The 139,854-nt window shown below is 40.4% G+C and overlaps 12 protein-coding genes and 1 non-coding gene across 35 annotated transcripts; 8 read left to right on the top strand and 5 right to left on the bottom strand.

Moving 5' to 3' along the window:
• The first annotated feature begins 8,951 nt into the window (after window positions 1-8,951).
• LOC124320727 (angiotensin-converting enzyme-like) lies at window positions 8,952-11,766 on the top strand. The gene is made up of 11 exons (XM_046783595.1): window positions 8,952-9,101; window positions 9,169-9,445; window positions 9,512-9,744; window positions 9,810-10,001; window positions 10,089-10,362; window positions 10,434-10,542; window positions 10,626-10,746; window positions 10,817-10,975; window positions 11,055-11,139; window positions 11,243-11,377; window positions 11,451-11,766. The coding sequence occupies exons 1-11, from the start codon at window positions 9,014-9,016 to the stop codon at window positions 11,620-11,622; spliced, it is 1,845 nt and encodes a 614-aa protein (XP_046639551.1). The 5' UTR covers window positions 8,952-9,013; the 3' UTR covers window positions 11,623-11,766.
• A 670-nt stretch (window positions 11,767-12,436) lies between these two features.
• LOC124321945 lies at window positions 12,437-12,600 on the bottom strand. The gene has a single exon (XR_006914307.1). It is a non-coding gene; the product is annotated as a U1 spliceosomal RNA (small nuclear RNA).
• A 2,277-nt stretch (window positions 12,601-14,877) lies between these two features.
• On the top strand, window positions 14,878-18,972 carry LOC124321071 (high mobility group protein 20A-like). 4 transcript variants are annotated; one of them, XR_006914123.1, is made up of 7 exons: window positions 14,880-15,050; window positions 15,293-15,473; window positions 15,612-15,919; window positions 15,985-16,219; window positions 17,173-17,388; window positions 17,746-17,952; window positions 18,021-18,972. XR_006914123.1 is itself a non-coding variant. In XM_046783978.1 (6 exons), the coding sequence occupies exons 2-5, from the start codon at window positions 15,302-15,304 to the stop codon at window positions 17,445-17,447; spliced, it is 990 nt and encodes a 329-aa protein (XP_046639934.1). In that variant the 5' UTR covers window positions 14,880-15,050; window positions 15,293-15,301; the 3' UTR covers window positions 17,448-17,486; window positions 17,746-17,952. The 4 variants fall into 4 exon arrangements, 3 of the variants coding, with proteins under 3 accessions (XP_046639935.1, XP_046639934.1, XP_046639933.1); XM_046783978.1 differs by lacking the exon at window positions 18,021-18,972 and having other exon boundaries at window positions 17,173-17,486; XM_046783977.1 differs by having other exon boundaries at window positions 14,881-15,050; window positions 17,746-18,972.
• A 1,761-nt stretch (window positions 18,973-20,733) lies between these two features.
• On the top strand, window positions 20,734-37,577 carry LOC124313861 (transcription factor 12-like). 18 transcript variants are annotated; one of them, XM_046778765.1, is made up of 16 exons: window positions 20,734-21,197; window positions 21,380-21,426; window positions 21,503-21,640; window positions 21,706-21,759; window positions 30,427-30,520; window positions 31,012-31,233; window positions 31,319-31,638; window positions 31,733-31,915; window positions 32,230-32,295; window positions 32,451-32,663; window positions 32,740-32,893; window positions 32,960-33,101; window positions 33,268-33,375; window positions 33,953-34,098; window positions 34,831-34,997; window positions 35,076-37,577. In XM_046778765.1, the coding sequence occupies exons 1-16, from the start codon at window positions 21,095-21,097 to the stop codon at window positions 35,079-35,081; spliced, it is 2,163 nt and encodes a 720-aa protein (XP_046634721.1). In that variant the 5' UTR covers window positions 20,734-21,094; the 3' UTR covers window positions 35,082-37,577. The 18 variants fall into 18 exon arrangements, with proteins under 18 accessions (XP_046634721.1, XP_046634763.1, XP_046634642.1 ...); XM_046778807.1 differs by lacking the exons at window positions 20,734-21,197; window positions 21,380-21,426; window positions 21,503-21,640; window positions 21,706-21,759 and adding an exon at window positions 23,460-23,804; XM_046778686.1 differs by lacking the exons at window positions 20,734-21,197; window positions 21,380-21,426; window positions 21,503-21,640; window positions 21,706-21,759; window positions 33,953-34,098 and adding exons at window positions 29,695-30,294; window positions 33,569-33,714.
• A 1,757-nt stretch (window positions 37,578-39,334) lies between these two features.
• Window positions 39,335-49,597, top strand: LOC124312777 (trichohyalin-like). Of its 3 annotated transcripts, none has more exons than XM_046777218.1 (38): window positions 39,338-39,575; window positions 39,648-39,722; window positions 40,415-40,568; window positions 40,632-40,754; window positions 40,859-40,946; window positions 41,022-41,110; window positions 41,219-41,450; window positions 41,506-41,613; window positions 41,694-41,966; window positions 42,054-42,187; window positions 42,280-42,643; window positions 42,708-42,827; window positions 42,885-43,082; window positions 43,153-43,461; window positions 43,526-44,038; window positions 44,103-44,319; window positions 44,391-44,530; window positions 44,604-44,729; window positions 44,909-45,079; window positions 45,191-45,328; window positions 45,402-45,515; window positions 45,587-45,755; window positions 45,816-45,942; window positions 46,017-46,131; window positions 46,203-46,370; window positions 46,428-46,540; window positions 46,617-46,760; window positions 46,821-46,917; window positions 46,983-47,150; window positions 47,213-47,368; window positions 47,436-47,802; window positions 47,865-48,006; window positions 48,091-48,244; window positions 48,311-48,411; window positions 48,477-48,633; window positions 48,731-48,873; window positions 48,962-49,115; window positions 49,173-49,597. In XM_046777218.1, exons 3-38 carry the CDS (start codon window positions 40,486-40,488, stop codon window positions 49,236-49,238), a joined length of 6,081 nt encoding a protein of 2,026 aa, XP_046633174.1. In that variant the 5' UTR covers window positions 39,338-39,575; window positions 39,648-39,722; window positions 40,415-40,485; the 3' UTR covers window positions 49,239-49,597. The 3 variants fall into 3 exon arrangements, with proteins under 3 accessions (XP_046633192.1, XP_046633174.1, XP_046633183.1); XM_046777227.1 differs by having other exon boundaries at window positions 39,674-39,722; XM_046777236.1 differs by lacking the exon at window positions 44,909-45,079 and having other exon boundaries at window positions 39,335-39,722.
• LOC124312788 (exostosin-3-like) lies at window positions 49,418-53,253 on the bottom strand. Its single transcript, XM_046777251.1, has 10 exons — window positions 51,273-53,253; window positions 51,056-51,178; window positions 50,898-50,991; window positions 50,688-50,818; window positions 50,484-50,609; window positions 50,294-50,421; window positions 50,102-50,226; window positions 49,880-50,028; window positions 49,712-49,816; window positions 49,418-49,641 (listed from the first exon to the last, which is right to left on the bottom strand). The coding sequence occupies exons 1-10, from the start codon at window positions 52,890-52,892 to the stop codon at window positions 49,537-49,539; spliced, it is 2,706 nt and encodes a 901-aa protein (XP_046633207.1). The 5' UTR covers window positions 52,893-53,253; the 3' UTR covers window positions 49,418-49,536.
• Window positions 53,254-53,556: 303 nt separating this feature from the next.
• LOC124312795 lies at window positions 53,557-55,301 on the top strand. The gene is made up of 2 exons (XM_046777263.1): window positions 53,557-53,819; window positions 53,887-55,301. Exon 2 carries the CDS (start codon window positions 53,897-53,899, stop codon window positions 55,217-55,219), a length of 1,323 nt encoding a protein of 440 aa, XP_046633219.1. The 5' UTR covers window positions 53,557-53,819; window positions 53,887-53,896; the 3' UTR covers window positions 55,220-55,301.
• A 1,713-nt stretch (window positions 55,302-57,014) lies between these two features.
• On the top strand, window positions 57,015-60,053 carry LOC124320846 (F-box/WD repeat-containing protein 1A-like). Its single transcript, XM_046783748.1, has 11 exons — window positions 57,015-57,302; window positions 57,523-57,633; window positions 57,696-57,804; window positions 57,868-58,007; window positions 58,071-58,382; window positions 58,443-58,556; window positions 58,611-58,688; window positions 58,753-59,015; window positions 59,082-59,153; window positions 59,229-59,346; window positions 59,414-60,053. Exons 1-11 carry the CDS (start codon window positions 57,258-57,260, stop codon window positions 59,582-59,584), a joined length of 1,533 nt encoding a protein of 510 aa, XP_046639704.1. The 5' UTR covers window positions 57,015-57,257; the 3' UTR covers window positions 59,585-60,053.
• A 992-nt stretch (window positions 60,054-61,045) lies between these two features.
• On the top strand, window positions 61,046-62,976 carry LOC124320847 (alpha-centractin-like). Its single transcript, XM_046783749.1, has 7 exons — window positions 61,046-61,254; window positions 61,325-61,591; window positions 61,701-61,825; window positions 61,887-62,030; window positions 62,097-62,439; window positions 62,502-62,564; window positions 62,626-62,976. Exons 1-7 carry the CDS (start codon window positions 61,207-61,209, stop codon window positions 62,767-62,769), a joined length of 1,134 nt encoding a protein of 377 aa, XP_046639705.1. The 5' UTR covers window positions 61,046-61,206; the 3' UTR covers window positions 62,770-62,976.
• Window positions 62,977-86,465: 23,489 nt separating this feature from the next.
• On the bottom strand, window positions 86,466-88,595 carry LOC124322125. The gene is made up of 7 exons (XM_046784263.1): window positions 88,554-88,595; window positions 88,311-88,479; window positions 87,873-88,243; window positions 87,651-87,804; window positions 87,393-87,586; window positions 87,201-87,334; window positions 86,466-87,144 (listed from the first exon to the last, which is right to left on the bottom strand). Exons 3-7 carry the CDS (start codon window positions 88,210-88,212, stop codon window positions 86,902-86,904), a joined length of 1,065 nt encoding a protein of 354 aa, XP_046640219.1. The 5' UTR covers window positions 88,213-88,243; window positions 88,311-88,479; window positions 88,554-88,595; the 3' UTR covers window positions 86,466-86,901.
• A 1,213-nt stretch (window positions 88,596-89,808) lies between these two features.
• LOC124321070 lies at window positions 89,809-91,806 on the bottom strand. The gene is made up of 8 exons (XM_046783976.1): window positions 91,584-91,806; window positions 91,437-91,522; window positions 91,185-91,358; window positions 90,927-91,116; window positions 90,683-90,826; window positions 90,456-90,621; window positions 90,143-90,385; window positions 89,809-90,079 (listed from the first exon to the last, which is right to left on the bottom strand). Exons 1-6 carry the CDS (start codon window positions 91,667-91,669, stop codon window positions 90,570-90,572), a joined length of 732 nt encoding a protein of 243 aa, XP_046639932.1. The 5' UTR covers window positions 91,670-91,806; the 3' UTR covers window positions 89,809-90,079; window positions 90,143-90,385; window positions 90,456-90,569.
• A 13,715-nt stretch (window positions 91,807-105,521) lies between these two features.
• Window positions 105,522-106,206, bottom strand: LOC124322141. The gene is made up of 3 exons (XM_046784264.1): window positions 106,069-106,206; window positions 105,834-105,977; window positions 105,522-105,767 (listed from the first exon to the last, which is right to left on the bottom strand). The coding sequence occupies exons 1-3, from the start codon at window positions 106,204-106,206 to the stop codon at window positions 105,522-105,524; spliced, it is 528 nt and encodes a 175-aa protein (XP_046640220.1).
• Window positions 106,207-129,990: 23,784 nt separating this feature from the next.
• Window positions 129,991-130,728, top strand: LOC124325686 (tyrosine kinase receptor Cad96Ca-like). The gene is made up of 3 exons (XM_046784440.1): window positions 129,991-130,116; window positions 130,206-130,270; window positions 130,344-130,728. Exons 1-3 carry the CDS (start codon window positions 130,002-130,004, stop codon window positions 130,578-130,580), a joined length of 417 nt encoding a protein of 138 aa, XP_046640396.1. The 5' UTR covers window positions 129,991-130,001; the 3' UTR covers window positions 130,581-130,728.
• Window positions 130,729-139,854: the final 9,126 nt, after the last annotated feature.

Genomic DNA, 139,854 nt, shown 5'->3' on the forward strand with positions numbered 1-139,854 from the left:
GGGTTGACGCACACACGCACATAAACACCTCGAGCAATGTGGGAGAAGGGTGGGGTAGAATTTTTCCATTGGCAATTTCAATGTCCTCTATTAAATTTCTTGGCGAGTGCTGGGTTTGAACCATGGCTTCGAATACACGACAGGGATGAAAGCGCGGCAAACGTTCCCCGATCGAGTACGCTAACCCCTACACTATGAACGGATATAAAATGGTGAGTTGGATTTTAAACCAACCATTGCTGTTGTTCCATTTTCATTTATTTTGATTTATCATCTTTCTCTCATTTATAAGATAGAAACTTATCAGCTCGCCGCGAAGGGATAGTCGTAAGCCAGTTGAAAACTGTCTTAAATGACAAATTCAGGCCCTATTGTTAAGTCGGACTTATTTACAATTTACAATTTTCTTCAAACTTTTTGGTCTTAAAACGGGATTTTTCTGTCACAGTTCAATATCCTCGCAAGTTATTTACGTTCAATTTGCTCAACTCATATGTTCCTGTTTTTACAAATAAAGTTCAATAATTGAATTTAAAAATAATCATCTTTTAGTCAAATAACTGCAAAACATAAATGAAATCTGGTTATTGCGTCATGGTTGGGACATCAATTATTGCGTCATCACGACGATGCTATGGACATCTGGTTGTGATTTATTTCGACCTAAAGTGAAAAAGTTGTAGTTCAACCGCCAGATGTCACTAGTCGCTATGCAATTATTTTAGCAATTTTTCATAAATTACGGGATAACTAATTAAGCAAATGGATTCTTTTTTGTTCTGGTCGCATCGCATATTTTTTGTCTAATTTTTAAGACCAAAAAGTCCGAAATCTGTCGTGAAACACCCGAGCTATGGAGAATTACATACACACAGACAGACAGGCAGACAGACAGACAGACAAAGTGACATGGTTTTTATTTTTCTGCGTATGCGATTATTAGCTTCGCCCTTCGGGCTCGCATTAGTCAAATAACTGCAAAACATAAATGAAATCTGGTTATTGCGTCATGGTTGGGACATCAATTATTGCGTCATCACGACGATGCTATGGACATCTGGTTGTGATTTATTTCGACCTAAAGTGAAAAAGTTGTAGTTCAACCGCCAGATGTCACTAGTCGCTATGCAATTATTTTAGCAATTTTTCATAAATTACGGGATAACTAATTAAGCAAATGGATTCTTTTTTGTTCTGGTCGCATCGTATATTTTTTGTCTAATTTTTAAGACCAAAAAGTCCGAAATCTGTCGTGAAACACCCGAGCTATGGAGAATTACATACACACAGACAGACAGACAGACAGACAAAGTGACATGGTTTTTATTTTTCTGCGTATGCGATTATTAGCTTCGCCCTTCGGGCTCGCAATTATTTATACTCCATGTCACGCACCTTTTATTTAATACTCAACTTATGAAAAATAACGGACAAGGGAATAAGCTTCAACAAAGAATTTCAATTCCGGGCAAGAGGTCCACGGGCAAGGGAAAATAACGGGAAAGGGAATTTGCATAAATGGCCTAATTTACACAAGGCCAACCAAGGACCGGCCCTAGACGGGCATAAAGTTACTAGTCCCTCGTCTATAAAACGAAAAGGGGGAAAAGGGGGAGGAGTTTGTGAGTGTATCTGTCTGTTTGGTTTTATGTGTCGTTGCGCGCACGCTGCCATTGATCAACCGTTTTCTACCTGAAAAAAGGGTAAAAAACACCCAAGGCTACGTCTAACATAGCTCGACTCGAAAAAAATCGACCAAAAATGTCGACATCACCAGGGGCCGCCGGGGCTCCAATCGTACAGGGGGACTGAGGGTTGACGCACACACACACTTCGGGAATGTAGGAGAAGGGTGGAGTAGAGTTTTTCATTAGTAATTTCAATGTCCTCTATTAAATTTCTTGACGAGTGCTGGATTTGAACCATGGCTTCGAATACACGACGGGGATGAGTTCGCGGCTAACATTCCCCGATCGAGTACGCTAACCACTACACTAATAACGGATTTGAAATGGCGAGTTGGATTTTAAACCAATTCATGCTATTGTTCCAAATCCATTTATTTTTTATTTACACTCTTTCTCTTATTTAGATTATTTATACTGTACGTGACGCCGCTATTATAATCAATTTATGAAAAATAACGGGCAAGGGAATAAGCTTAAAAAAAAGGATTTCAATTGCGGGCAAGAGGTTCACGGGCAAGGGAAAAATAACGGCAAGGGAATTTGCCTAATGGCCTAATTTACACTAGGCCAACCAAGGACCGGCCCTGGACGGGCATCCGGTTTACTAGTCCATATATAATAAAAGAAAAAGGTTTTTGGGGAGGGTCTTATTCATGTCACGGACATTTTGGGGGGGGGGGGGGAGGAGCCTGTGTCTATGTCAACACAGGCTCCTCCCCCAAAAGCTTTTATGGAACATTCCCAAACATGCCCAAACGAATCACCACCAGATGTAGTCGCCGTGATGACGCAATCTTCAAGTAAGGTAGTGACTGGGCAGATTTCCCACGATAAAATCTATTACGGGCAGATGATTAAGCTACAAAAAAGCGAATAGCAAAAGAGGCCGACTTTACGGTAGACCAAAGTTCCCCGGATTTGACGGGGCTCAGTCTCTAGTCCATATATAATAAAAGAACAAGCTTTTGGGGGAGGGGCTTATTCATGTCACGCATAATGTGTCAACACAGGCTCCTCCCCCAAAATGGAACATGCCCAAACATGCCCAAACAAATCACCACCAGATGTCGTCGCCGTGACGACGCAATCTTTGATGACGCAACAACCAGCATCACCACCAGATGTATGTAGCCGTGATGACGAAATCTTCAAGTAAGGTAGTCACTGGACAGATTTCCCACGATAAAATCTATTACGGGCAGATGATTAAGCTACTCTACTTAGACCAGAAAGAGGTTACTAGATTTTTAAAGGGCTATAACACTTACCACGCGATCCATGAAGGTATAAAAACACCAAAAGGCATCAACCTCGTCTTCTAGAACGAAAAGAAGAGGAGCGATCAAGTCATTCATACCCTAAAAACAAATATTTATTTAAAAAATAACTAATGTGTTTCCGATATAAGCTTTACCTTGCCATATCCAAGGTTTAAGTTGTACATCATTCATTAAGACGAGTCATTAAGACACTACGAAGAGTATAAGGCACGTTTTTTTTCTTGTCCGGGAAATAACAACGTAGGTCAGTTCGGATAACATCCAAGCCTAAATGGGATACGACTTAATATTTTTCGATTAGGAGCGTTCATAACTGGCGCCACACTTTCGTGACAGATTGTATCGAGGAGGGGATAAAAAAAACTTTAAAAAAGTGTAATTTCATTTATGTACATAGATTGCAGAAGAATTTTACTTCTCGGGAAATAGACCTTCCCTCACCAGATCAGGCAGTTCCTTTTTTTGGGATAACCATGTTGCTTCTGGACACTACAGTCTCGGTAAAAATTGGGGAAACACATTTTGCATTTTAATATTCTAAATTTATTTAATTAATTTGGAGTCTGCCATGTCCGCTGAAATAGAGCCTACCCCGTTCATTCGAAATGACGATATTTGGCCTACTTGTGAAGGTGCGACTCCAATGCAAGAAGTAGCCATCCGACATCACTTGGTCCATATTGATTTGGTGCTGTTGCATCATCAACTGGCCCAAACACTACACTTGTCGCCAGCTTGGAGATAAAGGGGGTTCCTGTTTTCTCCTTTTTTATCGACGAGTGGTAATATTATGTATGTAGTATGTAGCTACATAAATTAGCAAAAGCCTCATCGCTCATTCTATTTTAGGGCAGTTTCGCATTTTTCAAAGACGTTCATACGTTTTACATAGCTATGCCCCACTTCCGTGACAAGAAGAAGACCCAATTGTCGTTAAAAACCGTTTACAATAGGGTACACGCACGGAAAATAAAGATTTTTTGTTTTTAACTAGGGTCATTCCATCCCAACTCGAATTTTTTCGTCGCGGAAAAAAATAGAAACTGATGATTTTTTACAGTGTGTTTCTTATGCATCGATCATGCACTCTGTGAAATCTCAGATTTTTAATTCAAACAGGAAGCAGTGAAATCGGAATCAAATTTTCCGGTTTTGCATTAAATTTTCATGCGGGAATAGCGGTTTTACTCGTTTTTCGACCGTTTCTACTTACGGCATCGAAAAAAAAATGCATGGAAATATCGGAAATAATTCAGGCTTTCCGAATCTGTTTTCAAAAATTAAATTTAGTTTTATTAAGCTACCCTAATACTTATTTTAAATGTTTTATTTAAAATGCATTCAGATAAAAACTCGTTGGGTGCAGAGACTTGAAATTTGCACCGTATAATGTTTATCGTCATAAAAACTTTCAGCGTCCGCCAGACAGGCGTGAATTAGTTATGATTTATTTAATTTTATTGCGAGCCCGAAGGGCGAAGCTAATAATCGCATACGCAGAAAAATAAAAACCATGTCACTTTGTCTGTCTGTCTGTCTGTATGTATGTCCCGCACCATAGCTCGGGCGTTTTTCGACAGATTTCGGACTTTTTGGTCTTAAAAATTAGACGAAAAATATGCGGTGCGACCAGAACAAAAATAATTTCATTTAGATTAGTTCTCCTGTAATTAATGAAAAACTGCTAAAATAATTGCTTAACGACTAGTGACATCTGGTGGTTAAACTACAACTTTTTCACTTTAGGTCAAAATAAATCACCACCAGATGTCCATAGCATCATCGTCGATGACGCAATAATTAATGACCCAACCTTGACGCAAGAACCAGATTTGCATTTATGTTTTTGCAGTTATTTGACTAAAAGATGGTTATTTTTAAATTAAATTATTGAACTTTATGTGTAAAAATATGAAAATATGAATTGAACAAACTAAACGTAAATAACTTGCAAGGATATTGAACTTTGACAGATAAATCCCGTTTTAAGACCAAAAAGTCTGTGAAAGAAAGTGTGAATCGTGAATAAGTCCGACTTAACAATAGGGCCTGAATTTTTCATTTAAGACAGTTTTCAACTGGCTTACGACTATCCCTTCGCGGTGAGCTGATAAGCTTGCTTTTCTATCTTAAGATAGCCCTATCCTTTAACATAGGACAAAAGTTCTAGAAGGGGGGAGTCCCCAAGGGATATGGGTTTAGGGAGTTGCCAAAGGCTCGATTAAGGGGAGGTCCTGTGTTAAGAGATAGCGCTAACTTTTCATTTTAAATAAATGATAACTAATTCACGCCGGTCTGGCGGACGCTGAAATTTTTTATGACGATAGACATTATTGATATCTATAAACCCTAAAAATTTCAAGTCTCTACACCCAACGAGATTTTATCTAAATGCATTAAAAATTAAAAATTAAAAATTAGTATTAGGGTAATTTAATAAAACATAATTTGATTTTTGAATACATATTTGGAAAGCCTGAATTATTTCCGATTTTTCTATGTATTTTGTTTTTCGATGCCGTATGTAGAAACGGTCGAAAAACAAGCAAAACCGCTATTTACGCATGCAAATTAAATTCGAAACCGGAAATTTTGATTCCGATTTTACAGCTTCCTATTTGAATTAAAAATCTGAAATTTCACAAAGTGCATGATCGATGCATAAGGAACACACTGTAAAAAAATCATAAATTTCTATTTTTTTCCGCAACGAAAAAATTCGAGTTGGGATGGAATGACCCACTAGACTATGGTAATTTTACACAGGGATCATTTTTCGAGAGGTTTGTTAATTCGAAAAAAATTATTTCGCGAGATATTTAAGTTTAAAGTTGTATTAGACTCCTCCTTCCCAAATTTTGCTGTTCAGCCATCTTTGGTAGGAGGAGCCTAATTAGGGCCCCGAACAATGCAGGCGACACTGCTGTTGAGTCAGTTTTAGCTGTTCCTTTAATAATCGATCGAGATGTTGATCGATCTTCTATCAATCGATTAAAAATATCAATCGAAGGAAAGTATGGGTCCCACCTTTTTTTAAACTTTCCTTTTCTCCCTTTTCTTCCCTCGGGCCGATTCTCTGTGGATTCGGTCGCAAAAAAAGTAAAAAACAGGGGAAAACATTTTTAAAAAAATACAAGGAATATGATCTGGAGACACAAATTGCTACACATACTAAACAAGATACGTAGCAATTAACTGACACACACAAAAAAAACACACTGATTCTCAAAATTCACTTTGTATTGGGAAAAAACACTTTCAGCCAATACAGACAACCAAAATAACCAACAAACATGGCGGACATACAGCACCTACCTAAAGTTTGGAAACGCGCGCGCGAGAGAGAGAGAATCTTATGGCGTTTAGCTTTTTTTCTCGGCGATCCGAAAAATCCAATTTTCGTCGGATCGCGATGAAATTTTTTGGGGCCGTAGTCATTAGGAGTAGCAATAAGCTGAGTTTTTTTTCATATTTTTCCTACCAAGGGGAGGGTAGGTTTAAAATGGATCCCTAAGTTTGGAAACACGCTATAGTACTCCATACAAATTAGGGTACTTTGAAGGGGAATAACTAATGGACGGGTAGAGCTAGGAAGACGAGGAGAACTCTGAAATGAAGAGCTTTGCAAGCTGAACAACATTCTTCATTTTCAGATTTTTTGCGTAATATTTGATCTTCTTAATTGGAAACGGATTTTATTTTATTGCCCGTTCTAGTCCCTTTCTTCCCCACCCATTCCACCCACGCCGGGTTGTCGCCCCCTCATAAGCGCGCGATTTCTCTGTTTAACAGAGAAAAAGGCACGCGGGGTGGAAATGGGGAGGAAAAAAGGGACAAACAGGGGCAAACAAATAAATTATGTTTTCAATTCAGAATTGACTAGATTAAATATTACGCAAAAAATCTGAAAATGAAGACTTCTGTTGAACTTGCAAAGCTCTTCATTTCAGAGTTTTCTTCGTCTTCCTAGCTCTACCCGTCCATTAGTTATTCCCCTTCAAAGTACCCTAATTTGTATGGAGCACTATAGCGTGTTTCCAAACTTAGGGATCCATTTTAAACCTACCCTCCCCTTAGTAGGAAAAATCTGAAAAAAATTCAGCTTATTGCTACTCCTAATGGCTACGGCCAAAAAAAAATTCATTGCGATCCGACGAAAATTGGATTTTTCGGATCGCCGAGAAAAAAAGCTAAACGCCATATGGTTCTCTCGCGCGCGCGCGCGTTTCCAAACTTTAGGTAGGTACTGTAGAAACAATTGACTCGCGAAACCGCGAGGTGAATAGCCTCTATATGCTATTAATATGTGGTATGCCATAGTGTTTAATAGAGACTGGGACCTAAATTCTTCTATTTGTTTTTATCTTGATTTACTTCATATTTCCCAATAAGGAAAACTATTAAAAATTGCCGAAGGAAACTGCTTCTTGCTTTCCCGCTAGATGGTATTGTAAGGGAGGGAATTCCCCTTTTTCTTAGCTCCCCTTGAACAGTTGAACCCAGCCACCCCACCCCCACCCCCCAAAAAAGACTAGTGAATTCATTCCTCTTTTTCTTAGCTCCCATTGTCCCCCTTCAAAAAAAGCAGGGAAGGGAATTCTCCTTTTCGTACACTGCGCTTAAGCGTTGTGTCAGAGTTTTTCAGTTGGAGGGCGTTAATGCAATATAGAACCTGAAGGATAGGAATTCTTCAGGGATAAAAATATTGTGAAAGATACTGTACAACTAGATCTTAGCATAGAGTTGAATTAACGTAATCTTTTAAACTTCGATATCCTTCCCTGATCCTTCCATAGCCTTTATGATCCGCTTTATGTTAATGGGTAGGACATATTCATTGCAGAGTTGCAATGACTCACTGAAATGGGGGGATTTCACGATTTCTTGAGCAAAAATTTATTATGTAAACAAATTAATCTCATTTAACAGAAAAAGAAAATGTAATTTTTTTTATTATTCATATTTGGTAATAAAACTAATTTTTACAAATACATGTCCAGGATTTTGCCTATAGTCGTGTCTTCCCAGCGCTACAAATGATTACTTCCGAGTTTTGATGCCACGGCCAACCATTGCTATTTCAGCGACTAATTGTCTGCTGGCAGCGTAACCGTACGGATGCAGCAGGTCCGTGATGGTAACCAGATACTATAGACGCAAGGCAGATCTGACAGTCCTGTGATGCACACTGTACCAAAATAAGTATTTTTTTAATTATCTACGCCAAGAACCTTTCATGGATTCGTCTGAGGCGGTCCGAGGATTCGAGGATAGTCGTGGTTATACTAACACAAATAGTTTTAAAAATACCGCTGTGCGCTGTACTGTTTGGTAGTGCTTACCTATCGAATTAAATCCCTAGAACCCATCACACCGCAGTCTCCTCTCTAAAATAAATTCAAATTGAGTCGTCGATGGTTATATATCTATAGATCTACTGTATAGATATCTACTATCATCTATAGATTGTACAAATCTCAATCCCTAAAAACTGCCAAAAAATTAAGTCACAGGTTTATCGTACCGGTAGTATTTTTCCGTTTTCCTTTTTTTCAGGATTCATTATTGCATGTTATTATTAATCTTTTTTTTTTTTTTGGTTTTCCATTTGTTGCGTTATTCATTTCATTTTTTTAAAAGATTTACATTATTTTTCTTTTCATTGCGACCTTTATCGTTTTTGTTGCTAAAAATCTTTTTTACAACCTTTAGCTTTTCAAAATTTGCGTTTCAAGCAGACGCTTTACCAGCATTTTAAAGAACAAAATAACGAACACCACTGATTTTTTTTTTAAATACATGATAAAATTAAGAAATGTGTTCATTCTTTATCGTGTTAAATGAAAAAATAGTTTTTTTTCTTCAAAAATTCGACAATGAGTCTCGTTAATGCGTACAAATTTTCAGCGTTTTTTTGTTATTCAGTTATTTAGTATGTTGTTAGAAATGCTCAATCTCCGCCGCAGATAAGGTGTTGTTTTGGGTGTCACCGAAGCGGTGGCCGACAGTCGGCCTGGTTCCTCTCTCCGGAGCGGTTGCAAGGGCATGGATCATCGATTAGCTCTGTTCCACTTAGTGCTCCTTTTCTTAGTCACTTGTCAGGTGTCACCATCCCCAAAAAATCAACAACTCGGTAACTATTAATAAAATTAAAAAGGCGAAACAATGTATTTTTTAAATTCGATATTTTAAAATTGTAGAAGATTATCGTAATTCAGCTGACAAATGGTTATCAAAAGTTAACCAAAAGCTCGAGAAAGCGGCAAATAGGCATGCGACTTTATCGTGGCAAATTCACACCAACAGAACGACATTAGCCGTTAAAGAATTGAGTAGAGAAGAGCGATCCCGATCGAAATTCAATGCCAAATTATGTGAGGAACGGAAGAGATGGGCTGTAGGACTATTAAGTCGAAGACAACAGAGAATGATGGCTCGATTATGCCATGGAACACGATTAAATGAAGAACAAACTAAGTCAGTAAACTTTTCTATTGATAATAATTCTTAATACGAGTAATTTTAAAACGATAATTTGAAAAGAATGTTGGTAGAAACTTCGTCACGATTGCAAGCAATCTATTCCGAAGCAGTCGTCAACGTGGCCGGTTACAATTACACTGGCGAAAGTGAGATTAAAGACGTCATGGCCAAAACCCGAGATTATTCCACTTTACTTGAAGCTTGGTCCGGTTGGCGAAATGCTGTTGGGCCGCCATCTAAGCAATTATTTAGTCGCATGATTGAAATCAACAACTTGGGGGTCCAATCAGCAGGTACAGTTGTTGGTGTAAACGCGACTATTATTTGATTTCTCCAATAACTATTGAGGAAATTTTAGGTTTTCACGATACAAGTGAAACATGGAAGAATGAACTGGGAATCAGTAACTTGGAAAAAATTGTGGATGATCTATATGCAACAATTCAACCTTTATACGTTCAGCTGCATGCATTTGTTAGAGGTCGCTTGGCTGCCATCGACAAAACAGGAGTGGTTCATTCAGATCGTCCTTTGCCCGCTCATGTTTTAGGTATGTTTTTTTATTTATTTACTAGAAATTCACTGTAAAAATAGAAAATTCTGAATTTTTTCTGAATTTTTATCATATTGACTGAAGGAAATATGTGGGCGCAAAACTGGGAACCGATTTTACCACAGTTGCTACCAACCGCAGCGCTTTCGGGAGGGGAAGATGCCACACAAGTTTTGCGCAGGCGCTATTCATCATTCAACCAACTGGTGGAAGTGGCGCAAGATTTTTTCCTATCGTTAGGCTTTCAACCACTTCCGCCCACTTTTTGGACTCGCTCGCAGTTTGTTCGACCTAATGATGGTCGGAAACCAGTTTGTCACGGTTCCGCCACGGATTTCTACTCTCAGGAAGACGTTAGGTGTTAATACGTTTAAAACAACGCATTTTTAAAACATGAAAATCATAATTATTTTATTCCTTTTTTGAAAGACTTTTGATGTGCGGGAAAATTAACGAAGATGATTTCTACACCCTTCATCATGAAATGGGCCATTTATATTACTTTTTAACTTATAGCCATCAGCCATTTCTCTTTCGTGTGAGTTAATTTATTAGGCCCATGGCGTAAAGCATAAGCAGCATATTCTGCAACAAGAATGATATTATCTTCTTTACGTTTAGTCTGGGGCTAGCTCTGCTTTCCACGAAGCAATTGGGGACACTATTATTTACGCAGCAATGGCGACAAAGCATCGTCATAGGCTTGGATTTGTGAGTACAGGCAACAAAACTAACCCCAAAGGTATTTAATTATGTTTGAAAATGTTTTGATATTTTTGTTTACAATGTTGAACGTTAAATTTCTTTTCTAGATCTAGATATTATCAATCTTCTGCGGCAAGCTTTAGTGAAAATACCAATATTACCATTTAGTTTAGCCTTGGAAAAATGGCGTTGGGGTGTCATGGCAGGTCAAATAAAACCAAATCAATATAATCAAGCTTGGTGGAATCTTAAACTTAAATATCAAGGTAGACGCGTTAAAAATATCTCATCTATAACACGCATGTTAAATTCTGTTAAATATATTTATGTTTCTGCAAATAATAGGAATAGTTCCTCCGATCGAGCGCTCCGAAAAAGATTTTGATCCCGCAAGCAAATTTCACATAATTAGTAACACCCCTTACATAAGGTAGGCTCACACATCTAGGCACATAAAGTATTTAGCAATGCGTTAAAATACTATTTACATGTTGCACTTCTTCACGTGGGAAAAATAACACTCGATGGACCAGGTATTTTCTGAGTAGCGTCCTTCAAGTGCAAATTTTCCAAGCTCTGTGTGAAGCCAGTGGTCAAGGACCTCGTTTTGGAAAGCCACTCAACCAATGCGACATTTATGGATCGATCGAAGCCGGCAACCGCCTCAGGTATTAATTATAACAATTACAACTTGCAATCACTAAAAAAGTGGCGGTGTTCTGTTGTTTCGATCACGTACAGAGAGATGATGTCGTTGGGTAGTAGTCATCCCTGGAATGTGGCACTCAAAGTCCTTACCCTCGAAGAAAATCCAAAAATTGATGCGCAACCGTTGATGGACTACTACCAACCACTGCACGAGTGGTTGGTGATTGAAAATCGTAGATTAAATTACACAATCGGATTTGATTAAGCATTTTCATTTCCAAATAATGATCTAAATATTTGTGTTTTGATGTCAAAATCACTTCGATTAGTCCGTATAGGTTGCAACAATGAATGCGTTACACATTACCGGTGATCGTCTTCTAAAATACACACAAGTTCATCAATGTCACAATGTCAGTAATTTTCAATTTTAATTCTCCTTTTCTTTTTGTGAATAGGATTGCTTCAATTATTTGTACGCTGATGATAGCATAATGTTAACAATATATTTCAACATATGCAGCCGCCAGTATTCGAAAAAAAATTGTATATTTATGTCAATCATGTTCCGATTCACAATGCGTATAATTTAAGCTACCAATAAATACGAATTATAGTATTCGTCACGAGCACGGGGTAACGGGCGACGCCGACGCTGTGGTTGAACGCAGCCTTAAGGAGCTGGCACTGCAATGTTCAACGAGCTCAGACTCCCAATAACTTTCACTGCCGACCACACCCAAGACCACGCCCTTCACGAGTTCGACAGTGCCATCACCATGAAGAGAAAATACACAGAGAGAACAGTTTCTTAGATCCAAGAGAGCACCTTTACATTTAGACTAGTTAGCCTCTCTCTACAACTAAACCAGGGTTCATCAGTTTGGTAAATGGGGAAAATTTGAAGGTGTCGTTACATCGTAACAAAAACGGCACAAATGCTAACTATTTATGTACTGAACATACACGACGCATGCTGTTTAACTTAATATAACATATCTGCATTCATTATGAGTGAGAAGTGGTGTGCCTACTGGAGTTATAGTTTCATCATCCATCTTTACTTTTATTATATTTATCAGGGAACGGCGCGAACGCAGTCCCCCACTACCAAAAATTGTACTCCCGAGTTAATCACATTTGGATTAATCGCAAGGGTCAGCCCATCCGTAGTGCAATGGAAAGGCCTCGCCCTGGAGGAACCACCTTAGTGATCATGGTTGCCTCTGAGCCAGGTAAGTATGCTTTAAGCTGGTTTCGAAGCTCTTCTTGTATCTTTACTTTCTCCAAACTAAGGTGGTGAAACGCACCTTACTATTTCCTACTTTGTTTGTGTTTGTGCCATGAAATTTCGTTGCAGTTTTCTCATTCATTACAAAACAATGTAATAAATACAACTCAAAAATTCAAATGTTAATTTCAAACACCCACTTTGAAATTTCGAAGAAAATCGATGAAAAATTGTCCGTTACATACTATGTGTATGAAGGATATGCGAGTTTTGCCCTAAGGCATAAGAACAGCTGCTTACTCCTGCTTGTTCGTGGAGTCAAAGTTTTTTCACAGCGTTGCATTTCACAGTTTGGTGGGAAGTTTGGATTTGTTCTACGCGCTCTATGTTTTTAGAAAGAAACGTCCATCTTGTTAAATTATTGTATTTTTAAAAGAAGTAAGCCAATAGATGAAGGAAAACCAAGAAAATGTAAATCAGTGACAACAATTTCAAGGATTGTTTTTGGCTTCAATACTAAAATACTTAAGTTATGTGTAATTCTTTTTTCTCGGTATCTTATTGGTTAACTTGAATAAATATTCGTAAAATGAAAAAGAATGGGAGTGATAAGATAACGAGTAAGAGCTTTTATCGATTTGGCATTGCAAACTGATTAGATTAAGTAATGTAACGGACTAATGGTCCTTCTTTATTACTGGAATTGGAATAACGAGCTTTTGTCAATTTTTGTCATGGTATCGTTGTGTGTTATGGTTCTTAACCAATAGATGGCAAAAATTATGTAAAAATTTTTTTTTAAATACCCAGCTACAATTTGATATGTACGGAACGGATGTAGAATCCTGATACAGTCCTTTATAAGTTAAAACTAAACTAAAACTAATGAAAATGTAAACCTATTATTCTTCTAGGTTATAGGCAAAATGCGGCCCGTATGGGATAGTGCTGAAAATAAAACTGGCTCCATCAGTGCGTTGTTTTGTTTATTTTCATTTTTTTTTCAAACAAACAAATTCAAAGATTTTGAGTAGAACACCCATGGGTTTCCGCTAGAATTGTTTTTCCTTTATGGCCTTTAAATTCCTTCGAAATTAAAATTAAAATGAAACCCTCCATTGAATCAAGATGTTTTCTGCAAATAGTACATGAGGCTTAAACTAGTGTTACGAACTGTTATATGTATTATTCCCCTTCAAAATATGTCATAATTTATTCCAACAACTCGAGTATGAAGACATCTTCGTCCAACGCCCATTGTAAAGTTTTTTTTTTTTGTTAGCTTGGAGAAAGAACGTGATTGGAAATTTCAAGCAGCGGTCAGTCTACCTAAAATGCATTGAACGGCTGGTGTCTTTTGTTTAGTGAAGGAGAACAAAGGCCCAAAGGGTCTTGAAACAAATTTGACCTGGGGGAAAGATACCTGGTTGGGGGAAGATCAGGACTAGCTACAATTTATTTCTATTTTTAAAAATAAAGCCGGATCCTCTGAAGTCTAAGCTCTAAGGTTTGCCGTTCGCCTGTAGTCTATGAATTCCGGCAAACTTGACGATTGTATTCTAATACCTATATTAGACGGTTCCGCTCGTGAGAATCGCAAGGTAATAAGGTATTGCACCATGAGTATAATAACCAGCGTTATTGCTGTGTCTACATGCTATTTGCTTAGCTTACGAAATAAAATGATGACACAGGTCGTGTTTCAAAATGTATTTCTTCATTGGGTAATCTTCGCTTTCTTTTTACTCGTAGTTCTGAATAGCAATGGTATAAAAGACAATATTTACGTTGGTTATGTAACCAAATCTGTAAATGAATACAAACGAAAATTACGAAAATGCTGCTTATTTAAAATTGCCAGCAAAATGTGCGTGGACTATCTGTTAATTAAATAAATTAGGGAGCAGATTGATTTCAATTACATTTGTAGAATATGATTTCTGTTCCTAGCTGCAATTTTATCTGCACATTTCTAATTCGATGATATTCCGTTAAAAAATTCACGATTAGCAAATGTAATTTCGAGTTTTCGACATCGAAAACACTCCATCTAGGTACATGTGATTTTTGACGCGGAGAAAATCAAATTTATGCTTCTTCTGGTTATACTTTTTACTTAACAATATAATTCGAACACATATTTCATTGAAAACTTGTAATTAAAAAGAAATCGCAGATTTCAACGAATGACAATTTTTTTTAATAAAGAATGTTCAGAAATGGCGGGAAAGTGAAGCCTAGCTAGAAGGCATGTATGTATCAACGTTTCATTTGGCGCATCCCGGTAAGAAGAGGGTTCTGAAGTCCAGGCATACGCTGTGATACGCTGCTTGCTTGCTTGGCTTTTTCTTGTTCGACCTCGCCTCGTGTTGCCTTTCGTGGTCGGAATTTTTACCCTCCGAATTTAGACAATTTATCTGAAATCTCGGCCTTTTTCTGATCTACATGCATTACTCTTCGAGGTAACAGGTTTTATACGTTATATTAAGTCTTAAATATCTTGGTTTGGAGGTGCAACTGACCAGTAAATAGGACCACCAACAACATCGGTTTAATGGCGTTCAAAAGTGACGCATATCGATTAGGTTGAATCTATTAAGTCTTTTACCTCCCCCTGATAGCTTGCTAATTTGCGTTTTGTCGTGTTATATATTTAAGTTTCAAAAGTTAATGGTCTAAACTTATGATTTGTAAACATTTCCAGGTATAAGTAATGGAAGGTCATCACCAGCAGTCTAATGCAACCAATATGCACCAGCAGCACACAAATCCAGAACCAACCACTAAAAATCGTAGTGCAGGAGGAGGAGGTGCAGGCAAAACAAGTAAAAAGAGGAAAAGGAATCAAGATCTTGGTCCAGGAGCCCCTCGTCAACCTGTTAATGGTATAGATATTCTTGTCCTTGTTCACTCTAAATTTAACTATTAGACATATTTGCTTCTAAGCATCTTTGATTTTACTTCAACTTTATTCAGTTACTTATAGGGCATTCCATTGATTTTAAACATTTTTAATTTTGCAGGTTATGTACGGTTCCTAAACGAAAGAAGAGAACAAGTACGAGCTGCCAATCCAAGTGCAGGTTTTGCTGATATTATGAAAATAATGGCCCAAGAATGGACTCAACTACCTGCTGAGGAAAAACAAAAATATATGCAAGCTGCTGAACAGGACCGTCAACGCTATCAAAAAGAATTGCAAGAATATCAACAGACAGAAGCTTACAAAAGCTATGTTCAACAGCAACAACAGCAACATGTTCAACAACAATTACATTTGCAACAACAACAAAGACAAGCTATGCAAGCTACTCATCAATCTCAGTCACAGGTAACATTGGTTTTTCCTTCTATCTGTGTACATTAACTTTTATCAAAAACACACGTCATGTACAGCAACAACCGGCGGCACATTCATCTCACAGCCAAGTCCAGGCTCAGCCATACATTCAACAAATCCAGAGTTACAACCCCCAGTTGCATATTGTCCAACATATGCAGCCAGGGCAACATCAACAGCATGGCGATAGAAGTAACAATGCCGCTGGTCACCGTCCTGATGGGTCAGGAAATCAAGTCGGTGTGTTCGACATTCCCATCTTCACGGAAGAATTTCTCGATCACAACAAAGGTACGATTATTTTAATAAAAATTTCTATGTGTAGTTTGAAATGGAAATGCATTATTTTTATTTTGTTCATTTAGTTAGAATTTGATTTGTTAAGGACCTTTTGTTTCAAAAACAAATAGATTAATAAAAACTGGTTTTCTTAAAAAACAAAAGAAGGATCTCAATTAAGATGTATTGTGTAGGACAAGTTTTTGGCTCTTATAGTTAAGAAGACTCCACCACACTGCCTTCTAGCCGTACACTACGCTCAAGGCGTGTAAAAAAGAAAAGTTACAGTTGTAGGCAGTGTGATGGATCTTGGCCTATTTTTAATCTAGTGAGCATTGCACCAATGCATGGGTCTGGCTATTCCTTCTTACCCATCACCTTGAAACCGTTTCCTTCTAACCCTGTTATGTTTGATGTGGCTTTTCAAAATGATTCAATAGTAGATGCTAAACGAGCTAAGCTGCCGATGTGTCATTTTCTCGTGTAGCGACTGGGGTGCAGGCCTTCTTCAATGCAAGAAATTTAATTGTTTTGTGAAAAGGATTTGATCCATAACTTTTTAACCACCAATGTATACTTTGAAGGATTTGAGTATATCTCATGGGGAAATGTTTTAAGATTGCGTGTATTCAGTGATAAAAATAAGTGTGGGATTTTATGCTTATTCCAAAGTTTTTACGGAATGAATAAAAGAAATTGCTGGGTTTACTATGCCATTGTGATGGTAGTGATTTCTTAGGGTAATGAAAAAGTACAAAATTGCATGCTCAAGTAAGATTTTTAGCTGTTTAAGTTGCCGAAGATTATGACACATTGGTTATTTTAAAACTATTGAGCCAAAGCCAAGTAGAATCGGAATTTTTTCCGTTGACACCAAAAATTTGTCTGGACTACCATTCCATTCAAATCATAAAGAAATTCCTTTGAACCCTTGACAACCCTGTAATGGTCCTGCCCCGTCTTAGTCCGAGAAACAGAGCTGCGGCAGCTGCGGAAAGCTTCAGCCGAGTACGAGGAGCAGAATAGCGCCCTGCGGAAGCACGTCGAGACTCTTCAAGCGGCCGTCAGTCGACTGGAAGCGGAAACAGAGCAGCAGCGACGACACAGCGCCGCGCTACAGCATCACCTCGACAGCCTGCGCGATGTGCTGGCCAACAGTTTTGCCCATTTGCCCCTTCCAGGTGAACCAACTTTCAGAATCTATTCAGATTTAAGAATGGACCAAATCTGGAAATACTAGCCTGTTTCTATATCTGATTCCAATCGAGTAGCCGCTAAGGTACGAATTTCGACAACTTTCGCTGAACTTTTTTTATCTGTCCTTTTCTTGGCACACCATTCTTGCTTTTCTTGAGAAAAAAAAGGGGGTTTGCAGTAGCCTTCGTTCATTCAATCAAGATTCAGAGTTGGTTTTGACAATTTGGTTTCCTTAAAAGTAAATCCGATCGAAATATGTAACTAAACGCTTCACGATTCCTGATGAAGGCCAGCGCTTTAACCAACGGCAATAATTTTTTGTTTCTTTTCATTTTTTCAAGGTTATAATGAGACTCCGACGTCACAAACGGTGGATAACTACATGGCCCATTTGCGCTCCATAATCCAGGAAGGATCGCCTGAAAATGCTGGATTGATTGCCGCCGCTCGCGATATCATATCGCGTCTGAATTATTCCGCCTAATATCTTCTGATTTGACTACGACCCGCCACACTGACAGTTTTCTCTTCCTCTTCCGCAAGAAAAAGTATTACTACTTCAACCAACAATATCGTCGCTCCGCTTAGTCTCTACCAGCTGTGTTTTTCTTTCAAGTCTATCACACGCGGTTGGACTCGACGTTTGGGATTCTTCTGGATCCTAGCTAGCTTTCACGAATTCTCTGCGGCAACTTTGTTTTCTTTTTAAATTTTGATTTCCCGCATAGATCAACGTTTTGTTGTGAGAGTACAAATAGTAGCGCGACTGGTACCCCCTTGTCCCATTCTTCTTTCTCTTATACAACGTAGATCGATTCCAAACTCTTAAAAAAAACTTACAATGAGACTTCTTCTTTGCCTGCGTGCTTACAGTGAACATCCTGCTCGTTCACCCTTACCTTCGTATCACGAGTATTCTACCTGGTTGTATGATTTGTGTGCTTGTTTCCCCTACTACTCCCCCATTACTACGAAATTCAGACTGAACAAAATCGGACATATTTCTCTCCCTCGAATCTTCCTTTTTTTCCTGTAAAGCCTCATTTGTAATCCTTTCCGCAGTTTTTTTTATGTTGAGCGATTTTTAAATTTTTTCTTTCTTTTTCGTCTGTAGAAAAATGATACTGAAAATCGGTAGGAAGGAAAAGTTCCGAGTGCTTCGGAACCAGTCTGTCTAAAAGAAGATAACAAAAACACACTATATACCTAGCAATACGACATTCATGAAAACGCGACTAGATATACAAAATTAAAAACAAAACGAAATTTAGCTGACTGGTTTCGAGTGAATTTAGAGCTGTCACTATGAAAAAGAGGAAAGTTTGATTGAAAATTGTGTGCCATGGGTCATCCTAAAAAGATCACGCTAGCTCTTTGAAAGGCTCTTGTTTTTTTGCTCGTTTCGTTCCCCCTCCCTACCCCCTCCTTTTAATTAAATGCATATTGCCGTTATGTTGAAGTGCTGATCCCAAGTGATGAAATTCTTGCGACCTGTCCGCTCGTCCGATTTTGTCTTTTGGTTTGCTTCCATCTCGCCCTGATATTATTAGATGATGAATTTGGTTGAGTTTGGTCGAATTCTTCTTTTATTTCTAATTGCTGCTGACATCTCACTGGGGACAGACGTATTTTTCCATTCGTATCGAGCAGTGCACTACCCCCCATCCCTCAACCATCTTCAGTTGGTTCTCCCATCCCCTATCTGCTCTTATTTCTCATTACATGTGTGCGACGTTTTATAATACCACTTTCCTGATAACTTTTTTTTTTTTCTGATTTGTTGTTGGAGAAATCCTCAATTTTTCACTCTGTTCATTTTTATTTGCTGCTTCTCGGTCTCTATATCCTCCTCAGTTTGGTGTGTCGTCGTTGCGTTATAAACCGTCAGATATACCTTGATCCGTACGAAAATACAACGTGGCACTTTTTTTCTAAAAAAGAAAAAAATATAATTTCACAATCTCTTTAGGAAGAAATTCCCTCGCAACAGGAGTACAGGAGTACACCGAGAACCAGTTAGTTGACTGTAAATCTTGGGCAAACCAGGACATTGGTATTTTCACGGTGGAAGCCGTTTGAAACTGTGATACTCAGAAAAGCCCCATCAACGCTCGAATTTTTATTGATACTTTACATCACGAAAATTTCTCGTCGTCGCCGGGTTCTTATTTGTGTTTTATATCTATTTTTCTGGATGGGGAAAAAATAAGGTTCCGGTAATGAAAATGTGTTTGTTTAGAAAAAAAGAGCTAGGTCATCGCGACCACCAAGGCAGCGATGAAGCGTACAGTATTAGCCGCTGCTTGATAATTATTGAACGACGGCCTTAGCTTTTTTTTATTTTTAAGTAGGTTCAATAAAAACGCGCTCTACTCTCTACCTTTTCTTGATTCATACTGGAGTGCAGACAGCTGTTTTCTGAGAAATAGCCTAATCGCAATTTCCGCTCCGACAGAGCCTCTAAACAAAGCGGCTTTTTCACAAGGGCCGCTTTGTTTTTTCTTCTATTAGTTAAATTACTTTTCTTATGCCATCCCCTCCCCTCTTTATTCTCCAATGTAATCATAGTTAGAAGAAGCCTGATTGTCGTCTTGTTTATGACATCAAAGGGCATCCAGTTTTGACTTGATGAAACTTTCACTAGTTTATGATCTCTTATTTTCTTCTATTACATATGACCATAGTTTGTTGAGGGAAGTATAAAGAGACAATAAAACATCCGGCTGTTGATCGTCAATCTAGCAGCAACAGTTACCGTTTCACTGCCGTTTTTCAAGAAATGATCACTGGAGTTACCGAACGATTCCCGTCTGAAGCGGAAATGCGTTGGTCGTAAACCTTTTCCTCAAAAAGAAAAACCGCCGACTTGTGAATGCGCTGACAAGATTCATCTCTCTGGCCAACATTTGACTTAAATAGGACCGAAAAAAAAAGACTCACTTCTTGACTTTTCAAAAGAAGACGATGTGCAGTCTTTAATCTAGCGTGAATGTCGAGTCAAATTTATTTCCCAGCGAGCTATACCCGAATTTCTTGCCGAGGAAACATTGAACCCTTTGTTCAACCTTCGCGGAATTCATTTCCATGCTGACTGAACAAAACCAACCATTGAAAATAGATGCCGGATCAGATCAGATTATTTTTACATATAAAGCATCATACACGTGTAACCTTTCGAGAATCATTAAACTAAACTGTCGTTAACAACTGAAAAAGTGGAAATTTTTTAAAAACGAAAAGAAGTTCAGATGCGCACGCCGCTGTAGAAGAGGCTTGTGAGCGTCCGATCCCGTAGTAGCTGGGAAAAGGGGGAATGGGAAGGAAATTTTCTTTTGTTGGGCTGCTCTGCTGCTGTGCTCTGCGCGCCCCCGTGTATCAGGGGGGAATATACACACGAGTGTGATGTTTCCTTTGACAGTCTTCTAACACACTCACACACCGAAGCCGACTTTATTCTAATTTTTTTTTTCATCGGGGGTTCGTGGGGCGGGTTTCTTATCCGTGTGAAATTGACGCCAACTCAACTAGTGAATTATTTGGAACGAGTTGAATTTTTTTAAAAAATACTTTCGCCAACACTGGGATATACTTGCGTGCGTCGTGTAGTGTGTGTAGCGTGTGTGTAGTTGTGTGTGTGAGTGTGTGTGGATAAATAGTCGGGGGGAAAAACGCTTGAAAACAAGAGCCAAGATGGCGGCCAACAGTGATGATGATGGAAATGGTCCTCTTCACCTCTACGAAGTATTCCAAAATTGTTTTAACAAAATAACGTCAAATAATCTATCCAAGCCAGGTACAAATTTTTTTAAATACTGAAATTTCAATTCCAAAACAATCATTCTAGTTGTAGTGGAAAGCAAACTCGCGGGAGTTTATACCAACACACAAGTGATCGACTGATTTGAGCAACATTTCTTTCAATGTTGTTGTATATTATAGTCTTGGTTTTAATTACTACTCTTTTTCAATATATAGATAAACCAAATTTTCCTCCTGCATACGCTGGAATGGATAACAGAATGGTGAGACGAGCTCCACAGTTGTTTCATTTTAGTTGCTGGAGTGCGGTTATTTGTAATGTGTCTTTCTTTATGCCAGGCCTACGGTCCACCTGCAGCTTATGCATCAGGCACAGCGGGTCCCATGGATGGCTATGGCAACGAAACTCCATACTTCCCTTTTGGACATCCTTCCAGACAAGCCCCCAACTCTGGCCCAGCAAAGAGGAAAAAAGAAGTACTGCCACGAAGATAGATTACTCAAAGTTTTGCTCTAATTGTCGACTTCTTTTTTCTCTGCAGGGTGGAATGACAGAACACACAACGGATGGAATGGATTTAGTGCCTCAGCCATGGGTAAGTCATTTTTAATATTGAAAGGCAGTAAAACCAGCGTCATGACCGATAGTGATAGGTTGATCGTAAAGAGAAAAATTTGGCTTCGTCTCTCAACCTTTTCCAATCCCACCTCAAGCATTTATGATTCATGTTGAACAGTAAGACACTGTCACATAGTGTTTGATAGGTTCTTTGCATCCGGTTCCGTGATGAATGATTATTCTCATGCGTTCCGGTCACTGCTGTTGTGCAGCCAAGTGAATCGCCACTAGGGAAGAAAAAGTGAAACCGCATACTGGAAACAAATCAGAATGCCGACCATCGAAATGTGTAAAGGAATAAAAATGAAAACCCAGTCATCGAAACAGTTGCTCTTTTTTTGGTTTTTAAGTGGTCAGGTAGACTCAACAGGTTTCAGGACGCTCGATGGAACTTAAAACTCTTTATATAAGTTGTAAAATCTCGGCCCGTCCAACTGTTGCCGCAGTCATTAGGTTGATGACGTTCAACGAACTCGGAAAAACAACAACAAAACAAATGAAGGCCGCGTGCGACATTAAGGCAAGTTAAAAGAGTGGGTGGAAAAATGACGACCGCAAACTGAAGGAGGGTTCTCACACATGATTTTTCGACGGAAAGTGAAGACAGAGAAGCTCCAGTCTTTTTTAACGCTCGTAACCATTACACAGCTCCTTTTTTTTTCTAAATTTCGCCGTGTGTGTGTGTGTCTGTACTAATGGTTTGTCTCATTTTCTCTGCAATGGGGAAGGGGGTTTTCGGTTCCTCCACGTGCTTCAAAAAAAGGAGAGCAACGGCCTGAAACCCTGTTTCGAATTTCTTATACACAAAAACTGTGATCTTCTCGTATTCAGCAAAAGAAATAAATCAAACTCCTACTCATTAATACGATTGAAAGAGAGAGAAGAAGAAAAAAGAAGATGCGTGTATTAATAGAATATCGAGGTTACGGACGTTCTGGAGAGCTTTATCGATATCGTTAGAGAGCAACAGTCTGTTAGCCAAATTTTTGATGGGTTTTCTGTTGGCTGGCTAATTATAGGCTTGTTGATGATTCCTTTTTTTTCTCCCTCTCTTTTCATGCATGTCGAAATGAACGGCGTTGCCAAATTTATGTATAAAATATCCATTTATCCGTCACTAGAATAAGAAACTTCTACATTTTTATGGGAAAGAAAAAAGCTGTTGGAGGGTGTCGTATTATTTTTTCTTCTTCTTTACTCTGTACTTTTTTTGGTGGTCGTCTTGAGCTCTTTCTTCACAGCGACAGTTAGTAACACGATCTGCTGGCTCTCCCCTCTTTTTTTTCTTCGTCAAAATTCAAAAGTAATGAAGTACTTTTTTAAAAAAAGATTTGAAAAAAGGTTCTCTATTTTGAAATATCTTGAGAGACGGCAACAGTGTAGAGGACAATAGCGCCCTCTACTACAAATTATCCTCCCCCACTTCTATATTTTACTTTTTTTTCCAAAAAACGGAGGGGAGAGAGAGAGAGAGAGAGAGAAGTAAGTGAATAACTAGCGTGGGAGGAGGAGCGAATGGACAATCATATGTTCTCTCATTCTCCTTGCTTTCGTCGGGCCCCGAGCTGGATGGCGTCGCCTGTTTTTGGGCGTCCCCCGCCGCCGATGTGCGTGCGTGTGTTTACCCTCGGGACATTTTCCGATGTGTGTGTGTGTGTCTTGTTGTTTGGGCCCTTTTCATCCGTCAGTTGTTGGCTTTGTAGCGTCCGTGAAGGTTGGCTCTCGTTGAGCCTCTCGTTGTCGGCCAAACTTTAAATGACATCAAGTCACGTGTAGTGTGTTTAAGTGAATTGGGAATTATTTGTTTGGGTACAAATTATGACGAACGGAATGGTGGAACGCTATCAAACGAGTTCATCTGCCACGATGATGGGCTACGACTATCATCACCAGGATGGTAGTTCTTCCCTGTCCGGTGTCTTTGATGCTGCCTTTTCCGCCGCTGCGTCGACATCTTCTCGCAGAGGCTACGCTCCTGCCAATTACGATGGCATGATGGCCAATTCATCGACGATGCATCAGGTATTTTTCGGGTCCTATACGTTTCCTGTGTGCTCTAGTTTTTCGTGTCGCCCCCCCCTCGCCAGCCCAACAGGTAGCGATCGAATAATGGTGTAGAGTACAGAGTCTAGATGAATAGCAGTAGAGAAGGAAGACGAGCGATAAACGAGAGAAGAGAAAGAAAGAGCAGCTGGTAGACTTTTTTAGAAGGGGAGAGAGAGAGGGTGTACAGAGTTCAACACACGCCACCACACACACACACACACGGCAGCTACTACCACCATGTGGCCACCTGCCGTCCAGGAATTTGAATGACCGGCATCCTTCTTTTCTTTTTTCTCCTAGCCACTCTTGGTCAATCTTTTGTTTGAAGGACTAGGAAATATTCTTATCAAGTAATCAATCAAAATCCCAGATAGACAGTCATCGTGCTGGGGTTTTTACGTGTGACACTTTGTGCCCGAATGCGACAGCCGTTGAGCCACTCGACAGACGACATCTTGGCGACGAACGACCATTTCACGATGACTGTAAAGTCTCTTTGTTTTTTTAATGATATGCACGATGAATTTATTAAGTAGGTAGGAGGTTGCGACATATCGGATTTATATCTGTGATGGACTCGTTTCAGTTGAATATTCACACGGTCACCAGTTCTTCTTTGTTTCTCATTGAGGCGAATTTATTCAAAGTAACAACATGAAACATTGGAAGAAGAAGAAGCCAACAGGTGTTGGAGTAGTCTATGCGTTGTAATCTGCTGGCCGAAATTTATTTCAAGTGCATTATTCTCCCAAGTCTCTTTACCGCCCGGAGCCGTCCAACGATGGCGTGAGCTGCTTTGTTTCTTATTTTTATTTTTTCCAAGCCGCTCTATTTCGTTAAGAGTGGAGCTCGTTATCAAGTTTTATTACTAGAGAAAACAAGACTGGCCGGGTTCGATGGGTTCTCTCTCTCTCGTGTCTTACCATCGTTTTGTTCCTGGAATTTGCGTAGAGGATAGTGATTCTCTCACGACGGACTTCCGGAAGAAACGTCGGCGAAAAAACCTTGGAAGAAGTCTTTGGTCTTTTTTTCTTTTTATATTCGTATGACCACCAAGCTAATGGGGAAATGTACAGTTGCCAGGTCGACCGCTAGAATAGTTTCTTTGTTTCCCTTGGTTTCAATCCGACGATGATTGTTGTTGTTGTTGTTGTTGGGCCTCGAGTTGGGGGGGTTTACCGTAATGTGCGGTGTGCCCCAAACAAGATCACGGTCCTCGTAGTGCGGGCGACCAGAACGAGACGATGCGAAACTAGCCATAATCTCAGAACCCAATCACCCGACTGTGACGAGACTATGAATTAATGGGCCGTAGATTCTCATGTGCAACCTGGACACATTGGAAGATTTTTCTTCTTCTTCCTTTGGCACCTCCCGTGAACAAACCCCCCCCCCCCCCCCAAGAGAAAATGAAAATTGAATTTAACGCCAGGTTTGTCGCACGTGTTTCCGCCGGATAACTTCCGCGCTCGAGCCATCGTCTCTTATGACAAACCGGACGAGTTCAAATGTCAAACTCTTCCTGGACAACATGTTGAATCCCTAGACTCATCTTGGTGGCTCTGTCAACTGCTGCTGCACTATTGTTGCCGGGCCAGTTGGGTGGTGGTGGTGCTGGAGGGGGGCACCCAAGAAAAATCTTTTGTTGCAATCCGAAACCTTTTCACTTTTCAGGATTAAAGAATATACAACTTCAGATGTTGCCCTTTTTAACCCGATTTCGCCTCGAGCTACAAGTCGGTTAGGGCTCCCTGTGCCATCTGCCATCCACCAAAGTGTAGAGAAACGACCATCTCCCGACTTCTTTTTTGGTCGTTTGTTTTGACCGTCTTTTTTTTATATTTTTTTCCTTCTAACAAGAAAGAAATCATCAACGTGGAAATGTCTAGACTTCATTAAGCCATGTGGTTACCGAGCTTAAATTCTTGGCTAATCGTTCTCCTGATTGAAAGATGTATTTAAAATAAAAATATAACCACGGCGATCCTCGGTTTTAAGGCCCCTCATTTCAACTAAATCATTCGAAATTATTTGTACTTTGGTTGTGTAGGTTTTTCCCCCTCTCTCCGGCGCAGTTGTTGCTGGCGTTGTTTCGACCCTGTAAATTGATTCTCTTCGTTTGACTTAGCCATTTCCGTTTCTGTGCGATTAGTTTATTGTCTTGCTCTGCCAACATTTTCGAGCCCCGTTGGATTATACAAAAGTCGTTTTCATTGGCTCTGCTCATCCACCCCTTTCTTTCCCTATTTTAATTGTTTCGCTTCTCCCTCTTCCCATACGTTTAGCTCCGCTTTGAAACAATTTACTTTTTCCTCACACTTCCATGCGCGACCGAAATTTTCTAGAAATTTCCAGATTTGAGTTGAATGTTTTGACCGTCAGATGGCGTATTAAGGGATTTCCCAAGTCTTCAATAGGTGGCGCTCAAATCGAATATTTTTCATTTATGGCCAATGAACTTCCCGTTTCCTTAATTTAGTCATGACAAGATAGGAACATTTGGGTTGTCTTGCCCTATGTTGCCGAGTCCCAATTTTTTATAATGGATCCATTTTTTACGCATTAGCGATCGGACTGTGTTTGCCGGTCGAAAAATTCATTCTGAAGGAACAACTTTTTTTTCTTGTTGATGGCATTTTTATAAAGAAAAATGTAAAATAAAAACGCGCTTAACTGATGAACTAACCAGTAAAATATTCCTCTGGGCTTGGAATTGACGCCATTTTCTTTTGTGTTATGACCTTGGGCGCTACGGGTCGTATTTAGGAGAACTTGAGAGGGGAGAACTCGATGAGCAAGGGGGACCCCATTTTTATATACTTTTATTTTTTCCACTTCTTCTTCTCGAATTGGGGGGTTTTAAAGTTCTTTTTCTGTTGAGAGGATAAAGACGATTTCCTTGATTTTATTTTATTTTTTTCCTTCAATGTTTCTTTCATTCCACTGTCTAGTTTTCCTTGTTCTCTCTTGTCGAGTTGTGTTCGTTTTCATTTGATTTTCATTCTTTTATGGCTTGCAACCATTTCCTTCTGATTGTTGAGAAAAATTCGAATTTTCTCGAAAAACAACAAACAAAAGGAAAATCTCGACAAGTTTTTCTTATTTTTTAAACAACAACAAAAAAATCAAAACAAAAAATCACTTTTACCTATTTTGGATTTTGGTGGCGCCGCGCTGTCTGGTCCGGAGGGTTTCTGTGGCCCCGTTTTTTCTTTTTTGTGTTGTCAAGTCACGTGATCCCTGTGGCATTTTTTTTTGTCTTTTATGAACGTCCGAATCGAATGTTTCTCTTTCCCCACCCGCAGCGGGAGCCAGTCTCAACAGGAACGAAATGAGATTCCTCCATTCTTCTAGAATGTCCAATCACACGGCGATCACGATAATGATGATGATACTAACAACGATATCCCATTTCCCTCACTGAAAATGGTATGGCGGCAGAAAAGCTTTCTGCATTTCTAGGGTTCGTCGTCAAGTTTCACATACCATCCAAATCACGTCTTCTTTCTTTTGTGTGCCTATTTTATTCCTTCATCTCTACACAGTACACACACACACACCCCTAAATAATAAACCGCTAAAAATATGGGTGTTGGATTCCGGATGTCCGATGATTGGGGGGTGAGAGAGGTGTATGCCATTTTTTTTATTATCATTATAATTATTATTATCCTCCCGCGATAAGAGATCATGTGACGTCACATTATCAATGTAAAGAAAGACGGCTCTTTTCAATTGGATCTTTAACATCCGGCTTCTCGAGATGCAAAAAAAGAGCAATCGAATAGGGGAAAGAGAATTTTTTAAAGTTCCCGATAGCCTTTTTTTATCACATCGATGGCAATATGATATTCTACTAGCTTGTCATATTTTTAAAGCCTACCGCGCCACACCTACTCCTGACGGTTAGGAACCGTTGTCACACTATCAATGCAAACATGGACAAGCGTGATACCCAACACCCGTTTTTATTTCATTTCGAATAATAAAAAAAGAAATGAATAGAAGAAGAAGAAAAAAAAGTCATTGTATCATATGTTGATGACACCACACTGTAGCCATCCGGTTTTTCGGTTGCCCAACATCCCGTTTAGATTTTTAACGTCACTTAAAATTGATTGTCAGCTACAAGAGTTCAAGAATGCCGAGCCCCACAGTGTCACCTAGGGCTAAACGTATATACGGGCTCCGCTCCGAGCTGGGAATACTAATGACGATCTTCAGTTAGGAGCCGAATCCAAATATAGCCAAAAATCGTCAGTCATCGCAACATTTCAGCTGGGCGTGCTTACGGAATCGAAAACGACAGGTTTGATCAACGATGTCGACATGGTTGGGAAATTTGCGGGACTCGGGTGTTTGTTGGGTGCAGCACATGGCGGATTCCCACTTTTTCAAAATCTTTTCAGGTGTGCTGTTAACCAAAAGAAGAAGAAGAAGAAAAAAGAGATTTTTTTCATTCTTTATCGTCCCTTTTTTTTCAAAGTTTTATTTTTTGGCGGGGGCCATTGGTCCCAACACCTTTTTTTTTTAAAGCTTCCCCTCGAGACCTTTCGGCCATTTTGTTTTTAGGAACTTGGAGGACTTTTAACAAAAGCTTTCACACCTTTTTGTTCTTCTGGTGTTGGGAGGGGAAAATAGGTAGTCTCTTAGGGGAACATTTGGGCCATTGAATAACGAGCCAAACTTGAATTCCCTCGTCGTTTTTAGTGCGAAATCTATCGTTAGTTTGACGTACGATTTTCCCGAGAGAGAGAAATCAAAATCGTGATAGTAGTTTGCCGATGTGAATGAAGAAAATGATTTCCCCCCTCTGATCAAAACTGATGAGGTTTTTCCCAGAGAGACAAAGAATTCCCCCAAGTTCCCAGACTGCTTGGTGCCAAACTAGGCGGGGTCTCGACAACTTATCCTCGGGGCTATGACACTTCTTTATGTCTTTGCCTCCGAGCTTCTTTTCTTTCGTCTACTTACTATACACTTTGTTTCTTTTTTTCCCAAGACCCCCAACAAGTCTGAAAAGGTCGTCGGATTTCGGTATGCAAGAGAAGAAGAAGAAGGGAAAAAGCTTTTCGACATTTTTCTTGGCCTCGTCGTGGAAACTTTCCCATGATCAGCAGCAGCAGCCACTTGACTCTTCCAGGACAATTTTTTTTCTCGTATGATTGTCAAAGAGTTTTTTTTATGATTCTTTGACCAGGAGCCACGCCTTGAACTCGTTAGATTCTAAACGACTTGATTCTTTTTTTTTTCTTTTAACAAATTCTATTTGAGAATTGGTAACTTGATAATAGGAAAAGAGAAAGGAGCTCTGCAATTATTCCAGGAGTGGCCACATCGCCATCCATCACTAGGGTCTTTCGTGCGAGTGTGTGTGTGTGTTAAACAAGAATTTGAATATTTGCCAAAGCCCATGCTACAACTTCACTAGACAAGAAGGCAGCCACACCAAAGTCATCAATGTCGTCCGGAAAAGCCCAACCTGTCCGTCGGATTACCTTTCGGCAACAATGGCAGCCGGTTTCTTTTGTTTTTTCTCTCTTCTAGCCTTGATCGAAACGGATGATATCACAGAATAAAAAAAAAGACGATTCCCCTAGCTGCTTTTCTGCTTGTTGGCGTGGCTTAGTAGATGGTCAGATTCGCGTGGGGCGATCATTTGCACAGTAGATGGCATCGCTGTCGAAGAACCTCGACCCGTTGGGCTGGAAAGTGGGACCCGCGGAGGAACCCTCCCAAAGACACATTTGACCAGCCAAGGGGGAGGCGGGGCTTCACATTTCTAGGAGAAGAAAAACGTAGTTCGGTGGAGAGAGAGAGAGATACGAGAGGGGGGATTGGAAAAGCACCGAGCCCAGCCGGTCAGTCCTGCTTCTAACTCGGTGCCAACCTGTGCGCAACATTCCCGACGGACATATTATTATTATTATTTTTTGAAATTTCTTCCATCGACGATTCTACAACGATGGAATGCCTCTAAAGTGTTACTGGGAGCCCTGGGTTTCTCATTAAATTGAGCCACTCACCTCTTCACAGATAGACTCTTTTCTCCTCGGTTCCAGTTGTTTGGTTTTTAATTGTGCCATTAAATCCGTGTTACAACATGCCTGGATTACCCAACAGAACGACTGTTGCACCCCCTAATGTGACAATGGCTTACCATCAAGCCGGAAATGTGATTCAGACTCAGTCGAATAGCGCCTGGAACAGTAATTACGGCAATAATTGTAATAATAATGGCTGGGCGACTAGCGCGCCACCACCCACTGCGACGACAATCCCCCCTGTCCGTCAAACGTTTGATGTGATTGCTCGACGGAGAAATCCGCACTACTGGACGGCCGGTAGTAATAATCCGGCCGTTTCCTCGCCCGTTGGTGGCAACAGCCCATTGACACCTACACCGACTCCCAGTCCGGCCACTCCCTCGCCCATCAGTCCCGCTTATCCCAACAGACCTGTTTCGGTTAGATTCGTGACACCATTCATTTTTTCTCGATCGCCCGTCTAAAAAAGAAGAAATTTTGTGTTGTTTTTCTTGTTTTCTTCCACATCTTTGGACTAATCATCAAAATTCCTTTTCTCTTTTCATGTTTAGTATGGATCGGAGAATATGGACTTTCCCCAGGACTCTCCGCGGTACACTTCACCCAAGCCCGGAGGTGGGCTCTACGGCGACTCCTATTTTATGGGTAAAATGATCAGTCCAATTTCCTGTTACAAATAAACAACTACCTGATGAGATGAGATTGTCAATGAGAATGGGGACGCACCTTGAATGACGTGAAGGCAATGAAGCGATTCAAATAGCTCACAGGACCTTATCACTTTTCTTGGCGATGTAATGAATGGCAGAATCGGCGAAGTAGAGGAGGTGTTGGTGGTGATCCAATCCTCCTACGGGAGGTCCTTTTTGGGTGGGTGCCTACACTTGTCCAGGCGTTGTTTCCCGGAAGAATATCTTTGGAAATCTTATTTCCAGTTGATGGATCGGCCTTTACTTCAAAGGTTTTTGTCGCGTCTGCCTAACCGAGTAAATAGACGTCGGTCAGGATTGGTAGACGGCCCAGCTGTTGTGAGCCCACCCAATGGGTCAATAAACAAAGCGTCAGTGGTTTTGGGGTTTATCTCGCTAAAGCCATTCGTTCATCATTTAATCATTGAAATTCTTGCGCATTCATAGGTGATGGATCGACACATCCAGCAGATCCGTGGTCATCCAACGGAGCCGGAGGCGCTCCCTTACAACCCGGCCCATATGGTAGCTACGGTGGCCAGCAACAATCGCAGCAACAAGTCGGGCCAACTCCACCGCTCATGAACAGTGGGCCCACTGGTGGAGGTGGAGGCATACCCAACACCCTCATGGGAGGACAACCCTCTTACCCTGGACAGGGTATATTCAGTCAGTTTTAAAATTTGTTCATCTTTATTCCAACATCAACTTTCAACGCGTTTTCTTTTTTTTCTTCTCTTTCTCTCCCTTGCAGCAGGTCCTGGTATGCACGGAATGGGATCGGGAGCCATTCACGATCCATCGGGAATGGGCGGCTATAACGTCGCTTTGTCGCCAGCCCAGGATCACAACGGCCCCAATAATTTGATGAGCTCTGGTCTTCCACCCATGTCCACGTTTCGCAACTCAGCTACGGGACCCATGGGTGGTCCCGTGTCGCAGTCTGGCGTAGTCCAGGCTGGATCGGGAGCCACGGTCCAATCTCCCTCTATGTACAGCCACAGTCCGAATTTAGGTCCTCCGCCTGGCCCTGGTGGTCAGACAGGCGACGCTCTCGGCAAAGCTCTCGCTTCGGTTAGTTGCTTTTTTTCTTTCATTCTTTTTCCCCTGCTTTAGTCATGTCGGAAGAGCATGGATTGTAAACGTAATGCCAATCAAATTTAAATAGATATATTCCGCTGACCAGAGCACGAGCAGTTTCAGCTCGCATCCCACTACACCCGTCTCATCGCCTCCTCCCTTGACGTCGGTGAACCAGCCACAGTGGAATGGGCCTCCTCATCCGCACACGCATCCAGCCGGAGTAGCCAACACCGCCTCTCCCCTCTACAATGAGCGCAATCTCCACATGGTACGTTTTTAACCCGCGGCCAGATGTCCCAGTAGTAGTTCCTTTTCAGTTTGATTGAATGCGTCTCTTGCGCTGGCGTTGATTGTTGACGGAAGTGCTGGCCTGTTTGTTTTTGCTTGGCTTTTGCTTACCCCAAAGTGGGGGATTTGTTATTCCGGCTCTCTAGTTCCAACGACATGATGCGAAACCTTTTCTATCCTCAGTTTGTGTTTGTGTGACGAAACCTTTTTTTTTTTATTTGTCTATTTGTTCTCTGATTTTTCTTTTTTGTTACAATTCTTTTGTCCTTCCTACTTTTTTTTTTGGATGTCCAGGCTCGTCGCATGCCCGAGCAAGAGCGACTGGACGATGCTATTGGCATTCTTAGGAATCACACTGAGGTAGTTTGTCCTTATTTTCTTTTTCTTTGTTTCTTTCCTTCCTTCTTTACTTGTTATTTTACTGGAGACCTTTCGTACTTTGGTTTATTTTCTTTGTCCCTGAGCTAGACGACATAAAATTTTAATTGAATTGAAACTAACCATCCACAAAATAGAGTCTTACGAGTCCGTTAAATGGCAATTTTCATCAGGCGACCACTCGGATGGAAGAGAGACTGGACGATGCCATCAACGTTCTCCGGAATCACGCCGAATCGGTAGGCGGTGGTGGGCCGCAATCTGCGTTACCCGGTGCCGGACCTTCACCCGCCTTGTCACATTCCAACGGCATCATGGCCGCCTACCCGCCCGTCCTTGAACCTCTCATGGTACATTTCAATCGATTGGCTTTATTATTATTATTTTCCCGCGTGTTGTTTACGCTGCCATTTTCTTGTGTCTTAGGGCGGACATCATCCGGTCAGCAGCACAGTCGGGCACCCATCGTCTTACGGCAGTTTGGGCCCCGCCTCTCTTGGTGGCTCCCTCCACGATTCCGTGAATCGGCCGATGGTCGACGGCCTGCCTACCACAGTGAAAGCTCCTCCTACAAGTTCAAGTAATTTCGAATTGTTACGTTACGCGAGTTGGCTTGAATTCATCTCTGAAATATTTTGTCTTGTAGAAAAACGAAAAGATCCAGACAGCAGCGAAGCCAAATTGGGGCTCGACGGACGTATTTCATCGCTGGGCGGAGCTTCAGCCAACACCCCGACCTCGTCAAGCCATGGAGGCGCAAGCAAGAGCAGCAAACGCTCTAGGAGGTAGTGCGTACCTTCGGCCATTCTTCGCCCTCTAACTTAAACCATCAAAAATGTTAATCATTTCAATCATACTAATGGTGAATTTCTTTTTGTTTTCGTTTTTTTTTTTTTTTTTGTTTGTTTGTCTTTTCTTTACCTGGACCACCCCATTTACCTCGGGGTTTATAAGCAGTGCTGGTAGTGATGACGAGGATGATGACGACGACGAAGGACTGGATCCTGCCGTCAAAGTTGTCAAAGAAAAGGAGAGGCGGCAAGCCAACAACGCTCGCGAGCGGTAAGAACAACTTTTCCCCTTGAATTTTTCAAATTTGTGGTCAGTTAGGGATTTGGTCTAGGACATTTTGTGTTGTTGAATTGACGTGAGTGTAGTCGAGTTTTTGAGAGAGAGAAAATATTGGCTGGAATTAGATTTAGTAAATATAGTTACAATTACGGTTATGCCTCATCCACTCTTGTCCGGCTGTCAGAGTGCGGGTGAAAGACATAAACGAAGCGTTCAAGGAGTTAGGCCGCATGTGTCAAATGCATCTCAAGATTGACAAGACGCAGCCCAAGTTGACGGTGCTTCACCAGGCTGTCGACGTCATCACTCAGCTGGAACAACGTGTTAGAGGTAGTTGTCAGAGAACGAGTAGTAACCCGTTTCTTTTGTTTTTCTCTCTTCTCTCTCTCTCTCTCTCTCTCTCGCCTGTCTCGTGTCTCTTTTCTTTCTTTCTCTCTCTCTCTATCTCTATCTCTGTCTCTTCTTCCAATCAACTCTCTTCGATAACTTACCTCCACCCCATCCTTCACCCTCATTTCACGCATCCCCTTTTTTTACCTTCGACCCCGCTCCGAACCCCCAAAATTAGGATCCGAATCCGGGATATCAACGAAGCGCTCAAGGAATTGGGGCGCATGTGCATGACGCATTTGAAGTCGGACAAGCCGCAAACCAAACTGGGCATCCTCAACATGGCCGTTGAGGTCATCATGCAGCTCGAGCAGCAAGTGCGAGGTACTGCAACACACAACTGCCACGTGCGATTACATGTGCACATGTTCTCGTCTCTTCTTGCATTCTTTCTATTGGTCTCAGCAAAGACGAAAACAAAAAAACAAATCGCGAAAGTTCAGTTTCTTTGATGACGATTGTGGATTTTTCATGGTCCGTTCTATTCAAACGACTGAACTTTCCCGCCTTACTTGATCTTTTAAATGTGTTCATTCGTTTTTATTAACGCAGTGCACGACCTCGTTTCATTAGTGGCTTTTCCATTTATTTATTTTTTTATTTATTTTCGTTACTATTGTAAACATTTTTATGTAAAAAAATTATTTTTGCTTTTTCGTTTTATTGATTCCTGGCCTTTGAGAGCGCATGCACCAACCCCGTTCATTTTTTTTTAACTTCATTTACTATTTTTGTTTTTCCATCCCGAAACCTTTCCCACACCCATCATAAATTTTTTCGTTATCCCACTGTTTACTAACACATTCTCCATTCCATTACTGCAACGTTATTTTTTTTTTCTTTAACCTTTTTATTTGAACATGTTACCTTTAAAATGTTATTTATTTGATAACATCATTTGGATGTTTAAAATTGTTTTAATTTGGTAACATGGTCAACTAGAAAGGCTAAAACTGCTTAAATTTGTATACTTCTCGTAACTTTCTGTCGCTTTTTATTTCTTTCCATTTGAGAAATGTTTCAATTTGTTCTAAATTTCCCCATTTATTTTTACAGAGAGGAATTTGAATCCGAAGGCGGCTTGCTTGAAACGACGCGAAGAAGAAAAAGCAGACGACGGATCGGCCAAGGGAATGCAAGGCCCGCCTCATTTGGGCGGCGGAGGAGGTGCTGGCGGTGGGGGACCTCCTCCCATGATCCCCTTTGGATCCATGCCATCCTCCGTAAGTTACTCGAGCAACAGAAATATTACGCTGAGCGTTTCAGAGTATTAACATTTTGCTATTTGATTTCTTTTTTAGTTTTGATCTAGCAACTCGCTGGTGTGTGCATTGTCGAACTTAGCTGCCCGCAAAGACCGTGACTTCACTAAACTATAGCGGACAAACCGCCAATCTTATGTCGACCGCGCAGTGATTGCTTATTTCGGAGGGGGAAAAAATCCATTTTGTTTTTTTTCTAAATTTTGTTCACCTGGAAAAAAAGTAAGAAAAGGTGTGGAAGTTTCTTGTTACCGGGGGGGTATATCAGTTAAATGATGTGTGTGAGTGTGATGTTTGCGTCTTTTGAATGTGATTTGTTTCCGATTGGTGCTTCATATTCCTCCGTAAGTTTCTTGGGCACCTCATTCACTGATGTAAAAGATGAAACAACTTTGCGGAAGAAAATAATAAGACTAAAGAAACCGGGCAGCAACACATTTCCTCGCTCCACCACCCCCCTCATCTGTTTACAATGACATCTTTGGCTGAAGAAGAAAGAAAGAAACAGAAAATTTGTTGACGCGACCGAGTACATATTATGCAATCTTTATAACTGCTGAACTGTTGCTGCTCGCCCCCCATTTGAAAGAAAAAAGAAAAGAAAAAAAAACTCGTCGCTCGTTAAACAAAAACGATTGTATAGAATTATTATGTCTTCTCTTTATATCCCCTCGCCCCCCAATATTATCTCATCACATTGACGTAGCTGCGACAACGCATCATTTTTTACGTTGTGGAAAAGAAAAGAAAAAAGGCGCAAAAACATAAACACGCTCTGCCGTTGAAACGGAGTTGTCATTCATCACTGATTCATTATTATTATTTTTTTCAAAATATCCCAGACGGTGTTTGCATGTGTGCGTGAATGTGTGTGTGTGTGTGTTTTTGCTAGAACGTTTAGCGTTTTCTCTTTCTTCTTTGTTACATCCCCCCCCCCCTCGTCTCTTTCAAATCTCTCGTCTCCGATAAACAGCGTGTCGTTGCACTACCCCCACAACATGTCGGAATAGCTCCTGATGGTCTAGCTGAGTAGCTTTATTACGAGTAGCTCGAGTTTTTCTTTTAATTTGCCACGCGTTTGAAACTTATGATTTTGACACCTACTTTTTGCTCACCTGCAGCTGGTTCATTAGCCACATTTCCTTAGCGTTTGGTTTCTGATTGTATGTGCCCCCCTCCTCCCTTTTTCCCAGCATCCCTCATCAGCGTGCCTTTATTACCCCTCGAGTTCGAGCACAACATTCGGACAAGCCTAACCCTAAAAAAAATTAACACACAGCAGCTGCGAAAGCGAACGTAAGGCCCCTCCCTCCAATCACCCAGGACATATCAGTTTCTCTTGATCCGATGGCAGATTCATTACACTGTCGTTTGTGCATCTTCCCATTTATATATCCCGTTATATAAATATTTCCCCCCTTTTTTTTCCCCACATCGTTTGAAGCTTAAGAGAGGCCTCCTCGGGCACTGAAGTACTTTAATAGAAGGCGAGAGAAATGCATAGCCAGCGATCTCAAAACGAAGACAGTGCATGGACTATGGCAATTGAGAGGAGGAGGCCTCAGTGTTAATGTTTCAAATCCAAACCAAGAAAAATCCTCCTTTTTACAGCGACATTTTCCCCCGATTTTTCGATTTTTATTTAATCCTAAACGACGTCTAACTGATGAAAAAAAAGCATCTCAAGTCGGTTGCGTCGAATGTATTCCTTCTCGTTATTTCCTTTTCCAAATTTTCTCTGTCGGGATTTTGTCATCCGGATTGTTCTGGCCTAAGGCATTCATAATCAAGCATACATTGTTCCATGACACCTCGGGAGGCATTTGTGGGGTTCTGTGCGTCCATTTTCCTTTGCGTTTTATTTCCCTCTTTTTGGTTTATCTGACGGGGGGTCATTGGTGTTTTCCAGTTCAATCGTCTCAGATGGATTTTTTTGTTTTTCATTCAGAGAAAACCCGTGGCTTCCACACACACACACGCCCCTTATTACCCCCTTGAAAAAAAAACTTGTTTACAGTTTTGCTTTTTTTGAATGAGTGTTTTTGGATTCGGAAGACAAATAGATGCCAGACGTCAAGTCTTTTCCATAGCTATCGTTGATTAAATGTGTGCGTTCCCTCCCGATCGGTTTCAGCTGCATTTGCCTCTTATTATAAAATGGTTTAACACACAACACACACACACACACAACAAAACCATATTATTTTCAGCTGGAGCACCGTTTATTACATCCTCAACCCTCTTATGTGTTTCATGTATTTCCTCTGGAGAATATTTCAAACCGTTTTTTTATTATTTTTTTTTTTTTTTTCTTATTTCTCTCCTCGATTTGCCTCTTGGTTCTTCATCGTTTTTAAATCATCCTTGCCGACCCCTCATCGATATCATATCTTATATTGATTGTTTTTATGGTATTCTTCTTTGCTATCGAGATACAATCCTTCCCCCCCCCCTCTCGCCCTATTCATTCTGTGCGCATCGTTTCTCTCTCTCATCCATGGAAGTTGTAATAAACGTGCCATTGCCATTTTTTGAAATTGAGTTTGCCAGTTTTCCCTCATTTTACAGATAAGCAATTCATATCATTCACATATCATCCTTGATAAGCGATTTAAAAAAGAAAAGTATGTCAGTCGGTCATCCATGTCAAGAATGAATTCTTTTGAAAATGAATATGTCGAGTCGCTTCATGTTTGCCATTACCCGTTGCAAATTTGCCAAATTCTTATTGCAATTCTCTTTTATTTGCTGCTGAAACACTTTTTCAATTTCAGGAATGAATATCAAATATTGCGGTTTTTTAGACATTTTGTTTATAGCAATTTGCTAAATCTGAAGTAGAATTGTCTTAGTATGTTACTTGACAGTTAGTTTATCTTTTAAAAAATGAAAGTTTAAAACGAGCGAGCGGTAGCCGCGAACATCGAAATGATCAAACTCCCCAGGGATGTGCTACCGCCGTTTTGGACGCTGAGCCAAATGTTTCCAAAAGAAGGAGATACAAAAATGAAGAACGTCACGGTTCTAAAGCCCCAGCTGTGATGAAGGACAAATGTCTCCAATTGCCAAATTGAACGACGACCGACTAGCTCACAATTTTCACAAGACATTTCCAATATCCCTTGGTCGTATATTTAAAATACCTGGACAAAAGTCCCGAGGTATTTTGTTCAGGTAAAAACTAGCAAATAAAATTCAAGTCACGATTGTGTGACACGATGATAACAGAGCCCTTGCAAGAAGCAAAAGATCAAACTGAGCCAAAGTTGAAAAAACTCGGTAGCGTGCGCCAAATGGATGTCTCTCGCAGTCGTCTCCCTGGATTCTCTCGAATGCCCAGGTTGCACTTCGAGCACTTCCTTGGGAGCAGCCGAATAAGTCAGCTCGTGCTCAGTATATAAGGGATGCAGGGCTAGCAACTTGATCGCGGCCTAACCCTGAATTCATCATCTTTGCTGATTAAGCAAGTTCTATTTTGTCAGCACAGTGGATTTCGACGCGTTTCTTTTTTGAACGCAAATTTCAAACATTTTTTCCACCTTTTTAGTGATCAAAAATTTTAATTGGATTTGCTATTTTGTGTGCATTCTTTTGAACACTTGTCTATTTCCTCTCTCCAAGATCGATTGCTAGAAAGTTACCAGTAGTGAATAACCGCATATTGTGCATTAGATATGGTTAATAAGGGTTTAGACAGTGTATAGGACGCAGAATTTTGTTTGAGAGTGCTGTCGAGAGGGACTCAAATTTTGGTGCTCGCATTCCTCGATCATTCAGTCGTCAAGAAGGGGCGTCGTGGAGCAATAAAATTTTCACGAAAAACGCGAGTCACTTATCTGCCGCCAGAGGGTTCGACTTTGCGTCGAACTTCTCTTACCAAGAAATCGGTTACATAAACTTTTTTGAACTTGTTATGAAATAATAATAGGAAAATTTTTCAAGATTGATTTTCATAGGTTTTTAAAATTATGGTTTGCTAAAAAGAAGTTCCGTATTTATAAATTGAGTCCTCTAAATTGCGGTTTCATTATTCACTGACTCATCTGAAAAGACTTTGTTTATAGTAGTCGGAATTGACGGAAAAATATCAACTGAAATAACAAATTGTATCTCCCAATTGTTGTTGTGCGCTAAAATAACCATAAATAAAAGAGTTGGCCTTGTCTATTGTGCATGCACGAATATAAACGTTATAGGGATTTTTTTCACGATGGGGGTGTACCGGCGTATAACAGGGGGAGTATCGGGAGATAATAAAGAGCGCAGAGAACGCGCCATGTCGACGATGGAACCAAAATACCCGCCAACCCGATTGCCTGGTTTCGGCCGTCTGTGGCCTGCCAGCAGCCCGGGCTAAACATAGAAGTGTGTGCGAGTCGACTCCTGGTTGCTTCAGGAGACAGTGTTCTCGAGCCTTGGTGCAGTATGGTTGTGGTGTATTTCGTCAACGACTTTTGACTGGATTTACTAACATCCGCAATCACCGAGTCATCGATATACTTTGTGAATAAGTTGCCAACACTTTGGCCGATACCCCACGTAATTTTTGATTCCAAGTTCATTTGACGTGTTCCAGTGAAGTGCTCTAACCAGTCGGTTTTTACATTTTAGTTATTTTATCTATAAACTTTGGATAGATTTTCCATGGACAATGGATTGACGTGATGAGCGTTATGGAGTCGCAAGGTATGTGGAAACGCAAAGAATTAAAAACGTGTTACAAAAACCTTAAACTTCACCCGCGTGAAGTGCGGTATGGAATTTGTGACTTTACGGTTTTCTCTGATTTGGAATGCCTAATTCCAAACTATCTCATTGTGCACAATGTCCTAAATTTATCTTCTTGCTATATTCACATATATTTTAATCGCTCCTAGGGTTTTATTGAAATTGCAATCAGAAATTAAAAAATAAAAGCGCACTGAATAATTAATTTGGGAAGAGATTTGAAATTTGCATTTTGCATTATTGGGAAACATAATATAAAAACAATTCTATCCGGATGTACATTTCGAATACATTATTAAGATAACATTTCCGGTTTTCTTTAAGATTTAATTCTTTGTTGATGATAACACACCGTCGCCAACTATCGTAATTGGCCTTCACCGACCACACAGATTGAATAACTCATTTTCAGTTAAAAAAGTATTAATCTTTAGTCCCATACTATACTGAGCTTTACGATTTCGGTCTTCAGTCATTAATCCCCTGTTAATTGAGTCGCGCAACGATTCATTTTTCAACGCCCTTGTTTTGTAAAGATTTAATGGAATTTAAGCACCACATTTTATGTTTTCGTAGTATGTAGTTGACGTTTCTTTCTTTTTCCTCGTGTGATTTTCCCGGATTTTCCCATTGTCGGTTGGTCGGCAAAGGCAAGTAATTTGAAGAAGCTCGTTGCTGATACGAAAGGTAGTAGCAAAGGAGGTCCAAGGATATAAATAAAATGCCTAAAGTGTCGGATCCACTGTGTCCGTTGGGATTCCACCCACAAGTTCGATGGCCTACCCGTTGCAAGCGGTGCTTTCGGTAATAAATTGCTCTTGCCAAACGTTGGCTAAGTGCTTCTGGCTTCATATCCTTGTTTTTTAGTGAATACAAGGAGCACTCGAATGCCACAAATCGCAAGGATAACGGAGATTCCTCTACCAGTGCGCTGCGTCGAGAAGACCGGTCTAGCTCGGTAGACAGCCTAGATGAATCAAAGTTTGAAAAGTATGGTTGAAACCACAAATAAGAATGTTTCCAGCACACACCTAACAACCATTTTTTTTTGTGTTTTTTGTTTTCAAAATTTGTTTCCCTGTCTCTTGAAAAAGTATCCCAACACCTGTTGTCCCTGTTCGCACCAGGGAATCGGTGGCTTTAAGTAGGAGGAATACAACGGAAATACCCATGCTAAAAGAAGTAATCTTTTTTTTTTTCCATTTTATGCGAATGTGTAACGTTTTTTTAATCACACTTTCTTTTCCAACTCTAAAGAATCCACAAGAAGCAGGCCTTAAAGAAACAGAAAAATCCAAGGACTATGGTAGTATTTATTCCTCCATTTCTGCATCAGCGTTCTCGAGGTATAAGATCACAATGTTCCTCTTAGACCTCTTATTTTCTATTTGAATGCTGAACCAAAATAAACGAGCAAAAAACTATAATTAATTTTTTTTTCTCAACTTTCCTAGATTGAATAAGCACAGATCCTCGGCAACTGCCCAAGATCCTTCGGGAACTGGCGCAATAGCCAAAAGTGGTGGCGACTACGAGATACCTCGACGGGGAAGCTCGGGCGATGAAAGCGAACGACTTCGAAAGAAGCGCGTTCAAATTCATTCGCTTAAAGAAGTGCCAGCTGACAGCAACTATAACAGCCCAGATGTCCAGTTTATCTTAGAAGTTAAACGTTCCAATATTAAGGTAAATCTCATTTTCGCTTCAGTGTATTTATATCAACAACTAAGTTGTGCTTTAGTCTCGAGGATCAGACGATGATGCCAACAGCTTTGCAGGGACTGACATCACAGAAAACACGGAGACAACCGAAACCACTCTGGTTGAAGCGAATTTCGACGAATTGCAGGTCAGGAACGAGAATTTGGAATTGTTTTCGGGTGCCTCCGTATGATTACAATTTCAGCAACACCATTTTCGTTGGGCCAGGATCAAGTTAACAACATGAAAAAAGAGCTCGACAAATACAGGGTGCGATGCGAGCGTCTGGAACGAGAAAAGGACGAACTGTCAAACAAGAAATTCCGGAGTATCGGTATGAACGGCGGCACTGGATCTGAGAGCATGAGGCTACAGCAAAGGATTCGAGAGCTGGAGACAACTAACGAAGATCTGTTAGACGACAAGCAATCCGCAGAGCTCCGTGTCGCTGAACTGGAACGAGAACTGGAATCGCGCCCTTCGTCCGCACAGACACACAAGGTTCGATCACTGCATATCCTGTCTCGACTAATTGAACTGGATTTTGAATATTAACACGTATTTTCGTTTGCATTCCACCACGCAAAGGCCATGGAAGAAATACGTGCCAAATCAGCAGCAGCCGAGGCTCTCATCGAGGAACTGATGGAGGAAAACGAAGAACTCAAAAAAGATATGAGACTAATGGTCGACGAAATGGACGAGTTGCAAGATAATTTCAGGTAACATTTACATGATCAGTTTAATTCCATTTCGCTAGATGAGTACTAGACGCTCGAACGATTATTTTCGCAATTCCTTTTAAATGTACAAGAGAGGACCAGGCAGACGAATATCGTGACTTGAAAAAAGATTTGGAACAGACAGCGAAGAACTGTCGGATCCTGCAGTTCAAATTAAGGAAGGCCGAACGTCGAATGGAACAACTGGAAACCGACAAACACGAACTAGAAATTCAGAACCAAGAATTCCGGAATAACAGCGCTCCTTCGACTGCGGCTCCCACCCCGGGTAAAGGACCAGATCGAATTTCACAGCTGGAACAGGAACTCAACCAAACTCGTGAACAACTGGCTCAGTCTCAAAGAGAAGTGCAAAAGCTCCAATCCCAAATTCGTACTGGAAGTAAAGACGTATTGGCATCAGGACCAGTTCTCAGCAAAAGTCGAAGCTTGGAGGTAATAATTTGGCGAAAAATCAATGACGTTCAAACCGACAAACTCGAATCAAATTTTGTTATAGGGGGCAGGTGGTGCCGCAACGAAATCAACAGAGAATGAGTCCCAGCTGCAAAGAGATCTTCAAGATTCGCTTGAAAGAGAAGCGGATCTTCGCGAACAACTCAAATTTGCTGAAGAAGAGGTATAACTTCGTTTTTGTTTGATGTAAGCGTGTTTCTGATATTCATTTCGAGATCAGGCCCAGTCTTTGCGAAAGAAACTAAGTCGTATCGAAGAAGAGAATGAGTCTTTGGTCATGCAATTGAAAAAAATGGCGATGAAGAAAGGTCAAAGAACAACTCCCAACACTTCAGTTGATAAGGACGAAGGGATTTCTGGTGATATCGACGATCTTAGTCTTTCCGAACTCCGACTGCAATTAGAACTCAACGAGCAGGTAAACAGAATTTTCTATGCTTAATTATATTGTTTGTTATTTTAAAGTTGGACCCTAATTTGAAATGTAGGAAACGGCTGTTTTAAGACGCAAAATGGAAGATATGGAGGGTGAAAATGATCGTCTGAGTAAGGAAGTTTTAGAACTCCAAGAACTAGTCAAATCTAAACCGACGATCGAAAAAACACCTGAAGCCCGTTCCAAGGTTACCAAACCCTCTTCTGAAGAAATCAATAAACTTAAAACCGAGTTGATGGAGAAGAACAAAGAAATCGAGCATTTAAATGAAGCGTTAACTCAAGCCGAGAAAAACAAAGGTAAAATTGTGGTGCAGAGGAGTCGTTCTCTGGAGTCGAGCGAATCCGCATTAGATTTGAAGGTACAAAGCATTTTCACACACCAAAAATTGTTCGAGTTAACTAAATCGACACAATTTTTTGTAGAGACAACTGCAGCTCGTCGAACAAGAGGCAGGTATTTTACGTTCCAAAACGGTCGATTTGGAAACGGAAAATGAAAAGATGACGGCCGAGAACCGTAGATTGCATTTGCGGGTATCGAGAAAACCTCCACCATCGGATGCCGAGAAATTACTTCTAGATAAACTGGAGTTGGAAGAACGCATTAAAAATATGGAGAAGAAATTAACGGAAGCATCGGGTCACAAACAACATACCGACCTAGAAAAATCTCCTCGATTGGCCCGCGCTAGTGATCGTGGGGCCCGTCTATCAACCGGCTCCATAAACCCAGAGTCGAGCGTTCTTAAACGAGAGAAAGAAATTTTAGAACGCGATCTGAAAAGCAAAGAAGAACAAATAAACTCCCTTACTCTTCGACTGCAACACATGGAAAAGGAGAATGAGAATCTCCATCATCGAATGGATACAAGGGTAGGAGCAGTCAAACGCGTGCCCAAAAAACCAACCGAAACCATGACCAAAATTCAGCTAAAAGTTCGTCTAGAGTTTAAACATATTTTAAGATTGGGAGTTTAGTAATGAAATGTTGTTCTTTTAGAAAATGGTTGAAGACTTGGAAACCGAATTCACTGACTTCATATCGAGAAGTACTGCCCAGCCATTACCTTCTGATACCAAAAAAATTGCAGAATTAACCAAAAATTTGAAAGACGAACGTGAGCAAAGAGAGAATATGGTGAACGAGAAGAAGAAATTGGACGAAAAAATTGTCAAATTAGAAGCGGATATTAAAAAAGGAAATAGCAACAGCTCAGGTTAGCATTAGCTATATAGTACTATCTTCCACAAACTATTTCTATTTAAGGTTATTTCTCTTGTATAACAGCTATCCAAGTTTTACAAGAGAAATGTGACAAACTGGAAAAAGAAAAAACAGAATTGGCCGCCAAAATGCAGGCCGGAGATTTTGTTGATCTTGACACACTTCATCAGGTCAAGCAAGAAAAACATAAATTACAGAAAGAGGTAATGCGCTTTAATGCATTTAGTTAGTTTGTCATCGCGCTAAAACTGTAATGGAAATCATCTAACCCAATAGCTAACAGAAAGAGACAACCGCCTCTCCGATCTGGAAAAGAAAATCAGGGAATCGGAAGATAAGAATAGAAAAATGGAAAGAACTTTGAAGGACAATAATGAACGAATCACCGATGTCGAACGAGAGGTAATAGACCCTGCTTATGTTGAATTGTTTCAATCTGCACGTTCTTCAGCCTATTGACTTTTCAGCATTCTTTTTCTTACTTATAAGTTACACTCTGTTTCTTTCACTCTTCTTTCTCATTGTTATATCTTTGTCCTCTTTGTGTGATCCTTCCCCGACCGTGGCATTGAGGTGAGTAGATGGAAGAGGAGCGGTCGAAATTACGACAAGCCGAGTCTTCGCAGAAAGAACTCTCGCTCAATTGGCTGAAAGAACGCGATGAATTGAAGAAACAGTCGACCGATATGCGATCTAAGATGGACGAATTGGAATCTGCTATCGTCGTCAAAGAAAAGAAGATCAAAGATCTGGTGCACCTTTTTTTTCGCACTCTTTCCATGTCCTGAACTTTTCCTGAACTTTTCCTTCCCGTATAATATACTTATATTAAGTTGTTACTAATCATCAAATTTATTATAAAGGAAACGAGTGTTAAAGACGAAGTGAAGAAAGCTGTGGACACCGCACTGAAAAAAGGCGAGCGGGAAGTCAAACTGGCCAAAGAAGAAACAACCAATTTCAAAACTAAAGCAGAGGATATGGAACAAAAGTTTACTAGGGTAATCTACAATTCACACGATTTTATTATTATGGTCCTGAATCTAATGCTATCTTAATGAAAAATTGAATCAGGCCGAGATGGATAAAAAGGCATTGAACGAAAGAATCCAACGGCTGGAGGCAGATTGGCGCAAGGAACGTGATCAGCTAATAGGCCGCGCCACAGATCTGGAAGTAGAAATAAAGGTGGTGCTTTCGTCAAATCCCCAAATTTTTGTATTCTGACTTTACCAATTGTGAATCTACATTTATTTCAGGCGGAGAAAAAGAAGAAAGACCGAGTGGAAAAGGAATACGAAGGCGAAATGCGGGACAAAGATGACGAAGTAATGGGATTAAAGGAGCGCATCAAACGGACCGAAATAGAGCTAAAAGCAGCGCTCGAAAGATACGAAGAACTCAAAAATCAAGACACACGTTCTAGAGGTTATTAATATGAAAGATTGCGACTTGGCATTTTCCCTATATGAAAATCTATTTATTCAGAACTGGAATTGGAACTGGAAAAAGAGCATCAAGAGTACGAAGATTTAACAGCCAAGTATGATTTGCTAGAGGAAGATTATTTGGTAATCAAAGCTAAACTTGTCATGGATAAGCAAAACATCGAGAGGTATGGAAAGTTTTTTTTTCTCTCTCTGAGCGTCTACACGGATACGTTGGTTGAATGATTTTGATGTTTACTAGGGAGTATCTTTCTCTTAAAAAAGAGCATGATACGGTAGAAGGTGAATTGCGGACTCTCAGAGAAACGTTTAACTTGCGCCAGGATACTTGGATCAAAGAGAAGTTGGATATGCAAGTAAGACTAAGAGTATTGTAATATTTGAAAACCACAGAATACAGTATATATTCAACACAATTCTGTAACAGGAAAAAATGAAAGAGTTGGAAGAAAAGGAATTGCGGCACTCTGGAGAAAATTGGTACATTGAGCGAAGTCGACTTAAAGACATTATTGAAGAGAAAAATCAGCAATTGGAGAAGATTAAACGTGATGAAGAACTGCATAGGGACCACATAGATAACATCCGACGAGAGGTTAGCCTTCTTTATGATTACAAAAATACTCCTGTATTAACAATTTTCTTAATAAAGAACGACGAACTGCGAAGGAAACTTGAAGATTTCGATAAAGTAACCAAAATCAAGAGAAGTATGACCTATGATTCATCAGAGCACGAACGTGAACTACGGGAACTTAAAAATAGGTGAAATAACATCAATAAAAAATTCGAATTGTTCATCAACATTTTTACAAACGATAAATCTGAAATTTTATTACAGATTGGCTCAAGAAGAGAAAGCCCATCGTTCAGAGATGACGCATATTAAAATGCGTAATGACAATAAAATCGCGTTGCTTCAAGAAGAAACCCAGGCGACTCAAATGCAACTTGAAAAAGCCAGGCGTGAAAGAGATACGTTTAGGTAATAATTACCTTAGCAAATTATTCGAAAAATTTGTTTTCTTCATTTTCCTGTCAACAGGGAAATGCTGGATGGTGCTCAACGCATGATATCAGAACTTAAATCTGATCCGAGCAAAAAAGCGAAATCTGGAGTAGATGCCGCGCGTTCTCGTGAAGTATGATAACATAAATGATTCTTCTTTATTACTTTTAAAATAAAAACAAAATCAATTATTTGCAGATGGAAGATACCTTGACTCGCATTGAAGAATTCCATGCCCAAATTACAAGCCTCGAGGACGAACTGAATGAAGCTCGAACCGAAACTTCACGCATTAAAACCGAATATCTCAACGAAAAATCGGCCAAAGAAATCAAAATTTCTGAGCTGCAAACCAAGATCAATGAAGTAAGTTTTATTACTTTTTTTTAAATATTTTGCATCGTTCAAAATTATTCGATTCTTACTAGCTTGAGGAAGACAAAATCATGGCGATGGGAAGAAGTCGCATTACTGGTACCAGGACTCGCCTAGAATTGGCTTGGCAAAAGGAGCGAGAAGAGCAACAGCGTTTAATCCAAGAATCATCTACTTTGGCGCGTGACTTGCGACAAACGCTACTCGAGGTAAGACAAATAACTAAAATAATTTAAATAGTATAACCCCATTCCATATCTCAAATCAAATCTATAGGTGGAGAAAGAACGAGATCGTGAGCGACTCGAATCTCGTCGACGGCTGGAACAACAGAAACGAGCAAATGAAGAGGAACAGGTGGAAATTCGCAAGAAGGTGACCGAACTGCAAAGTGACTTGTTGGAATTGCGTGATGCACACGCCAAACTGCGCACTTCGTGCGAGAAATTGCGTCGTGATAAAGAGAGGGTGGAAAAAGAAAGAGACGACGCGAAAAAAACGGTCGTTGATTCCCGTAAAGCCGAAAACGACACCGAGCGACGCGTGAGTCAACTTATTGTAGAAGTCCAGAAAATGAAGGACTTGTGTCCATTGGCTATGGGTGAATCTCTTTCCGGAGAAGTGCCATCGGGTGCTAAACGAGGTAATAATTTTAGAGGAATTTATTATTACGATTGAAGATGTTTTTCAAAAATGTTTTACTAGACAAAGACGTTCGTCAGGAGAAAATTCGAGAGGAATTCATCACCACACTTAGATTAATTAATCAATGCACTGAAGATGTTAAAAAGCTTCAACAACGAGACACTGAAGACAGTAGCAAGCGAACCACAACCACCTTTAGAAGGTAAGTCTTTTTCAAAGCTAATAATTGTCTTTCTTCCCGAATCGTTTGTTTTGTTTTAAATATTTTTTCATTGTTTTTTAACAGAGCAATGTCAACTGCTCCTGGTGATATGGGATCGAATCTCGCCTCAAATAACTATGGAGACAGCGTTACTCCTGCAACTCCAGTGACAAAACGGGCACCAGTTTACCGCCGTGCTTTGTCCTTGGAACAGAGTCAAAACATTAAGGAAATTGAGGTATGAATAGCCATTTTATTCTTTAAGTGTAATTAAATTCATGGTAATTTCCAAATGCTCTTGTAGAATGCATCTTCTAGTTCATATACTTCCAATAGCTACGCGGATGAGGAATCGTCATACTCATATCGAAGCCGGACCGTAGATCGTGATATAAGCCTGGATAGGTAACACTTAAAAGAACTGTATTTCTTTTTTTAAGAAGCAATTTTGAAACTATAATGCTTATCAGACAATCGACTGACTCAACGCGCAGCGAATCCGCTGTTATGGCTACTCCAGAAACAAAGAAGAAAAGAAGTCTAATGGGCAAAATTAAACAGCTCACCAAATCACGCAGCATAGAAGATACGGGCACTGCGAACCAACTTGTGAACGCTGGAATTCAGGTAGGATTAGTTATTCCTCTTACCGCAACCCCTCCCCCTCCCAATAAATAAATAAATAAACCTAGAATTAAATAACTAACAACTTTACATTTTGAAGGCACTCATACCAAGTGTTTCCGTGGCTCCCAGTGGATCAGATCTAAGTTTAGATAAGGATCCTGATCGTAAAAAGGAAAAGAAAACTGTTAAAGACAAACTTACGGGAATGTTTAAAAAGGGTTCATCTTCTCGTACCAGCAGGTTAGTACCATATACAATTTCAACAAAGCTTTATTTTATTTGATTTTCTTTTAAATTTAATTTCTGAATATTTGAAATTGGTTATCAGTATGGAGAGATCAGATTCCACTGAGAGCCGAGACCGGTATACACCGTCAAAAGACTCGCTTAATACCAGTGTTAGTGATCGACCACTCCAGCGCCCCCCTAGTCTCATCAATTTATCTGCACTTGGATCAAGTAGAGGAACTACACCTCTTTCGGTAAGGAAACCATTATAACTGTGTAAATAGACAACTGTGTAATTTATTAATTTGCAGTCTCGTACTACGCCATCTCGAAGTGGCATGCTTCGCAATCAAAGCTCGGTCGAAACTGACGTGTGAGGAAATCATCAATGATTCGGCTTTTGAAAGCGACCATTTTTCCACGTTGAAAATTTAAGACGTGGAGAAGTCTTCTGAAAATGTTATCGTTGTAACTCATCAACACAATACATTCATTTAAACACCAATTATTATAGTGGGCGGATTTTTTATGCACCTTATTCAATTCTAGATTAAACTAATGTAATTTTGCATTGTATTGATGAACAAAATGACTTATGATGAATGGTTTTACAGCAAGAATAAAAGAAATTGGTGTAAGTCGCGCCTCAAATAAAATCCTTTAAAGCAAATTCATTTAAATAAATTTGAAACATTTTTGTTTGTCATGTGGTATCCGCGTTTTAAATAGAACTGAATCAACTCGGAACTGCGTATTGAGTAGGGGCATGTATCCATATACCTAATGGGCACAATAACATTTTATTATATTTTACGTCAAATTTTCTTTTTTTAAAACGTCTGATTTTTACCTTTACAAAAAAATTTATGCATTTATGTCTTTCCTGGAAGTGTGTTTCATCCTCGGAAAGCGAAACCGGACACCCTGGACAGCGGAAGGTCCAACGAGAAGTTACCTACGTTGCAGTACAAAAAAAGAAAAGGTAAAGAAAAATTGTTTCAGTAACGTTAGGTTTTACCTTGACTGGGGGTTGTCTGGTTATGTGTGAAACTAAGAAATTCATAGCTATATCTTCGCAGTTCATAAATTCATCAACTTTGTCCCTAATAGCCTGTGGCATCACAAGGCTGTATAAATAATTGTAGTACTTGTGGTAGAATGCTGCGCCTAGAAACATAAATTTAAGTATGTAAAGATTAGTTAATGATTTCACATTGGTACAAAAAATTTAATTACAAACCTGTTAAAATCATGGATAGTTCACACGAGTAATTAGAATTGTATGCCCAGTTTTTGTGTTCCAAATCCCAAGCATGAAATCGACCTGGGAAACCCACTACTCTATCTCGCTGTTCACGCCATACTCTTAAATTTTCAAAAGTGTTGATAAAATATTTTTTTATTTTAAAATTCAACGACTTCGTGAACTTACCGGAATCCGAAAATAATTTCGTCATGCCTAAGATGTGCATCATCATCCACAGACAAAACTGCTTCAGTTTCAATTACGTCATATGGCAAAAATCTGTTATTCAAGCTGTTTTTCAAAGTACGGATAACCTAAATGAGATAAAAAAATGTTCGTCATTGTATGCTGCATTTTCGAATAAAACCAAATGTACATGAACTTCAACACCAATTTCGGGCCATTTGAGGTCAGGAGAAGGAGGCCGGGGGGAGTTCCAAACGACTACTACTTTGTGGAGGTAAGGTAATCCGTTCAATCGAGCAAGTGATTCGATTAGTACCTTTATAATTCATAAACCATTGATTAAAGATATAATGTCACTGAATGTCGTAAAAGATATAGGTCACTGAATAATTACTTGTTCTCGTTCGTATGTAAGTATGACGATTGTGAACTGTTCGCGAGGTAAATTTCCACCAAGATTTTCGCTAAACTCCTTTCCGGAACCACCGCATCCACCACCAATGGGTCGAAATCCAAGTCCAGATCCTGCAAGGTAAAATATTACAGGGGAAAAAAATCAGATAAATACAGATAATTTCTTTAAACAAAATTCAAATAAGCCAACCAATAAATTTTGCTTCCGAAGGCATCACAGGATCGTAAGGAGTTTGGGGAAACAGATGAAAGGGATGAGTCCATGTATTCCACATCTCGTATCCCTAGGGAATTCAGTCACATTAGATAATTTTACAGGAATATTTTTTAACTTTACCATATCCTTACATGTAAGAGTGAGAAGGTAAGATTGCGCTGAAACTTTGGCGATGGATACGCGGGCTCAATAGGTCCTAGATTCTCGTCTAAATCCCCATTAACATCTTGAAGAGCAGCTTCAGTCTTTAGAGGCTAAATATAAACAGAAACATATTTTAAATACTTTTACAAAGTCTGCTTTAATTGCTTCGACCTATCAGCACAGAAATAAAGAAAATTCATTTACCGTGAATGTTTCGTTGAAGACGGAAGGGGACGGCTCATCGAGAATAGCTGGAGGCGGTATGCCAATGCGATGTCGGTACACTGCAACAACGCTATCAACGATACTTTGAACCGAGCCGAAATATTTCTCCCATAAAACGCGGCCTTGGCGTCGCATGGCAAGAATATCCCTATCAGTCACGGCTCGAGTATAAAAATGCAGCTCTGGTAATCTTGACGTTGGGAGTTTTATGAGGGCACGATTCCAATCAATCACATCTTCGTACGGAAGAAGAAATTTGGCGTTGTGATTTCCAACCATGATGGGAATTGATCCATACTTTAATGCTTCGTACAGTCTTAATTGAACCGCTAATGAGGTAAGATCGGTGGGGGGTAACGGAATCAGAACAAAAGTGGACTGTTGCAAAACAGCAGATCTTGTCTGAATTGTACCGCACAAGGAGGTGTCAGTCTTATTACTTGGATTAGAACACTGAAATTCGAAGTAAAACTCGTCGCTGGTGGTTGATGCTGTTAACTGTTCCAATGTTGATTGCACTTCCGGTGAACTTCCGAATGACTGGCCACTGTAAGACAGTAAATATCTCCGTCTAGCCGGAGTTATGGATGGCAAGTCATACCAAACATCACTTCCAGGAGGCCCCAGTAGTGGGGGCACAAGTAAGTCGAAATGCGGGCGATAAGTTTGAAATACTGACTGAACTATCATTGCTCTTCCGTAGGTAGAGTTTTGATTTTTTCCATGAGAAAGTATAGTTGGTGTTTCTTTGGATGAGAAGGCGATGTTAAAAATTATGTGATTACGACCATCTCCTGCCCAGTGTGATAAAGTCACAAGATTTTTGCGTAATTCTGGTTCTGGAGAAGAATTAACATAAATAAAAAGGCAGGCTTCTTGAGAATTGGAAGTAATGTGGGGATTGTAGTTCAATGTTTGAGATAGTGAAGCAGATATCCTCTCTTCATATCCTTCTCCACTGAAAGGATAAACATAAACTGGAAAATTAGATATCAGTGAGCATCTTGAGAAATCAACACAAGAATATATGCTGCAATTTGATTCAGCCTCTAGATTTGGCATGGGAAGAATGTCATTGGAAGGATTAGGCTCTAATTTGTCAGGCAATCTAAGCTCAGGCTGATTTCTTTCAAGAATTTCCAAATGAGCAACTTCTGCTTGACTTATTGAAAGTTTGATGCGATCAAGTTCAATAACTTTTCTTCCAGCTTCATTTTTAAGTTCTTCTATTTTCATTCCTAGAGAAGAAATCTCAGATTGCAATTTCTGTCTTTTGGCTTCCAGATCCCGGAGTTCGTTGTTGACTGACATTTTAATCCTCAACATTTCTTCTATCCGGACTTTTACTTCAGTGGCTTTTGCTGAACCTAGATCATCTGGAAGGTCAAGTTTATTTCTTGAATGGAATGATTCCGATTGTTCACTTCCAACGCTGGACAAATAATAATGAGTTACGATAGGGACGATGACTAGAACAATCAATATACAGAAAATAATACGAGACAGTCGAACAGTTGAAAGCCAATGACAAAAACCTTCGCGATTGCCTTTCGAACTCGAGAGGAGAGGTCGAAATTCACATCGCTCCATACTTTCCATACTTCCGTAAAAATGTGTTAATTTTCCAAACGTCTAATCCCACTTTAATTTGGCTAGAATCATGTTTAATCTTTCTTGAATGTTGAAACCACAATCCAATGTTTACACCAAGACCGAAGACGTTTGGCACATTTATACGGTCGACTGTTCAGAGAAGTCTCCTCTGACCAGGCACTGCTAGAAGTTGCTACTTGCGCCAGGCCAGCTCTGGCCAGGCTCTGCTTGCGCTTGCCTACTTGCGGTAAATATGTTTTTCAGGAAGCAATCTGGAACTGCGAGTCTCCGACTCGTGTGGTTAAAAAAAACACAACAAAAACACTCCGCTTTTGTGAAGCTCGATTTTCTATTATATACTACAGTAATCAGTAACAATGCTCCAACAAAGAAATGGAACCTTACTACTATACTAGTAAGCAGTAACACTACTGCCTTCACTATCGCGTCGCCGTCGCCCCTATTAATTGCAGATAGACACGATTTTTGTTTTTCTTTGTAAACGAAATTATATTTTTAGACGGATCGAACCACAAGAAAAGAAAACGAGTCGACGACTTTGCGGATCTTTATAGCTTTCTCAGCTTTAAATTTTAAACATTAACAATAGTTTTCAAATCGTTTATTTAATAAAAGGGAAAAAAAACGAAAAATATAAAATGCATTTTAAAAAATGCCCTAATCTGCTCTACCTTGCTGTTTAGCCCAATACAACGTTGTTCTATCTTATCTGCATGTCTGCATGTTATCAGAGACACTGAGACACCGACAACAGTGTCTCACTGTATGAGTGTATGATATCGTCCCGAGATTCATACAATACACACGTTAGCGTTACAAAATACATCGTGCATTTAGTCATCGAATTCCCTTAATAATCCGGCATACACTTAGATTCTTGGAAGCGTTGGAGTGGACCAATCTACCACTAACGTTCGTATTTAAATTGAGCATTACTACGGTTAAGTAAGCCTACAGTATTACAATTTTCTCTTATTAGGATCTCGAAAATGGAAAATAACTTTGATGTTATACAACTAGTGCATGAGAAATGTACGGATTTGGTAACGGATTACATATTTTCTCTTCTAGATACTAGTAGCTTAAAAAATGCTGAAACAGTATCAAAACTTTGGTATTCAATCATAAGAAAATTCAAAATCTGGAGCAAAAAATATGAAAATATGAACCTCAAATGTTCAGCCCTTAGTCTATTACTTCAACGGCGAATATCCGAAGGCTTCAATACTGTTGATGATAAATTCTTGCATAAAAGACTCCTGACAGCTTACGAAAAAGTGCAAAAGAATTGGGACGCAGGAAATCATTTGAAGAAAATTATAAACGTTGGGCACTGCACGCGATTCGTCATGGATTCAAAGCGCATCATAGTGATCGAGTCAACGCTATCAGTTACAATGTGGAACCGATGGACATTAGAGGCAGAAGACTTACCAGTTCAGTCAGATAATACTCCTTCAGAGTTAACTCATCTAGAATTGTCAAACGACTTGTTGTTTTGTTCATATCGAGACGGAACAATCGTTGCGCGGAATCTCGTTAAAAAAATGGTTGTATTTCAGTTTACAGACGAAAGCATGAGTGGATGTGATTTAAAAATTCATGTTGCTCATGGATTGTTAGTTAGTTTTAAAACAGTAGTTGGGCAGGATTGGGGTGGGGATCAAACGATGTTTTCAGTGCGTTCTCTAAAAACTCCTTCTGAAATTGTTACGCAAGAATTAACAAACCGAATCCCTTGTGCAAGAGTAAAAGAAGTCACATCCGACGATAACTATTTTGTTGTTTTCGTCTTTTGTTCAAATCATTGTGTTGTGTCTCCTGATGATTTCAAAATTGAACTCCGCTCTGTGACTTCTTTCGAAATTCTTCGCGAAATCTGCGGTATTATGTCTTCAGATGAAATATTCTCTTATTCTAATGGATGGCTCGTAGCTGGATTAAAAAGTGTTTACATGCGGGACATTGAAGAGTGTAACCGCCCACACAAAGTTCCGACAACATTCGACAATTGGGACGACGAGTACGAAACGGAAGTAGCAGATATTCAACTTGACGACGAGCACCTTATTATTCGAGATACTAATGGAACATTTAATATCTGGTGTTTTTGGGGTAAGAAATCGAACACTCCGAAGCAGGAGGGGATGCAACTTCTTTCAGACACTAGCATCACTCTACCTGGAGAACACTTGAAAAGAGGATATCAAAAGTTTAAATTCGATCAACTCCAAATCGTATCGGTACACTCAGAAGAGGACGACGATGGCCGACATGACTTGCTTACAATACGGAACTTTTCTAATGTTTAAATGCAAATTTTAATGTTCTGTTTAGCAAACAGTGTTTGTACATGAAGTGTATTAAAAATAAATATGGGTACGGAAATTAAAATTTTCATTTGTTTCCCTAACCACAACTGAAAATCTCGATTCGTTTGAGATTGCTTGCAAAATGTTTTTTTCTCAGATATGGTTAAATGAAGACAAAATTGCGCATTAAGTAAACTGGAATCCCCCCCCCCCTCTCCCGAAAGCACGGTCTTGTGGAATTTGGATAAGGAAACAGAAAGATAGAATTTGCTTCTGGAAAAGTAAAAACTTGAACCTCTTGGCTCTTGCATTGTTGCATATGGAGTGCGGTGATTGCACGATGCAGTGATGTCTAGCTGGCTATCTGCCTACAATTGTTTCCAATTTAGAACGACAGATGGCCAAGCTTGAAAAGATTTAACATTTTCTTTTATTTGCATCATTTTCATCGGAATTCTTACCTGCAAGCGCATCATCAAGGTTACCTAAAACCACTTCCGCCTTGAGTTTAGTCATATCTCTTTCACCCAACTGAATTACTGAAGGATGTTAACATACGATTACACCATAACCCATAAGGATATATAATAAGAACCCAATCTGGATGCTTGATGCTACAGCAAGAAAGGATAATGTCGCAACCACTGTTGATGACTCGATGGTGCCGTAAAATTGTAATTGCGAAATATTTTACCTTTAGTTTGCGCAAATATACTTTTCCTGCCTTAGATACTTGTTGACTTAACAGCAATAAAATGAGTGAATCGCTTTCTCATATGATGCGCTTAGAGTAAAGAATTGGAAATTTTCTTCGTGTTGATAAGAAGAGAGAAAACTTTATTTTAGCACAGGTTATTCAAGCGGGACAAACTTTCTACGAGCTTTCACTCTCGAGTCTCGACCTTCTGCCGGTGAAGCGAGTCTCGTCTCGCTTTCTTTTTACCACGTTTTAAATGCAGGAACGCTTCGACTAGCGACCTACAAATCTCATTTGGCTATGGCCAATATTCAACTTGGTCAATGATGCCAGTGTTTGGTTCTAGCCTTTTTTTTTATTTTATAATTAATAAAAGAGAACTGGATAACTCCTCTCTTCGCAGAAGTGCGCCATTTGTTCAACCGGTACGTTTTCCAGGTTATGAAATCGTGAAATCCGATCGTGTTCTACTATATATACCACAATAATCATGCAATCGGACGAAGCCTGTTGATCGAGCACAAACTTGATGACTGCTAGCTAGGGTACGGCTGAATTGCTTCGAAATTAAATAAAGTGAAAACGGCAGACCTGACTTGTTAGCTTCTCAATTTGGGAAATTTGAAAAATAAACCATTTTGTTAAGATAAATGTATTGTGAAATAGTTGTACATGAATCCATCGAATTTTATAAAAAAATGTTGAATTAAAGTATTACATTCTTTCAAACTTATTTCGTTTTCTAGGATTCATTGATGGTTGATTACTTTAACCATTGGCATCTTCTATAAGTTAGTGTAAAGAAATTTTCATTAAGAAAAGTTCTAATAGTTAATTGCCAAAAAATGAACATTAATGCTACTTTTTACTAATTCGGCAGTAAATCTCATTTGTCTCATTCTCACCGACTTCTCGGAATCTCGGTTCCTTTATCGACAACTCGACATAAAGGAAATTGTGCAATGTTGTGCACTGCAAGTCATCACAAAAGAGAAATTAGCGCACATCTTCTATTGTTGGAAATACAGTTAGCGCCACAGTGTTCAAATCGCCAAGCTTAGTGCTCACAACATAGTGACTCCAAGTCTCAGGTCCAACCAGTCGCAGGTTTTAGGGGGTTTAGACTCTAGACTGTTAGGTAACCCCGCCCCTTGGCTGCATTAAACAAGAAAAGTTCGAAACATGGACACCGTAGTCCGGAGCGCTAGCTGCGTTACATTTATGTCAGTTTGCCAGTCTCGAACGAACCTAGTGTAGAGGAAGTGGGGTTGGGGAAGAGAAAGACTTTTGTAGTATTTGGTATTGTCAATTTGCTGTGAAATAAGTGAGGAAGGAAGTGAAATGGAAGCTGAAAACATCGTGGAAGATGTTCCACCAGCGATTGGGGTAAAATCGTGCTCGCTAAATTCGTTCTTTAAGTTGAAGAAAAGCCTTGAATAAATCCAGAAGAAGAGACAGTGCTACTGGGAATGGCAGCCATGTTGGAGGCCTAATTTCAATATTTCCTTGTCAACTTCCGAGATTTGTCCTTGGTTCTTCTTTGCTCGTCGTTAGTGTTGTTATGCATATTTCTCAATAGCTGAAGTGTTTTGTGCATTCATTCTAGGCAAATACGATGCTCAGCCTTGTACGAAGCCGTTCCGAACTATCGTCCAATTACCTAGTTGAAAAGGAACCTTGTCTCAAGTGCTTTGATTCTTGGCCAGAATCTGATCAGGTGTGAAGACTATTTTTATTCTAGTTTATAATCATGTTCCTTTAACAATAATTGTTTCCCAGGTGGAATTCGTGGAGCAGTTATTGCAGCGAATGTGTCACTACCAACACGGCCACATTAACTCGTTTTTGCAACCAATGCTTCAACGAGATTTTATATCATTCTTGCCCAGTAATTCATGGAAAACAAAATTTGAAATAGTACAAATTAAACTAATTTTTATTTGAAATTTAGAAAAAGGTTTAGACCATATAGCAGAAAATATTTTAAGTTACCTGGATGATAGTAGTCTTAGAAATGCTGAACTAGTCTGCAAAGAATGGAGACGTGTGATTGCAGATGGAATGTTATGGAAAAAACTCATTGAAAGAAAAGTATATCTTTAAAATTATGAGTATAAGTTTGAAAACAAAATTTTAAAAATCTCTTTTTAACAGGTACGAACAGATTCTCTATGGAGAGGCTTGAGTGAACGACGAGGATGGGGAGCCTATCTTTTCAAACCCCGTCCTGGTGAACAACAGCCAGATCATTCCTTTTACAGAAAGTTATATCCACGCATCCTTAAGGACATTGAACAAATTGAAAACAACTGGCGGTGTGGAAGACATACACTGCAACGGATAAACTGTAGATCCGAAAATTCGAAGGGTGTTTACTGCCTCCAGTATGATGACCGACGAATTGTCTCTGGGTTGAGAGATAATACCATAAAGATTTGGGATCGACAAACTCTCCAATGTGCAAAAGTTGGTTTTCATTAGTTTGCGAGATTTAATTACTTGTTTATTTATTGTTTTACCTTGAAGGTTCTTACTGGACATACGGGATCCGTACTTTGTTTACAGTACGATGAGCGCGTGATAATTAGCGGATCGTCTGATTCAACTGTCAGAGTGTGGGATCTCAACAACGGGGAAATGGTACGTTAATTAAATCATTTTATAAAAAGCTTTATTAATATTACCCATTTTAAGGTCAACACACTCATTCACCACTGTGAAGCCGTCCTTCATTTACGGTTTGCTCATGGACTCATGGTTACGTGTTCCAAGGTAACTTTAAAAGCTTGTAAAAATAGCATTTGTAAATATTTATGTGGCCTTTTAAATCTTTCAGGACCGAAGTATTGCTGTGTGGGATATGGTGAGTCCCACTGAAATTAACCTCCGTCGTGTGCTTGTTGGTCATCGTGCAGCTGTGAACGTTGTTGACTTTGATGACAAGTACATTGTCTCTGCCTCGGGTGATCGAACCATCAAGGTGTGGTCTACAGCAACCTGTGAGTTTGTTCGGACATTAAACGGACACAAGCGTGGCATTGCCTGCTTGCAATACAGGGACAGATTAGTCGTCTCTGGATCATCCGATAATTCTATTAGGTAAATGCCTTCAGCTTAACAATTCCTTGTAGATCTCATTTTCATTTTGTTGTAATGATCTTGCAGGTTGTGGGATATTGAATGTGGCGCTTGCATACGCGTACTGGAAGGTCACGAAGAATTAGTTAGATGTATCAGGTAAAGCATGAGTAACGATTCCCAAAATGATTATTACCATTTTTATTTATTGTCGGATGATTTTAAATGATTTAGGTTCGATTCCAAACGCATCGTAAGTGGAGCCTACGATGGAAAAATCAAAGTTTGGGATTTACAAGCGGCGCTAGACCCCAGAGCACCAGCTGGGACCCTTTGCCTTCGAACCCTCGTGGTATTATTCACTTTTAACATCTTGGTTAAATATAATCCCTTAACTATTTTACACACGAACATTTTAGGAACATACCGGTCGAGTTTTTCGACTGCAGTTTGATGAGTTCCAGATCGTAAGCTCTTCTCATGACGACACGATCCTCATTTGGGACTTTCTTCACACAGATTCGCCTTCTAGTTTAACGCCATCATCACGTACCTCACCCCAGCGCACTTACACTTACGTGTCGATGTAAAAGCCCCTCTAGGTCGTGGAAAAGAGATACAGGCATCTAACTGAAGGGGTTAGCTAAAGCTATCACTCCCGTTGTTTGATAGTCCCAAATCGAGGGAAGTCTCTCTTGCCTGTCGCTCTCTCTCTCTTCCTCTCCTTTTTTTTTAATTAAAAAAGAACGTCATTCGCTATAAGTTGTTCCATTGTACGGTCCAAATAGACGTCGTCTACCCTTGCTGGTTGGAATTGGAATGCATAATTATCTCTGGAGTTTTGGGACACATTCGGCCGCATGTCACAAGAAGCAAAAAAAAAAAAGAAAAACAACTTCGAGTTATGTCAACTTTCCAAACAGTGTTTCTCTTTGTTACTTTTTTCCTATACACTTTGTGTATTTTTTTTCTCATCATCCCCCCTACTATTGTAATGTGTGCTTTTTCATCATGGCAGGGGAGGGTCTATGTACAGTACATGTGATATTCCATCTCCAACTTAAACGTCGTTTTTTATGCACTTCTCGATTGGGTCCAACTATTTTTTAAATAATCTTCTTTTTCCAACCAAAGATTTTTACGTCAGAAGTAAAAATCTTTTTTATTGAATTAATTACAATATACGTGAAATAAGTTGCTTATTAGATAATATTAAATTCGAAAACAGGTTACTAAGTTAAACCACATAATTGTTTTATTTTTTGCTAGTATGCGATGTTCAATATGATTAGCGGTTCAATTTCTACTAGGAAGAATGCGGGGAAAACTTTCGCAATACGTCGCATAGTCTTACTCACTTTTCGATCGGTGAGTAACAGCGGTACAGGAGGTAATGTTGATAAATTATATAAGGCCACAAAGAATCAATTTTTATGATAAATTGTAACGCATTTTGCGTTTTAAATTTGTTTAACATTCCCTAATAACAAGTGCTATGCTTGATTGTTATAGTGCATACGAGTGCATGTGTCTGTAATGTGAGGTATGGTGTGGGTAACATTAATATCACAATATTAACCATTACACATTCTGACTGAAAATTCACTTATATTCTATTAACTTCACGCGCGAAAGTTACTTAAAGATAATCATTGTTGCGTAATCGTAATGCACAAAGATTTTTTTTTAGGGGAGAGGAGATGGGGAGAAACTTCGTTAAATAGATGAACAAAATATTCTTATTTGCGTTTTAACACAGTCGAGATAAAAAAATTATTTTATGCACCGGAATTTTAACTGACGAATGCAAATCTATTCATTAAAGCAATTGAACAGTTCTTCTAATGAGAAATAAAAGTGAATTCAGTTGAATGCTTTTGGAAATTTCTCTTAGTTTTACGTACGTTTTAGTACTGTTAACATTTTTGTATTGATTTAGATTTGTATACCTAGCCTTCGCCGGGCACACCTGTTAATTGTGATATCATCAAATAGACACGCCCGTATTTTATTGAGATTCGAAGAATGGCCAGTAGGTGGATGAAACCCCTTGGACACTAACGTCATCGTAGAAGTGTTTCGGGTTGTGGTCTGCTACTGTGTCTGGCAGCAGTTAGCTCGTTGTTCTTTCTGTCCAATTGTTACCCATTGTATTTACACCTGCTCTGAAAGGTGATATTTATGCAAACAAGATAGACATTTGTTTTATATTATGGATGCATATGACGTGATAGTTAACCAGCCTGTTGTTATCGATAACGTAAGTTTACACGATTTCTGAAAATTAAAATCATTATGCATGAATTCTGACATGTGCTTGGATTTTTTAGGGTTCTGGTTTGATCAAAGCAGGATTCGCTGGTGATCAAGCACCCAAAGCACATTTTCCAAATTATGTTGGAAGACCAAAACATGTTCGTGTGATGGCTGGAGCCCTGGAGGGGGACATGTTCATTGGACCAAATGCAGAGGAGCATCGTGGTCTATTGAGCTTAAAATACCCAATGGAACATGGATATGTCAATGATTGGTCTGACATGGAACGTGTTTGGCAGTATGTCTACAGTAAAGAACAGCTCAACACTTTTGCAGAAGAAGTATGCTAAAAAAAGGATTCAATTTACATAAAATTCCCTTGAGAGAATTTTTAAAAATTTTATACATGATTGCTTACTAAATTTAAATTATATGTTTGTCTTTTTCCAGCATCCAGTGCTTCTTACTGAAGCACCTCTCAATCCCAGGCACAATAGGGAGAAAGCAGCAGAGATCTTTTTTGATTCTTTTAATGTTCCAGCTCTGTTTGTATCCATGCAAGCTGTTTTGAGCTTGTAAGGAATATCATGAAATTTGGTTTTGTAATATCAGTAGCTCACAAGTATTCCATCCTAGGTATGCAACTGGTAGGACTACTGGTGTTGTTCTCGATTGTGGAGATGGTGTTACTCATGCTGTACCTATTTATGAGGGATTTGCCTTACCACATTCAATTATGAGATCTGATTTAGCAGGAAGAGATGTTACCCGATATCTTAGGTATTTTTATATATAATGTGAACTTAATCCGACGTACTGTGTGTGACACTCTTTTTTAACAATCAGGTTATTGCTACGGAAAGAAGGGTACATATTTCGCACTAGTTCTGAAATGGAAGTTGTTCGCACTCTGAAAGAACGTGCTTGTTATTTGTCTGCAAATCCACTCAAGGAGGAGAGTATTGCAGATGCCGACAAGGCTACATATGCACTGCCAGACGGATCTAGTATTGAAGTAGGTGCTGCACGTTTCCGCGCACCCGAAGTATTATTCCGTCCTGATTTGATTGGGGAAGAGTGTGAAGGTCTGCATGAAGTCTTGGTCTTCGCAATACAGCGATCAGATCTGGATTTAAGGAAAACTTTGTATCATAACATAGTTCTTTCTGGTGGATCCACTCTTTTCAAGGTACTTGGTATTTGTATTATTCTGGTTTAAAGATTGTTCAAATTTCTCCTCCCGTCTTCTAGGGCTTTGGTGATCGCCTGTTGTCTGAAGTAAAACGACTAGCTCCTCGTGACGTTAAAGTTCGAGTACGTTATTATCAAACAATAGTTATCTAGTAGTGATCTCTAATCGAGTTGTGTGTTACAGATGGCCGCTCCTCAGGAGAGGCTCTACTCTACATGGATTGGCGGTTCAATCCTTGCGTCACTTGACACTTTTCGGCAAATGTGGGTTTCCAAGCGAGAATGGGATGAAGAAGGTGCACGAGCAATTCACCGCAAAACCTTTTAATTTTTTTATTTAAAATGTATTTGGGCTTCTAATCCTTACAAGCAATCCATTGTTTACTCTGTTCCTTAATTATCCCTTTTCTTATTTTTCTGCTCTTCTCCTAAATTTAAAAGTGGAAGATGATGTAACATGAATGTGCACACATTTCCGGATTTCCCCTTATTCTACTGCAGCTGAAAATAAAATACAGTCAAGTCACCAGTTAAACTTTTCGTCATTTCCATTCAACTCGCCCAAAATTTATTTTATGAACTTGATCGGGATCGTGACTCAATGAGAAGGGTTTTATCGTGACGCAACATTTAGATAGTGGTGTTTACCCGCGGCACACACTTGGTTCAGGTAGAGGCAAATTTTGCTCACCGTATTTCGTATTTTATTTATATCTTGTCTCTTTCCATTAACAGTTCCTTTGATCGAGTACCAATCTAAAGTATCTCATACCTTAACAGGGCGGGTTTTTTTCGGAAAAAAATTGGATCGCAAAAAAAAAACAATCCCGCAGGCTACCGCCAAAATGGTACGGATGTTTTATTTCGAACGCGAAATAATACCTTCTCCGTACACCCCCCGAGACCAGGCTGAAAATAAAAGAAAAGTGATTAATGAATAAATTTTTTTTTGCTTATAAAGTTCAGAAGCGAATTGACCACCGAGCGCTGACTGTTGTCCACACCTCACAATCCGCGCGAAATCTGAAACGGTTTGGATTCGGGTCGGGAAAAAGTTCTGTTGCTGCATGCTCTTCAATATATAACTCGACCTATGTCAAGTTCAGTCTTAATAGTGCAGATGTCCGAGAAGTAATATTGTCGGGATTTCTATGTACCAACTCTTCGGTCCTTTTGATAATTCATACAAATTTGCCATTGTCTGTGGTCAGGCAGAGTGTTAGTCGGTTGAACGAGTCTTATTCATTATTATTCGTAAGTAACAATCGACTGAATTATTCTATTTTCTTTATTGGATAGAGTTTCTTTAAAGCACTGTGAAACCAGATAGAAATTGTATTAGACAAATAATTAATTATGAGCGGGAGTTTGTCAGGAAATATACTATGCTGCCTATTGCTGGGTTCTGTCTAACTTCTCTTGAGCTATCTTACTTTGAATGTCTTTATAGAGTTATATAAAGTTATATTACATGTATAAAAATTGTATATACACGTAGCCTTTCGTCTAGCATCCTCATTCAACTGGTATTATAGCTTATTAATAATCCCATTTATTTATTTTTTTTCATTTTGAAGATTCTAAATTGAAAATGGAAAAACACGCCGAGATTGGTGCAGGTAGGAAGCGCAGAACGCGAACGTTCATCAATGGATCGGCCAAGATTAAACTTGAAGATTACTTTCAAAAGGAACCGAGGCCGTCACCTGAGGCGCTCGATAAACTGGCGGACTCTGTGAAGATGAATTATAAAGTTTTGCGCATTTGGTTCTGCAACCGACGACAAAAGGAAAAGCGCATGAAACAGCCTACGGCGGTACCAGTAATAAAAACTCAGTTATCTTCACAAAATTTGGCTGATCGTGACGAATCAGCGGAAGCCGGAAAGGCCGATGAAGATGTCACCGATGATTCTCTCACCGAAGACACGGAATCGTCATTCTTTCAATCATCAACATCAGGTAATAGATTGATTTCATTTGAATTAAATATAAAAAAATGCGATAAATTGAATCTGAAAATAAAACAGCCAAATTATTTATATTTATTTTTCTTTTGAAATTTAGATGAGGAAACCGACACCGACACCAGTTCAACAAACGAGTCAGTTTTTATACCACCTGCTGAAATTGCATCTGTTAGCGATTGCGCGAATGCAATGTTGGTGTCGCCTGACAACATCCCTGGTAGTCACTGAATTTCTGGTTCATATATTTTTATTGATTTTCTTTATTCTTAATGATCATAGTTTTTTTTACTACTTTTTAGGAAGTTCAATCAGAAATGGTAGACCATGGGGTCCCCTTTCACGTCGTCGACCAGTTGAAGAAGAACTAACTGAAAATCAAAAAGCATCATTTGAATTACCAAATGAGGTTCGTTTCGCTGACAGGTTACTGAAAAGTTCGAAGAAGATTGACCAGTACCAGAACCATTTTGATGTGCATTCCGTTCCTCTCGTCAAGTCAGACGATTCACGTTCAACTTTTGAGCGATTCTCTTTCGGCAATCCCGACCAACATGCAGAGCATCGGGCATTCCTGGTATTGGGTTCCAACAGATTGAGCCAGGCCCAGTTCATCAACGGCATCGTCAATTACATTTTCAACGTTGAGCAGAACGACAAATTTCGTTTTCAACTTATCAAGGAAGAAGAAATTGGAGCTGAAATGAATTGTATCAAAGTCTACGACGTTCACCACGCCAACGGATTCCGTGTCTCATTTTCGATCACTATCGTGGCCATGCCCATTTACAACGACGACACCGATGATTCGCAAGTTTTATTCAAATTCCAAACTACAGCAAAAATGTTGCTCGAATTCTTGGAAGACGACGGAAGAATCAACAAGCTCAACATGATTTGTAATTTAGTTTCAGATAATTTATATAATCAATCGTTGTCCATATTGGGAAAAGATGTCGCTGGAAGCATCACCGACTGCTGGGAGCCGTTCAATTACTTGGATGGCACCTGCTCATGGCATCATTCTCTCACTATCCAGCGCTTCTTCGCCGCACTGACCGAGAAGAATGTTAATTCGCTGCCGCTGACCCGACAGGTATTGAAAGAAAGAATACTGTTGGAAGGGAAGCTGAACACACTGAAATCACTCATCGAAATCGGTTGTGAGAAGATGAAAGCGATAGACAAAGCAAAATCAACGATCGTCTTTTGCGATTCGCATATTGAATCGACTGAGGATGTTGAAGAAAATGACATACAAGAATTAGCGAGGAAAGTATGGCTTCCTACCGGAGAATACGCATACAATTGCGATCGCTGCTTCTTCACATGTAACAATTCGTTTGTTGTTGGGGAAGAAAAGGATTCCACTTCGAGTGCACATGATGTTTTCGAGGGAAAGACATTGTCGGGTTTCTGTTCCATCTGCCCGGAAAAGTGCAGTCTGAAAATGCATTTCAATCAGCATTTCCGCTGGGTTAAACAGGAGATGAAAAATAACTCGAGCCAAAGTAGACCTAGTGCTGAAAACAAGATGAGGTGGAGCGACATGAAATCAATCAGCAGTGATCAGATCACTATGTTGCAAAATCATCTTAAAGAAAACGGAACTACAATGCTGAAACATTTCCATGCGGCTTGGGGATGCCTCCAACATTTGAACAAGAACGCCCTGCATGGAACCTCGTTTTTTACTAAGAGAGTATTCGACATTCTCAACAATGCTGAACAGCAATTGAAAGAACTAGGCTACCAGGAAGGAATCGACAGTTTAAGAAATTAGAAGTAGGCCTACACAATGTGATGTGTGTTATGTGTGTATAATTACATTCTGAATTACATGCATCCATTAATAAACTGTAATAAACTATAGGCCTACTACCCTTAAGGCCTTAACATAAGTCGAATGTCTTCCATTGTCTCTCTCTATATATGGTTCAAATACATATAAAATTAATTAAAATTTTCGTGAAATTTTATAGACCATGCTCTCGTCTCAGGTGGGGAAAAAACAAGCTGGTGTATATTTCGAAACATGTGCGTTCCTAATGCCACAGTGGTTTTTTTGAGATACTCTTAACGGATTCCGTATTTTAGCCTTAAAACGCGTTTTAACGCAACGCTTTCAAACGCTCAAACGTTAACGCTTTCAAAGGAAATCGGGGGAAATTAAAAAATAAACATAGCTTCAATGGCTTTTTAATATTGAGATCTTGGTTAGTCCCGGTTAGTCCAGTAGACATTTTATTGATAGCAAGATATACTGCAAATTGTTTGTGTAAAAAGGAAAAAAAAATTATTTAATTAATTTGGTGCAAGGAGCTGGAGCATCACAAGACCAAGCTGTCTGGCTGCTGATGTGAAAGACAAAGTGATTGCAGATACACAGGCACGTGTCAAATGTTAGAACCCGTCTTCGCGAGACAAAGGGGTGAAAGGGTCAGACTAAACCGAAAGTCTATCCAGAATTAGTAATCTGTGGCTTTTTTTGTCTTTCATTTCTTCATTTGTTGGGGTGTTGTCTTTATCCATGCGTTAATTCTGAATTCAATTCCCCTACGCCGTACTGTATGCAGGTTTTTTTTTAGTATTGCTTTATATTACCCTACTACGTATGTGTTTTTGTGTTATGTTTAACTATTTTGTGTTCGAAGGCAAGTGCTACCGTGTTCTCAGAGAGTCGTGTTGTGCAATCCTGAGAAGTGTCTGGCGTTACAAGACTAGAAAACTAGCAATGTATTGGTTATTCACAGCGAAATATATGCAGGGATGTGTTTCAATACGTTTCCTGTGTGGAACAAGGGTTTTTCATATTTCTCCAATTGGTTGTCGTTTACTGCCCGCTACCCTTGTGCGCTATGGGTAATTTTTTTTGTTCACTTGTCGTATGTTGGTACGCTCGCATTCGTTAATTCCGTTCATTGTGTCAGCCTCACCTAGAGCAATACACAAGACTTGGAATTTCAACTGTTTCTTTTTGTTTTCATACATCACTTTGCTTATGTAGTGTATTGGAATGCAATTGCCAATTTCCCGAAAAACTCGAAAAAAGTCAAGAGACAAAATTTCAAGATTTATATTGTTAATAGATTTATTTGGTTTTGATAACCTTCATACCCCATGCTGATAAGCGGATAAATAAAACTAAGAATACAAATAGAATAATTGTGGCAGCTGTAGAAGAGCTAAACCTGTTCCGAATTTGGGAAATGTTAGTTCCTGAATAGCAGTTATCAAGTGATTGCCCTGTGTCGATGCATGGCAGTTAGTCATATACATATTATACATTGTTTGTATACTATAGGGCTCTTTCACATCTGTTTTATTTAGCCGATTTATCTGGCAACGCAGCATGGCTCAAGACTTATTTGAGGGAAGAACGGGGAGAAGAGGGAGAATGGGACGAATGGGGGAGAAGAGGAAACGTGGGTCCCCTTTTTTTCGTACGCCCTCCTCCCTCCCACTCGTCCCATTCTCCCTCTTCTCCCCGTTCTTCCCTCAAAAAAGTCTTGAGCCATGCTGCGTTGCCAGATAAATCGGCTAAATAAAACAGATGTGAAAGAGCCCTATAGAACTTTTTTCTTTTTTGTAGATTTGAGGCCAGAGCTAGCCATCATAACCACACAATATGCAAGTTTTCCTTGTGCAGGTGTTAACCTTTCGTCAGCAACAATCTCAGGATCATCGCTTGGGTAACGATTTCCTTTACTTGATTCGACCTGTGACCTCTAGATTTTTTGCTGCATTGCTACATTACCTGCATCAATGCAGTGTATTAGGGGGAGAGGGGGGCTAGTTGGCAGGGTCACTTTTTGTGAATTTATTTGAATTTTTTGACGATACGTTTTGCAAATTGAATGAATAAATCAAATTCAGATTTAAATTCTATATGAATTGATCGTATTTGTTTACAATGTTCATTTACACGAAATTGTGAAATTGAGAAAAACTGCAAAAAAAGTCTGCCAACTTGCCCCACCTACGGGGTAAGTTGGCAGCTGACGATTCTCCATTACTCCAAAATATCTAGGTCGAATTTTGAAAACTTGCAACTCAGCATTTCGTGAGAAATCTGTATGCCAACATTCCCCACAAAATTTCTGACAACTAACCCCACAGGGGACAAATAAATTGATAACTAAATAGGGTCATTCCATGACAAATTTCTTTTAAAAATAAGACAAGCATTAATTCTTTTTTTCTTGGGTTTTCTGACACTCTGAGAGTTTTATACTATGAGAAAAATGAAAAGTGCTGAGAGGCCAAAAAAAAACTTTTTGCCGTTTTTTTTCTTTTTGCCATAACTCCTATTGGGGAAGTCGTATACTTTTGAAATTTTGTATGAGCAATCTGGGTGTTGTCTTTCATATTTGGTGTAAAAGGCTTGATTTTTTTTGTCTGTAAGGGGTATAATTAGCAAAATGCCAACTTACCCCACTTGCCAACTAGCCCCCCTCTCCCCTATATGTAAACCTTTCATTAAGGTTTACCCATCTCATTCTCAACTTTTCCCGATTTGTTGTTTCTGTCAATATTTTTTCGTAACCCATTTTCTATTTTTATTTAGATAAAAAGCATACCCATAGGATTGGAATGCAATCGGATCCATTGTCAATCGAGTTACGGATTTCTCTTTTTCCCATTTCTTTAAACGCCCATGTGAATGTTTTTGTATTCACGAGAAATCCCTGTTTCCCTATCCTGTCTGTGGTGGATTCAACTCTTCAATGGATGGAGCACTTGTGGTTGGATGCCTGGCCGTATTTTCTAGGCATAAAGGTATAGGACAACATTGATCTCTATTCTTCCTTTTGATGAATTCCTGTAGATGAAGAAGCCAATTCTCATAGTATCGCATTCCATGCTGCCCAATAACTCGAGCACAAAAGCAAGAAAGATGAAACGAGTTTGATTAGCAAATTGTTGTTTGTACAGTTATAGGTGTTGTTCGTAGTGTTTCGACGTTCCCTTAAGAATAATGAGAAAACTTTTACCGTTTTCGGCAAAGTAAAAAATTGTTCCGGCATTTCGCCATTTCCGCGACAACATAAACTGCTGACCACATTTCTTGAAAATTGAAAATGAAGAGTGTCAGATTTACAAATGACAAAACAAATACAGTGACAATAAAAGAAAGAAGCATTCGATCGTTTGATTAAGAAGAAGATGTGAAAATAATAATTCAAACAAGAATTAAACAAATCAGCTTCTCAAACATGTTCAGAAATCACGCTGCATAAAGTGGAAATAACACAGAATAATTATCTGAGTGAACAGCACTCGGAAGATCAGGTGACAAAAAAAGAAAATTACCACAATATAAGGGATTGAATAACTGATTTAAGCCAGAAATCAGAGACACGAAAAGAGAGAGAACGGTCAGCGTGGAGAAGACGACTATATTTCTGAACTCGGCCACTTTTCCTTTGACTAAGAAACTACAAACTAGCCACGTCTCTTCCGTTTCTGACATTTGAATTTTAACTTCATCTACTCACGTAGAAACAAAGTATTTAAATTTTCCAATGTAAAGAAACACTGCATCATAAAAATACCTTGAACAATATTTAAACATTTGACAGCAATTTTCCCTTTTCGCATCACAGTGGAATAAGCTATTTCTGCCGTAAAAAGTGAGGTATGCAATGTTTGGACGCCAACAGTTTTGCACTTCCACAACTAGATGGACAAGAATTGGAATTTATTGACTGATTGGACTTTCCAATGCTGGAAATGTAAGGAATTTTGGCACAATTCGATACACCCTGTGTTTTTTAACAAGCTGATAGGATCCCTTAATTATCAGAAAGACTTCAATTTCCCCGTTGGTATTCCAGTCAGAGTAAAAACTTGGTACGATGAAAAGTTCCGACCTCGCCCCCCACTATTCATGTTGACCAAATAGGTAATCGCAGTTCTCTGATAACTCATTCTTGACTAAGGAACTGTAGAACGTGTTGATAACTTCAAGTTTAGTCTAAATGTGGATTAAAAAGTGTTGCAATGCCACAAAAGTCAAAGGAAAAAAATCAAGATATGTTACCGAGTATTCTTCAGCCTGAGAGGGCTTTAAATACAGTATCTTCAAAAAAATCCGAACGCAATTTTCTTTCAAAAAGCCCAGTTTAATGTTTTTTGTTTTTGTTTTTATATTTCAAGAATTTGTATTATGTGTAGAATCATGGTCTATGAGGAGGTGGTACCGTCACCTTGTAGGATTTGGCCGTAAGGCCTAGTCACTGCTTTTTGAGGGAGTGTTTCAAAGTGAAATCCCCCGGGTGGATGGAAGAGGGGGAGAGGGGGAGATGGAATGTGAGGACGGTACAGAAAACGACATCAGAGCAGCTGCGCCAACTGGCGGGCAGCTCGACAACACTGATACGGATACACAACAACTCTTCCCAAGACGTAACGTCATTGATAAAATGTGAGTAACGGCTTAACACACTTAACACAGGGGATGGTAATGAGGCGGGAAGGGTACTTGAACGAGTCGGGCATTGCAATTAGATATCAAACATGACTCTGCGCTCTGCCCCCCCCCCCCCCCGATTGCCTGCGTTTTCGGCTCCGTCGTCATTGGCTGGCGTGGTGGCGATCATTGGGCGTATGAAATGGTGGTTTCGCCATAAGACACTTGCGAATTTGACGCGGTAGGAGGGATAGCGCCCGACGCTTACAATGACTCCCGTCTTGTCCCACAGCTTGGATTTGGGGTTCCAAATTCTTACGTGGGTCCCCAAAGGAAGTGGGACAAGAGGGCGTGCGTGTTCGTCGTACCGGAACTTGACCAATGCGTCAATTTCTGCCTGGCGGTCCCTTCCTTCCATGACGGCCTTCCAGCGCGCGGCGTATGACGTCCAATGAGCCGGAATGATGGACCTCAACTGGTGGCCAAAGACCATTTCTGCTTGCAACACGCCGTTTTCCCTTGGAGTATTCCTGAATTTCAGCATCCCGGGAGAAAATTTGTCGGAAGAGAGTTCGCCGTTAGGTGAAATTTTTTTCTCGTTTTTACACCTATTCGTATCTTATAAGCCCAGGAAAGTTGTTCAATTTTAAGTATGTTATTGTCCTTTAAATTGTCTATCTTTTTGACTAATTAATACTATATTTGATTAGCTAGTAATTACTAGCTAGTTGTGGGGTTAACCCTTCAATTAAAATAAAAACCAGCTTCTTAACCCGTGGCTAAAATTCCAAGAAAATCACCGATGAGCCTCATGTTCGGCTGATTTCCCTGAATTGAATTTATTGAACTTCAGGCGAAATGTTGTTATCATATTGACAGATGTTTGTATCGGTTCACCACATTTTTTAATCGCATATTTAGGCGCAAAACCATGAGGGAATGAAAAAAGACTGCCCCGGTAGACATCCTACGAGTCGGCCATTATCGGCACTTCAAAACCTTCCTTCGAGCAACTTGAAATAAAAACACTATGGAGAGCTCAGTTGTATATTTGTATGTAATAGATTGGTTCAAGCATTGCTAACCTCCAAAAGTAAATCATAGTAATTTTTTGATGGAGAAAGCTTTGTTGTGAGCTCGTCTAAGGCTTCCGAATCGCAATCTTTAGTTGCTTCTGTGGCGAAGTCTCCTTCTTCTTTAAACTCCTCTACACCCGACCCCAATCCGTCCAATAGATCTTCTTCCTTTTCTGTAATTTCATCCATGAAATGGTCACCTTGTGCGAACGGAGATTCAGCAAGCTCCTTGGTGGAGAGGCAATCAGAAAATCTTTTAGTTGCAGTCTTGATAATCTTGTCGATTCGTGCGATTTATGTAAGAGCTTAGGAGAATATTCGTCTGCTGTTAGCATAGGCGACTGTTTTTTCTGTCTCCCAAACCAGTGCTATAATTTGAACTATTTTGAAGTGCAGTAACTCTGAATATGGTATCTTTGTGTTCAGTTGATCCCCGTCATATCGTTGGTGCTACGGCCATATCCAGTTTCTTGAAAGTTCTTTTACTAGTGCTTATCGTATTTTCGACCTGGTCTGTCACCCTGTCAATTGTCATGAGTCAGAGCGATGATGGCGTCATCTCTGGCGCAAAGAAGAAAAAAGGTCCAAAACCGGGATGTCAAAAGCTCCCGGCCATCACCAAAGCCTGTGTTTGTTGTCAGAAAATATACACCGGGAAGGCAGACTCCAAGTTTTGCGGGGTACCCTTAGAAAATAGGAATCGCTCCAGCATCAGGTTACCCAAACCAGGCACTTCATACGTGGCTGCCGCCACCACCCAGGCGACTTGCACCTCCATCAAAAGGTTACATTACTCATTGTCGGCTAACAACAGCCTCGTCGAGACTCAACCGAAGAAGTGCAAATACTCCGATATTTCGAGCATTTCAGCAGACCAAGACCAAATGAACTTAGAAGGGCTCAGCAAGGAGTGCCGCGCCGAAAAGCTTACAGCCGCCTTGGAATTCATTCAGGTTCAGTAAGACCAGATTACCATCTCCAAGCCGAAATAGTCACAATAAAACTAGCCTTCGCCAATGCAACCGCCTGTCAGTTCATCGGCAAAGAAACCCGCCTCAACCGAACAGAGAACATCACAACAGACTGTCTTACGCATAGGACACCCCGTTCCAGTCCTAGTTGAAAATTTCAACAGTGGCTCGGCACCTTCAGACAAGGTCTCCCTCACAAAAGTCTAAAGTCTCTCTAAGGAACTACTAGACTCAGCTACTGGCCCCATCGTCAGTCCGTCAAAAGAACGACACTATCTTCATGCGACTTCATAACGAAGCTGAATACGACCGGACAAAGACGATATTAGAGTCGAAGCAAAGTGCGAACAGCAAAAACATCTTATCTTCCATCACCCGCTCATCCAGATTATACCCAGAAGTCCTTGTCTTTGATTTCAATCGGCTAACCAGCATGAAGGATGAAATCATGCTTAGGAACCTGGCTCTAAGAGGAAAGTGGACTCCGTATAGCAAATTTTTGCTAGAGAAGGTACAACAAGAGGTCACGCTAAAATCTTTTTCACTTGTCGTGAGGCTAGGGATCGCGCGCTGTCTCATGGAGTGATTGATCTTTTTAACAACACAGCCCGGGTAGTCGAGGTTCTGCTTGACAGAGAAGTGCGTCAATGTTACAACTGTCAGGGCTATGGCAAAGCTCAAGCTTCCTGTCGCTCCTCCGCTCCAAAATGTGGAAAGTTCGCGGGAGATCACCAGACACGCGAGTGCCACAGCTCCGATCTGAAGTGCGCAAACTGTACCGGGAAGCACCAAGTAGGTGATTCTCTACAATTCAAATGAAAACGGTCCATCAATATCGGCTCAGCCTGGATCGTGACTAATGCACTGCAACCTACCTTTTGCCCCTCATCAGAGCCCAATCAGAGCAAACCTCCCCCCTCAAAGGTCCCTAAGATGCCTTCAAATAAATTCAAGACATTCGAAAGCAGCTGCAGCCTCTTTAGCGGAGTTCAGCCTTGAAAAGAACTTCGACAAAGTTTTTGTACAGGAACCGTAAGCATATATCAACAGTCTTTCGACATTTAGTCTATCAACATCTCCTTTCTACAGCGAACCATCAACAGTTCGCCCCCCTCCCTTGTTGACGTTCCTCCGGGGAACTTTGTTTTTCTGGGCTTTCCACGCCTTAAACCAAAATCACGCTTACGGAGCAGCGATCCTGGTCAAACTGTCTCTCGCTAAGTCGGGCAAAGCCACGTCCGTCCACTCATCATACCACATCGCAGTAGTCGACTTAACAGCCACAGGCGCAACTTTTCGTTTTATTTCAGCATATTTTCGACCATCCGTCCCCGATATTGGTGGCCTGTTCGCCAGCGGCCTCTCCCACTTGCTGACATAGCACTCAATTATTGCGATTGACTCAAACGCAAAAAAACAAATTTAGAACAGTCCACAAACCGATCCAAAGGACCACGAATTAGAGCATTAGATCCTGGTTAACAAGCTACACATTCTCAATCACTCGAAAGACGATCTCAACTTATCTCCCCCTGGCACGTATTTCTTAGACATCACATTGGATGGTGACAAAATCATTGCCCAGCGGTGGATGTTCTCGTCCATCCCATCGTTATCGGATCACCCATACATTTTCTTTGAGATTGCTCCCCCTGTCCATCAGTACTGTTTCCACGCGACAAAACATCGAGTAAAAAGGCACCGCACATCTCCCGTGTCGACACGACGCGCCTAAAAGAGTTTTTTGTTTCTAAGCTGGGCCCAAATGTGTGGCCACCTTCCACGTCTACAGCAGAAGTCAGATAAAAGCTCTTGTAAACACCATGACTGTCCCTGCATGCAGTGCTAAGTCTCCTTCTGCCAAGTACCGTACCCACCTGATGCCATGGTGAAAATCAGAACGATCTGGGCGCCCTGTGTTTTGATACCAAGCGGGCCATGGAAACGTGGTCCCGCGACAAAACGGCCGAAAATAGTAAACATTTTGTCCAGGCAAAGTCGTTGTTTCAAAGAGGATTACGCAAGTAAAAAAAGAAATCCTGACAGCAGTTTTGCGAATCAAATCTCGTGGGTCAAACCTTTTCTCTGCTCTAAAAGTCGCAAATAGCATCGCCATGCCACCATCGATCACAATTGACGGCCTAGCGGTGTCCGGCCCAACTCTTCTGGAGGAATGTGCCCGCCACTTCTTCCCAGACGACCATTCTCCGTCTCTCCCAGCTCACTTCGCAGTGATTAATAATGTTACCTTTGCTCTCTCGGGGCCTTAACTTACCGAATCAACAGTTCCAGCAGTGTCAGGCCGGGAAAAATTAGGCAGCAATCGACTTGTTCAACCAAAATGCAGCCGCCGGCAAGGACGGGCCCTCATTAAATGCTGCTTTTCGGAAGTAAAGTCCCACATGCTCTCTATTTTTAACGACTGAATCTCTCTCCACTATTTCCCAACCGAGTGAAAGGCAGTGAAAGTAGTGGTGGACAAAGCAAGTCATCAAATGTCAATCTGAGCAGCTTCCGCCAAATCAGCCTCGTCAATAATCTATCAAAAATTTTGAAAAAATCATTCTTGCGCGCCTGTCGTGGCTCTTCTACCAACACAATTGGATCTGCAATGATCAACACGGCTTCATGTCAGGCCGGTCGACTGAATCAGCTGGCCACTCTCTTGTCATTTTTATCGAGGACGCCATGGATGCAAAACAGTTTGCCGCCTGCGTCTTTCTTGACATAAAGTCGGCTTTTGATGCTGCATGACACCCTGCCATTCTTGCCGCCCTTGTCGACAGAAATTGACCACAATACCTGGTACGAATAGCCTCAAACTTTCTCGAAAACCGCACCGTAATTCTCTCAAACGAAGGAGAGACTATTTCTCATTGCATAAACCTGGGCTGTCCTAAGGGAGGTGTGCTATCACCCTTCTTATGGGTTCCTAATCAATTAAATCCTGCGCCTCATGTATCCGTTCCTCAATCTGACTCTTGGCTATGCTGACGATCTGACGGCCTTTACAAAGCACAAAGATTCGGCGATCACCACCAGCAATCTTCAGACAATGTGAAATGTGATTGCATCGATCTGTTCAGATTTAAAAATGTCCCTGTCGCATCGAAAACAATTTTCATTCTTTTTAGCAAAAAGACCGTCGCTCCGTCGAGTTTAAATCTCATAATAAATATTATTACCTCTATTTTTCGTTCCCGGAGACATCTTTTTTGGTTTCACGCTCAATTGCAGACTAAAATGGGCGCCACACTAAAAAAAAAACGGGCCACTTCAGCAAGAAAAGCACCGTACCTAGTGACAAAATTCCTCCACTCAACATGGGGTCCCAGCGGCAACAAATTCCACCATCTCTATCTCGCTGTTATTGAGCCTATTCTTATCTGTGGTTGCTCGCTATATGGGACTAGTACTCCGACCCGCATACACACGTTGAAAACGGGCTGAAAGCTCAGGTAAATCCGTACGACGGATTCAAAAACGCCTCTATCAAAACAGATTAACGTTTATTTCTCTATCCGTGGTATTCTTAATTTTTGACGGGTTAATATATGCGACTCGTTCCAGCTTTCCCGGGTAATGTTTTTTTAAGAAACAATTTTTCGCCCTCATTTTAAAAACAAACGATCAGTTACAAAGGGAGGGAAGTAGAGAAAAGACTATACGGTAACATTACTTGATGACATCGTGTGTCATAACCTCAATGTAATCGCCATTACTGAATCCTGGCTTCGTGAAGATAGTGGAGATGATATTTTACGCAAACTATGCCCGGCTGGTTATTCCTCACTTCATAAGCCGAGAATAGGCAAGCGCGGAGGGGGAGTTGCAATTATATTTCACGATACTGTGCGCGTTCACCCACTTAACTTGGACTAGGTCACTCTTTCTTTCGAGTTTCTTGCTGCATCCCTTACCACCAACTCCACGTGCTTCACGCTTCTTGTTATCTATCGACCACCCTCCCACAAACCCAATCAGTTCATTGATGAGTTTGCAAGTCTGCTTGAATTCCTGGTTCATTTTCCCGGTCTCCTGCTCATAGTTGGTGACTTCAATATCCACGTAGACGACAAATCGTGTCAACTGGGCCAGTCATTTCTCTCTCTAATTGACTCATTCGATCTTCAGCAGCATGTATCTGACTCTAGCCACGTCGGTCGCCACACTATCGATCTTCTGTTATCAAGATCGTCGGAAAACTTTCTAGTTGATTGTTCCACGTCCGACTTCATCAGTGATCATCGTGCGATCCATTGATGCGCCAAGGCACACCGCCCGTTGCGTCCAGTCAAGAAGGAAGAGTTCAGGAAGCTGAAGTCAATCGACTTTTCTTCCTTCTGCTCTGACCTGCTTAAGCTGCCACTCTTTACGTCCCCAGCTGGGGATTGTGAAAGTGTTCTGTTGCACTACAACAACGGCCTTGCATATGTTCTTGACTCACACGCTTCAATGGTCAAAAGATGCTTCACTGTTCGCCCAAATAATCCGTGGGACAATGAGGAGATCCATGCTGCTAGAAGAAAAGTGAGGAGAATGGAGAGGCGCTGGAAGCTGACAAACCTGATACAACAACAACATCAACAAGCAAATCATGCATGGCGAGCTGCGGAATCTCCACGAGATGATCAAGCTGGCTAAGAGATCCTTCCTTGAATCTCAAATCCTGGAAACCAGTGGGAAGAAGACCTCCCTCTTCAAGCTAGTTGACTCGGTGCTGCTCGTCAAGCCTGGTCTGCGGCTACCCGCTCATGATTCCTTAACAGAACTCGTTGAGCAGTTTAGCCATTTCTTTGTCTCCAAGATCAACACCATCCGAGCGAACCTTGACGCTGCTGCTGGAAACTGGGAACCGGAGACACGTCAACCCGTCGTCGCCTTCTCATCCTTCTCTCCAGTAACAGTTTGTGAAATTTCGTCTCTCATATTTCTTTCGTCTCTCCAACTATCGACCTGTGTCCCTTCTTTCATTCCTCTCTAAACTTCTTGAAACTGTCGCCCTAAACAGCTTGTGGCATATCTTGAGTCTCAGTCCCTCTTTGCCCCTGTGAAATCAGCGTACAGAGCTGCTCACTCCACTGAAACTGCCCTTCTTAAGGTACTTAACGATCTCCTCACTTCGGTTGACAACGGCGACGCTGTCATCCTGGGTCTCCTTGATCAAAGCGCGGCCTTTGACACCATCGACCATGGCATTCTCCTAGAAGGCCTCTCTGCTCGCTTTGGTTTCTCTGGACTCGCCCTCACCTGGTTCACCTCGTATCTCGACAAAAGGCAGCAGTCGGTCAGCGTCAATGGCGTATCGTCATCTCCCACCCCACTAATTTACGGTGTTCCGCAAGGCTCGGTGCTAGGCCCTATACTTTACATCCTGTACAAATCTCTGATGCACGAAATAGCTGCGTCCTTTGGGATTTCTGACCACTACTTTGCCGACGATTTCCAAGAGTATGATTCTTTTACCCCATCTCTGTCTGCAGCTGACCAACAACGAGTTTTCGACAACCTCACAGCGTCTCTCGTAGAACAAGGGAAATGGCTCGCTGTCAAAGGCCTAAAACTGGCGCCAGCATCGTTCCCTCTCCTGTGGTTCGCAATCTTGGAGTTTTACTTGACTCTCACATGCTGCAATGGAGCAACAGATCAATACATCATGCAGATCGTCGCCGCCACCCCTCGCAGCCACATGAAAAGCTTTGGCGATCGAGCCTTCTTAGTCGCCTCTCCTCGAATTTGGAATTCCTTACCCCCCGACCTTCGCTTACTAGCTCTTTTTCCTTACTCTTCTCTTTTCTCTCTCACACAGTTTCGTTGTAAGCTAAAAACATTCTTGTTTCAAACGGCATATGAAAATTGAGTTTCCCCATGTATGTTGTCGGAGCTGATAGGGCCTTTGATCATGATTTGGAAAAGGCGCTATTCAATATTAAATAAAATACATTATTATTATTATTATTACATCAAAGTAATACAGTGAGGGATGTTCATCACATACCCGCGTTTTTCTTTCTTTTAGCTATTTTGTATGGACATAACAAAATTTAAACACCTCGGGTTCTTTGGTTATAAACGCCCCATAGTAATCGACCCGCCAAGGGTTATGAAAAATTAAAATTTTGCCCTTTTTCACGGATTGTCTTAAACCTTCTCGTTCACATCCAACCCGTTTCTTCAACCCGCTAAAACCTCCTACGGGTCGGAGCACTATATGGGCCGCCTCTCTTAAAACCAAAAGCGGGTCGAAAAAAACCAGATGTTGGCAATCATCAACTCCCAATCGTTCAAAAGCGACTCTAGTAGAGACTCTCTACTAAGGCGTTGTATGTGTTGTGGAAATGTACCCCTCTTGACTTCAGAGTTGCGGAAAAATCGGCTCTAAGGTATTTATCGATGCCCCACGAATCCTTCTCCTCGGCCACATTCAAGTGTCTCTCCAATATTCTCCTGGCTTTAGCAACCGTGCCAAAAATTGATCCAGAGCGGAGTGTCTCCGGAGCTCCAGTTCCTCCTTGGGATCAGCTTTTGCCCTATCCCCCCCCCCTCCCAGCAAGAGCGAACTCTTTCAGAGCAACATCCCCAACAACCAAAATCTAAAGCTAAGACCAAAACTTTAATCAGCCAGTTGCTATGGGATCGCTGGCGGTCAGAGTGGGCTACCTCTCCAAAGGGCGCCACCACGAAACTTTTTTTCCCCTCAGCCGAACCATCTAAACCCAAAACCCAACTGTTTTAAAGCGACCTGTCACCCAAGTTTTAACAGGTCACTGCATGCTTAACTCTCATCTCCACAAACTCAAACTCAGACCATTTCCCAGCTGTGCATTCGGCGATGACGACAAAAAATACTCCCATTCTTTAAATTTTTCTGTCGGCTCTACGCGGATCAGCGCAAGTCCCTCATCTCCAAATGCATGTCGTCACACGGTCACAGTGCGGATGGCCGCCAACTCTCTCGTTCATTTTGGCCGATCCCTCGCTGTGGAACGATTTTAGGTCATTCGTCTCCGCCACCAAGCGTCTGCACCTATCCAGTCATCTATGATCCAGCACTCCACCTCCCCCCTCCCCCCCAGTTAATCCAGCCCCATTATTCCCGACCCCAATCTAGTCAAAACGCGGAGCTGGGGCCCACAAATGGCTGATGTGTTTGCCGAAAGCTAAATCTGCGGCCGCTATTGCGTGGCCTTGAAGGTCCTACCATGCCAGGCAGGATCATCCGACCGCACGGAGGCCAGGAGGTCCCAACTGCCCCCTCTCCCCCATGCTAGTCTTTTTTTTAACTACCATCTTTTGTCACCCGCATCTCGTTTATTTATTACTGTACCAATTTCTGTCAAACAACTTTTTTTTTTTCTGCTTCCGTTTAATTCTCGGTAATACATTCCGGTGTGACTCTTTTCCAGGAGTGGAGCCCAGTAAAACATTTTTTTAAATGTAAGAACTAAAACCATTTTACTTCGATTTAAAAGAGACTCCTGTAAATCCTGTACTTGAATTCCTGTAAAGAAAATACAAAGAGTATAAAAAGCTCATTTGAACCTCTTTCGTACTAGTCACGTTTTCAGTCTAGCTAGTTTCATCATTAACGTTGAAAGAATCTCTTCAAAAGTAATTTTTTGTTATGAGTTTCAATTCAAATATATTTACTACTCCTATTCTAGTGATTTTAACGCCCGAAGAAGTTGGTTTAGCAGTTTAGCTTCCCATTTAACTGGGAAAACTCAATTGGATTGTTTAATGCAAGATTACCTCTCTGAGGCTAAATCAACCAGAAGTTTTATGAGGCAAGTGGTCTGTTGACTAGAAATTATCAATATCTTGGACCAAAAATTCAATACAAGAAACGTGATTCAGTTACCTTAAACCTGTGTTGTGAGATCATACACAATCCTCTAAGTTTTAGTGCAGTAAGTGAAAAAAATTCAGACTTGTAAAATTTCTAGTTGACTACAAATTGTTTCTCTTTAGGAACATTCATTAAAGGCAGGAATGTGGGAAACAAAGAAAGGGAGATTAATAATGAAACAATCATCTATAAAAAGATTAAAATTCATCAAAGCAAACGGAAAGAAATTCAAAAAGCCAATGAACAAGAAAAGGTATTATCAAACAGTTTTAATCCTATCATTCATAACCAGGCTTGTTAATATCACCGCGATGAACGATGAAATAGTCATTGGGAATAAAATGTTTTGTTCTAGAGATTATCGAGCGATAGATTTCAAAATCAGTATCGATCGATAGTAGCGTTTTCATCGATGACGAAATATAGCGATATTTTTTTCAAACTGCAAACTGCTTTTTAAAAATCAGTCTGTTTAATGTTACTTAAAAGTAGCATTAAGTGACAGCTGAAAATGGAAAATGATCGTGTTTTTAAAATCCAATAGTGGTAGTGCATGACGCGTACCCTACCCGGTTTGCGAACGCACCTCGCAAACTGCTCACTATCGGATCGATATCGAAGTAGTTATTTTTCATTTTTAAGTGTGAAATTCAGAGAAAGTCGAAGTCTTTTATCATCTTTGTAATTTTTATTATAGCTCTGTTGATGTTTAAAACGTAACTACGTTACGGAGCTTTGAACGAGGTATTTTTGAATTTTCTAGGAACTAGTCTAATTCGAAACTAGTGGAATTCGAGGGGGCGGAATAGAGTGTGAGGGTGGCATGTCCGTAGAGGACCCATTAAGAGGACGACGTCTCCGAGAGAATCTTCCGCCATAAGAGTCGGACAACCATAAGTAATGGCTCTGCCATCAGAACGACAGAAAGCAACAGAATACAGACTTTCGTATAACACGCAACGTTGCATAAGCAAAGCAAAAGCAAAGCTTAAGCGTAAATTTGACCAACTTGATCTCGATCGTCTGGACGAACCCTACCGACTTTCATTGGTACGACGGTTAGGCGGTAGGGTTTGTCCAGACGACCCTAGGCACGGTAGCGCTCGTGGTGGCGGAGGGCTAAAACACACTGTAAATACGTCCTAGACTGCAAGCATGCCCTGAAGTGAATTTTGTGTTCCATTTGAAGTTCTTTTTTCTAGTTTTAGAATCTGTTTGATTTAGAATGTCTTAATGGCATTTGTAAGTAATCAAAATAATCATCATAATCCCGAAGAAGTGTGTGTGGGTTAAAAAAAAATGCGAATTTCAATCACGAATTTAACATATATAAAATTGCCTAATCTAGATGAATTAGGTATTTATTGATAGGGAATTCAATTAAGCTTAAATCAGATCAATTTCTGGACCCATTGATTCGTAATTTTATATATTACGAACGAAAAACCCCTATTTTTGCTATACCCCCGAGAGGCCTCCTTACCTAGCGAACCTGGCGGGGAATCTTGGGACCCTTTACTAAACACCCGCCGTTTCTTCCAAGAGACTGGGATAGCGCGAGAGTGTACACCCCTCTCCATCCATCCATCCATCTCCATCCAGGGGAAATCGGGTTAAATAAAATATTTTTTTTCCATTGTAAGAACATTTGAGGAAAAGGTTTTGATCGGGACATTGCGGAATCAGTTTTATCCTTCGAACAACCAAATTATTGATCCCAGTTATAATCTGGCTGCCGGCGAAAACATTCATGCTTCACTTCTTGTTTCTTTAAATCTAGTGAACCAATAAATGAATGTGAATTTATGTTAAATGATTTGGATTTTCTTCGTCCTCCGCACCAAATATTTGTGTACTCAATACTATGGTCGGTAAAGATCTATGAGCAGGATAAAAGGAAAGAAAAAAATAAGAGAAAATAAGATCCAGAATTCTTTTGAAATTTGTTTCAAATGCACGAATCATACTGCAGAAGTACAGTAACGATCAGGCAGTCAAGTTAACAATGCAGCCCATGTTGGCGCACTGAATTTTCCGGGGTAAATCCAATCAAATTTTACTAAAAAGTATTTTTTATCAATTAAGAAATGGATTTGACAATTAATTCTCTTGCCACAGCTCTCTCCCCAAGTTTTTTCTCCAAAACAACCCAAAGATGGTTACTATTAAAAATAAAGCGTCACAAATTGTTTGTTTTCCAAACAGAACTTTTCGGCACCTCCCACAAAATCAGAACTAACTATCGGGACGGTATTTATTCTATCAGGGACCACCACAAACGAACATTTGCTATCTAGATCAACATTGACAGCAACCTTCTCTTGACTAAACCTAAGCCATATAGAACCGGGCAACCGACACAATCTGCAAGGTAAGGACCAACGTATACATATGAAAACTAGTAAAAGCCCAACACGACTATTCCGTTGTATCCGAAAAGAGGAAGACAAGAAATGGAATCGACATCAAGATTTGAGAAACTACCCTTCACTTCACCCGAATACATCCAATCTTAACAAAATACAGATATATCGGAGAACTATTTTACAACTTAGAAGAACACGGGGGGCTCCGACTCACAACAGGAATAAATAATCTTTGTTTCCTGTGGGCTATTCTGCTGGGAAACATAAAGATAAACCCAAGCTTTTACACTCTGACAGACTGGGGAAGAAGCACCAAAAAACATAAAAACCATCAACAGAAAAATTGAATTTGAATCAGGAAATAACTAGTTAGCTTACAATCGATCAGAATTCTTAACAGTCGGATTAGAGGAAGAACCATTCTTGTATAAAAGTTCGTTTTTTAATAAAATGTTTTATAACATCACAACCTTTAATTTCTAAAGCACAACGTAGAATGGAAACACGCAAAATTTTTTTATCTAAACTAAGAAAAACTGGGTGTACGACATTTAGGTCCACCATTAAGGCCCCGACGTTCAGGCCCGAAAGCGTCATGCGATCAGGCCCACCATTCAGGCCCCCCGTTTTTAAGGGCATGAATGTCCAAATCCTTGTCCAATTTGCATATTTCAGCCAAACCACAGCTAGGGAAAGGGATCTTGGGAGGAGGAGTGGGAAGGTCCTGTTAGGAAAAGAGAAATATGAGAATTAAAATGTCACAAATAATTAGTTACTTTTGAATTCCTCTTCCAAAGCTTGTTGATGGAATTCTTTTCTACTAGGGCCTCGGCAACGTCAAGCTAGCTTACATTAAATTTACTACTTGTTGACTCTTGATATTTGAAAACATTGAAAAAATTGAAATTGCACACTGTAGAATTTTTAGAGGGCCAAGATAAGATTGAATTGAAAAGCCAAGATTTCTTGAAAATTGAAAATGAAGAGTGTCAGATTTACAAATGACAAAACAAATACAGTGGCAATAAAAGAAAGCTGCATTCGATCGTTTGATTAAGAAGAAGATGTGATAACAATTCAAACAAGAATAAAATAAATCAGTTTCTCAAACATGTTCAGAAATCACGCTGCATAAAGTGGAAATAACACAGAATAATTATCTGAGTGAACAGCACTCGGAAGATCAGGTGACAAAAAAAGAAAATGACCACAATATAAGGGATTGAATAACTGATTTAAGCCAGAAATCAGAGACACGAAAAGAGAGAGAACGGTCAGCGTGGAGAGGACGACTATCTTCTGAACTCGGCCACTTTTCCTTTGACTAAGAAACTACAAACTAGCCACGTCTCTTCCGTTTCCGACATTTGAATTTTAACTTCATCTACTCATGTAGAAACAAAGTATTTAACTTTTCCAATGTAAAGAAACACAGCATCATAAAAATACCTTGAACAATATTTAAACATTTGACAGCAATTTTCCCTTTTCGCATCACAGTGGAATAAGCTATTTCTGCCGTAAAAGGTGAGGTATGCAATGTTTGGACGCCAACAATTTTGCACTTCCACAACTAGATGGACAAGAATTGGAATTTATTGACTGATTGGACTTTCCAATGCTGGAAATGTAAGGAATTTCGGCACAATTCGATACACCCTGTGTTTTTTAACAAGCTGATAGGATCCCTTAATTATCAGAAAGACTTCAATTTCCCCGTTGGTATTCCAGTCAGAGTAAAAACTTGGTACGATGAAAAGTTCCGACCTCGCCCCCCCCCACTATTCATGTTGACCAAATAGGTAATCGCAGTTCTCTGATAACTCATTCTTGACTAAGGAACTGTAGAACGTGTTGATAACTTCAAGTTTAGTCTAAATGTGGATTAAAAAGTGTTGCAATGCCACAAAAGTCAAAGGAAAAAAAACAAAATATGTTACCGAGTATTCTTCAGCCTGAGAGGGCTTTAAATACAGTATCTTCCAAAAAATCCTAACGCAATTTTCTTTCAAAAAGCCCAGTTTAATGTTTTTTGTTTTTGTTTTTAGAAACATAACAAACATATCATTTAGTTACGTCTCTATAAACTGGAGAATCCTTCAGGCTAATGCTTTTCAAATTTTTTTGCTACAGATGAGAGAATTGCTACTAAGGAAATTTGTCGTTTGCTTGGAATCTCAAGAAGGACTCTATTTCGAGTCTTAAAAGAAATCAACATTACAGCTAGACCAAAATACACTAAAATTGGAACGAAGAACTTGGAATCATATCTTACCAACAAAATCTTCAAAAGAAACCCCAAATTTGGTAATTATTGAGATGAATAGTGTATTACATTACATCGTGAAACAATAACTAGGTAAACATATCATTTAGTTCCGTCTTTATAAACTGGAGAATCCTTCATGCTAATGCTTTTCAAATTTTTTTTGCTACAGATGAGAGAATTCCTACAGCTACTCATTCATCATCCACGGAGCCATTTACGGAAATTTTGAGGCATTTTGTCTGAAGTTTTCAACCTCTTGCGTTAACCTCTGTTTCAAGGTGTGGCTTTGGGCTCCCTTCTCGATTTTCTACAGGCATTGGTCGAGTTTAATGCACCTGGTTAGTGATGCTTTTTTCATTAGTTTAAACTGAAATCCTTTGATGGCAACAAATATTTACCACCCAGGATCTTGTCTTGGCTACCGCGATCTGTTGATGTTTATGATGAATTTGGCGTCGAAACCTGGTCTTTACAATACTGCTCATCATTCTGTCGCTCAGGCTGTTGCTTCATTGGTTGTAACTCAACAAGTTTCTGAAGCTTTTACATTGGTGCAGAATTTCCTCCAGGAGGCTCAGAGACCTCATTCTGATTGGCAACACATTTTTGCGCTCCTTTGTATTGGAGAGATCGGCAAAAGAATTGATCTTAACCAGGTTCCAGGGTTAGGACAAGCAATCAGCGATTCTTTCGGCCCACCAAATGAAGAAGTACGTCTATTACTTTCTCAACTTTCTGAATCAATCTATATCCGTTTTCTTCCTGATTCGGATAACAACCCACAACTTAACGAGTTCGTTCTGCATATTCGTTCATCACCCGATCTTCAGGTAATAAAATAACTACTGTTTCAATTTTTTCGTCTTAGAAATGAATGTGCTAACACCAATTATTTTTCAGATTCTTTTCTCCAGACATGCTCCAGACATCACGGAAATGCTGCAGGAGTATCCAGCGAATTGAACATGGATTTAAGTTAAAGTGGTATAAAACAATGTATCTATTGATGAAAGACAACCGAATACAAAGGAATGCTCTGATTTGCTTTCTTTATTTCTTGTTTAAAAAAAATACATTTATGTATTTTTCGATTATGAATATCTGAAATGACATGGGGGAAAAAATTGAAATTACGCATCAGATCTTAATTTCTCAGGAAAGATACGCAACGTGCTGGAAAGGGCATAATAGTGGAACAAAACAAAAACAATGTTTATCACATCCGTTCAAAAGAATGATTAGTAGCCTACGTGTACCCAATTTTCTTTCATCCGCCCAGACATTTTAAGAGAGAACGAAGCATACGTTTCTTTACGACAAAATCCCGATCCGATTTCTTCATTTTAGCTTAAAGCAATCCAAAGCCATTCTCATTGTTTAGAACGGCGTCAACCCACCCTTCCTCCATGTCTTCGTATTTCTCGACAATGGGGAGAGTGAGTTGAGCACATGCCGTACATGTATATGCGATCGGACGGAATCGGTTTTTAGAATCGTTAAGTTTATAATTGAGATCGTACTTCAAACCTTCAAAAGCAAGTGGGATCGTTTTTAACCCAGTATAAAATAAAAAAAAACGTCAGTTAAAGTCATTTTCCTCGTAGGTAAACTAACTTTGCCCTTCTCGACGTTGTTCAAGAATTGATTAAAGAAAGTAAAGGAGATCTTATGGCACATTTTCAGTTCTGGAGTAAGTTTTGCATCCTTGAAGTCGTAGTTCAATGATTCCAAAATGTTTTGAACCGTAATTGGAAAGTCAGCAAAAAAGGCAGAAAATTTCTTATCTTCAAACACCTATCGGAAGATAAAATTAAGCAATAAAAGATAACAAATTTGTAATCAATCATTACCTTGTCCAGATCGAAGAGCGCTAATCCTCGGTTCAACGGATGATATTTGAAGTTCCTACCATACTGCGATTTTAGATTGTTGAAAGTTTGTAGAACAAACTTAGGAAATAGTTTTTCTTGGATAATAGAAATACCTGAAAATAGAAAATGAAATTAAGATAAGAATTTAATAAATTCAGAAAATATCTGTACCCAAAAAAATTGAAAGCGCGAAATATAACTCATCGAGTTCATCCTGGTCGATTCCGACTTGATCAGGGTCAACATAGAAAACATCCTTGGCAGGATCTATCACCATCGACAGTAAATTTCTCCTTAAGCCTCCTCCATCTGCTCCATCTTCGCCAACGAAAGTCACGACCGTCGTCGAAGTCTTTTTATATTCACTCTAAAAAAATGAACGGCTGAAATTTAAGCGATAGCATAATGCGAAAGCACGATAGCACTTACATGAAAACAGGATTCTTTGAAGCCGTCATCAAATCAGTTACATACGCACCTCGAGTAATACCAATCCGATTGGATATTTCTTCAAGATTTAAGTAGGCCTCTTGATCGGAATACTCCATTATGCGTTCACGATGTTCTTCAAATTTTATCAAAGCTAAACAATTAACAGGTAACAGAAATTGTTTAGAAAAAGAAAAAAATGTGAAATAAAAAAAATATAACCTTCCGCAGGTAAAAAAGCTTGAGGTTCCCAATTATTCATATCGTTATCATAAGTACTGAAGTTGTCCCAATCATCCTCAACTTGTTTCACCGTGCATTTTTGAGCATGACTTGTCAACAACGTTAGCGGAACTAACTCTCCACATACTAAACATTCCTCATTGCACTCATCTTCTTCACCAGACGATCCAGAAGAGCTTGCTTCGTCCACATCTATGTCCTTCTGAATTGGACACAGATAAATCTTTCTAGTAGTTACGGCTTTAAGCGTTATTCCATCAACAAGAGGCCCATCTCCTATAGGGAATAAGCTTTTTCCGTTTTTGTTGCATTTCAACATTTTAAATCCGCCTTTCAACTCCGGGAATGTCCTTCAAATAGTTATTAGAATGTCGATTTAGCTAATTTGAAAAATTAACAAAAAATAATAATAATTACTGTTCAATTTTGTTTTTCACCGATAGCTTGTCATCATTTTCTAAAAACGTAGTAGTACGACCCCATAGTCCCGCTTTTTCAAGGTGTTTAGTAATAGCCGGTTTACTAACTGGATCGCTCAGACACTTTTTGCCCAGACAATGCAAATCTTTCTCAAATGAATTTGGAACTAAGCAAAATTAAATGATGTGACTAAAGGAACACTGCTAAAAACCACAAATAAAAAGTTGAACTTTATAGAACCTTTGATTTCTTTTCCGAATAACTTTTTCCGCTCTTCTTTTTTCTTTTTCTCTAAATCGTCTTCACGTTCTTTCTGTTCTTCTTTTTTTTCTTCTCCAAATCACCTTCTAGTTTCTTGGTTTGGAGCCTCTTAAGTGGATTTTTTTTCGCCGACGGACGGAAATAAGAGAAAGATGAAGACGGCTTTGGATCTATGGCAACATTTTAAAATGCATTGATTAGCACATACATTAAATTTACTTGTGTTTCCATTCTACGTTGAATTATTTTAGAAATGTTATCTTAAATGTAGGCTCAATGAAAGATTACGGAAACGAAATGCTTACCATCTACTGTGTCCTCGTCGTCACTTGCTGATGCTGCTTCTAAGGAAGCTTTAAAATCCTGAAACAATTTTTCTAGTTTCTTTCGATTCATATTTAATACAAACTGAACGAATAATAAACGAACTCTGTAAAAACAATGCGTCTAACTCGGTTCACGATTGAAGCTCAACTGATGTATTATTTGGAAAGAAAATAGCAAGACTGCAAGAGATTAAGCTTGAAGCCCCGCCTCTACGTAAACCTTTTTTCCCAACCTCTTGTTTCCCATGGTAAGGATGCTGTGATGGTCAAATTTGCAGACTGATTTCCCACCCCCAAAATTCTTCTCGCAGCAAATTTCGTCGTTTCACACAGCATCCTTACTATGGGAAACAAGAGGTTAGGAAAAAAGTTAACGTTACATTAAGAGCCATATTGGGTTGGACCAATAGATTGGGTGCACGGGTTTCTCACTATTTATGGGAATGGTCTCCTATTAGATTGACACGCAACTTAAAGATGACGCAAAAGTAAAGTAACATCACTGTTTTTTTCAATTTCTATGTAGTCTAAAATGTTTTAATATGGCTAGCTCCTTACGTTACAGAAACGAGCGACCGATTCGGGATCGATCAGAGAATTCGTTCCTCGATCAGGATGTATAGCCTGTATTAAAGTCACTGTAAGAAATTGTCGAATGACAGCAAAGAACTGGCTATTTGACCCTAACTCTATATATTATTTGACAATACAAAATAGATCTTTCGAGCATGCTCCAACACAACAGCCATTCCCCAGCAACTATTTGAGAAATATAATTATTTGAGTGATCAACACGACTGTACTGAAATTGCGCTTTTTTATTTTGTTTCCGAGATCAGAATATCAAATGTCTTGGATCCATTATTATTAAACTATAAATAAAATAAAGTAACTAAGACCGTAATAGCTGCAATCTGTGACGGCAAGCCGTACATTACAACATTTATTTCAGTCTTCGGTTGACTTACTTTTATAATCATCAAAATTTTGGAGAACAAATTGTTTAAGCTGAATGAATTTCTTTTTTACATTCCAAATTTCAATGGTGGCTGGATTAATAAGATCAATAATGCAGAGTAGTTCCTCTTCGGAAATGTTCACTCCAAATTGATCAATTACACAACGATAGAAGGTATCCTTGTAACCAGACCACTTCGAAATCGGTTTTAATTTCTGTCCCTGCAAACGGGGATACATTATTAGACTTACTACAAGTCGAATTACGAATTATTGAAATATTACCTGTATCAGCTCAGTAACTTCGCCTTCTATATGGCTCCGTTATCTTGCTGGGTTTTTAAATGCTGCAAACCATCGTGATAAAGTTGCATTGGTGAGCGATGATTTTCTGTTCGAAGTGGATGGCAGTTACATGAGTCTTTAAAGGTCTGTAAGGACCGTTGATTGAGGTTCGTGGCCACTATATGCAGACAGAAAAGATCTAGGTTGGAATCGACGTCTAGTACACCTTCGGTTTTCATTTCTCTGTAAATAGCGTAAAAATAGAAATGAATATGAAACAAGAAGAATAAGAAGAAAGGTACACTCTCAATACCCCAAAATATCCATGAAAGTTATAGTACAGCGCTCTATAACGTCTTTCCAGAGCCTCTCTACTCTCTGATTGTGTACAGACTTTCCAGTTCTAAACGCGTTTTTATCCACTCCTCTAGCGTTTATCATGAAATCCGCTACTAGTACGTTTTCCCTCCCAAATAAAACTTATGAATTCGAAATTAAAGTATCAATTGGTGAACTAACTTCATTGGTAAACTGTGTTACCTGACACTAGCTGGATAGCCCCATTCCTCATCTCCCTTTTCAAATAATCCAATAACTGTTTCGGAACAGTTATTATTTTCCAATGATATGTATACGATCAAACGGGAAAATCCGTCGATGGCTCCGTGGATGATGAATGAGTATCTGTAGAAAAAATTTTTTGTTAGCAAACAGTAACATGTTCGTTGTTTGCGCGGAAAATAATAAGTCAGTTGAAAAAAATTGGTAATCACAAAAAATTTACCGGTCTAATTTGTGGTGTCCATCAATGTGCCATAGCGAAAGCGGAGCACGAACCTTGTACACTCTCCGATGAATGCGTTGCACTAAAGGGGCATTTTGTCGTTGTCTTATTAAACGGTAGGACTTTTTAAGTCGTTTATTTGATAAAAGGACATTGTTTGCGATCGTAGCTCCCTTGAACATTTGATAGCCTTATTGAAAAAATTATCTATGTATAGACTGTGATGTAATGTAATACACTATTCATCTCAATAATTACCAAATTTGGGGTTTATTTTGAAGATTGTGTTGGTAAGATATGATTCCAAGTTCTTCGTTCCAATTTTAGTGTATTTTTGTCTAGCTGTAATGTTGATTTCTTTTAAGACTCGAAATAGAGTCCTTCTTGAGATTCCAAGCAAACGACAAATTTCCTTAGTAGGAATTCTCTCATCTGTAGCAAACAAATTTGAAAAGCATTAGCCTGAAGGATTCTCCAGTTTATAGAGACGTAACTAAATTATATGTTTGCCTAGATATTGTTTCACTTTGTCTACGTCCACGTCTAATTTCTTTCTCCTTTGGACTTCAGAAACAGACCGCTCATTTAGAATTATGCTAGTGGGAAAATGAGTTTAGGATGTGAATTTATTCAATATATTATTATGATGTAAATTACCAATTGGACACATGGTTTTCCAATAGGGACAATTCTACTGAACATCCACATGTTAGACAGTCCTCAAAAATGATGTCTCGAGACATAATGAGATGGAGATATTATGACAATGAAATGACAAACTCTATGGAATAATAGAGCAAACTTTTGGTTGAAGAAGCCGTGAAATGTCAAGCAATTGAGTATGAAGTATTTGGACTTTGTGACAGACGTGACTACGTTTTCACAGACTGCGAGTGTGGCTAAACAGCACTATTCCGCACACTCTTTATGTAGAGGGCGCAACGGTCTATAGGGAGGGGAGCAAGAGACGTCGATCTCTAGGTCTGTATGGGCGTTTGCAGTAGCGGTCGCTAGATGGCAGCACCGGAGGGGCGGAATAGCTCGCGGACTCGATAGTTTTTAAGTTTAGTTTTTAGTTTAACATTTATCTTTTAACAATAGCCAATGGTTTTTACATTTCATTTTTACTTTAACATTTAGCTTTTGCTTTTTAAATTAACTTTTAAAAATAGACTTTTGATTTTACATTTAGTTTTTTCTTTTAAAATTACATTTACAAATTTAACAAAAATTTAAGAAAAATTTTACTTTTAGTTTTTACTTTACAAAATATGTTTAAAAAATTGTTTAATTTATGATGTCTAAAAAATGGCACTAAAGTATTGCAATATTAGCATACGTCGTAATGAAACCAGAGATTCTATATAACTCTGGCGTCATGCTGCTATCGATTGTTTCTGTATTCATTCCTAAAGTCGTTGCCTTAATATGACTTTTAGTAGGAGAAAGAAATGAATCCATAATGTCTCAACTTTCAAGTTTCCCAACAATTTGTTTCATATTCGTCTCAGCAGTCGCTTCATTTCACTTGTTAGATCCACTTTCTGGATGTTTTAATTTAATTGGAAAACTTTTCAATTTTTAATGTTATCCTTTTCAGTCGCATGGTGACGACGTTTCTCTTCAAGATTCAACGTCAGAAATATGATAGAACAGCATTTGAGGATGATGAGGATGATTTCCTGTGTCCTACACTCGAAGAAGATATGGATCGACAACTTGATCGATATTTACTCACCATCAATCAGAAGAGAGCCGCCACCGGTGTTATTTGCTTGGCGATCGCCCTTCAGCTGATTTATAACAGAGAAAAGTTCTCCAATCTTTCCATCCGGGCGGACTCACCTGATCAACCGCAGTTTCATCTCCCAGCTGTAGGAAATGCTCCGGAGATAACTGTCGAATTCAATGCGGCCGCAATTGAAGCTATTCCAGCAGCTTTTGGTGTAGACCAGAAGCGTTTCTATTCCTTGGTCTTACAAATCTATCCTGCCGCCTGGAAGTGGATCGTGCAGCTGACAGCTTGCTGTCAAGTTCATTTTCTGAAGGACACGGATGTGGCTAATTACTTCAACCAGTTTCCAGATTTCAAGAAGATCACTTCGTTCAACTGTAAGGATCGACTGAACTATATGTATCTGTCATGTACAGTGTCCGGAACCAGCCACGGGAGCGCACGAGCAGCCAGCGAAGTATAGCGGTGCATCTACAGTTGCGCGCGCATGCGCAACACCCGCGCATGCGCAACCCGCGCTCATACGCAGTGCACGCGCACGCGCACCATGGACGCGCGCAGTTCAAGTGCGGGTGCACGCGCTCAATTGCGGATGCACTCACGACCTTTACCAGTAACTCCGTCCACCACCGTCTACAGTTCAACGGCAACACCGGCGTGACCTAAATACCCAGACGATGACTCACGATGACTCACGCGTCTTGGGCAGTATAAAAGGCCCCGTGTTTCCCTCCAGAAGGCAGTCCGCTCCGGACTCGCCTCTGGTAATATAAGCCTCAACTATCTCTTGTGGTCTCTTGTGAACTGTATGCTTGTACTGTATGTGTAGTGTTAAAGTGTAATACATAAGCGTCATCCTCTGATGATCACTTGTGTGTTATTTAGTATAAGTAAAAGTAAGGTCTCGAATGGCCCTTACAATTGGTGAACGAGCCATTTCGAACTTTGCCATTTGAACGAGTTTTTGGACTCTGCCATTTGCGTGGATTTATTAACTCTACCATTTGAGTGAGTTTATGAACTCTGCCATTTGAGCAAGTGTTTGAACTCTGAAATTTGGGCGAAAGTTTCATAGTCTGTCTACACACACAACTACACATCATCACGTCCGCAGACCCGTCCGCAGACCAGAGGCAAACGAGAATTTTGAGAAAGAGCTGTCGAAGTGACTCTTTCCGGCAAAATTCTCCGTCAACAGAGTAACAAAGGCACTCTGTTGATCATCACGGCCATAGTTCGAGAGGCAAACGAGAATTACGAGAAAGAGTTGTCGAAGGGACTCTTTCCGGCAAAATTCTCCGTCAACAGAGTAACAAAGGCACTCTGTTGATCTACCCATACCAGAAGCGGAGCCTTCGAGAATTCTGGAAGGAGCCATCGAAGTGACTCTTCAAGACAACGGATATCAACCGTGGACTCTTCAAGACGACGGATATCAGCCGTGGACTCTAACAACGTGGGAAACTCAGCACGAAGACAAGAGCTTCAAAGTCCTACATGACCGACGAACATCAATCAAAATTGGAGGTAAATACAAAATCTGAGCCATCTCCTTCAAGACAAGAGAGTGTAGAGGAATCAGCAGGCGTGAGTGTTTGAAGATCTGAAAGATCAACCACGATAAAAAATAGATTGGAACAATTAAGCACAAAAACCTTGGAACTAAAACATAAACTCGAATATATAAGGAAAAAACCACAAACTGAAAGGAGACTAACTATCAATCGCAATCGCAAATCTAGAAAGCGAGCTCATTGCAACCGATAAGGAGTTCTTTGATACATTTGACAAGAGTGCAATACCAGACCGTGTATTCGACAAAAGCCTGACAATCGTCGAGAAAGAAAACCCATTTAAACAGACAGAAACAGACGAAAAAATGGATGAAGCTAGGGCGATACTACTAGGACCACTGGGCAACCATGGGCCACCAGGACAACAAGGCCCACCAGGTCAACAAGGCCCACCAGGCCAACAAGGGCCACCAGGCCAACAAGGACCACCGGGAACCGGGGCAGGATGGCCAGCCGGGGCAAAATGGCCAGCCGGGGCAAGATGGACAACCAGGACCACCAGGTGCTCCTGGGCAAGTTGGTCAGCAAGGACCACCGGAGGAATTGATCCGGCAGATTTTCGCACTTTTTCAGCAGCTATAACAGCTGGAATGCTAAACCTCGCAGCAGTAAATTACAGAAAAGATATTCCCGAATTCAGCGGTGACCTTGACGATAATACCACATTTGAGGAATGGCTGAAGAAAGCTAACCGAGTAGGAACGCGTAAAGGAACGCGTGATATTTTATAGAAGGAATCGTCAAGAATTGTATTGTGTTGTTTACTTGTTATGTCGATCGAATTGGGGAGTGGGGAACACATGTTGAAATAGGAAATGCCAAATGGGACAATCATATTATTGCTTGCACGTCGAGAAGGGGAACGGACTGGGCATGCAACCAGAGATGAAAATGGTTTTAGTGACCGTCGTGGTTATAATCGTCGTCAACTTCCAGGTGGTCGTCGTTTCGGTAATGAACTTTGTCGGAATCGCCAAAAGTTTCGCAAAAGTTGTATACCATCACTCTGTGACGGACGATTTTCAGAATGTGCCATTTCGAAAACGACGTCTGGTTTAGTCAGCAAAACATGCTCAGCTAAAAGGTCCACCAGCTGGATCAGAAATTATTTCTGTTTGGAAACAGTGCCGGTCCACTCGGGCAGTAAGACTCGCAGTAAGTCGATGGCTTGAAGTTGAGCCGTCAGTGAAAATGAGGTTTCTTCGCACACTGGACCACCGCCAGCTTTGATGAATTTCACTAGCAGTTGCAGCCACAAGGGTGAAAAAAATTCTTTATCGAATGCACACAAAATTTCAATGAAACAAAAATAATTGAAAACACAATTTCTATACGAACTTGTGTACGGCGGAGAATGGGCTTTTGAGTGAAACGGCCGCAATTGTACGAATGAAAGAGAGTGGATTGATGTAGAACTGGTTGAGCTGCTGATCGTCCAACTCCTCGTCCAGGGCGATGTAGACGGGGACGTCGATCCAGTACTGGCGCCGGCGTCGGAGAGTACTGGAAGGGCGAGTGTATGCACACACGGGAGTGGCTACGGGGCGCCTTCCAATTGCCAACGGTGGATTTGCGAGCGGTTGAAGTGAGGATTCCAGCTAATAAACAAAGGGTTTCAGTTGATTACCCGATAAAATACCAGAAGGCCAGGATTGGCTACTTCGTAGAGGGCCATGATTGGCTACATTCTGGTAGCCAATTGCCTACCAGAATTGGTAGCCAATTCTGGTAGCCCATATTCTGGTACCAATTGGCCAGAATTGGCTACCAATTTTGGTAGTTTTTTTTCTGGTAACAATTGGCCAGAATTGGCTACCAATTCTGGTAGCCAATATTCTGGTACCAATTTGGCCAGAATTGTCTACCAATTCTGGTAGCCAATATTCTGGTACCAATTGGCCAGAATTGGCTACCAATTTTGGTAGCCCATATTCTGGTACCAATTGTCCAGAATTCCGGCAGCCAAATCTGGTAGCCAATTCCAGTAGTCAATTCTGACTGACCCTCTCAGAGAGGAGGAGCTTCCCTATTGCTTCTGGTAGCCAATTCTGGTAGCCAATTCCGGCAGCCAAATCTGGTAGCCAATTGCAGTAGTCAATTCTGGCCCTCTCAGAGAGGAGGAGCTTCCCTATTGCTTCTGGTAGCCAATTCTGGTAGCCAATTCCGGCAGCCAAATCTGGTAGCCAATTCCAGTAGTCAATTCTGGCCCTCTCAGAGCGGAGGAGCTTCCCTATTGCTTCTGGTACCCAATTCTGGTAGCCAATTCCGGCAGCCAAATCTGGTAGCCAATTGCAGTAGTCAATTCTGGCCCTCTCAGAGAGGAGGAGCTTCCCTATTCCTTCTGGTAGCCAATTCTGGTAGCCAATTCCGGCAGCCAAATCTGGTAGCCAATTCCAGTAGTCAATTCTGGCCCTCTCAGAGAGGAGGAGCTTCTCTATTGCTTCTGGTAGCCAATTCTGGTAGCCAATTTCGGCAGCCAAATCTGGTAGCCAATTCCAGAAGTCAATTCTGGCCCTCTCAGAGAGGAGGAGCTTCCCTATTGCTTCTGGTAGCCAATTCTGGTAGCCAATTCCGGCAGCCAAATCTGGTAGCCAATTCCAGTAGTCAATTCTGGCCCTCTCAGAGAGGAGGAGCTTCTCTATTGCTTCTGGTAGCCAATTCTGGTAGCCAATTCCGGCAGCCAAATCTGGTAGCCAATTCCAGAAGTCAATTCTGGCCCTCTCAGAGAGGAGGAGCTTCCCTATTGCTTCTGGTAGCCAATTCTGGTAGCCAATTCCGGCAGCCAAATCTGGTAGCCAATTCCAGCAGTCAATTTTGGCCCTCTCAGAGAGGAGGAGCTTCCCTATTGCTTCTGGTAGCCAATCCAGAAATACCGATAGACGGGCCGGCCGTAGAAGAGGGGGGAAGTGCTCTTTTCCGATTCGTGATTCGTCTTTTCACGTTTGTTATTGAAGTGTTTACGATTTAGCGTGTTATCAGATGGGTTGAGTACGCAATAGATAAAGCGAAGCAATAACAATTTTATGGTAATACTTTTATCTTCGTTCGTCTAGTTTACTATGAATGAATTCAACTGCTTTGTTTTTTTCCGATCATCTGTTCGGTAGGTTTAGGGGGAGTAGCCTCGTCGAGACTCAACCGAAGAAGTGCAAATACTCCGATATTTCGAGCATTTCAGCAGACCAAGACCTAATGAACTTAGAAGGGCTCAGCAAGGAGTGTCGCGCCGAAAAGCTGACAGCTGCCCTAGAATTCATTCAGGTTCAGTAAGACCAGATTACCATCTCCAAGCCGAAATAGTCACAATAAAACTAGCCTTCGCCAATGCAACCGCCTGTCAGTTCATCGGCAAAGAACCCCGCCGGCCCGCCTCAACCGAACAGAGAACATCACAACAGACTGTCTTACACATAGGACACCCCGTCCCAGTCCTAGTTGAAAATTTCAACAGTGGCTCGGCACCTTCAGACAAGGTCTCCCTCACAAAAGTCTAAAGTCTCTCTAAGGAACTACTAGACTCAGCTACTGGCCCCATCGTCAGTCCGTCAAAAGAACGACACTATCTTCATGCGACTTCATAACGAAGCTGAATACGACCGGACAAAGACGATATTAGAGTCGAAGCAAAGTGCGAACAGCAAAAACATCTTATCTTCCATCACCCGCTCATCCAGATTATACCCAGAAGTCCTTGTCTTTGATTTCAATCGGCTAACCAGCATGAAGGATGAAATCATGCTTAGGAACCTGGCTCTAAGAGGAAAGTGGACTCCGTATAGCAAATTTTTGCTAGAGAAGGTACAACAAGAGGTCACGCTAAAATCTTTTTCACTTGTCGTGAGGCTAGGGATCGCGCGCTGTCTCATGGAGTGATTGATCTTTTTAACAACACAGCCCGGGTAGTCGAGGTTCTGCTTGACAGAGAAGTGCGTCAATGTTACAACTGTCAGGGCTATGGCAAAGCTCAAGCTTCCTGTCGCTCCTCCGCTCCAAAATGTGGAAAGTTCGCGGGAGATCACCAGACACGCGAGTGCCACAGCTCCGATCTGAAGTGCGCAAACTGTACCGGGAAGCACCAAGTAGGTGATTCTCTACAATTCAAATGAAAACGGTCCATCAATATCGGCTCAGCCTGGATCGTGACTAATGCACTGCAACCTACCTTTTGCCCCTCATCAGAGCCCAATCAGAGCAAACCTCCCCCCTCAAAGGTCCCTAAGATGCCTTCAAATAAATTCAAGACATTCGAAAGCAGCTGCAGCCTCTTTAGCGGAGTTCAGCCTTGAAAAGAACTTCGACAAAGTTTTTGTACAGGAACCGTAAGCATATATCAACAGTCTTTCGACATCGATATTTAGTCTATCAACATCTCCTTTCTACAGCGAACCATCAACAGTTCGCCCCCCTCCCTTGTTGACGTTCCTCCGGGGAACTTTGTTTTTCTGGGCTTTCCACGCCTTAAACCAAAATCACGCTTACGGAGCAGCGATCCTGGTCAAACTGTCTCTCGCTAAGTCGGGCAAAGCCACGTCCGTCCACTCATCATACCACATCGCAGTAGTCGACTTAACAGCCACAGGCGCAACTTTTCGTTTTATTTCAGCATATTTTCGACCATCCGTCCCCGATATTGGTGGCCTGTTCGCCAGCGGCCTCTCCCACTTGCTGACATAGCACTCAATTATTGCGATTGACTCAAACGCAAAAAAACAAATTTAGAACAGTCCACAAACCGATCCAAAGGACCACGAATTAGAGCATTAGATCCTGATTAACAAGCTACACATTCTCAATCACTCGAAAGACGATCTCAACTTATCTCCCCCTGGCACGTATTTCTTAGACATCACATTGGGTGGTGACAAAATCATTGCCCAGCGGTGGATGTTCTCGTCCATCCCATCGTTATCGGATCACCCATACATTTTCTTTGAGATTGCTCCCCCTGTCCATCAGTACTGTTTCCACGCGACAAAACATCGAGTAAAAAGGCACCGCACATCTCCCGTTTCGACACGACGCGCCTAAAAGAGTATTTTGTTTCTAAGCTGGGCCCAAATGTGTGGCCACCTTCCACGTCTACAGCAGAAGTCAGATAAAAGCTCTTGTAAACACCATGACTGTCCCTGCATGCAGTGCTAAGTCTCCTTCTGCCAAGTACCGTACCCACCTGATGCCATGGTGAAAATCAGAACGATCTGGGCGCCCTGTGTTTTGATACCAAGCGGGCCATGGAAACGTGGTCCCGCGACAAAACGGCCGAAAATAGTAAACATTTTGTCCAGGCAAAGTCGTTGTTTCAAAGAGGATTACGCAAGTAAAAAAAGAAATCCTGACAGCAGTTTTGCGAATCAAATCTCGTGGGTCAAACCTTTTCTCTGCTCTAAAAGTCGCAAATAGCATCGCCATGCCACCATCGATCACAATTGACGGCCTAGCGGTGTCCTCACTCTTCTGGAGGAATGTGCCCGCCACTTCTTCCCAGACGACCATTCGTCTCTCCCAGCTCACTTCGCAGTGATTAATAATGTCACCTTTGCTCTATTGGGGCCTTAACTTACCGAATCAACAGTTCCAGCAGTGTCAGGCCGGGAAAAATTAGGCAGCAATCGACTTGTTCAACCAAAATGCAGCCGCCGGCAAGGACGGGCTTTCGATGGCCCTCATTAAATGCTGCTTTTGGGAAGTAAAGTCCCAAATGATCTCTATTTTTAACGACTGAATCTCTCTCCAGTATTTCCCAACCGAGTGAAAGGCGGTGAAAGTAGTGGTCATGGCAAACAAAGCAAGTCATCAAATGTCAATCTGAGCAGCTTCCGCCAAATCAGCCTCGTCAATAATCTATCAAAAATTGATCCAGTGCGGAGTGTCTCCGGAGCTCCAGTTCCTCCTTGGGATCAGCTTTTGCCCTATCCCCCCCCCCTCCCAGCAAGAGCGAACTCTTTCAGAGCAACATCCCCAACAACCAAAATCTAAAGCTAAGACCAAAACTTTAATCAGCCAGTTGCTATGGGATCGCTGGCGGTCAGAGTGGGCTACCTCTCCAAAGTGCGCCACCACGAAACTTTTTTTCCCCTCAGCCGAACCATCTAAACCCAAAACCCAACTGTTTTAAAGCGCCCTGTCACCCAAGTTTTAACAGGTCACTGCATGCTTAACTCTCATCTCCACAAACTCAAACTCAGACCATTTCCCAGCTGTGCATTCGGCGATGACGACAAAAAATACTCCCATTCTTTAAATTTTTCTTCCGGCTCTACGCGAATCAGCGCAAGTCCCTCATCTCCAAATGCATGTCGTCACACGGTCACAGTGCGGATGGCCGCCAACTCTCTCGTTCATTTTGGCCGATCCCTCGCTGTGGAACAATTTGAGGTCGTTCGTCTCCGCCACCAAGCGCCTGCACCGATCCAGTCATCTATGATCCAGCACTCCACCTCCCCATCTCCCCCCCAGTTAATCCAGCCCCATTACTCTCAACCCCAATCTTGTCAAAACGCGGAGCTGGGGCCCACAAACGGCTGATGTGTTTGCCGAAAGCTAAATCTGCGGCCGCTTTTGCGTGGCCTTGAAGGTCCTACCATGCCAGGCAGGATCATCCGACCGCACGGAGGCCAGGAGGTCCCAACTGCCCCCTCTCCCCCATGCTAGTCTTTTTTTTAACTACCATCTTTTGTCAACCGCATCTCGTTTATTTCTTACTGTACCAATTTCTGTCAAACAACTTGCTTATCTTTTCTGCTTCCGTTTAATTCTCGGTAATACATTCCGGTGTGACTCCTTTCCAGGAGTGGAGCCCAGTAAAACATTTTTTTAAATGTAAGAACTAAAACCATTTTACTTCGATTTAAAAGAGACTCCTGTAAATCCTGTACTTGAATTCCTGTAAAGAAAATACAAAGAGTATAAAAAGCTCATTTGAACCTCTTTCGTACTAGTCACGTTTTCAGTTTAGCTAGTTTCACCATTAACGTTGAAAGAATCTCTTCAAAAGTAATTTTTGTTATGAGTTTCAATTCAAATATATTTACTACTCCTATTCTAGTGATTTTAACGCCCGAAGAAGTTGGTTTAGCGGTTTAGCTTCCCATTTAACTGGAAAAACTCAATTGGATCGTTTAATGCAAGATTAACTCTCTGAGGCTAAATCAACAAGAAGTTTTATGAGGCAAGTGGTCTGTTGACTAGAAATTATCAATATCTTGGACCAAAAATTCAATACAAGAAACGTGATTCAGTTACCTTAAACCTGTGTTGTGAGATCATACACAATCCTCTAAGTTTTAGTGCAGTAAGTGAAAAAAATTCAGACTTGTAAAATTTCTAGTTGACTACAAATTGTTTCTCTTTAGGAACATTCATTAAAGGCAGGAATGTGGGAAACAAAGAAAGGGAGATTAATAATGAAAAAATCATCCATAAAAAGATTAAAATTCATGAAAGCAAACGGAAAGAAATTCAAAAAGCCAATGAACAAGAAAAGGTATTATCAAACAGTTTTAATCCTATCATTCATAACCAGGCTTGTTAATATCACCGCGATGAACGATGAAATAGTCATTGGGAATAAAATGTTTTGTTCTAGAGATTATCGAGCGATAGATTTCAAAATCAGTATTGATCGATAGTAGCGTTTTCATCGCCGATGACGAAATATAGCGATATTTTTTTCAAACTGCAAACTGCTTTTTAAAAATCAGTCTGTTTAATGTTACTTAAAAGTAGCATTAAGTGACAGCTGAAAATGGAAAATGATCGTGTTTTTAAAATCCAATAGTGGTAGTGCATGACGCGTACCCTACCCGGTTTGCGAACGCACCTCGCAAACTGCCCACTATCGGATCGATATCGAAGTAGTTTTTTTCATTTTTCAGTATGAAATTCAGAGAAAGTCGAAGTCTTTTATCATCTTTGTAATTTTTATTATAGCTGTGTTGATGTTTAAAACGTAACTCAATCGCAGCGAAGTAGTCCCCAGGTAGTCCAATCCCAATTCGTTGGCAGTTGGCCATGCAGAAAAATCAGCCAGGTTTTCAATGCTGAAAAACGAGCCTTCACTGTTACGCAGGACGTAAGTACACCACCGCGAGACATAAGACATATGCGACGCGTGTGATGAAGAAGTCTAGCATTGGAAAAGAAACCCTAAAATACAGCAAGGGCACGGGTAAAATTCTGCAGTATACTTAAAGGCTTGAAGCACAGCTCAATATGGTTCAGAGAATATCGCACTGATTCTAATGAGAAAAAACTTAACTTCTGATTCAAACAGAAAAAAAATTTATTAGAGGAAACCAAACCTAAACCTTATTAATAGGCCACTGAGAAAAAGGAATTGTGACTAAATAAATAGTGAAAAAACGAAAGGAAGTGGACCACAGCCTGACCACAACATTGTCCTGATGCACAACAACACAGCATGATGACCAGAACATCAAAAGAACTATTATAGCCATAGCCTGTACAGCTCAAACAGTTAATCATATTCTAGCTTTATGCGGGTCATATACTCTGATACACGAAAATAAATGATATTGATATTTGATATTTGAAATGGTTGTATTGAATTTCGAAGAAAAAGGCAAAAAAAATGTCTCCGTTAAAGTAAACTGCACGGCTTCGTTAGTTCGGCGAAGATGGTCCTCATCAGAGCTCAAATCATCAAATCCATATATGACTGGCGGGCTACGTTTTAGCAAAATAGGCTCTTGCCTCTTTATCTGTTAATATTAATCCAGGAGACATATTCACCCATACATCCATGTCGGTATCGACCCATAATTCTTCTTCCTTGTCATAAAATAACTGCTCAACTGCCGAACCAAACCGCTTGGACATTTTAGTTACCCAATAGTGCCAACAAGTATGAACAACTAGATTTGACATTTTGGTAGTTGTAAACCTTAGAGAAAAACTACCTTGGGGGGGGGGGGGGGTCCCTTACATATAGCCTTCCATCGCCGATTCACACTCGCAACAGCCGTTTCTGGTCAGTTATTCGAATTTATTTTAAAATTGTAGAATGTTATGTCATTAAACTTTAGTTATTCTGAAACATTATTATATTACAAATGCGTTTAAAAAAAGAAATCAAGTTTTTAATTAAGAGTGATCGAAATATATTCGAAAATATAATTCCATCTAATTCAATAACGTTCCGCCATATCTGCCGATCCCCTTTTGCGTAATAGATCCCCATGTATTGTGTATTGGAACATTTTGTTGATCAATTCAATGAAATAGGTATAGGTATCTTAGGCTAATTCTAATTAAAGATAATTTGGAAAGCAGAAATGAACTGCGTAATTTAAAAAAAACGCCCATTTTCTAGGATTAATTTTTTTTTCATACTCAATTTCAAAACTTCTTGAGAATGAAGTAAGAGGGCATAAAGGAGCAAGTAATTTTGCTATCTGCAGTTGCCAGCCACAGCCAGCATCTATCGATTTCCATTTCTATAATGGGTTTTTTAATTATTTCTGTAATTTTATTTCATTGTCACTTGCTTGAAATATGTGTGTAATGTCATAAGGTTTAAGAAAAAGTAAAATTGTATTTCATAACGTTTGATTTGAATTTTGGAAAATCAAAATTCCATGCAAAATGACTGCTGCGAAGCGCGAAAGCCGAATCGGCCTAGGCTTTATAAAGGTCACCGCTGCCCTCTACATTATTCGAAAATTGATCTGCAATTTAACAAACTCACAAAATGTGTTTTGCAGCACTGATCTCGATGGTTTCTTCGTGGTTGATTACGAACCCGATACACAAGACCCCGCAACCAGACAACTCACTGTCTCAACCACCACTGTCATGCCAATACCAGACTGTGAAATTGAAACCGACACCTGTTAAGGAACGTGTCTACTATGGGAATTTCAGTACCATACTTCTTTCGTCTTCTGGATTAATTCCGCCATCTGGAGTACTATCGAACGCCGAACAAGGTTTTATTCCTTTTCCACCACAAAGGGACCCAGTTGTGATGCGGCAACCAGTGGAGTTGACGGATGTATGGACCGAAATCATACTCAACCTATCTACTCCCGTTAACGTAATGGAACCGAAACCCGAATGCAAGCCACTTGCATAAACTGAAATAAAAAAGGAAGTGACAAATCCTTATAGGATCGCCCCTGGGAAAGTCGCTGAGGGACAATCAGGAAAACCTCAAATCATTCACTCCACTGAAGGAATTCAACCTGGTTGGCCCTAGATGTTGAAAACAGAGACCAACGTGGTGTCTTTATTGAAATCGGAATCTTCGATTATTTTGGAATTAACAGAAATCGAAGAATTAATCGACCAGAATAAGGAGCTGCAAAATCCACAGCTGCCGGCTGACGGTTCAAGTTATGTGTCACAGCCTCTGTTCGTGGATATTGTAGAGAATAGACAAGGGTTTAACTAGTGTTTATTCTGTATTGAATAAACAGAGGCTTCTGTATGTACCGTACAGGCAAAGTACATCTCATCAATGCATGTCGAAATGTGTACATAGAATATGCAATACATGAGACATAATTACAGAGATAATTACCTGAGTCAGATTAACTCGGATGAACAAAAAGAATAACTCAAGAGTCTCGATACAATGAGGTTTGGAACACAGATAGAATAACTTTAGGCCAGATTTCTTGATACAAAAACGGGGAGACAAGTTAACGCATGACCGCGCGTTTTAGCAGACGGAGAGAAAGAGAAAGAGACAAAGGAGAGCACTGCACAGTCAAGGTAGAAGGCCGAGAGAACTCCCGCTTGTGCTGCCACCACTCCCGTTTGTGCTGCCACCTATTGTGTGTTTGCTTACGCATTCCAACAGATATTACTCTTGAACAAGTCCCGGACCCCGGTGAATTCCAGGCGGAAATTCATCCGCCGACACTGAAATGTCGATAAACAAAATCACTCGCATTGAAATTCTCATCTGATTTACGCAGTATTGATTAAATAAACATAATTTTCAAAAGATTTAGTCTGTTTCCCAATTATTTTTCTTTACAAACTAGCGCGTAACTAACGCGTAGATACACGACGAAGACTTGCAACTTGCAAGCATTTGTAATCCTTAGTGTAATCCTTAGAGTTAGACTAACTATTATTAAACACTAACCAAAGTATTTTGTACATATGCATTGCCCAATATTTTATATTTTCACGTCAAAAACAAAAGCAAACCATTTATACACATTTTGCGTTTTGAGGTCTTGATTGTTTTGAGGGGTTTCTATAAACTGCATCTGACATTGCCAGTTAACTATACTAAAATGGTTCATAACAAAGCCACTAAGAGGGCATCATAGATTCATAGTAAAGCATTACAAGTGCATAATTTGCCGTTGAGGGGAAGATCAACACGAATCTCGGAAGTCTGCAGCGGTTGAAGTCCTTGGTCTTGACAATTTTGTAGACGGGCTTGCCCTGGCAAACGGCGTCCCAAGAGCCCATTTTGTAGGCCTCCATTGTGTAGACCTGAGCCCAGGGAAGGCGTTCAATGTCGTAGATAGTGCTGCAGTCACCACTCAAGGAGTCCTATAAACGACATTGATTTAAGCAAAATTTCTACACGATATAGTCTAAATGGGTTTAGTAGAATACCTCAGAGACGGTGAAAGTTGCGCTTTGACCTTCCCAAATAGCATCCCAGTTAACAGAAGGGCCTTCATGACGGACACCTGTGATATCCAATTGCCACTGGCTGGCGATGCCTTTCTCGATGTTGACGATCCACAAAGGCTCATTCTTCACCCATTTGAATTCTAGTGATCTATAGACGAGTACATTTTTAATTAATAATGCTTAATTATTTCGATTCTTAACGAAGTTAACTAACCGATCCTTTATTGTGAGTGATCACAAAAGGAGCGCTGAGGATTTCTGGGCTGGGGATTTTGTCCTCTTCTCCATCAATCATTTCAGGACCTCCTCCACCAATCAGCAATCTTGAAAGCATTTCCAAGGTAGTTTCCATGGCGCCATAAGCTATTTTCAGTCATCTGAATACTAAATTCAAGTCATAATGTCAGTTCAAGCAAATTAAACTAAATTCCCCTCCACCGATAGCTTGGCGACTCTATGGTGTCGTGAAATTCACGCCTCCCCCCAAACTCCAAACTCCAATCGTGTGCGAGGGTAACGACTTGATTCAATGCCACGGCACGTTACGACATTACAGAAAAGAAAGCAGCATTACACACACACACACACCCCAATAAAATTTGATTTTTTCCTCTCTCCACCCTTTAGAACTTTCAGAGAGAGACATGTATAACATAAAAATGGAAAGTGCTACGAATAAATATTAGAACGCCATTCATCAACAAACAACTAACAATAGTCGGGGGTCCAGCAGACTTTTATTGACTTTGAGCCAACGAGCTCATTCATTCATGAACGACAAATCTTTTTCTTTCTTTTTCTTTTTTCCCCCGTCTCTCGTTCCACCCGAAAAGAAATAAAAAATTTTAACAAATAAAATGTGAAACCCAATCTCTTTTGATTTTACACACAACAATCGAAGCCTTGGCCCTTTTCTTTTGTTTTTTAACTATCGATACTAAATTATTCCGCCATTGTTGTTGTTGTTGCGGTTTGCTGCCCTACCGGAAACGTGTGTGTGTTCTGGAGGGAATCTGAATGACAACTGCAATAAAGCTCCTAGGAGCTTCAGGAGGGGTGGTGTTGTGTAGTACGAAGGAACGGTATGAACGCAGCAGCAGCAGAGTGGGGGAAGCAAACAGAAGAAGAAGAACGAGCGCGGGAGGGCTCTGGCAACACACGGACGGATACACACAGAAGAAGGAGGAGAAGGAGGAGAAGCGAAAAAGAAACAAACATCAACCACACCCATTCAATCAGTGAATCCATTTACTATACTACACCACCACTACTACTACTACTCCAACCAACCAACACACCTCCAGAAAGTAGAAAATACGATTACGCAACAATTAAGACGAAAGAGGGGAATTTGCGGTCTCTCCCCTTGAGGTTTTGAAATAACTTTGTCAGTCGGAGAAAAAATAAGAAGAAAAAAGCTTTTGACTAATGTTAATTTAAATACGTCTAACGGGTGACATTCATTACCGGTATCTTGTGGAGGGGAAAGGGGGACAACTTTTCACCTGGTGCGGTCAGCCGCTGCTACCACCCGTGTTTAGGTGGTGGTAGGAGCAGCAGCTACCACTACAACAACAACAAGAGGAGCTACCACCTTCCGAGGCAGTTTAGAGTGACAGCCTCAACATTTTAACGTGTGTTTTTATATTCCCTAGCTATAGGAATAGGTGGAAAGCTTTAGGCCCTCCAATTTCCCTGAACCGGAAACAAGGTTTGTGTGTGTTAAATTGGCAACGTCGCTGCTTGTAACGATCAAACATTAAGGGAAAACCTGATTTTCACATCACGATATAATGACAGATGTCCGTGTCGATCGACTCTCCCGCCGTTCCCGTTTAAGTTGGGAAAAACGCAGTAAGCACATAAACAGACTGCAGCAGCAGCACACAAGTCTTTAGCACTTATTCGTAAGGTCATTGGTCGACTGGGGTAAAAGTTGCGTACAAGATGATGAATCCCAATCTCGTCTAGACTCGATGAATCATTCTCGTCCGATCCTATTTGTTTCTTTCTCCATCTTCTTCTTCTTCTAACTCTCAACACCGGGCACTGTAGTAGATTACACTCGATCGTGCACATCTGACCCTTTATATGGCTCCTGACTTCTTTTTTCTCCTTTTATACAAGACCCTGTTTACACATTCACAGTCTGTGCTGCAGCTGTTTTTATTTGGTCGTCATCCCCCCGCTTAAATGACGTCAACATTCCCGAGAAAAACGGATCGTGATAATAGGCTTTTCAAACCATTCCAATTGTAACAATAAAATAAGAAAAAATATGAAATGAGAATGAAAATGTGTGTCCGGATGTGCCAGAGGGGATGACGCCCACGCACGGGTCTCATTACCCGCCAATTTCCCGTAATTTCAATTTAAAAAACAGAAAAACCCCAACTCTTCCACCCCTGCTGCACTGTATCAACATGCACTTGAACCCTCCTCCCTTGCCTGTCAGGATCCGATTTCCCAGCAGCAGCAAACAAACAATTGAATTTTTGCTCACTCCACCAGAAAATAAGCTGGAAGAATATACACACACGACAGCAGCAGTAGTAGTGGTCACAGTGTTCGTCAGGGTGGGTCAATAATCCCAGCAATTTAAGGCAGAAAGCTGCTTGGTCACTGCCTCTCAGGGACTTCCGCCCTCCAAGCGCCTAATGACTCAATACACTACTTGCAATTCTGTTTTACACGTAAACTAGGAGTCAAATTAGGACTTACCAGTTTTGTATCTCCCCAATGTAACGTACTTACTAATTACGTGTATTGCTGAGAATCGTATTGCGTGGGTACTGAACACGTTATAATATTCACCACTATTTCCTGTGACGTGAATCTGTTCATCGGGTTGTAATAGATACCTAATAAGATCCCTGGAACGAGGAAGGTTTGGGGAAAACGGAAAAGAGGAAGTTGGCAATCACTATGCTGGTTACAACGTTGGTTGCCAAAGCAGTGGACAAAACGACACTTGAAAAACGGGATGTTGCCAGCACAGCAATAATATCCTTACAGATTTTTACGTCCAAAAATTAAACAATTGTCCTTATTGTTCTCTCCTCTTTCTTCATGAACTTTGCCATTCAGAAACCCAAGAATAATGTGATCATTGCTGCGGGTGAAGACGTAAAAACTAGCCCTTCAATCGCTGTCAGAAAATGAAAAGGGCTCCCGTGCCTTCAGAGGCAAAAACATGGCGAAAAAAAAGATGAAAACTTTTAGACACATTATTTCTGAATTATGGGTCGAGCGAGACCATTCTTTCATGGTATGCTCATCTAGAATAGCTGGTATAAGCCCGTTGCTCTTAGTATATCTATTGGGTTAAAGTTTATTTTACCCGACCAACTTCTTACTTTACTTTACTTATCTAATTCACTTTACTTTACTTAATCTAGTTAAATAAGTGTAAAACCCCCTAGCAGGTGTATACCAGTACAATAGAGCAGAAATAATCCTTGAAATAGAATCATCGTAAAAAATTCGTCCAATAGAAGATATCTTCCCCTGAAAAAATTTTAATTGAGAATTTTCGCATTCTTTTACTTCTCTGCAATTGAATCACTTCTTCAATGTGGGGATTTTAATACTTTTTTATTTTAATGTAATCTTCATGTGTTGCTCTAAGAAAATCTGTCACTCGAACTTGTAAAATAAACTTACTCCGTCAGTAACTATCGTTCAAACACAAAAGTGTTGAACCGAAAAAATCATCCAAAAAACATTGTTAAAAAAAAATGTTGCAGCGATATACTTTTTTATTTTTCTTGTCTTCCCGGCCGCCTTTTTTAAATAAATATTTTTTTTTTAAATTTCACTTCGTAGCGTCTTCTAATTCATTAAGACAACAAGAAGAACAACCATTGACAGACATTTTTTTTTCGAATGATGCAGAATTTTGAAAATTTACTAATAAAAAGGAGAGTTAATCTTCCATTTTGCTTCACCGACTCCTTTGTCATCGCATAATTCACCTTCCTGTTCAACATCTAGTTAATTCTCAGACTAACGGTCACAGTGTAAGGTTACACGATGATTTTAAGTATTAATTGTCAAAAAATTTAATATCATTTCAGGAAAACCAGAAGATGAAATTTTAAACTGATTTATTTGGACAGGAAATTTTCTTTCCACCGAGTTCGGTAAAAAAACAAGAACATAAAAAAAAGACAAAATTACAAGCAAGGGAGACAAGAATAAGGAGTCCATGGCAGAAGAAGATCTTAGTATGTAACTTTATTTTGATTAATATGTTGTTTTCTACATTACAACTATTATTTGCATTTTCGTTCACGTTGAATAGAAATGGCCTGTTTGATATTGCAGTGAGAAAAGAAATTGAGCAAACTACGTGAAAATCTGAAAGAATTGAAAAAGACCAACAAATTTATGAAAAATATCAACAAATAAGGAAACTCCAAGAAGAAATTGAAGCTATTCATGAAAGGCACGTTTCCGCCATTCATACCACAATGGAAAACCACACATCGAAAAAAGCACACAAGAAATAAATTTTGAATTGTTATAGCTATAAAAAAAATTGGCTTTCCTGCAAAAAGAGAATGAAATTTAAAAAAGGAAGATGGATAACCAAGCAGAAACAATAGATAGTAAACAAAAAGAAATCGAAACGAAAATCTTAAATAAAGACATACGTCCACAATATGCATCATGATACGTATTCATGCTGCAGAGACGTCGGAAAACAAGTTTGATGTTCCAATTGTTGTGGATTAGAATTTATTATTGCTGTCTCCGTGTGTTATATTGTGATGTGAAATGCCAAAAAGAACACTGAATTAAAGGACATGAAAAATTGTTCAAAAGACATGAAAATCTGAAAGAATTGAAAAAAAGACAAACAAATTTATCAAAAAGATCAACAAATAAGGAAACTACAAGAAGAAATTGAAGCTATTCATGAAAGGCACGCTTCCGCCATTCATACTGCAATGAAAAACCACGCAGCAAAAAAAGCACACAAGAAATTCTACGGGGATAAGCGTATGAACTTTCCACCCTCACCTGGCTGTAGTTTCACTTATACCACGAAGCAAGATTCGTCGTCTTCCGTTGCGTCCTGGTATGGAGTTATGTCCTGTGGGGAATTTCTGAGAATGAGATGGACGGCTTCTTAACGAATGGAAAAGAAAAAACGCACAAATTCATGAAAAAGATCAATAATTAAGGAAACTGCAAGTATAAATTGATGCGATTCATCATGATGCAATGGATGCTGTAAAGAAAAACACGAGACGTTTCTGTGTTCATTATATGGATTAGCAATTATTTGTCTTTGTGATAATTGCTGAGCCATCGACTTTTCGATTGATCCAACATCAACACTCGCGGGTGCAACAGTAACTTAGTCATTTAAAAACAAATTGGCACACCTCTACAACTAGTGGACTACGATATATATAGGATCTCTTGACAAGATAATCAAATTGATATGAATTTGTGGATTAAGATCCTTTGGGCTAAGCGCTGGAATTCAAAATTTGAATCGACTTCATAAAGAACCAAGCTAATTTAGATAAACTCAATTGTGCAGTGAAGGAGTTGAAACCAAAACTATTGGATGAAGCGGATCGTTGTCTTCTTAAAGAGTATGTTGCAATTGACCAATTTGCCAAATATTTGGATGTCTTGCAGTTGGACGCAAATACTACCTGGATGTGTAATATCTTACACACAAAAAATCGGAGGTGATGGAAGAAGTAAACTCAGAACCTTGCCATGAATGGTAACGGAGTCAATATTCACTGAGAGCTCCTCGCCTTTACTGATAAAAGGTATATCAAATTGAAATTTTTATATCTTTTTATGTTTAAAAGAATTCACAAATAATTTATTTAGATTAAATTATAATTGGCCAATTCACGCTTCAAACTTAACAATAAATGAAAGTTTAGCTCTTTACTTCGGAAATCTTTAACTTACTTCGGAGTATGTATGCTTAAATAAAAAATTTTACGCTAATTTCTCAAAATCTAATTTAGTTTTTGAAGAGATTAAACGGTAACAGCCGAAACAGCTGTTGATGGACAATCAAGTTGTGTAGTTGCTGACCAACCATTCGTTTACATCCAAAAGCTATCCGTGGGCTACCGCTCACTGAATGTCACTGACTGTCACTTTTTTGCATCCGAAGGAAACCTGAAATGAGTGACATCACCTAGCCAGCTGACGGTATGGTTATTGTTGTTTTTTTTTGTTCCCTTTTTTCTCCCAAAATAACAAAAACTCCTCAAAACTTGAGGTCCAACAAATTCCCAAAATCTCAAAGACTCCTCAAAACCTGAGGTCCAAAAAATTTACAAAATCTCAAAGACTCCTCAAAACGTGAGGTCCAAAAAATTCCCAAAATCTCAAACACTCCTCAAAACGTGAGGTCCAAACAATTCTTAATGTTACACTAATCATAATTTGTATTTTGTTTTACTTTGTGTTTTATTGCATTTCACTATTTTGATTTCAGGGTCGACCAGATTTAATTATTAGAAGTAGAGATGCCTTTTTTTCTCTCTCTTTTGCTCCAGGGGCTGGTTGAAAAGATAAGCTTTTGATCTTTCCAACAGCATCCTAGTGCAATTGGGTACTCTGGTACAACGTATATCGCAAACCGTTCAGCAAAGCATTCCTCATCTACGGAACTTGCCCACGGCTTTGATTTTGATACTCTTCTGGATTTGCCTGAGTTTCAGTCCGTAATGAAAATTGGCCAAGACAATGCTGTAAAACCAGTTGGAATATTTACTGGTAAATGTTACTGTGTGTATTTTTTTTTCCGCGATAAAATGTCTCTAAATAATATTTTTCCATATAAATTTCAGTTGACGGTGGAGCAGATGAAAATCCGAGATATCAAAAGGTTATCGATGTCGCAGTTCATAATTTTCTGAAACACAACTTGGACGCTCTCCACTTAATCACCAAGGTTCCTGGACGTAGTGCGTTCAATCGAGTTGAAAAAAAATGGCTCCACTTAGCCGCAAGCTGGCTGGATTAATTCTGGATCATACCCACTTCGGATCCCATTTAGATTTGTTCGGAAAAACTACTGATAATGAACAAGAAAAATAAACTTTGGCCATGCAGGAAATCTATAAGCTGAAATCTGGTCAAATGTTGTAGTAGATAACTAGCCCACTATTGCTCAGTATATAAATCCTGATGAACAATCCTTTCTAACAATTGATGAAGATGCCAAGCCAAATTTGGTTTGCCAATCATGTTCGGACTAGTCAATATTTCACTCAGATTGTGAAATGCTTGGATGCCAACTGCTGTTCCCCTGCCCAGAGCTCATACTTTTCCTTCCTGGGCGCTTTCTACCACCACCAATTCCATTATTCTATTTTCCGGATGGTTTAAAAGCACCAGAGCGATCTGACTTCCAAAACCACAAGTTTCCATCGCTGTTTCTTTCTCTGAATCCTGAAACCTTCAATCAATTTCCCTCTTCCTCGGTCAACTTGATCTTTCAAAATACTGCCCTATGACTTATACAACCCCAGTGTTCAGTCTCAATTGTTAGATAGGATTTGCAAAAAATGCTCAATCTATTTTGCTTCCAAGGTAATGTTGAAAACTCACGTGACCCCTGTGCACTCGAATGATCGTTTGCCTACCATCAACACAAAAGTGCAACCAATCCGTATTGCTGCAAGGAGACAACGTGAGCTCATGGCAATTCTCGCTCAAGATGAATTGGGCATCAAAGAGGCCTAGTGAGCAGAAGAAGAAGACGTTGATGTACCGGAAGGATTCAATGAGAACGTTACTTTACAAGAAACCCCTGTTACTATTGTTTCATTAGAAGAACCTTTTTCAAGCCCTTGGGAGACGAATGAATAATTATCTTCTTTTGTTATATAATTATTAAATTTGCATCAGTTTTGTATTCGATTTTCAAATAAAGATAAACATTTGAAAGAATTCTTTAAATTTTGCTTAGAAAATATTGCATTTAAATTTAAAAGGGGGGGGGGGGGTTTAGAAAATTGTTACGTATTTTTAGGGGGGGGGGGGGTTCTTACTTTTGTTACACTTTTTTACGTAGGGGAGGGGGCGGGGTTGCAAAAATGGCCAAAAATACCGCTACGTAATTTATGGACGGCCCAGCGGTTGCCCCGGTGAAGGGAGAGCGTGGGTGAAAAAATTAGTAGTATTTCGGTATTTCATTGTGATTCGATTTTGTGCAAGATTTTTCTTCAGTGGAGTGACAATTTTCTGGGCTCTGGATTGCTTTATTTTGATTGTTGGATACGGCTTTTGTTATAGGTGAGGTGTACATGCGTGTACATGGAATTCATGTGCGGTGTGTTTGGTAGACTGTGGCTGGGGAGTGAGGTACACAACACATTTTCTTCGATTTTTTTTCAAATTTTTGGGTTTACTGTCGAGGGATTTGTTTATTCACAACTCAATTTGATTCAAAGGGGTTACCGTATCATGTCCATACAAATATCGCTAGTAAAAAATTAGCTTCCCGTCGAATCCCCTTATGGGAAATTTAACATGGTCATTGGCAACCATCTCTCCATGCCCATGGGCCATGACCGCGGGTTTCGTTCTAGGGTGAAATTTTATTACAAAAATTTATGTTGCAATGTTGCAAACCACCCCCCCCCCCCCTCTTTTTTTACAACCCGATCTCAACCCTAAATTAGACACCCACCTTTTCTTTGTTCTAGAAACGGCAGAACACGTTCTCGTTCTCACATCGACAGATCGCTGTCTTTCGATCTTTGCCTTAATTTCCTGATTTATAAAGGGGGAAACAAAAATAAAATGGACGTACAGGGCAAGGAAGACAATGACAATGAATTTAAGGAAAGTTACCTTTAAATCTTTGACGAAATTTCTGCCACTTTCATCTTCACATATTTTTAACTCCCCCGTAGTTGAGTCCGTTAAATTATATATTCTATCGTTGTGTATTTGGAGGAATGAAACCTTTAATTTATAATTCCGACCTTTTCATTTTAAGATATTTGTCTGGTGTAAAATGTATATCATACTACGTGGAATGAGTCCAGCAGATTCAGAGCCAATGGGGCTACCTGTATAGAAAGAGAAAATATATGAATTTTGACATTTATTTAAAAAAACATTTTTGGGTTGTTCAATTTACCTTCCATTGTAAAAGTCTTACCAGACCCAGTTTGACGATAGCAAAATATTAAAGTACTGAACCCGTAAACTGCTGCGTGAACCAGAGTTTGGACCTCATAAAAATTTTTAATCTCATAAAAATCACCCTTTTTGTCCTTTGTGGACCTCAATGTTTTTTTTTTGGTCGAGTCCAACACGTTTTTAATGTCCGCCTTTTTTATACCCACGTTACCAAGTGGATTCCTCTTTTCTTCTTCCACAGGATGTTCTTTGGATTTCGCTTCCGTAGGATGGTTACGTTATGGAAGAAATAGGAAGAAGGCGATTCTGACATATTGTAGATTGTTGAAGTTTTATAAGTTTATTCAACTCATCGATTTTCTTTTCTTGGAGAACCATGTTTTTTCTCGTAGGTAGCAATTGAGATTGTATCGACGTAATGGAGGACAAGGTTAAATTTATCATATCAATGGCGGAAAACCGTTTTGAGGAAACCCCTACTGATCAATCAAATTTTAATGTAAAAATATCTAAATAATTGTATTTTTCTTCCTTCCCTCTCCCCCACCATCAAACCATTAAATAACTTCCGTACCCTGACATTAAAAAAAATTATCTTAACGCCAGCCCAGAAAGAGGTGGGAACGCGACTTTGCCCCCCCCCCCTCCGAAAGAGTATAACACCGTAAGAATATAACACTTACCATGCGTTTTTAGGGAAGCATAACTCATTTTATTGAGATTCAAGAATACGTCTTAATAAGTTTTTATAATTTTTCATAAGGTACAGCAAAATAAAGGGAAAGGAACTATTTATCATCATTCCAGAACAAGAGGGGGGGGGGGTACGATTTTGCGTACAACGATCAGCCGGAATTGGCACCAAAGGGAACACGAATGCAAAAACTGGCCTAGTGGCGGTTGGCACCGCCTCCACCACGATCTCCGCCTACGCCTCCAACGGCTCCTTCGCCAACGCTTCCAACGGCACCTTCGCCAACGCCACCTCCTCCAGCGACTCTAGCAGCATCTCCATTCGGACCATAGACATTTGCGTCGTGGGCTGTAGTTCAAAAAGCTATCCATGCCGACACCTTAAGGTTTTCCCCGTTAAGGACCAGGTAAAGATGGTTATCCCGGCCAAGCGATAAAATAATTTAATGTAGATAATAATATGTTAGATAAGCGCGAAAGGCAACGTATAATTTCGAATGAAGATGTCCTTTTTGAAGGTGGTTTCGTTGGCATACTCGTACAGAACGTAGGTTTCATTGTATTTAGTAGCCCAGTACCTGTCTCCGTCAAACGTGGTGCGTGGCAAAGAGTCACGCATCTAGTTGCCATGAAAAGTATTCGTGAAGCGATGGTACACGAGCTTCCCGATAGCCGATAGCCGATAGCTGTAGCAATCTAATTACAATGTAGAAAATTGGGACTTTTGTAGACGGGTGCGTTGTAAAAGCTAAATGCGCAAAGTCTTACAGCTGGTAAAGTAACAAAATTAACAGAACTAATAATAATTTTGAGTTTGCATGTAGGAAACCAATTCTTGTTCATAAAAGCTGCAATCGACTTATAATACTAAAGTGCTGTAAATCGAGAAAAGGGTTTTACTTCTACCTGATGACAGAACAATGTCCAAGACAATGTATTGTAAGAGCGACAGTACAAAAGGGAGACCAACGAAAAAAATAGAAACGAAAGTACACTCAACCAATCGGAAATTCCCGATATCAAATCACAATCAAACATGGATCATTCGAAATCATCGTCATCACTGATGTATTCCGCGTGCGCCCAAGAGTTACCAAAGAGTTTGGCGTGTTTAGAAAGTGACAAAGCGAAGATTTCGTCGATAATACCATCGCCCAAAGAAGAGCCTAAAAACGGGAAACAAAAAAAGTTTACGACTAGTTCGTTTTAACTTTGCTTCTTGACAACAGACAGTTGAGAACATTTTTAATCGATGTGACCAATAATCAAATCAAAATTAGGAAACCAAATGAAACTACAAAATGTAGGCCAACTTACCTTCGTTATATTTGTAAAACTCCCTTTTGGCACGTCGAATATAAAGAGACTGCTTTGCCAGCTTCAATTTTGGCCACGAGTGGTACGAATGAGCGATGAAATCTGGATAGTTCACCCTCCATGAAAAGTCACCGTCTTTGAAGACGATTCGATGTTCGTCACAATAGTACCTAATCATTCAACAGATTTCAACATTTCAACAACAACAAAATCTTGTTACATTTGACAAAAACAATCATAAATATTCGTGTATATTCGCACTGAATATTCATGAATCGGGAATCGAGTGTTCAGGTAAATTTCCAAGCATAAATGCAACAATCTTACCAAAAGACTGGATTCATGGCCAACTTGTCTTTAAATTCTTTGTCAGCTTCACGAAGTTGTTCAATAATGCGGTAGCCCCTGTAGTTTCTATTTCCAGGTCGGAGTTTAACAATTGCCGCATCTATTTCTTGTTTTTTTTGTTGTACGATCAAGTTTAACTTTTCGGCATACGTTCTGTAACCGCTCTTGTCTTCATCGTTCATCACCTGCGTTGTGATATAGCCCACGAAAAAAAAAAAAAAATTAACGTATAAACAAGCCTAGTTATTGACATTGGTTAACTAACAAGAGATTTTTGAAAATTACCCAGCCAAATGGTTTTTGGGTAATTTTCCTTCAGACATGTTTAGAAAATTCGGTTCAATAGCCACCAAAAAGCGGAATAATGTTGTTTTACCTCACAGCGCTTTAATCAACTAAATTTCATTAAGGGTTTGGGGGTTCTTAACGCTTAAGATTTATACTTTCAAACTAAACACAAAACCATGACTGACACATTCCTTAGACTGGAGAATCATTTAAGCAAAAAAAAAACGAGCAACACAGTCGTAACCATAATTCACCCACCCTTCACTTCTTTTCAACGGTAGACACGCTATAGTCCATAATTCTGCAATTCGGCGTTTCACGGGCGTAGTCGTCATTCATGCATTCCAGAAATGCGCCGAATGGTGTGGTGAGCATCAATTCCATCCTGCTACGCAAAAGTTGACCAATTGTACGTGTGTCAACAGGCACAGCCTACGGGTTGGTTTCAGCCGCAGACGCCAAAGTTACAATAGTAAAGAAGTATTCCGCAACAAATCTGAAATTGCAACAACAAGATACATGACAATCGACAACCAGAGTAGAAACACATTTAGAATTATCACAGAGACGTAGATGATAAACAACATTTTCTTTGCAATGAGACCAACTATCCAAATCAACGAAAAATTGAGTTGCCAGATAAAATATCCATCCTTTCTTAACGATATGAAACAACCAAAAAATTAATAAATGTGATGTGCTGAATTCTGCTTTTAAGTAGCATTAAACCGTTGAAGGCAAATCAATTTATTGCCAAGTGTGAAAATTGCTACTTGCCGAAAAACTCTCTTAACCACACAAAAAAACGAGTCACACAGTCAAACTTATAACTAACAAACAATTTCAAGTGTTCTTACTTATGGCAAAAGTTTGTTTACGTGGTAAGGTGGGAAGAATACGTAACACTCAATGTATTGGTTATTTCAATCCACCAGTAACACAAAGTCTCGCAGTAGTCAACTACAGAGTCACTACAGTGTATTAATCACAATTTGAGCAGACTAAACATTTCTAGATATCCGTTACATCAATGTAACTCACTCACATTTCTGTCAGTAGATGGCGAATATAGCGCTTAGGGAAATTGATTGCATAACTGTCAGTCTTAAAGGTTGAGTTGAGAGGTTTCTAACACTCATCCCTTTTTGGTTATTTCTCCCTTTTTGCATTACATTTATAAACTATTACACAGTTCGACAGAAAAACAATCAAATACAAATTTACGAAAAGTAAATAAAGGACCGGGAAACACCGTCATATTTCTATTTTTAAAATTTTGACTGAAAAAATATGGCTGCGTAAAAAATCATGTCTTGCATGGCCACGGTCGTCCATTACGGTAACTGCAATATAGTTTTCCCTTTGTGAAGAAATAAATTATTTTCTAGCTTACGTTCGAACACCCAAACAACATGATGTACGAGATATAAAATTGTAGCCGAACCTTCGAGAATAACGAAGGCAATAATTAGCGCGCATGTACAAAAATGAAGCTACGTCCCTTGTGTCTTCGACAACGCCGTGAAACTAAGAAAATGAATGCGTGAATCTATTCAAGAAGCCGGCGACGACTAAGGCTCAGACGATTGTTTAATACACGAGCAGTCGACGGCCGAGGCGGGGGCATTTCAAAGGACGAAGATGATGATGACGATAGGCGCCCTCTTTCGGCTGGCGGGTGACTGTTTGACGAGGCTAGAGACTCCGGCGGCGAGTCAACTTCTACGTCCGAAACTTTGGCCTGACTTTCATTGCGGCCAACACTGTGGCCATTGTCCGAAAGGGAGATTGAGCTCAATTTCGACACCGCTACAGTTTCCCCGTCATCGGAATCTGTCTCCGAACCAGAAGCGTGTTGATGTTCAGGTGACGTTATCAAAGGCGTGACGCACCTGGCGTCCAATCCAGCACGTAGATACGCGACAAACTTCGATGCCGCAGGATGGCAAAATTTTTCAACCTCGATACTCTTGGCCACCATGGTGATCTGTTCACGCTCAAGGTTTGCCACAGATATCACGCGTTGAAATTCTTCCCAGTTGCCATCCCGTGAGCACGCGTACAGACAGTGCACATCCAGTTGACTGCACTTGCCGGAAAGTGGGCAAGAAATTCGACGAGCGTGGCCCAATCGTCTTGATCCTGCGCTGCAAAGAGCAGATAAATAAACAGATTAATTATACACCTAATAGGGGCACGCTGCCGATAAAGGCAAGGTCTACTAAACCCAATGGATTTACACTCAGCTTTTGGGCTGTGCGAACATTGACGTATTTGCCGTAATTTTTGCGTATAAGTAATTGATTTAACATAGACTTATAAAATGAGTTCTCGTTTGGCAGAATGCACACGACCGCATTTGTAATTCTCTCCTGCTGCTTAGCACCATTCTAATAAACTGGTTTGATATAGCTACGTAGAAACATAAGACAGCGGCGCGACCTAACCACGACAAGTTCTTTAGGGCATTGCGTAACCCGAGCATATCCATATCTGGTTACATAGCAACAGCTTCATTTGCGCGCAATAATACTTTTGCACCTGTATAAAACTAAACGGGCGATCCGGGGCGATCCGGATGATTCACCCGATGTATCCTTATTCCGCTTTGTTCAAAACTCCTTTTGATTTTGTTAGATGTCTCTATGGTTTATAGACTATATATCTATATTTTCAGACAGGCCTGCAGCTATATGGCTATCCTAATATGCTGTGCTTATATAATCCTCCGTTAAAGAACATGTTTCAATCAAGAGCCGGTAGACCCAGCAATCTGCACTTTCTATATACAAATCATAAGACGGAATATAATATAGTGTAAACTGGATTTCTTTTGGTTTCTACTAAAAGAGTACACATCAGAGAAATTCGGAGTGCTGCATTATATACAATCATTTTTTTTTTCCTTTCAGATTTCCCTTATAATTTCTTTATATAAACATAGACTACACTTCGCGCATATTATTTCTTGGAACCCAAACGCAACAGCAATAACGAGCAGCAACAGCAACAGCAATAACCCCAATGAAAATAGAGACAGTTTTGGGGCAATTTCTGTGTTCTACATTTAAATAAACTCTGGTAATCATGGAAAGTCTTACCTAAGTGGCAGATGTCCAGGTAGATGCTACTGTCGTCATGAAACATACAGTACTCTACAGCCAACGCCAACTGCTCATGTCGAATATAGTATTTGCCCAGGACGGCCGGAATTGCGCAATCAGCGCACACCCACTCCATGTAGCTCGAGTCAACATCATCCGCGGTGGCTGCCGTCAACTGTACGCAGCTGCCGTGAAACCAACAACCACAGGGACCACAACGAACAGCAAAGTCAGATCCAATAACTCCCCGGCAATCAGGGAATTTGCAAACTAACACGGCGGCCTGCGTAACTTCATCAAACTAGAAAAAAAGAAAAAATATCATTATTTTCGACCAACCGCTATGTCCCGCATGTTTCTCCTGTACAGTCACATACCTTCCGCAACGTCTGTGAAGCATTAGGTCCAGCAGCTTCCTTTCTCTTCTTTCCATCCATCTTAGTGTTACGTCTTTTCAACGGTTGGTTAACACGCTGAAAAACACCTGTTCTCCAACAATAAAACATGAGCGAATGTCATCTTGTACTCTTCTATTTGACCGAGTTGTTGTGGCAACTGACCTGCTTTTGCGGCATGTAGGTAGGCCGAGGCAGCTGGTCTAACGCCGTAGCGAGGAATCTCGTCGAGTATTGCGTTACGCAATCCGGCAGCCGATAGTGTAGTTTCGTTGGGAAGTGTTGCGCCATGCAAAGACTTCAACCCACGGCAATAAAAATAGCACGCTTCCGGCGGGATTCCACGCTCAAAGAGCTCACGGATGAACATTTCCTTTGTAAAGTGCGATAATTATATTACAAGTTTGATGGGCTTTTCCCAAAAAAACATTGATATTAGATTAAGATAATAAAGATATACTGAAAGCTCCAAGTTAAAATATCTAGAGCAAGAAAACTCATTATGCTCATGCACCTTTAAAGCATAATCTAATAACTTTGAAAATGTGATATAAGAGCCTAGTTTACAAAAATTAGCATATTTCTCTATTTAAAAAATAGTTACGTGACAAAATTATATGGTTTTTTTCTTTTTTTATCTTTAATTTATAAATATATTCAAATATAATATAAGAAATGCTTTTTTAAAAATTTAGAATATACAAAACTTTCTGTTTCTTTCTTTATAATCTGACAAAATTGATCAGTCAAATAAACCAAATGTTTCAGATAATAAAGTAACCAACAACTTACTATTATTAATTAACCCTACTTCAACTAGCTTTGTTAATTTATCATCAAATAAAAAGTTTTGTTCAAGCAAAACAACTTCTGCTTTTCTTATTGTAAGCCGAAGCATGATCAAGGCATATAGAGTCTAGTTTTGTCGATTTCTTCTAAAATTTTGGTATTCAAGATACTATAAATTTGATTGATGAAAAAAATAAGGCATTTGTCCACAATTTTTCCATTTTTTTCCATCTAAATAAAGATAGGGAAAAAGTAAACTGCTTTTCCATGGGTTTTTTAAATGCCCAAAGGGAAACGCATTCGGAAACCTGCTTTCGTCAAACATCTCGCACCGCCGGCAACCCCTACCAAACGAAACCCAAAATAAATATCCACCCAAAAATATTATCAGATCTTGATGTCCTATACAGAAGCTTGCAGGCTGGCTCATGGCAATTAGAATGACGTCACCCGGCCGGTAGGCGTTGATGATGTACTCGGTTAACATGTTTAGAGTTGCCACGTCTGCTTCCTGCTGATGAGTTGGAAGGCTCATCGTTGACAAAGGCGCACGAGCTCCGGCCGCGCTCGCGAATTTCCCCACTAGCTGTAGCTCGAGTGGGTAGCCCGGTAGCCTGGACAATTACGTCCGCCGTAAATGCCGCTATTGCTAACCAAAGAAAAAAAAAATAACACACAGTTGAGCAACGCAAAACAAACACATAGACAACATGAATTTAAATTTGAATTGGATTTAAATTTGAACGTTATAAAATTTTGGTGAATTATGAGAAGAACAGTAACCATCCCTTCAGGTTCACGACGACGCTTTGCCGTCCATTTCGAATAGGATTTATTTATTGAGGTAGGGATTTGGGTTGGCGGGGGACGTGGTTGCAATCGGGAGAAAGCGGAGAGATGTAGGCCCTATAACGCCAGGTGCGTGGTACGTCGTATTATAAAAATCGAATCACTGAACCGGAGCGCCAACCAAAAAAAAATTGACTATATAGCATTGGTTGTAACTCTTTTATGAACCCAAAAAAAATCAACCGGTAGGTCAAGAGCAAGCTAAAGATGAACCAACCAATTGGAAACCTAAAAGTTAGCCTGGGAACGGAGCCAACGGACACATTCAGCCGCAAAACGGACAACGTAGGTCAAAATCTTGAATCCACGCAGAGCGCGCAGCTAAAGTAAGCTATTACAACATGTAGTTTAATCTACGCATTTCTTACTGCTGCATGTGTCGCTCGTCTATTAGCACATTCTTTTGTCCATCTATATGGATGAAGACACACAAAAAATTGAAATAACTAACCTTCTAGGGGCTTCTACTCTGTTTCACGTCGTCCCAAATTGTGTCAAAAACACCTTCGGGAAGTTTCTCCGACTCGCCTGACATTCGCGCACACATGAATACTAGCGTTTTGGCGGGCCTAGTCGCTTTGTCCTCGGGTGGGGCGTAGCAGCGCACGTTGTGTTCGGTGATAATGCGATATTTGGTTACGATGCGTTTCTCGCAGCCGTAACATGTAGCTGGTTCGGACTGCATCAATTTGTACACCCGTTGGTATGGGATTTACCAATCCCGCCATCCGCAAAGCACATCGGGGATTGTTTCTCCAGTTTTCTGGCCGACGAAGCGATTACGGGCTGGAAATGTCCCCGATGTGTCCCTTCGAATGCCACGATGACGAAAGGTGTAGGAGCGCAATTTCCTCGTTAAATCCGCTTGTTGGTTCCGTATCATTAGTTAATTAAATTTTTTTTTGCTGTTTGCGGTCATTTTCTTCAGAGTGCTGTGTATTAGCCTGAAAAGGTTTGCAAACGGCGCTAAAATAAGAACAAATATCGCGTTTCCGGAGTATTGGCACCCCTTTGCGGATGAAGGAAGCACTGGTCCCAGATACGTGCTACAAGCACACATCACCCACTTTGGGGACAGTTTGAAGTTCGGTAATGTAGTCTTATTCAACATCAATGTCTGTCAGCAAATAACATTTTCTTCCTCTTTTTTACTAGGACACTACATCTGCCAGAGTAGACGAAGTGATGGAATTATTCGAGTGTTTGATGACGAGCGAGTTGCAACTCTTCCTTCCTGGAACGAAGACACTGCTGCGGCCTACATAATTTTTTTCGTTCTAAACGAATCATTGTCGTCCAACCTGGAAAGCTCCTAAATAAAGCCCGAAGTAAGTGAAGTCCAAGTATCCATCAATGCAACAATTCTTTTTTTTTTTATTATTTCATGCCATACCGTCGCTCTCATTTTATTTTACTTTATTGCGTTTTGGTTTCACGTTTTTTTTTTATCAAGAAGGGATTTTGGTAGTATGTGGAAGAACTTGATTTAATTAGTCGTCTGGTTGTCATCAAGTCCTTTTTTATTTTTATTGTAGTTCTTCTTTTTTAAAATTAAATATTGAAACCCCTTTCAATAAATGCCAGCGAAAAAATGTCTTTCCCTGGAATTGATGTGGAAATTTTGTTTTTGGTTCTTTTTGTTACGCAGCCATCGAAGGTTCGAGTCAATTTCGCGGCGACGGCTATTTGATATTCACGTCAGACGCCAAGCCCATTGTTTTGCCGTGGTCGGCCAGCTTCGCTTTTCGCACGAGACAGACGGATTCGTTTCTGACGAAGATGGAAATTGATCCCGGTCATTCCGTTTTAGTCGAGGTAAGGAAAAAGAAAAATTTGAAATTCACCGCGTTATCACCATGACGATATACACAGCAATGGAAAGATATAACGATCGCTTATAGATCCCCGGGACCATCGGGGAGTACTGGAAGTGTTTCGGTCCGAAAACCGGAAAACCGGGATATCCAATCTTTCCAGGGGCTCCATTGAGTCCATCCCGACCAGGTTCTCCTTTCTCACCTTTGCTGCCATCGTCGCCACTTTCTCCTTTTTCTCCCGTGTCGCCCTTTTCACCTTTCTCTCCAGGTGCACCATGATTGCCATGTTTGCCTTTTTATCCGGTTGCGCCAGGATGACCAGGAGCTCCAGTAACAAAAAAGGCTCTACTGATCAGTGTTTCACGACTTCGTTCTACACTCTAAGGATTAGTGTCTCATGTCCAGCATGTCAGTCATGCCGAACATACCCGGCATAATATAATAATTCCAGAGATAAATATTGAAATAGAGAAACGGAAATTAAAAATGGAAATTACAGAAATTTTGGGTGTTTATTTTAACTTGTTCTGTAATTGTTAATATTAGTTAATAATTCTTCTCATACGATCTAATATAACGTTAATTGAATTAATTCAAAGATGCACGGAACTGCCACACAATGGCAATTGAACACTTCAAATCCCCATCCCAACTCTGCTTGGAGGATTTTATGGATATATAAGAAACAAAAAAAAAACTTTAGCCATTGATGAAGAAATGCAGAAACTTATTCACATAGAATCTTGAAAAAATTATTCAAAAATTATCCATAAATTATTATTATAGGCATATTTACATTTCCGAGGATAAAACTAAAACTTCTTTGAGATTTGAAAGGTAATGCTGATAAATTTCATGCATACGTGATTGGGAAAAAATTTTAAAGAAGAAATTTGTTTTCTGGAAACGATTTTTGATCTAAAATCTATCAAAATGTGTTATGTAAACAAATAATGCATCCAAATCAAATGTTCCCGTTCCCAACTGGATCAAAAAATATCCAGCATCCTAGGGCCTAAGATGCTCCCCTATGAAACTAATTCTTCTCTGGCTTTACCTGTGGTGAACTACATGACATACCATTCTACAAGTGTGGCACCAACACTTGGTTTTGAACTGCTGCATCCGGTGATGAAGCGTTTTCTAGAGAATCGACAATGGCATCTTATGCTTTTTTCCAAAGGGGCCTTCGCTAGGCCATCACATCTCACATTACCACCTCTCTATCTAGCGCTCGCATCAAGGTAGAATAGCTCAAGGTATGATGTTGGACTCTACTATAGAAATGGCAAGACTATCCTCTTGCAGAACATCTCTCTTCTTTGAGGAAGGAAAATTTATCTGTTAGAGTAATCTGGGCATCCCCCCTCTCCTTGGCGCCCAATGAATATCTCCAATCGACCGCTGGTTTCTTTCAAAAGTGCAAAATGCCTGAGCCAAGACAAGATGGAAGACCCCCATACACTGGGTTGCACTTTGATGGGACTAACTTCAATTCATGGCAGTTTGGTATCAAACTGGCTATCCAAAGTGAAAAACTCTGGGGCATCGTGAGTCCTACTGAACCCAAGCCTAAACTACTAGCGGTAGGTTTAATTAACCTTTTGAATTTAGTAATATGCTTTTATCTGCTGAACGCCTCCGTATATTGGAACACACATTCACCGGTAGTGTTGTGTGTAAATAGAGGCTTACCACACTGACAGTGTGAGAACAGAGGATTTATTTCCACACTGAGAGTGTGAGATGAGGACAATGATATTGTACACTGGTAGTGTGATTACAGCCATACTCAAGAAATTCTTTGTTCTTCCACAGGAAAACGCAAACGCTGCGGACATCAGTGCGTGGGAAACAAGAAATACCCTGGAAATGTGAATAGTCTTTTCGTCCATCAAGGAGGAGAAGTCAAGACTGTTGATGTCCTGCACCTCAGGTCAAGAAATGTGGACGAAAATGGAGACAGCTTACTCTGAATCTGCCGCCGATAGTTCCCTTCTACTATGGAGCCAGTTCTATGGGTGCAAGTTCTTACCTGGATAGACAGTTGTGGAGTTCATTACTGAAATCGAACAGGTCGTATCTCGCCTGAGAGCAATCAACAGGATCATCCTCCTAGATGACCAAATCATTTTCAAGGATACCATGTCGCTGGCACCGAGCTTGAAGCTTATCTTCAAGGCAGAATTGGAGAGCACGGTCGCTGCTGAGAGGACGCTGATGAATTTTAATACTTGCCTCGTCCAGATGGAAAAATCAATTAATGAGAGCGAGAAAGAATCCGACGCCCTTCTCAGTAAAAGAGTCCACCCTACGAACCGTTCCGAGCCCAATGTCCAACCCTTTGAACTCCGAAATGAAAAAGATGAGAAGGGCAGAGCCACCCGGGCATGCTGGGAGTGTGACGACACAAGTAACATAAGATCCAACTGTAGAGACTACAAACGGAAGTTAAAAAGACAAAGGGAGGAAGAAGATGATGACCGTAGCAGAAAGAGACGAAGGTGGAAGACAAAAAGAGGACTTGGAGCCGAAGCGACAACAACCGAAGGAGGGAGGAGCGTGATCGTGAATTCGTGACCGTAAAGGTGGCCGTGACTAATGCAAAAAAAATCGTTACCAAGAAGGCCGGGAACATCATAACGGCAACGACAATAATAGTCGAGCACAGCGCGAAAAGAAAAATCCTAGGAGAGAGGAACACGGAAGACTTAGGGGATATAGCTATTCTACTGCTACATCAGAGAGAATTAACAATCCCACTGAGGGGTTCGCTGACTCAGGGGCAACGCAACATATTACAGGCAACCGGGACCTCCTTGTCAATTTTGTTCCGGCTGAACCAGAACGCTAGATGGTGTTTGGAATTCGAGAAGCAAAACTTGCGGTTTCAGGACAAGGAGATGTGTCTTTGAAAGTCACGTTCAATGGTATTACCCTTGAGGGTAATGTGACTGAATCCTTTATATAAAGAACGTGTCCGTAATAAGTGATAATTTTTTTCAAAGGAATCATGAGAGGATTGCTCCTTGTCCCCGGCCAAGGCATCAACCTCTACTCGATTTGGTCAGCCACTGATGCTGGTGTAGAATTTCAGTTTGCTTTCCACACTGTCATCTTCTCCCGCAATAAAGAAATTATCATGGAGGGAAGGTGATTTGGAAAGGAAGCCGTATATTACCTTAACATCAAAGCATCCGAGGGCTACCGACAATTAACCCAAAGTCACTTTGAATCGCCTGCAAAACAATGTGTGCACACACGCGAAGCCGATTATTATTTGACAGATAATATAAGTTCTGCCATGAATCACGACCGGAGAGAGTGAGCTCAATAATCCCAACCTTTATGTTGGTTTGCAGGTCTCGATAGTATTTATTTGATAAAAGAAAGAAATCTGTTGTATACTAGAATTTTTTTTAAAATGATTTCACTCGATCATCGTTTGAATAAAATAAAATAAATAAAATGTATAATTGCGTCATTATAATGCCTTCTCTATTTTGTAGATTGAAGTTTTAAATGGCTTTGCCGGACGTAAAAAAAACTTCAAAGTCGTATTATTTCTTTTTTGTTTTTATTATCAGGCTTTTTTCGAAGGGCGGAAGTGTTTTAGACTGGAAGAGGAGAAAAAGGAAACGTTTGGTTTTTGTGGGATTTTTTTTTTAAAGAAAAAAATTGCACCCCTAAATATAGACACCGTGTCTTGAGCAATATAAAGTATTAGTGTGTGTGTGTTATTTTCACGCTCTCCAATAAGAATGTGTGTACTATAATTTCTTTTTGGGCTTATTTTAATATTGCTCAGATCTTTTTTTCATCATTTTTGAGGGGGGATTTAAAAAAATTTGAGCCGAAGGAAGATTAATTACAGAAATGAATAACTTCGAATTTGTGTATTAAGTACTTGGCCGCTTTCTGAAGAAAAAATACTCTCGCATCACCTTAGCGTTGTCAGAAAAAAAAGCTTCGACTCTTTTTATATGTTTCTTTCCCAGATTGCGGTCAACAACTGACCAGATTGACTGTTTTGTTTTCATATGCAACCATACAACCCTAGATGGCAGCACCCTAGATGGTAGCACTCGTGATGCGGGAGATAGCTCGGCCTTCTCTTATCTACTGTGTAGGCCTTTCCGCTTCACACTTCCACTTGTTTGCTGGCACCTCTCTGACAAACAGCTCTCTCGTAGTGTTAGAGATATTTATTATATTTAAGATATTCGATTTGGTATCATGATATATCTATGTATCTGTATCACGAAAAGACAATAATTCGCGTTAAACAAAATAACGGGTTAAAGGCATCACAACATCCTTAGCTATGTGGATTTGGAGCTATTTGGATAGCAAGGCTTAGTGTCTGGGCAAAACACAACTGTTTCAACTTTAAAATATCTTTTATGGCACTGAGTATGTTTGCAGCATTGTCCGTAACAACTGAGACTATCTTGGACATAGGGATCATAAATGTCGCACATATACCTTTTTAATAAAAAGAATTTGTATTGATTGGGAAAACATGGATCACCTACTATAGTTAGCATACTTTGTCACTAATTTATGCCCATATGGGCTGACTTAAAAATACAAAAAAAAAATTAATCCATCCAAGGCGAATCTTGGCGAAAATTTGAATAACAAGTGGACGCACGTCCGCTTCATCACAAATACCCCGATGAAAAAAAAGAACAAAAGAAATAAAAAGTTAAAACCAAAAGTTCTTTCTTGATAGACTTTGATGACATTTTAAAATCAAATAAAATACTCAAGGAAATTCAAAATGTCAAAACGACATCCGTCGTTTAATTCTGATTTTGTTGTTGTTGATTTAATTCTGATAAGAGTACATTTATTTATTCCCCCAAAACTGATACCCTCGTCGTGAATAAGAAAATAAATAAAGAACAGACAAAAGAAATGAATGAAATTTTTTCTTGGTTGAGAGTTTTTTATGATATTAATTGCCAATCCTGTTTGAAACTTTATAAGCAACTATTTCAGCCTTTGCAGCATCATTTTTCATGTAAATGGTAGTGAAATAAGACATCACCATCACACAAATAGTATTGTTAATTCAAAAGCCTTTAGCCCACATCTTTACGAAAGGTTCAGCAACAGATCGTTTTACGCCAAGCTCCACAAAAATAGTTGTTTTCCCTCTTTGGTTACTTCACTTTGAATGTGATTCACAGGAGCGCATTGCGAGCAGAAGCCAGCTAACTGGAAAAACTTGACCTTTTTACTTACACTGTAGAATCGTAAGACGCAAGTCGGCGTTGGTAAATTTGCGACATTTCCGTTTTGACGTGAAGAAACAACAACAGACTGCGTTGCATTGGAGGAGAGATTTCGATTTTTTGCCTTTGACGATGACGTAGACGGCAACGATTCGCACGCGACATCATGGGAAATCACATTTACGAGCGGAAGTCGGAAGGTCGTTTGCCAATACGCTGGATGGCACCCGAAAGCCTCTACGACAACGTTTTCTCATCCAAGACAGATGTTTTGAGTTTTGGTAAAAAACATTTTATTTTCTTCATTTGAATTTCTTCATTATGCCGAGACACACTATTATTTTTTAAAATATCCATATTTCCTCGACAGGCGTCCTTCTCTGGGAAATCGTCACATTGGGATCAACTCCTTACCCGGGCATGGCAGCTGGAGAAGTAAAAAAAACAAATTATTTTAATACGTTTTCTTAATTGTTATTCTTCAATCAAATTTTCTAATCATTTCTAGGTTATGCGAAAGGTTCGCGAAGGATACCGACTAGAGAAGCCGGAACACTGCAAGAGGGAGTTGTACAACGTCATGTTTTACTGTTGGGAAAAGGACGCTGCTCAACGACCAGCTTTTAGCGAACTGGTGCAGCTACTTGAACAATTGCTCATGTCCGAAACGGACTACATCGAGCTGGAGAGGTTCCCGGACCATTCGTACTATAACATGGTTCCGCCGACGGACGAAAAAGTTTGAGAAAGGGAAACATATTTTCCCATCTACTATAAGGAATGGTTGTTGATGTTTTGTTTTTTGGTTTTTTACTCCAGTGGTTGATTTTTCCCGCAATAATGTTCAACTCCCGCAAGCTGCAACAATACTTATAATTATTAGAACAGAAATGGTGCCTTTAAACGGTTAAACATTGTAAATGTGAGATGAACGGATATAGGTACATGTACAGTTTCGATTAAAATTTCGGCGAAATTATTCAGTCAATAGGAAACCCATATTGATATTATGAATAATGAAAATAATTAGCATACCCAATAGAATTTCACGTCGCGAATCAATAGGCGTATCGTGGCGTATCGTGGCAATAGACAATTTTCTCTTTATTGCCATGAAAGATGTCGTGGCAATAGATAGTTTCGACCGTCGCGCCACGACATGATGTCATGGCAATAGATCTAACAAAAAAAAAACACTAAACGAATAAAGTGCGAACCCTTAACGCAGGAGAGAAATGAAAAGGCAAGATTGACCAACTGCACCATGTTAGATTATAGTCACGGCTCGAGCGCGCGACACCTAGCGGTCACGAGAAAAAGGGCATACTGACATAACACTGTTGATTTGATCCAAATTAACATCATCAAAGTCCCCTGAATCGCTATAATCAAGGAGCAAGTTTTGTTTTAAATTTTGTTTTCTCCTATATTTTCACAAAAGTTTAGGTTTACACTGAAGGTTGTGCATCATCAGGAAAAACTTGCAGACTTAAAAGTAACAGCTTGAAAAATGGGAATCACTGGCGCAAAAGTGTTTTGATAGGGCATTGTTACGCACACAGAAACTTTTCCAGGACATTTCTTGTGTTTTTTTTGAATGGCGAGAATGATATTATGTCATTTTTCCAACGACCCAACAAAAGTTCCATTGACCAAGAGGATGTCAGATTCTGCAAACTGGTGTTCAAACGAGTTCTTTTTGAAAAATACGGAACTGCAAATAATGAGACAACTTACTCGATTGTATCGGAGACTTGTTCGAGCTTCAGTTGGAACAAGACGGTCGTTGAATTAAAAGCTAGATCTACGTCCAACAAAGGGCGGCGGGGAGTCAAAGGGCGGCGGGGAGTCAAATGTCGGCTTTGGTGGGTCAAAGGAGTTTCCGTTGGAGTGTGGAAGTTGTCCATTTCGACCACATTTTCTTTCCCGCAAAAACGTCCACTAAGATATCAGGTAACTTTTTTGTATTCTTGGCAAACATTGTATACTCTTGGCAAACATTGTATTTTCGTTTTTTTTTAATGTTTGATAAGAGAGGTGAACACCAAAAGGCCATCACCTCGTCTTCTAGAACGACAAGAAGAGGAGCGAGCAAGTCACTCATACCCTAAAAACAAATGCTCGGCAAATGAACCAAAACAAGGCTCTTGAATTGGTAACATCCTATACCATTGCTGATTCATGAGGTGATATTCACCGCCTTTGAGGGCGCGCAACTCTTTTCTTTGGGCCGCAGTTGATTCACAGGAGAAAAACTCAAGCAGAAACGGCCACACAGATGCTCGGATTGATGGATCGATACCCTAGAATTAGGCAAATAATAGGTAATACAAAAAAGTAAAATAATGATGTGATTTTATTTTACTTACCCCACGGAATATTTTCCGCAGGATATCTCTGTGGTTATTGATCTTTCCGAGCTCGTCGAAAGAATCTAACCAGTCGGTTTCAGTGAGCGGTAGCCCACGGACGGATTTAGAAATTATAATAATTTGTTGGCATGGAACGAGTGGTTAGGCTGGAACAGCCGGTTGGGCTGAAACAGCAGTTTCGGCTGCTGGCGATGGTATCTCATCATACACTATTAAGCATTTTAAAAAATTAGAAATAAGCGTACAAATTTTACACTAAGTATATTATTCTTATTACACAAATCAGTGATAATTCTGTGAATTCCAGCGAACCGACCCAATAATCCACCTGGAACGGTGACTTTCTTCGGTGGTGACTGGAAACACAATGAGTAAAGCGGGATTATTACTTAGCTTTTAATGACGATGTCATTAGATTGCTGTCTTTTCTCTTTTAAGTTCGAGTCCACCTCCCGCCGCTATCGGTTCACAGCGGAACGAAATATCGTGATAAAAAATTTTCACTCAAAAACATGACACTGACAAACAATAATGAATCAATCGAAAAATTAAAGTACTAAAATAAATGGTAATGGTGAAGTGGTTATGGTGCAATCGTAACAATAGAAATTGTTAAGGTTCAAATTCATGAACAGATAAAGCTTTTTTTAAGAATAAAATATTGTTTTAATGTTTTCGACGAATATTTTTGGTAGTTTTGATTCAAAGAGTTGGCCTGGGCCGTGTAACAGCCCCCTGGTTATCCGGAAGTCCTGGACGTCAGGTGCTGATATTAGTCTGTCGAATTCGGCTCTCTCAGGCGGCGTCGGGAAGTATCGTCTTGGAGGAGGGTCAGCTGCGGTAAATCGATCGAAGACCTGACGGAAGTTGATTTTACGCTGCTCAGGTGATGGACCTATGATGACTGGGCCAATTGACGGGACTGCGCACGGGACGATTGGCCGGTTACGATATTCTTCACGCCGACCTTCCCTGGTGTTTTTTAGAGTGGCTCTCGGATTGGGCCTGTCCATGGAGCAACTTCTCCGCGGAGGCCGGCCAAATTCCGCTTTTTCTTTTGCTCGGGCCGAATTATGCTAGTTAAAGGAGCCCGACTTGGAGCTCCACTGGAGTGGAGCGTGTGGAAGAGAAAAGAAAAGTTTAAATTGTGGAAATGAGATGCGGGAATGAGCAAAAAAAAATTAATGCAAGAAGAGCTTGGAGGAATTAATTATCTACTTTCTGATTTTATTACTTAGTTTAGATCAGGGAGAGAGAGAGAAGGGAAGAATGTTCAATTGATTTTACTTTTAAGAAAAATAAAAAAAAAGTGAGAATGTTTTTACAGTCGAGTGTGTGTGTGTGTTTGTGTGTGAGGCGCTCAGATTTTCTGATGCCTCAGGCCGCCATGCGGTTTCCCAAAAGAATGGCGATGACGGCTAGAAGATTTGTCGAAAAGCACACACACAAATACACTTAACTAAATTGTTTGGAAGTTTTGCTATTCAAGAAGAGTTTTAAGTTGATAGAGTCAGTGGGTCTTTTTTTTTTTCAAAGAGACCCGAACGCTTTGCCGAAGGGCGTTTTCGTTTCAATCAGATTCACAAAATATACCGGTTCAAAAGAAGGTTTCGAAGGACCATTTCTTTTGAGAACAATTGAGATTGAATTGACGTAATGGAGGACGAGGTTAAATTCATCAAAGCGGAAATCTTTGATCACTACTGTACAGTGTTTTTAATTATAGGGATTTCAAGGTGATGGATTTGATGTAGATGCAACGTTCATTTCGCCGTCGTCACTCAAAAAATTGTTTTTCACCCTCGTCACCCAGAGATTCTACTACATGGTAATCAGAAAATTCCATTGCATACCTCATCAAATCCAAAGCCCGCGTCTCCTGACGTTCAAGAAATTTTTCAATGGCTTCTGTCCATAATGTATCTTCAAGTTAGGTTTTATCGTTCTAATCGACGTCGTCATCTTGGCGTAGCAGACAAAAAATAGGAGTGTAGAAAGACACAGAGTTTTAAAAACAATTCAATCCAAGGGTAAGGAAAGGTCCCGGCTTAAGCTAGACGCCAGTCTTACGTCTAGTTTAAGAGGAAGTAAAAAAGGTCGAGCCGACCTCAACCTTCATCTAATTCAAACGTTGGTACGATGTTCGCTCTCTTAAAAAGATAAGAAGAGAGCCCATCTTCAGAGAGTCGTATTTTGCTCCTCTTCCGGAGAGCCACTCTGGCTAAACTTTTAGAGCATGTCTTCGTGTGATCTTATTCTTATTGTTGAACCTAACCATTCGTGTTGTGTTTAATTTTTTGATTGGTTCTTCTCCCTTTAGGCCCGTGGGTGAACAGGTGCGGCATGTAAGTGCTCACCCACGGGACTGGTACTCGGAGTTTGACTTATTTAACTAACTAAGCAACCTTCGAGCCTCAGTACTGTTGGTGACCATTTCATCTGGTTGGAGTAAGAAGACCGTTCAGCAGGGCCATCGTTCCTGTTCTCTTTATTCCCATCGCCCTGTCCTGCCAAGTTTTTATAGAGTTAATATGTTTTTTCGCATGTGTTTTTGTTTTTTAAATTTTTTCGATGTCGTTTATTATTCAAAATGTACTACTTGTAGGGTTTTTTTAATCTGAAATTGTTTTAAAAATGTTACGTAAATGTTTAGTAACATATTAACAGAGTACAAAACCCATAAAGTTCATTTAGAAAGCACAGCATCACACATACCTTCAGTTTTTGTGGGTTTTATTTTTGTCTCCTTTGTCGGACCTCCATTGTCGATGATGCCTTCTGGTAAAGATGCCACGTAATTCTTTTCCTTCTACGCGCACCAGAGGACTCACGATGGAAATATCGTTCACTCTGATGTTTGTGGTCCTATCCATATATGCTCACCCAGCAGAGCACGATTCTTTGGGACCTTCAAGGATGATTTCTTGAGTTTTTGTAAAATCCACGACCTAGTACAGTACCCTACAAAAAAATCCGGACAGCAATTTCTTTTTTTCAAAAAAGCCCCCTTTGTATGTTGCGGGGAACTGTGTTTGTCTTTTAGCCAAAATTTTAAAACACAAAATTTTTGAAAAATCTGAGAGATCGTGGTGGTTACGATTAGTTTAATGCGCTTGGAATGACCCAACGTCGTTAAGAACGTGGCCAGAAAGAATGGGATGAGTGAACTACACCACAGACTGCTGGTGGTGGTAAATAGCTGCATTGATACATGCGTATTCATGAGTTTTTGGTAGGGGGTAAGAGGGTTTGTGGGGAGACATTCATTCCGCTCCTTTTGATATTTTGTATAGATACAAAATTGAGTGGCAATAAACTACTGATCACACTATAGGCCTATATGTACGGAGCTTCATAAATGATAATGTGTATCCATCTCTTTCTCTCTCGTTTGCTGCTGTACACCGCTTTACCATCGACGCGCTATGGAGACTGTATTAGAGAATATACAACAGGGTTACATTTATATGTGAATGAGCCGGTGGCACAGCATATATCTTTTGGACGTCTCTGAATTAGAAACCTGAGAGTTCCATCCGCCGTTTCATTGATTCGATTCCCTTCATTGGAAGATCAACAAGGTCGTTACCGACAACTGCTGTGGTTTTGTATGTATCTTATAAAAATTCAGTCATTGATGTGGATGGTATGTTCATTCTATACCACAAAAGATTGAAAGAACAACCCAACAATATATTTTTTTGGTTTCCCTTTTTTTATAAGGGCCCTGATCTTAATTGCTAGCCACTAACTTTCTCCACTTCCCTAAGATTGATGGGAGATGACGATGATGATCCAGGCGGAGATACCTCCGTCTGGGGCCATACTTCCCTTGCTCTCAGTATCAACACCCCGTCTCAAAGTCAAACTATCTCTTGCAAATCTTGCGCTCTTCCGTTTGCCCCGATTGATTCGAGATACAAATATTGCGTGGATTGTAAAGCCGCAATGTTGTTAAGACCGAAAGCGGCCGGGACAAAGAGGGATAGCTCTGCAGCTCAGTTTTCCCTCCAAGAGACAAATTTGTCCAAACAGCAGAAAGATGATAAGGATGATAATTTTCCTTTCCTATTTGATAAAGCGTTCGGAATGGATGTCGATTCATTCCTAGATCTCGACTCAGCAGAGCAGACGCTCAAATTGAAATCCTTGTTTGCCAAATTGGAAGAAGAATCAGTCTGTGTCAAAGCAGAAAAGTCTCTAATGACAAAAAAAATCGAGAAGCTGGAGAAAGCAATCGAAAATAGAGCCACCCTCCAAAGCGAACTTAACCTAGCAAAAAAAGATCTTTTAACTGCCAAACTATCTCTAGCTGACGAAGACATCCGGCTTTTTGAGCTGCAATCGTCTGTCAAATCAGCTAGGACTCCGTCTTTGATCACACCCCATCCAGCTTCAAACCCTCCAACTAGTAATCCCTCGGCTCCGAAAAATACCCGCCTGTATGCGGAGGTATCTAAAAAACCAGTTTTGATCGCTCATGTAGGAGGTAGCAACCGTCTGCCGATGAGTGAGATTTCAAACGACAAAATCGACAAGTTATTTGATCTTGATGGTGACGGTCCTGTTGTCCAAAACATAAAGAAAATCGATGGACGAGTAATTTTGTCTTTTTTAGACGTGGCCTCGCGCGACAAAGCCGAAGATCTTTTCAATAATAACTCAGCCCAAAACGTGTTTCGTTCTGTTTCGGTACCTCAAAAACTGTTTCCTGCTCTGGTAAGGTTTCGAGAGCTACAGGGAATTTCCCATCTAAAAGGCGCTGAAAATAAGGCTACTCGAGTTGCGCAAGAGAATGCTCTTAAATGTAGGCTTGTTGATCAAAATCCTGGCCTAAGGGGCCACTTACAGTCAGTGCGAGTTCTCCACCAACGCCCAAACAGCAACTCTTTCCTTGTCCGAATTGCTTTCTCCTCCAAGCCCTTCTGTGAGCATCTGATAAAAAATGGCAGAATCCTCCTGGATGGCATTACTCATGCGGTTGTCGAGTCTGACCCAAGAAAAGAGGTTCGGCACTGCTCAAAGTGCCAAAAGTATGGACATATCCATCATTTTTGTAATTCCCCTATCTTAGTCTGTGGGAAATGCTCGCAGAACCATGCGACTCATTCCTGTACATCATTCCCTAAAGACTTCAAATGTGCTAACTGTCAGCAAAACCACCAAGTTGGCTCTATCGCTTGTCCTGCTCTGTCCAAAGCCGTAGCTCAATACCTCGCCTACATTTCCACCGAGTGAATATGCCAGTCGCCCATCACAACACCAGTAAAGCGTCTGCCCCACTCAAGTGCCTTCAGATCAACCTCAGGCACTCTCGTTGCGCTGCGCTTAATCTTTCGCAATTGATACTGGATCTTGATATTGATGTGATTTTAATTCAAGAGCCTTATGCAGCTATGTCCCCCCAGTCTTCTTCGTTTGAGCCTAAATTCGTTCCCCCTGGCTACTCTTCTTTCCACAGTCTCTCTTCCGAGCATGCTTTCGGCTCCGTGATTATTGCTAGGAGCTCTCTAAACGCCTCACTCTGCAATTATTGCCCATCAAACAATTGTTGTGGCGTCAAGCTGTCAAACGATGTCTTCCTCTTTTCTATTTATTGCAGACCGTCTCTGGTATCAATCCCTTTACACCTTGAGTCAATTTTTAACTCTATTCCACCGGCCGTAAAAAAACACGCCATCTTCGGCATTGACTGCAACGCCAAAAGTCCGGCCTGGAATAGTTTGAGAGCAGACAAAAACGGCACCGATCTTGAGTTCTGTTTCTTGAATAACGCTCTCTCCATCTCAAACGTAAACCTCAACCTACTTTCTCACAAGCCATCCAACACGTCCTTTGTCGACGTCACACTGTCTGGGGACTCCGTTTCTCTCGGTGGCTGGCAGTACCCAGCCTATCCGTCGCTCTCCGACCACCCCTTTATCTCTTTTTCTGTGATCAATGGTCGAGGTACTTTTCCGCCTGCTCACCCGTCTGTCCGTCTACCGTCCCCCCTCCTCTGCGATCTGCCTCTCTTTCTTACCAATCTTGAGGCCGCACTTGACATAATTGACTGCCCACAGACTATTCAAGCTTTCAGCTCCCCTACGGATATCGACACTTTCATTGTCTCCTTAACGGAGGCAATCAAGTCGGCGGCGTTAAAAAGCAAACTCCCCTTTCATCCCTCCAGAGCTCCCTCTAAGATGCCTTGGTGGTCCGTTAATCTTTGGTCCCTTCGTAAGAAACTGAAAGACTCCTACAAGCTCAGTCGCGAAAACCCCTCTCAATCTAATAGGGACTCTTACACTCGTCTCAAAGCGGAATACCAACGGTCGCTGAGATCTGCCAAAAAAGAGAGTTGGAAATCCTTTTGCACCAGAAATCTAAACGAAGATATCTTTGGCGAACTAAAGAAGTTAACCATCTCCACTCCGTCAAATGCACACCCCACCGAACTAATTATCGATGGAGTTTCTCTCACCGACCAAAAGGACATCCTTGCTGCCTTTAGTTCGCATTTCTTCCCGTCCAATCCTCCTGATGATGCAATTCACAAAGCCGCATTGAACTCCTCTCTTTCATTCTGCGTTGCACCTCTCTCCCCTGAAGAAAACCTTGTCACATTATCCGATGTGAAGCAGGCTTTCGACAGCGTACGTCTCTCTAAGTCCGCAGGTTCTGACTGCATTTCATCCGTCTGGCTTAGCCACTGCTTCGAAACTATTAAATACCATCTGGTGGCCCTTTTTTCCTCCTGTCTTAGACTTAGCCATTTTCCAACGTGCTGGAAAACGGCTTCTATCGTCATCCTAAAAAAGAGCAACAAACCAAACTACCTCCATCCAAACTGCTTCCGCCCCATCAGTATTCTAAATAGTCTCTCCAAGATCCTCGAAAAAGTCATTCTCGCTAAATTAAAGTGTTTGGCCGCTGCGCAAAACTGGTTCAGCCCATGTCAACATGGCTTTAGGGCAGGCCTGTCTACTGAATCAGCATCTCTCTCTCTCGTCAAACTAATTGAAGATAACAAAAAAAAGAAACTGATCACTTGTTGCGCATTCTTAGACATAAAATCAGCCTTTGACGCAGCCTGGCACCCGGCAATTCTAAACAGCCTAATAAAAAAAGGCTGCCCCCGTTTTTTAGTAAAGATTTTGGGCGACTTCCTCAGCTCTCGCTCTAGTACTCTGACAAATGCTTCGTCCTCCTTCACTGCTAATACTGAGCTTGGCTGTCCACAAGGCAGTGTGCTATCGCCTTTTCTATGGAACATTCTTATAGAGGAGCTGTTAAGTCTTAGTTTCCCCTTTCCCTTCTTTATTTTAGCGTACGCCGACGATATTGTTCTCTGTGCTATGGACAAAAACTTTGAAACTGCTCTGGCCAACCTTCAATCAATGTGTGATTCTGCTGTTGCATGGGGTCGTTCGGTCAAGCTAACTTTCAACGGCCTAAAATCAGTTTTCATGGTCTTCTCCTCAAAAAAAAACTTGCCGTCTTTGCACTTGAAAGTAGACAACGTATGCGTGTCTCGCTCACACTCGTGCCTATACCTTGGTCTTACCATTGACGACAAGCTCAGTTGGAACATCCATATAGTAAACAAATGCTCTCCGGAAAAAAAACTCTTATTCCTTATTCTAAAATGTTGTCGGCTGTCTTGGG

The sequence above is a fragment of the Daphnia pulicaria genome, chromosome 1 (genome assembly GCF_021234035.1).
Source record: "Daphnia pulicaria isolate SC F1-1A chromosome 1, SC_F0-13Bv2, whole genome shotgun sequence".
In the NCBI taxonomy this organism is placed as follows: domain Eukaryota; kingdom Metazoa; phylum Arthropoda; class Branchiopoda; order Diplostraca; family Daphniidae; genus Daphnia; species Daphnia pulicaria.

Bases quoted from the DNA above. Each gene is read 5' to 3' on its own strand.
- LOC124320727 (XM_046783595.1), top strand. From the start codon at position 9,014: ATGGATCATCGATTAGCTCTGTTCCACTTAGTGCTCCTTTTCTTAGTC. The intron at 9,745-9,809 runs GTACAGTTGTTG...AGGAAATTTTAG, and splicing joins CTTGGGGGTCCAATCAGCAG to GTTTTCACGATACAAGTGAA. The intron at 10,543-10,625 runs GTGAGTTAATTT...CTTTACGTTTAG, and splicing joins ATCAGCCATTTCTCTTTCGT to TCTGGGGCTAGCTCTGCTTT.
- LOC124321071 (XM_046783977.1), top strand. From the start codon at position 15,302: ATGGAAGGTCATCACCAGCAGTCTAATGCAACCAATATGCACCAGCAG. The intron at 16,220-17,172 runs GTACGATTATTT...GCCCCGTCTTAG, and splicing joins ATTTCTCGATCACAACAAAG to TCCGAGAAACAGAGCTGCGG. The intron at 17,389-17,745 runs GTGAACCAACTT...CATTTTTTCAAG, and splicing joins TGCCCATTTGCCCCTTCCAG to GTTATAATGAGACTCCGACG.
- LOC124313861 (XM_046778686.1), top strand. From the start codon at position 29,932: ATGCCTGGATTACCCAACAGAACGACTGTTGCACCCCCTAATGTGACA. The intron at 31,639-31,732 runs GTTAGTTGCTTT...AAATTTAAATAG, and splicing joins TCGGCAAAGCTCTCGCTTCG to ATATATTCCGCTGACCAGAG. The intron at 32,664-32,739 runs GTACATTTCAAT...CTTGTGTCTTAG, and splicing joins CCGTCCTTGAACCTCTCATG to GGCGGACATCATCCGGTCAG.
- LOC124312777 (XM_046777218.1), top strand. From the start codon at position 40,486: ATGCCTAAAGTGTCGGATCCACTGTGTCCGTTGGGATTCCACCCACAA. The intron at 42,828-42,884 runs GTATAACTTCGT...TTTCGAGATCAG, and splicing joins TCAAATTTGCTGAAGAAGAG to GCCCAGTCTTTGCGAAAGAA. The intron at 49,116-49,172 runs GTAAGGAAACCA...ATTAATTTGCAG, and splicing joins GAGGAACTACACCTCTTTCG to TCTCGTACTACGCCATCTCG.
- LOC124312788 (XM_046777251.1), bottom strand. From the start codon at position 52,892: ATGGAAAGTATGGAGCGATGTGAATTTCGACCTCTCCTCTCGAGTTCG. The intron at 51,179-51,272 runs GTAAATGAATTT...GTTTATATTTAG, and splicing joins TCTTCAACGAAACATTCACG to CCTCTAAAGACTGAAGCTGC. The intron at 50,422-50,483 runs GTACATTTGGTT...TATCTCATTTAG, and splicing joins AAATTGGTGTTGAAGTTCAT to GTTATCCGTACTTTGAAAAA.
- LOC124312795 (XM_046777263.1), top strand. From the start codon at position 53,897: ATGGAAAATAACTTTGATGTTATACAACTAGTGCATGAGAAATGTACG.
- LOC124320846 (XM_046783748.1), top strand. From the start codon at position 57,258: ATGGAAGCTGAAAACATCGTGGAAGATGTTCCACCAGCGATTGGG. The intron at 57,303-57,522 runs GTAAAATCGTGC...CATTCATTCTAG, and splicing joins ATGTTCCACCAGCGATTGGG to GCAAATACGATGCTCAGCCT. The intron at 58,008-58,070 runs GTATATCTTTAA...TCTTTTTAACAG, and splicing joins AAAAACTCATTGAAAGAAAA to GTACGAACAGATTCTCTATG.
- LOC124320847 (XM_046783749.1), top strand. From the start codon at position 61,207: ATGGATGCATATGACGTGATAGTTAACCAGCCTGTTGTTATCGATAAC. The intron at 61,255-61,324 runs GTAAGTTTACAC...TGGATTTTTTAG, and splicing joins AGCCTGTTGTTATCGATAAC to GGTTCTGGTTTGATCAAAGC. The intron at 62,440-62,501 runs GTACTTGGTATT...CCCGTCTTCTAG, and splicing joins GTGGATCCACTCTTTTCAAG to GGCTTTGGTGATCGCCTGTT.
- LOC124322125 (XM_046784263.1), bottom strand. From the start codon at position 88,212: ATGTTGAAATGCAACAAAAACGGAAAAAGCTTATTCCCTATAGGAGAT. The intron at 87,805-87,872 runs GTTATATTTTTT...TTAATTGTTTAG, and splicing joins AGCTTTTTTACCTGCGGAAG to CTTTGATAAAATTTGAAGAA. The intron at 87,145-87,200 runs GTAATGATTGAT...ATCTTCCGATAG, and splicing joins CGCTCTTCGATCTGGACAAG to GTGTTTGAAGATAAGAAATT.
- LOC124321070 (XM_046783976.1), bottom strand. From the start codon at position 91,669: ATGTCTCGAGACATCATTTTTGAGGACTGTCTAACATGTGGATGTTCA. The intron at 91,117-91,184 runs GTAATTATTGAG...TTTTTCAATAAG, and splicing joins CAAAATAAACCCCAAATTTG to GCTATCAAATGTTCAAGGGA. The intron at 90,622-90,682 runs GTAACACAGTTT...CGAATTCATAAG, and splicing joins GGCTATCCAGCTAGTGTCAG to TTTTATTTGGGAGGGAAAAC.
- LOC124322141 (XM_046784264.1), bottom strand. From the start codon at position 106,206: ATGGAAACTACCTTGGAAATGCTTTCAAGATTGCTGATTGGTGGAGGA. The intron at 105,978-106,068 runs GTTAGTTAACTT...AAATGGGTGAAG, and splicing joins TCACTCACAATAAAGGATCG to AATGAGCCTTTGTGGATCGT. The intron at 105,768-105,833 runs GTATTCTACTAA...TGTCGTTTATAG, and splicing joins CAACTTTCACCGTCTCTGAG to GACTCCTTGAGTGGTGACTG.
- LOC124325686 (XM_046784440.1), top strand. From the start codon at position 130,002: ATGGGAAATCACATTTACGAGCGGAAGTCGGAAGGTCGTTTGCCAATA. The intron at 130,117-130,205 runs GTAAAAAACATT...TTTCCTCGACAG, and splicing joins GACAGATGTTTTGAGTTTTG to GCGTCCTTCTCTGGGAAATC. The intron at 130,271-130,343 runs GTAAAAAAAACA...AATCATTTCTAG, and splicing joins CGGGCATGGCAGCTGGAGAA to GTTATGCGAAAGGTTCGCGA.